Raw genomic sequence first — 126,828 nt, forward strand, 5'->3', positions numbered from 1 at the left:
AGGTCTTTGAGAAACAAATGAGACCACGGGCTTGGAAATGCCTTAAAAATATGTCAGGCATGATTGAGAGTGATGAAGTGTTGCTTTGGAATAGTCACTGTAGCTGTCTTCCTGGTTGGCCAGCTGCTCCTCTGCCTGCTGTATCCTGACTTCACCTTTCTGTATTTGCAGGACAACAACCAGTTAAGCAGAGACAGAGATGCCCTCAGGCTGCAGTTAGACAAGAACACGTAGGATGGGGGAAGGTGGAATGGGAGGTCTGGGGCCCTTAGCATGGGTAGCGTGGGCGAGGTGGGAGGGGTGCAGGTGAGTATGGTGAGGTGGTTGTACAGGTTTGCATGTGTGCACCGCTAGCTCTAGTGCCATCTGTGCCCCAACTCATGCTATAGACTTGGGCAACTCATGTCTTCTCTCTGGCCTGTCACCTGTGACATTTGATTCCTGGGGTCCCTTCCAGTGCCACAGTTCTGTGGTTGTGGGGCAAGGGTAGAGGGTTGTTCACCAAAGCAATCCTTTCTATTTTTCGTTAATTCCTTTCTCTGCTGCCATTGGCTATAGCAACAGCAATAAGGAGCTGAAGCAGGAGAACTCAGCTTAGGCAGAGCAGCTTGTAGTCATACTGATCCACAAGGCAGCGATGCAGCATGACTTGGAGGAGCTGAAAAACAAACTGGAGACCGCCAACCTCACACTTCAGCAGGTAGACGTGGAAGGAAGATGATCCTAGGTGGCCAGGAGTAGGTGAGGACCAGTGACAGCCCTTCCTAACTTCTGTGTCCTTTCTCACAGGTGATGGAGTGGGTGCAGTATCTGCAAATGGAGACAGACCAGTATGCCGAGTATCTCCATGGAGAGCACGCCATATGGTGGCAGAGGATGCAGATGTCAGAGCAGGTGAGGACCACTGACAGCCCTTTCTAACTGCTGTGCTCATTCTTGCAGGTGATGGAGTCACTTAAACAACTCCAGCTAGAGAGAGATGAATATGCTCAACATATAAAAGGAGAGAGGGCCCGGTGGCAGGAAAGGATGTGGAAAATGTCAGAGGAGGTGAGACCTGACCCTTCAGCCCCCCACCTTAAATAGGTCACTGGATCTTTCTGGGCATCTGTAAAATGGGAATAGTACAACCAGAGGTACTCATGGGTCTGGGCTTTGTGGAGGTAGGAGCAGAGAGGGAGATGGTAGCCTGTCCAGCCACCAGTCCATCTCTCCAGGGCCCTTTCCCCTGTGCTTCGGACAGGTTTGCACATTGAAGGAGGAGAAGTAGTGTGAGTGCATCAAGTACAGAAGCTGGAGACACGCTTGGCTGAACTGAAGAACCAGATGGGTGAGCTGGGGTTGGGGTGACCTGGAAGCAGGACCGGCATCAGAGGGCTGTAGGGGTGGCTTAGAATGCCCCAGGGAGGTGGGTGCATGGAAGGGCTTTGAGGCAGAGGGAAAGAGGTCAGTGCCAGGAGACAGCAAGTCTTGTCATCTCCATGAGCCTCAGTGTCCCCATCAGCAAAGAAGGAGGAGTGCCAGTTGTCAGCCACCCACAGTGCTTTCTGTCTGAAAGTGGCTTGGAAGATTGACTACCATCCGGGTGCGAGGAATCATTAGCAGGGAGGCCAAGTGTGGGAAGCCTGAGAGGAGTTGTGGACCAAGAGGAGGGTGTTTTGTTTTGTTCTTTTTTGAGAATCCAGAGGCACTTATTGTCTGCTTCCTTGTTCAGCCGAATCCCCATGCCTGGAGTCCCCAGCAGGGCCCTGAGAGCTGGAGCAGCAGCTACAAGCCGAGGCTGAGCACCTGCAGAAGGAGCTGGAGAGTCCGGCAGGACAACTCCAAGCTCAGGTGGAAGACAATCAGGGCTTGCGTCAGCTGAATTGGGAGCAGGAGAGGCTGCAGGAGCAGGAGGAGAAGCTGCTGGAGTGGAAGGCCAAGCTCTGGGAGGAGCAGGCGGAGGTGCACAGGCAAACCTTCCAGAATAACCGCACCACCATCAGGTGCAGGCAATCCTTCCAGAATGACCGCACCACCATCAGCTGCACGCTCTCCCAGAACCACAAGCTGAAGGAGCAGCTGACTGAGAATGAAGGAGATGGTAACCCCTTCCCCATCAAAGAAGGGCTGGGAGGCAGGCACCAGCCTCTGGGGAACGGAGGTGCGAGGCCAGAGATAGCTCCAGCCTAGGGGACAGGTGACCGCAGCACCCTCCAGGGCAGTGCTGTAACTGTTTCTTGCTTCCTGCCCTCTGAATTTTAGAGGTGGGTAGCCCTGGGCTCCTCCCAGGTCTGAACATCATTATCCCAGCTAGAGGCATGGAGTTCCCCAATCACAGGGAAAGAGACAATGGTATAAGAGGCTCCTTAGATTGAAACTGAATTCCAGCCTCAGCTCCACTGCTCACCATTGAACTACCTTGCATCTCCAAATCTCGGTTTCTTTAACTTCAAAACGAAGTTAGCATTTTCCTTGCAGAGGTGCTGAGGATTAAATGAGATAATACGTGGAAACATTAGGCATGTAGTGCACTTAGCAGATGGTGTTTGGCTCCCTCTGCTTTTCCACCAGTCTGTGGCCTACAGTTTAAATGGTAGGAAAAAGGGTGTGAGATTTGAGGCTGGGGAAGGAGGCAAGACAATGGATGCAGTCACTTAGGCCTGGAGCAAGGGGCCAGGAGCCTGGGCAGGCAACAGCCCCACAGTGCCCTCGCTACCCTACTTATGGGCCCAGAATCTAGAAGCCAGCCACCAGCTTCAGGTGGAGTTGAAGAGCCAAGAGGCTCAGACTCTGCAGTGGCAGCCAGACCAGTACCTGGGTCACCTGCAGCAGTATGTGGCCGCCTATCAGCAGCTGACCTCTGAGAAGAAGGTGCTGCACAGATAGTTACTGCTGCAGACCCAGCTCATGGATCGGCTGCAGCAACAGGAAGCTCAGGGCAAAACAGTGGCCAAGATGGTCTGCCAAGAGTTTCAGGAGACCCAGATGAGGGAGTTACTGAGGGCTGGGCCCTGAGGGGGACAACCTGGCAATCTCCGTGCCTTCTCACCCTCTTTCCTGGCCCCTTAGGAGCACCTGGAAGCTGCCAGCCAGCAGAACCAGCAGCTACAGGCCCAGTTGAGCCTCGTGGCTCTCCCTGGGGAAGATACAGAAGACCACTCAGAGGAAGAGGAGAGAGCCCCAGGAGGAAGCGGGGACTGCTGGCAGTGTAGGAGTGAGGAGTTGGAAGAGACCTTTAGAACAGCTGGTCATTATGCTTACCAGGTGTCTGCACTAAGTTCGACATTGATATGGTGACCTCCCAGGAGCAGGGGGGCCACCAGGTTGCCTGAGGATGGGTAGACTGGTCCAGATCAGAAAGGGAGCAGGTCAGAACTCCCGCACTGATGGCTAGTGGGACTGTGCCTGGGCAACACACTGAGACCTTGGCTCTTAAAAAAAAAAAAAAAGAATGAAAATAAAGAACACCTGCTCATTCCCCTCTGGGAAGGGGCTGGCCCACAGTTACACAGTGAGGGTGGGGACAAGGGTGGGCCACAGTACCTCCCTTTTTGGGTTGTCTGAGGACCCCTCTGAACACCCCCACCCCTTACAGGAGATGGACTGGGCAGGGAGGAGGAGGAGAGGGATGAAGAGGAGGAGGGGGGAAGGAAAAGGGGAGGAGGAAGGGGGGAGAAGGAGGGGAGGAAGAGGAGGGGGAAGGAAGAGGAGGAGCAGCCGCCTTGGCCCATGCTGAGCATTCTGGAGGACCTGGAGAGCTGGGCAGCCATGATGAGCCTGACTCCAGCTGCCCCACCTTTGCCGCCTTCCACTGTGGTCCCTCCCAGACCCCCTTATGCTCTTAGTTTCCTGCCTTCTGGTTTCTCTGGAACCTCATGCCTTCCCTGGGAGCCAGTAGTCAGACATCATTTTACCTGTGACCCACAGGTGCGCCCTCTGAGGCCCCAAAGGGAGGGCTCCTCTCCTGCTCCCTGCCCCGTTTGTCCTGTGTATCCACCTACAAGAATGCGCACATCTTGCCTGCGGGTGGCCTTTTTAAACTCGGCTTTAGCCAGTGCCAAGGAAGAGCAGCAGACACAGTCACATGGGCAGCTGAAGGGGTAAAGGGTACACTGCCAGTGCGTGGCTCACCCGGTGACCTTGGCTCAGAAGGAACCAGAGGTGGCAGCCCCAACTCCAAGAACTGGGGGGCGATTCTGCGTGTGGGGAGAACACTGGGCTTTCACCATGTTGGCCAGACTGGTCTTGAACTCCTGACCTCAAGTGATTCACTCTCCTCAGCCTCCCAAAGTGCTGGGGTTACAGGCCTGAGCCACCACGCACATTCCAATGAAGACCTTTTTAAAATTTGCAGTTCAGATTCTGGAAAATTTGAGCTACAAATTAACAAGAGTTGATGCTTCACATGAATGTTGTCAGATTCATCTTTTAATAAACAATGTTTACATTTTTATTTAATGTCATTCATCTTCCTATAGGGTATGGTCAGTGGATTTGCAGGTGGAGAAGATGAAATTTATAATGTTTATGACCAAGCCTGGAGAGGTGGTAAAGATATGGCCCAGAGTATTTATAGGTCCAGTAAAAATCTAGACAAGGACATGTTTGGTGATGACCTAGAAGCCAGAATAAAGACCAACAGGTATCAAGCCGTACAACTCTGTTTCAGTGTTTACACCAGAGAAAACAAAGTAGTTCATAGTCTTTTCTCTTGTTTCCTAGATTTGTTCCCGACAAGTTTTCTGGTTCAGACCACAGGCAGAGAGGCCGAGAGGATGAGAAGGACCAGTTCAGTTTGAGGAAGATCCTTTTGGTTTGGACAAGTTTTTGGAAGAAGCCAGACAGCTTGGTGGCTCTCAAAGACCCTCAGCAGCAGCCCCACAGAACATGAGCATGAAGGGAAGAAGAGGAGGAAGGAGTAGACACACATCTCTTCAAAGCAAATGAACTGTGATTATCCATAACCCTAATGATGCAAGTGCTATGGGGCAACACTTTGTGAGTGGTCGGGATACAAACCAGATCTGGATGCTACTTTCTATTATTGGAGAAGGTGGGAGTAGGGAGAGGGTGGGGATAGAAAATTCTACTTTGAATTATTTGGATTTTTAAAGAGTGGCTTTTATTTGTGCTCTCCCACCTTTCAGCATTCATAGAACATGCTGGCCCACATCCACAATCAAGACCACTGCCTTTTGCGTGACACGTAGTTCGCGTTAATATTTTGTGTAAGAACAGCTGCTTATGAGTCAAGTCGCCCCAACCGCAGTGAGGTGGAGAATGTTCACATGTTGGAACTGTCCTGCCAAATAAATGTGGCCCCTGTTGCGCTGTGTTTTAATTTGGAGTGGGGAAAAGAAGCTCTTGCTTTGTTTCAAATAAAAACCTTTAGACAAAATTCTCGGTTATGTTTCCTTTATGTAATAGGCTGGCACAGTCTCAGAAATCTTCCTCTTCATCAGATGTTTGCAAAACTTTAAGCCTTTGAGCTTGAACCTGGAGGCGAAAAAAATAAGCACTGTAAGGAAAGAAAGGCAATGTCTGCAAAAATATTCGATCTGAAAATCACCTTTTTATGAGGGAGTCAGTAAAAAGAACTCAGGCAGTTTTTATGTTCACCTTGTTATTTTATTTGTTTTCTCCTCAAATTCCCTTTACCATCTTTGTTGTTCTTATGACTCCCTCACCCTCCATTAAAAATTGCAAATTGGGTGAGTCACAGTGGCTGAGTCCTATAACCCCAGCACTTTGGGAGGATGAGGCAAGAGGACAACTTGAGGCTAGGGGTTCAAGACTAACCTGCAGCGTAGAAAGGCCCAGTCATGATGAAAACAAATAAACAAAAAAATAAAGTAGTAAATCAATCTGGCCCAAGATCACATAATCAGTGGGAAAGACGAGATTTCAGCCCCAGCTCACCTGACTGGAAAAGTACGCTGCTAGGTCCCCTGTGTTCTATATATCTTGCTAACCGTTACGGGTCTTCTTTTTATTTTATTTATTTATTTATTTATTTATTTATTTATTTATTTATTTATTTTTTGAGACAGAGTCTCACTCTGTCGCCCAGGCTCGAGTGCAGTGGCGCAATCTTGGCTCACTGCAAGCTCCACCTCCCGGGTTCACTCCATTCTCCTGCCTCAGCCTCCTGAGTAGCTGGAACTATAGGCGCCCGCCACCACGCCCAGCTAATTTTTTATTCTTTAGTAGAGACAAGGTTTCAATGTGTCAGCCAGGATGGTCTCGATCTCCTGACCTCATGATCCGCCTGCCTCGGCCTCCCAAAGTGCTGGGATTACAGGCGTGAGCCACCGCGCCCGGCCTAAGGGTCTTCTTGTAATTCTCCTTTAAAAGTGGGAACTCTTCCACCCCACCATTCTAACAAGCATGAAGGCAGCTTCAGTTACAAATCTCTCAAAGTCCCATCATTCCACATTTATGATCTATTTAATTGATACATAATCAGAAAGTAGCTACATATATATCATAGATGTATCTGGTATACAGATTGACCTTTATTCCATCTAGAATATGATTTTCCTGTTGTAGTGCATTCTGAAATTCTTCTGAAGAAAACTGAACCAACCCAAACCTCTGTGAAAGCCAGTCTCCTCGTCCTAGAAATTCAAAATATGGGAAAATATTAATCATGAACTTGAGAAAGTTTCCATGAGCTCCAAATCAAATTGCCAACTTTTTCATCTGCCACAATCGGGTTGATTATCTACTGTTTGAGACAGGGTCTCACTCTGTGACCTAGGCTGGACTGCAGTGGTGTGAACATGACTCACTGCAGCCTCACCTTCCTGGGTTTAAGGGATCCTCCCACCTCAGTCCCTTCAGTAGCTGGGATCATAGGTGCGCACCACCATGCCTAGCTAAGGTTTTACATTTTTTGCGGAGATGGGGTCTTGCCATGTTGCCCAGGCTGGTTTCAAACTGCTGGGCTTGAGCAATCCTCCCACCTGGGCCTCCCAAAGTGCTGGAATTATAGGTGTGAGCCACCGTGCCCAGCCTCAAATCGGATTCCAGACATTTAGAAATGTCAGTAACCTTGCTTCATACCCTTCCTCATTACCCAAGGCTAAATCCCTACTCTGTTTTCCTCGCTGCTATTAGACAAGATGTGGGTAATGAGCTTTCGGTGTCATTCTAGATGCAAACCATATTAACAGTAATAGCCAAGGGAGATTTTGATCAGAACTCTTGTTTCTAACCTCATTTCTAGAAACTAGAAAATTAGGCCTCAAAACCTAGGTGCACTATGATCATTTCTGAGTCCAGTCACCCTCATCACCAGCACTACCATCATCACGTGTTTCTGATGACGAACAGACAACATTTAGCCCTTGCTTAACCTAATTACAGACTTCTGGTTAATTTAAACAATTATGTTACTTTCCCTTTGTGCAAACGGAAGACTTCTTTACTTTTCTGAGATGGTCTCACTCTGTCGCCAGGCTGGAGTGCAGTGGTGCAATCTCGGCTCACTGCAAACTCCAACTCTGATTCAAGCTATTCTCCTGCCTCAGCCTCCTGAGTAGCTGAGATTACAGGCATGCGCCACCATGGCCAGTTAATTTTTGTATTTTTAGTAGAGATGCGGGTTTCACAATGTTGGCCAGGCTGGTCTCGAACTCTTGGCCTCAAGTGATCTGCCTGCCTCAAGCTCCCAGACTGCTAGGATTACACGTGTGAGCCACCGCACCCAGGCTACATTACCACAGCCCTTACAGTGCTGCAAGGAAAAAAAGGGTTTCAGTGAGGTGCGTGTAAACTCTGTGTACTCACATCACACCCTAGAAAGCCCACAGAAAAATACAGGCCAGGATAAATGTATAGACTGACTTCTATACCCTCACAAGAAAGCTAAGGAAATGTAATTAATATAAAATAGTATTTTATTAGTTATAAATCTAAAAAGGTACTCAATGAAGATAAAACTGAAAATATTCTCTGCCGATTATTAGACATCTATTAGAGATTATTAGCATACTATAGTAGGCAGAATTCTAAAATGGGTCCCGTGATCTCCACACATCCCCCATGTTACACCCTATACAATCCCCTCATTTTGGGTGTAGGCAAGACCTGACTTGTTTCTTGTTGTTGTTGTTGTTGTTATTGTTGTTGAGATGGAATCTCACTTTGTCACCCAGGCTGGAGTGCAGTGGCGTGATCGCAGTTCGCTGCAGCCTCCACCTCCCAGCTTCAAGTGATTATCCTGCCTCAGCCTCCCTAGTAGCTGGGATTACAAGTGGTGGGATTAGCCATCACTCCTGGCTAATTTTTTGTATTTTTAATAGAGATGGGGTTTCACCATTTTGGCCGGGCTAGTCTCAAACTCCGGACCTCAAGTGATCCACCCACCTCGGCCTCCCAAAGTGCTGGGATGGGAGACCTGACTTGTTTCTAACCAAAAGAATATAGCAAAAGTGATGGGATGTCACTCTTGTGATTATGTTCTATATAAGATACCATCTTAGCAGACTGTAGAAGCCCTTGCTGGCTTTAAAGAAGCAAGCTGCCATGTCATAAGACAGTCTACAGATGAGCCAGGTAACAAGGAGCTGCAGGCAGTCCCTAGGTGAGAGCAGCTACCAACTCAGAGCCAAAGGTAATCAAGGAAACACACCTCAGTCCTACAGTTAAAGATTAATTCTGCCAGCCACATTGAGGGAGCTTAGAAGTTAGTCTTTTTCCCCAGTTTGCCCTTTGACACACTGCAGCCCCAGCTGACACCTGGATTATAGTGATAAGAAACCCTGAGAAGACCCAGCTAAACTGTGCCCAGCTGTGAGATACGTGTTATTTTCTTCAGCCATTATGCTTGTGGTATTTTGTTATACAAAAATAAAAAAGCTAACACAAATACCTAAGATAAAACTTTTTTATTTCTTAATCAGTATCACTCAAAATGTTATCAATAAAGACCTTAGACCAGACGCAGTAGCTCATGCCTTTAATCCCAGCACTTTGGGAGGCCAAAGCGGGAAGACTGCTTGAAGACCAGCTTGGGCAACATGGCACGACCCCCACCTCTATAAAAATATGTCGGGCGCAGGCCAGGCACGGTGACTCATGCCAGTAATCCCAGCACTTTGGGAGGCTGAGGCGGGTGAATCACCTGAGGCCAAGAGTTCAAGACCAGCCTGGCCAACATAATGAAACCCCATCTCTACTAAAAGTACAAAACTTAGCTGTACATGGCGGCGCATGCCTGTAGTCCCAGTTACTCAGGAGGTTGAGGCAGGAGAATTGCTTGAACCCAGGAGGCAGAGGTTGCAGTGAGCCGATATGGCACCATTGCACTCCAGCCTGGGCAATAAGAGCGAGACTCCATCTCAAAAAAAAAAAAAAAATAGGCCAGGCACAGTGGCTCACAGCTGTAATGCCAGCAGGCTGGGAGGCCAAGGTGGGTGGATTATTTGAGTCCAAGAGTTTGAGACCAGCCTGGACAACATGGCGAGACCCCATCTCTACAAAAATAGGCCAGGCACGGTGGCTCACACCTATAATCCCAGCACTTTGGGAGGCCAAAGTTGGTGGATCACTTGAGCCCAGGAGTTCAAGACCAGCATGGGCAAATGGTGAAACCCTGTTTCTACAAAAAAATACAAAAATTAGCTGGGTGGCACACCTGTAGTCCCAGCTACTTGGGAGGCTTCGGTGGGGGGATCACTTGAGCCTGGGAGGCAGAGGCTGCAGTGAGCCAAGATTGGGCCACAGCACTCTAGCCTGAGGGACAGAGCTAGACCCCGTCTCTAAATAAATAATTTTTTTTTAATGTAGGTTGAGCGCAGTGGCTCACGCCTGTAATCCCAGCACTTCAGGAGGCTGAGGCAGGCAGATTACGAGGTCAAGAGATGGAGACCACCCTGGCTAACACGGTGAAACCCCGTCTCTACTAAAATTACAAAAATTAGCTGGGCGTGATGGTGCACGCCTGTAATCCCAGTTACTTGGGAGGCTGTGGCAGAAGAATCGCTTGAACTCAGGGACAGAGGTTGCAGCGAGCTGAGGTCACGCCACTGCACTCCAGCCTGGGCTACAGAGCGAGACTCAGTCTCAAAAAAAAAAAAAAAAAGCAAAACATAAAAACAAACAAAAAAAATCTTTACTTTTCTTCTCTTTTTAAAAAATTTTGTGGGAACGTAGTAAGTGTATATTTTTATGGGGTACATAAGATGTTTTGATACAGGGATGCAATGTGAAATAAGCAAATCATGGAGAATGGGGTATCCATCCCCTCAAGCATTTATCCTTTGAACTACAAACAATTCATTTTCATTCTTTGAGTTATTTTAAAATGTACAATGTACTCCATGGAGCACTTAGTACGTGCAAGTCACCCTATTTACCATGTTATATGCACTTTTATTTTAACTTGCATGAGTTAATTTTTTTTTTTTTTTTTTTTGTGACGGAGTCTCGCTCTGTCACGCAGGCTGGAGTACAGTAGCACGATCTCGACTCACGTAAGCTCTGCCTCCCAGGTTCACACCATTCTCCTGCCTCAGCCTCCTGAGTAGCTGGGATTACAGGCGTGCCCACCACCACACCTGGCTAATTTTTTGTGTGTGTTTTTAGTAGAGACAGGGTTTCACCGTGTTAGCCAGGATGGTCTCCATCTCCTGACCTTGTGATCCTCCCACCTTGGCCTCCCAAAGTGCTGGGATTACAGGCATGAGCCACCATGCCTGGCCAAGTTAACTATTATTAATATGCCCAATTTTTATATGAGAAAAGTGAAGCTTAAAAAGGTAGGTGATTTGTCTAAGGTCACTTAACTCAAAATTAGTAATGCAGAACCAACTCTGAGATTTTGTAGACAATTTTGTACTGGGAGAAATGGTGTAGTGACTTCAGAAAGAATAGAATTTAATTGATAATTGCAAGGAGGCATAACATGTGTACATGGAGACGTTTTACTATTTGATCTGAACATTGCATTTCAGACATAAATATCTGATCTTCGCTGTTGGTTACCCAGCAAATGACATCGATGGGACATGAGATTCTGGATACCACCCCACTTATTTAATTCTGTGGAAGTAATTAGGAAACAAAGTACAGCAAGTTCTTCTCAAAAAACCATTGTCATGAGAGGTCAACACAGACCCAAGAGCTAGGTAGCAGTGTCATGGCGACCTGTGTTAGACTGCAAATTTTTGTAGGTCAAGAGAGGTTGGATATTGGCAATTCCATAGTTTCCCACTTAATACAACTAGATCTTCTTATTGAAAGGTAACTGATGTGGTTTGGATCTGTGTCCTCACCAAATCTCATGTCAGTTATAATCCCCAGTGTTGGAGGTGGGGGCTGGTGGGAGGTGATTGGATCATGGGGACAGTTTCTCATGGTTCAGCACCATCCCCTTTTGGTACTGCATAGTGAGTGAGTTCTCACAAGATCTGTTTATTTAAAAGTGTGTAGCATGCCCCCAACTTCCTCTGGCTCTGGCCATATAAAGGTATTTCTTTATAGCAGCGCAAGACATACTAATACAGTAGCCTCTGCAAAACGTGCAGAATGAAGTAGGGAAAATGAAAAAAGAAACCCAGTTAGAACTTTTGTGGTGCTACAGGCAAGGAAGAATGACTGTTTTCATAAAAGTGGCGTTTACAAGGAGAGGTTGAGTAGGTTCCTGAATCATTTCTAAACTAAAACGACAGATTACCAAGTGGACATGAGAGACGAGAACGTGAGAATCACCAGGAAGACACTGGGGTTTGCAGGAAAAGACACTGAGAGCATTCCATGAGGTTTGACTTCTTCCAATGTCAAGAATATCAAGAAGAGTTTCTCCACACTTTTGTAGACTTTATTCTGTATGTCATAACTGGGTCCATGCTAATTTTTTAAAAATGCATTACCATTTTAAAAACAAATGCTCGGCCAAGCGCAGTGACTCACACCTGTAATCCCAGCACTTTGGGAGGCAGAGGTAGGTGGATCACCTAAAGTCAGGAGTTCAAGACCAGCCTGACTAAAATGTTGAAACCCCATCTCTACTAAAAATACAAAAATTAGCTGGGTGTGGTGGCAGGCACCTGTAACCCCAGCTACTCAGGAGACTGAGGTAGGAGAATTGCTTGAACCCAGGAGATGGTGGTTGCAGTGAGCTGAGACCACATGATTCCACTCTAGCCTGGGCAGCAAAAGCAAGACTCCATCTCAAAAAAAAAAAAAAAAAAGGCAGAGGAGAGAAGTTATACCATCAATAATTAATGAAATGAGAATGATTAAACTGGTAACAATTGAAATGGTGATATAACTGGAGAAGGAGGAGGGGGACTGGGAAGGTAGATCATAGTATGTATTGGTTAGCTACTGCTGCATAACAAACTACCCCAAAACTCAGTGGCTTGATACAACAATCATTTATGATTGTTCACCCATCTGCAGATGTACAAGAATTCAGCTGATCTAGGCTGGGCTGGCCAGATTGCTTTGCTTCTGTCTGCAAGTCTGCAAGTCACTGGAGTGGTGTTGCCCTACATCTTCTATTCTTCTCCCAAGACCAGCAGGCTAGCCAGATGATGACAGAGGTACAACAGAACAGACCCTACTGCACAGGCACTTTTCTCTTTTTTTTTTGAGACAAAGTCTCACTCTTTCACCCAGGCTGGAGTGCAGTGGTGCTATCTCGGCTCACTGCAACCTCTGCCTCTAAGGTTCAAGCAATTCTCCCATCTCAGTCTCCCAAGTAGCTGGGATTACAGGTGCACACCACCATGCCCTGCTAATTTTTTGTATTTTTTAGTAGACACAGGGTCTCACCATTTTGGCCAGGCTGGTTTCAAACTCCTGGCCTCAAGTGATCCACCCACCTCAGCCTCCCAAAGTACTGAGATTACAAGCATGAGTCACCACGTCCGGCCTCATTTGTTTTTAAAAGAACTCAGTAAGGATGCAATGGACAGGAAAAAAGATCAAATTTATAGCTGGCTAACAGAGGCCCAGAGAGAGCAGATTATATTGCTATTGTTAATACCATTGTGACTGGCCAGGCATGGTGGCTCACGCCTATAATCACAGTACTTTGGGAGGCTGAGGTGGGCAGATCTGGGCAAATCACCTGAGTCCAGGAGTTCGAGACCAGCCTGACCCACATGGAGAAACCCCATCTCTACTAAAAATACAAAATTAGCTGGGTGTGGTGGCACATGCCTGTAATCCCAGCTACTCAGGAGGCTGAGACAGGAGAATCGCTTGAAGCCAGGAGGTGGAGGCTGCAGTGAGCCAAGATCACACCATTGCACTCCAGCCTGGGCAACAACAACGAAACTCCAATCTCAAAAACAAACAAACAAACAAACAAACAAACAACCATTATGACTACCACTGTTTGAACATTTATTGAGTGCTTTACCAGGCACCACACTAACAATCCCACTTAATCCTCGCAAGAACCATAGGAGACAGTTACTATTATCACCTCTATTGTGTAGATGAAAAACATGGGGTATTAGAGGTTAAGTGCTTGCCTAAGATCACTCAGAGCTGAGATTTGAACACCAAGGTATAGTTGATTCTCTAAGCCCATTTTTTTCGCTGGGGATGGGGGCACAGAGAGAAAGGGGGAAATTAAACTTTTATTCACTTTTTGAAAGGATGACTTATTCACATAGTCCAAAACTCAGAAGGTACAGAAGGGAAGTATCTCCCAGCCACGCTGTACCTCTCTCCTGAGTTTTTTATGAATGCTTGCAGACTTGTTTTATGTACATTATCATAGTACATACACATACACACACACACATACACACACACACATGTTCCCTCTCTATTCTGTGTGGGAAGAAACATATGAAAGGGTCATTCAATTTCTGGTAAGAATCTCCCAGGACGGGATGAGCCAAGTGCTGAAGCTCATTCCAACAATCTTCCATCTCCCCAGACCTCAAGGAAAAGCCCAGTCTGAGCCTTCTCCCAGCACAGCCCCTAGGAAGGGCACTTGGCCCTAGGGAACAAGCCACCTGTGAAAGGAGAAGAGAATCCATAGTAGGTACAAGAGGGCAGCAGGCAGAGTCAGGGAGGCAAGAACCTGAGGACGATGATGAGGAAGTAGCAGTCTGGGCAGTGTACAATGTGGCTATCTGCGTCTCTCCTCCTTTCCTCCCTTCCCTTCTCCCCTGCAGTGGCACAATCATAGCTCACTGCAGCTTTGACCTCCTGGGATCAAGCAGTCCTCCCACCTCAGCCTCCCAAGGAGCTGAGATTACAGGCACACGCCACCATGCTCAGCTAAATTTTTATACAGCCAAGGTCTCGCCATCTTGCCCAGGCTGGTCTCAAACTCCTGGGCTCAAGTGATCCTCCCACCTTGGTCTCCCAAAGTGTTGGGATCATAGGTGTGAGCCGCTGCACCTGGCCCTGTTGGCTGTGTTTCTGACTCAGGCCTTTTCAAGGAAGATGAAGTCACCCAACTAGAAGCCTCTCTGCACCCTCTGGAGGCAAAAAGAGAATAAACTGTGGCCTCCACCCCCACCCCAACTTCTTACCTCCAGAAACATCTACCCAACCAAGAAACCACCTAAGAAAACAGAGGTAAGACATCTGCCCTATGGCTCTTGGCAACTTGGAAGTTGTGGGACTTCTTTCCTGGGGAATAGCAGCTGGGAACAATCCTAGGATTCAGGACTTGGGGTCACATGGAGCCTCTCTCTTGACCCCAATTGGACCTACCTGCTTGACCAGAGCCCCACCCAGCCTCTCTCCAGTCTCTGGCCTTACTTTTGGCCCAAGTGTCTGGCTCAAGAGATCTTCTAATATCCAACAGGCCAGATGGGCAGACAGTAGAAAAAGTTGGCTGACCAGCTAAGCTGGACAAGAGAAAAACACCAGACGGCCAAGGCCTGGCCAGGGCAGCTGGGTCTGGGGGAAGTGGCTACACCTCTCTTCAGGGAAAGGACTGCCTGCTCACTGGACCCTTCAGCCCTGGCCTCTGAAAACCCAAATCCCTTCCCTGCTTAGAGCAAGTGCTGCAGAGTCTGGTGGAAATGAAGACGAGCCAAGTTCTCTTTGTATCTTTACAAGTCTACTGTGACCATGGAACCTGGTGTTGCCTTAACAATGTCTACAACTGAATCTAATAGGTTAGGCCAGGGGTTCAGCTGCTGGCCAGGCATGAGTCTTGAGGGAAGGCTGGAACTCCTAGCCATAGACCCTGCTAGGCTTTAGGGCCCTCCTGGCATCCTGGGTTCCCACTGAACTCTACAATTAGACACAGGAATCCTCAGAGGAGGGAAAAAAGTATTATCTTTTTTAAATTTTCAGAGCAAGTCTTGCTCTGTCACCCAGGCTAGAGTACAGTGGCTTGATCTTCGTTCATTGTAACCTCCGCCTCCTGGGTTCAAGCGATTCTCCTGTCTCAACCTCCTGAGTAGCTGGGATTACAGGCACAAGCCACCATGCCCGACTAATTTTTGTATTATTAGTAGAGACAAGGTTTCACTGTTGGCCAGGCTGGTCTCAAACCCTGATCTCAGGTGATCCTCCTTCTTCGACTTCCCAAAGTGCTGGGATTACAGATATGAGCCACCGCACGGAGCTGAAAAACTATTTTTCTGAGGGCTATTCAACACACATAGCAAGATTATTTTGTGAGCAACCAAGTTATTTCATAATGTGAAGTCTTGTAGCTAAGAATGGAGTTTTTAGAAAATGCCTACTCTCCTCAAAATGTCCCATCCCATCAAGATATTTTTTCTCTGTCCATTATTCCCTACATCTGGAAATGTTATCAGCTCTACTTAGGATACTTCAATCACAGGCCTGCACTCTTGGAGTAGAAAACTTACATGGTAATAAAAACAAGAAATTAAAACAAAACAGCTCATGTGTGAAATCCTGGCACTTTGGGAGGCCAAGAGGGGCAGAACACTTGAGGCCAGGAGTTTGAGACCAACCTGGGCAACATGGTGAAACCCCGTCTCTACTAAAAATACAAAAAAAATTAGCCAGGCATGATGGTGCACGTCTGTAATCCTAGCTACTGAGGAGGCTGAGGCATGAGAATCACTTGAACCCTGGAGATGGAGGCTACACTGAGCCCAGATTGTGCCACTTTACTCCAGAAGAGAGAGAGACTGTCTCAAAAACAAAAACAAAAGAGCAAGAAGGAAATATGGGGATCTGGTCCTTTGTTTCCAGAACAGAGGGACCTGGGCTGGGCACAGAATCTCGGAGCATTAGGAAACAGGCTGCAGACCCCTAATCAATTGCATCATTGGCAGAGCAAAAGCCGAATGCTCGGCTGCAGGACTCCTCTAGGCCTGTGCTCCCCACAGTCCCATTCAGTGTCTCCTCTGAGCCAGCAAGGTGAGTCACAGCACCTGGACAGACCTGACTGGCCAACTGGGGGTTAGTAGGTGTGATGACTGAACAGCTCTCTAACAGCAGCCAGGGTGCTCTGTCTCAGTGCCCCCCACTACCCTCCATGCCTACCCCCAACAGGATCTGGCTCCATCTGCCCTGCTCCTCTGGCTTGGCAGGAGTCCCCCAGGCAAGTTAGCTATGGAAGAAATACCGAATCACAGCCAGAGATGAATAGGTCATCTCCTAGCCCCGTGTACCCCCAGGACCTGCCCCCCACCAGGATCCTTGTGCTCCTGAAAAGTACTTTATGTGAGTTCATAAAACTGGCCATGACCTCACTGATCCCCCTGCCTCCCCCACATGGATGGATGTTACCACTTTTAATCTTCAAGCCAGCCTCAAATGCCACCTCCACCAGCCTTGAGTCCATTTGGAACCAATCTCCCCCCGAGGTGAGCATTTGGAATGTTCCAAAATTCTCTCTTGCCTCCTTCAGAGGAGCCTGCCTTCCTCAGTGTGCAGCCTACCTTGTTCATCTAGTCTTTCCACTGTTTATTGAGCAAAGTGCCTTTGTTATCAAGAGCGCAATGAATATGGCCAAGTGTCCATTTGATTTTCTTTTTTTTTTTTTTTTTTTTTTTTTTGAGACGGAGTCTCGCTCTGTCGCCCGGGCTGGAGTGCAGTGGCCGGATCTCAGCTCACTGCAAGCTCCGCCTCCCGGGTTTACGCCATTCTCCTGCCTCAGCCTCCCAAGTAACTGGGACTACAGGCGCCCGCCATCTCGCCCGGCTAGTTTTTTGTATTTTTTAGTAGAGACGGGGTTTCACCGTGTTCGCCAGGATGGTCTCGATCTTCTGACCTCGTGATCCACCCGTCTCGGCCTCCCAAAGTGCTGGGATTACAGGCTTGAGCCACCGCGCCCGGCCCATTTGATTTTCAAGAGATGAGGGACAGAACATCTTGGTCATTCATCTGTTTGGTTATCCTCACATCTTTTACAGTTAGCTCCTCTGAAAAAATAGCTTCAATACTTCCAACTATAATGTGAACTCATTTTCTCTTAACTCCATGTTCCCTACTCTTAAACCAAAGTGAATTAATTCAAAAAATCACAAACTTCTTTTTTTTTTTTTTTTTTTTGAGATGGAGTCTAGCTCTGTTGCCCAGGCTAGAGTGCAGTAGCACGATCTCGGCTCACCACGAGCTCTACCTTCCAGGTTCACACGATTCTCCTGCCTCAGCCTCCCAATCAGCTGGGACTATAGGCGCCCACCACCACGCCCAGCTAATTTTTTGCAATTTTTAATAGAGATGGGGTTTCACCGTGTTAACCAGGATGGTCTTGATCTCCTGACCTCGTGACCCACCTGCCTCGGCCTCCTAAAGTGCTGGGATTACACCACACCTGACCAAATCACAAACTTCTATGTGGTCTACTGATCTTTGCCATTAGGGAAAAACCTAAAGGTTGGTTGGGTTTTGTTTTGTTTTGTTTTGTTTTCATCTCTTCGACTCTGAGAGCACCACACTGAGCATTCAAAAGCCCAAATCCCAGGCCAGGTGCAGTGGTTCGCGCCTAGCACTTTGGGAGGCTGAGGCGGGCAGGTCACTTGAGGTCAGGAGTTCCAGAACAGTTTGACCAACATGGTGAAACTCCGTCTCCACTAAAAATACAAAAATTAGCCGGGTGTGCTGATGGGTGCCTGTATTCCCAACTACTCGGGAGGCTAAGGCAAGAGAATTGCTTGAACCCGGAGGCAGAGGTTGCAGTGAACCAAGATCATGCCCCTCCACTCCAGCCTGGGTGACAGAGTAAAACTGTCTTAAAAAGAAAAACAAATGGCCGGGCACGGTGGCTCAAGCCTGTAATCCCAGCACTTTGGGAGGCCGAGACGGGCGGATCACGAGGTCAGGAGATCGAGACCATCCTGGCTAACACGGTGAAACCCCGTCTCTACTAAAAATACAAAGAAAAAAATAAGCCGGGCGAGGTGGCGGGCGCCTGTAGACCCAGCTGCTCGGGAGGCTGAGGCAGGAGAATTGCGCGAACCCGGGAGGCGGAGCTTGCAGTGAGCAGAGATCTGGCCACTGCACTCCAGCCTGGGCGACAGAGCCAGACTCCGTCTCAAAAAAAAAAAAAAAAGAAAAAAAGAAAAACAGATGTCTGTTCATAAGAAGACATTCATGCAGCCAACAGATACATGAAAAAAATGCTCATCATCACTGGTCATCAGAGAAATGCAAATCAAAACCACAGTGAGATACCAGTGGCCTCATGCCAGTTAGAATGGCGATCATTAAAAAGTCAGGAAACAACAGCTGCTGGAGAGGATGTGGAGAAATAGGAATGCTTTTACACTATTGGTGGGTGTGTAAATTAACCATCATGGAAGACAGTGTGGCAATTCCTCAAGGACCTAGAACTAGAAATACCATTTGACCCAGCAATCCCATTACCAGGTATATAACCAAAGGATTATAAATCACGCTACTATAAAGAGATATGCACACATATGTTTATTGCGGCACTGTTTACAATAGCAAAGACTTGGAACCAACCCAAATGTCCATTAATGATAGACTGGATTCAGAAAATGTGGCACATATATATATCATGGAATACTATGCAGCCATAAAAAAGGATGAGTTCATGTCTTTTGCAGGGACGTGGATGAAGCTGGAAACCATTATTCTCAGCAAACTATCACGAAGACAGAAAACCAAACACTGCATGTCCTCACTCATAGGTGGGAGTTGAACAATAAGAACACATGGACACAGGGCAGGGAACATCACACAGCAGGGCCTGTCAGGGGGTAGGGAGCTGGGGGAGGGATACCGAATGTAAATGATGAGTTGATGGGTGCAGCACACCAACATGGCACATGTATACATATGTAACAAACCTGTACATTGTACATTGTGCACATGTACCCTAGAACTTAAAGTATAATAAAAAAAAGAAAAGTAAAGTAAAAAGCCCCAAATCCCACATGCCTGCTCTGAAAGTTATTACCAGATTATTAAAAAACTTTAAGGTATGTCTCACCTTCTCCAAGATAATAAAATATGTGGGGGAAGAAAAGAAAACCAATTAATCAAGCAGATGAAGAAGTGGACATAAACAAACTGAAGGTTAATGGCAGCAACATAAATAAGCCGGGGCAAAGTATCCCCCAAACTAGAGAAGGCTCAGGGGCATGCACAGCTAGAGAGAGCAAGCTAGAGAGGGGTCTTGGCACTGCCTCACTTTACACTTGTCTGATATGGGGAGCGTTTCCCCATTGGAATGGTTCCAGGTTAGACACCATCACATTCAGATTAAATATAAATGACTAGAAATGACCTTTAGATAGCGTTTAGCGTCTGTAACCAATCTGACAATAATGTGCTCATCAGGTACCTATGGATTAAATCACATACTGGCATATTCAAACTGAATGTCAATCTGGAAATAAATTTACTATATTAACTGAAATACCACTCTTTGTGTAAGTATTTTGTCATATATTTAAGAAAAAGCTAAAAAGAATGGAAATCCTATGATAATAACTTAAGTCTTTCTTCAAAGTGCATGCACTCTTTTGCAATACCTCATTCAGCCAAGTATTCTCTTCCTCATTCAGTATAAGGCAGCTTTCAATTTGCTTAGAAGGCAACATTAGAAGGTCAGAGTTCAGCAGAAATATAGAATTTTAAAATGTGAGTTCAATTGAATAAATTTGAATTTTTGTAGGAGGTAAAGAATCAAAATACCTGTTTATTTAAAGATTGCAGTATGTGATAATCATTTTTAAAGTATTTGATTAAACCTGATAGGTTTTCCAGAAATGAAAAAAAAAATCAATTTTAAAACCAAAGCTGATTTTCAGAAAATTTCAAAATGTAAATCAGCTCTATCCAGAATATAGTTTCTCTAAAACTTTATCTTAAGGAGTCATTTTACAATAGTATAACTATTTAAAAATGTACTGTTATTTTAATGTTTTGAAATAAATTAAAAGTTTTTTTTTTTTTGAGACAGAGTCTCGCTTTGTCGCCCAGACTGGAGCGCAGTGGCGCAATCTACACTCACTGCAAGCTCCACCTCCCGGGTTCATGCCATTCTCCTGCCTCAGCCTCCTGTGTAGCTGGGACTACAGGCGCCCGCCATTGCGCCCAGCTAATTTTTGTATTTTTAGTAGAGACAGGGTTTCACCGTGTTAGCCAGGATGGTCTCGATCTCCTGACCTCTTGATCCACCCGTCTTGGCCTCCCAAAGTGCTGGGATTACAGGCGTGAGCCACTGCACCTGGCCAAATTAAAACATTTTAAAATATGAATACTGTAGCTTAAAAGAAAGAAACTGGAGAAGGAAAAGTAGAGAAAGAAATGCCAATTCCAGTCCAAAGCTTTATTTGCCAAGTTTTCTTAGAATAACTTTTACCAATTTACAAATTCTTGTAAACAGAATCTATATGGAAATACTGAAAGACTTTTGCCTAAAGTGGCATTATTGAATACTGCTGTGATGCTACTGTAATGTAATAAATTATCATTGCAAAGTGCTGTTTTTGACTTAAAATTTTATTTTGTGTGTCTTGAAAACCATAGTATTAAAGGTATTGAGATTGTGCAAATACTGGGCACAATTGGCATGAGATAATGTTTTTAGTTTTACAAAATTGTAATATAACTATGCAAGTGTTTATTAAAAGAACACAAACGGAAAAAGTTATGGGATTTAAAAAATAATGGGATTAAACAAGTTATGAGATGTTCAGCATGGTGGCTCACGCCTGTAATCCTAGCACTTTGGGAGGCCGAGGTGGGCAGATCACGAGGTCAGGAGATCAACACCATCCTGGCTAACACGGTGAAACTCCGTCTCTGCTAAAAACACAAAAAATTAGCCAGGAGCGGTGGCACACCCCTGTAGTGCCAGCTACTTGGGAGACTGAGGCAGGAGAATCACCTGAACCTGGAAGGCGGAAGTTGCAGTGAGCCGAGATCGTGCCATGGCACTCCAGTCTGGGCAACAGAGTGACACTCCATCTCAAAAAAAAAAAAAAGTTATGAGATTAAAAAGTTATGGGATAAAAAAAAAGTTACGCGATGGGATTAAAAAATGTTGTGAAAAAAGGTGTGGAAAAAAATTGTGGGAAAAAAATTGTGGAAAAAGTTATGAAAAAAAGTTATTCCAAAAAAAGTTTTATGAAAAGCTATGGGATTTAAAAAAAAAAATCATGTGATAAAAATTAAATGAATAAAAACAGGCCACTGTCAGCAAAGACTGGAGAAGTGTCTAATGGGGGAGACAGGTGCAGATCAGATGAAGATCACTGTCATCCAAAAGCAGGGAACTAGGCCCAGTGTGGTGGCTCACTCCTGTAAGCCCAGTATTTTGGGAGGCCAAGGTGAGCAGATCACCTGAGGTCAGGAGTTTGAGACCACCCTGGCCAAATGGCGAAACCCTGTCTCTACTAAAAATACAAAAAATTAGCTGGCGTGGTGGCGCATGCCTGTAGTCCCAGCTACTCAGGAGGCTGAGATGGGAGAACTACTTGAACCTGGGAGGTGGAGGTTGTAGTGAGCCGAGATCATACCATTGCACTCCAGCCTGGATGACAGAGAAAGACTCCATCTCAAAAAAAAAAAAAGAAAAAAAATTATGGAAAAAACTTATGAAAAAAAGTTATAGGATTAAAAAAAGTCATGGGATAAAAATTTTAAAAAGTCTGGGTGCGGTGGCTCACACCTGTAAGTCCAGCACTTTGGGAGGCTGAGGCAGGCGGATCACCTGAGGTCAGGATTTGAGACCAGCTTGGCCAACATGGAGACACCTCATCTCTACCAAAAATACAAAAATTAGCCAGGAGTGGTGGCACATGCCTGTAACCCCAGCTGCTCCAGAGGCTGGGGCAAGAGAATCGCATGAACCTAGGAGGCAGAGGTTGTAGTTAGCCAAGATCGCACCATTGCCCTTCAGCCTGGGCAACAGAGTGAGACTCCAGGGGGAAAAAAAGGAGTGTAAGGTAATGCTTCACTCATCTTCTTTAAACGGCAGTGGGAGTAAATCCCACCACTTTAGGGCAACCTCCATCTCCTACGGCAGCCAAGATTCAATCTAAGGGGGTTAGTGAGAAGAAAGGCTCAGCATAAAATACTGAGCTCTCAAAGTCCAGTTGTGAGCACAGCATATTTTTTGTTTTTTGCTTAACCTTGTATTATATAGCTTTTCAAACATAGAAAAGTAGGGAGAAGCTCAGAAAGGTGGCATATGACTGTATTCCAGCTATCTGGGGGGCTGAGGCGGGAGGATCACTTGAGCCCAGGAGCTCCAGGCTGCTGTAAGCTATGACTATGCCACTGCAATCCAACCTGAGCAACAGAGCAACACTCCATCTCTAAATAAAGAAGTAGAATACTAAAATGCAATAAACCCCCATGTACCCATCAGCTTTAACAATTAACAAATGGCCAATCATTTTAAAATTTTTTTATAGACATGGGGGTCTTGCTATGTTGCCTAGGCTGGTCTTGAACTCCTGGGCTCAAGCAATCCACCTGCCTCGGTCTCCCAAAGTGCTGGGATTACAGGCGTGAGCCACCGTGCCTGGCCCAGTCTTTTTCCTGAGTGTTCCTACATCTCCCCCTGGGTTATTTTAAAGCAAATCCCAAACACATTTTAGCATTTTTTAAGAGACAGATCGGGCCAGGCACGGTGGCTGGCGCCTATAATCCCAGCACTTTGGTAGGCCAAGGCAGGCAGATCACCTGAGGTCAGGAGTTCGAGACCAGCCTGACCAACATGGAGAAACCCCGTCTCTACTAAAAATACAAAATTAGCCAGGCGCATGGCGCATGCCTGTAATCCCAGCTACTCAGGAGGCTGCAGCAGGAGAATCACTTGAACCTGGAGGTGGAGGTTGCAGTGAGCTGAGATTGTGCCATTGCACTCCAGCCTGGGCAACAAGAGCAAAACTCCATCTCAAAGAAAAAGAAAAAAAGAAATGGTGTCTCACTTTGTTGCCCAGGCTGGGGTGCTGTAGCATGATCATAGCTCACTGCAGCCTCAAACTCCTAGGCTCAAGTGATCCTCCTGCCTCAGCCTCCCAAGTATCGAGATTAAAGGTGCCTACCACCACACCTGGCTATTTTTTAACGTGTTGTAGTTGACCAATCTCATCTCAAACTCCCAGCTCAAGCAACTCCCGCCCCCCACCCCGCCCCGCTACCTGGACTTCCCAACCTGGTGGGAATTACAGACACGAACTCCTGGCCAAATTATTTCATCTGTAAAAACTTCAGTATGTATCTCTAAGAGATAAGGACTTCTTTTTAACAGAAATACAAGCCTGAATAACATAGAAATACAAAAAAAAAAAAAAAAAGATAACATAGAAATGCAATACCTGACCGGACGCTGTGGCTCACGCCTGTAACTCCAGCACTTTGGGAGGCCGAGGCAGGTGGATCACTTGAGGTCAGGAGTTTGAGATCAGCCTGGCCAACATAGTGAAACCCAGTCTCTACCAAAATTACAAAAATTAGCCAGGCATGGTGGCACGCGCCTGTAATTCCAGCCTACTCGGGAGACTGAGGCAGGAGAATCGCTTGAACCTAGGGCCGGGGGTGGGGGTGGGGGTGTGGCATGGAGCTTGCAGTGAGCCAAGATCCTCCACTAGGCAAAAGGGCGAAACTCTGTCTGGAAAAAAATGAAAAGAGAAGAAATACAATACCTGAAAAGTTTTAGTAATTCCTTAAATCAGTTATCTTTCAATTATTATCCGAAGAAGATCCACACATTGAAACATTTAGTTGATATATCCCTTAAATCTCTTTTATTCTGAAGTGTTTCCCCCTCCCACATTTCTCCCTTTGCCATTTTTTTTTTAATAAGACAGATCATTTGTCCCATATAATTTCCTACATTTTGGGTATGGTTGATTTCACACCTACGATGTCTTAACATATTCCTGCTAATCTCTATACAGCCTATAAACTCGTAGTCAGATCTTGAGGCTTGATTAGGTAGGTGATGCTCTGTATTTCCTATGCATCTCACCAGGAAATGACATGATGGTATGACTGATCAGAGTTCAGGTATTGTTAGCCTGTTGCATCCATTATGTCTTTTTTCTTTTCTTTTTTTTTTTTTTTTTTTTTTTTGAGGCAAGGTCTAGCTTTGTTGCCCAGGTTGGGGTGCAGTAGCGCGATCGCAGTTCACTGCAATCTCCGCCTCCCTGACTCGAGCGATTCTCCCACCTCAGCCTCTTGAGTGCTGGGACCCCAGGCACAGCCACCTAATTAATAGACTCATTGCCTCCGATTTTAAAATGTCCCTTTCAAGACACCGTCCCCTTCCTGGTACGCGAAGCGCTGGGAACGAAAGGGACTTCCGGGAGATCTAGGAAGTCGCTTCTCTTTCTGGCAGGAGGCTGGGTTCTCCCAGTACGCTGCGGAGTCTCTGCGGGGTGTAGACCGGAATCCTGCTGACGGGTTGAGTGGATCAGGGAGGGAGGGTCAGGACACGGTGGCTGCAGGTCTGAGACAAGGCTGCTCCGCGGTAGTAGCTCTCTTTGCCTGGAGGTGGCCATTCATTCCTGGAGTGCTGCTGAGGAGCGAGGGCACCTCTGGGGTCTTTGGAAGTCGGTGCCCAGGCCTGAAGGATAGCCCCCTTGCGCTTCCCCTGGGCTGCGGCCGGGCTTCTCAGAGCGAAGGGCGTCCTTCCACTCCGCGGCGCAGGTCACCGCTGCCATGGCTTTTCCCCATCGGCCAGATGCCCCTGAGCTGCCTGATTTCTCCATGCTCAAGAGGCTGGCTCGAGACCAGCTCATCTATCTGCTGGAGCAGGTCAGTGCTCGCCTGGCGACTTTATCGCATCTACAGTTTAGCACTCATTGGATGCACATTTCTTCCTTGCCGTGCCCCTTTTATCTTGTTCTTGGCCCCTGGTATTTCCTTGGAGCTTCCCCAGCAGGTCCAGAATGAATCCAGGGAGTAGTAAGAGCTGTTTGGAACCTGGCCAGAGAGTTAATGGAAATCAGCCCCCAACCCCCATACAGGCAAGGGAGACACCATTAGTGCCAGGCATCCCTAGGGACGGAAAGATGGTTAAGACATATTTGCCATTAGGGATCCTACCACTCCAGCAGGAGCTGTGTGAAGCACAAATTATCACACACAGGTGGTAAATGAGTGATAGAGTAGTGTACCCGAAGAGTTCAGAATAAGTGATCATTTCTAGCTGGGGTGATGATCTAGGAGCTTCAAGGAGGTGAGTGTGAATAATAAGCTTATTTTCTTTGGCGACTAAGCATGCTCCAGGCAGATAGATTGGTAGGAGCAAAGTTGACAAACCAGGGAAAGACAAGGCATGTACAGGGAAGACAGCCATCAGCAGTTAAACAGTAGCCACTGACGATTTTTTTTTTTTCCATTTGTGGCATGAGACAATACTTGATGATGATTCTAAATAGTGATGTGTGTGGTGGGGTAAATGGGCAACAAGAAGGCCAGTTAGGAGACCGTAGATTAGACAAGTAATAAAGGCCCACACAAAACTGGTAGCAATGTGAATGAAGGGAAATGATGAATTTTTAAGTTATGGTGAAAGAAAACTCAAAGACTTACTGATTGGTCATAAAGGTTGAGGAGAAGCAAAAATGAGTGAGATTTTTAACCTGGTTATTAGGAAAATAATACTGCTACTGTGATTTTAATGGATTACTTGTGTAATCATTTAGTTATTCATTTTATGTCTGTATTCTTCATTAGATTGGAAGGTGGGCAGGGATCACGTTTGTTTTGGTCAACACTACCCAGTGAGTACCTAGCTTAGAGGCAAGCGTGCACCATATGCTTAATAAATATTTGTTGTATGAACATTGAATAGAAATGAGAAAAATAATTAGAAAAAGGAACAGGTTTGGTGGGGGAAGTTGATTTGTTTGGGTTTGGATGGGGGAAGTTAAGATGCCAGTGAGAAATACAGCTTGTAACATCCAGCAGATAGAAATGTGGAACTGCAGCTCCATTGTGAGGACTGGAAGGAAGATGGATCAAGACGAGAACAGCAGGGCATCTTGGACCAGATTTTATTTCTATTTAATTTTACTTATTTATTTTTTTTGAGACAGAGTCTCACTCCGTTGCCCAGGCTGGAGTGCAGTGGCGCAATCTTGGCTCACTGCAACCTCCACCTCCCAGGTTCTGCTTCAGCCTCCCGAGTAGCTGGGATTACAGGTGCGCACTAGCTCACCTGGCTAGTTTTTGTATTTTTAGTAGAGACAGAGTTTCACCATGTGGCCAGGCTGGTCTCGAACTCCTGACTTCAGGTGATCTGCCCGTCTCGGCCTCCCAAAGTGCTGGGATTATAGGCATGAGCCACCACACCCAGCTTATTTCTCTTTTATACTTAGTGCTTGCACAGTGACATGCATATAAAAGACTTGCAACAAATGTCTGAAGAATTGAAAAGAGGTGCTAGTTAAAGCCGCTAGTTCAGGTGAGATCAAGTAGAGGAGACCAAGGAGAGAAACTTGAACCCACTGGGTTATTCAGCATGGCCAAAGTGGATTTCCAGGCAATAACGTCCTCTCCTAACTAACTTCTGACTTAATTTTTGTTAATGTGCATTGCTATTCAGGCTTGAAATATCAGAATCATCTTTGCCTGTCCTTCACCCTGATACTTAACTGAACCAGTTGCTGAGTTCCATGTATACTTCTTTACACATAACTTTTTTATGGTGATTATAAAATAACACTTGCACATTATAGAAAATGTAAGAAGATCAAGGAAAGTAAAAAGAAAAAAAAAATTACTTATGGCCCTACCATAAGTTATAAGCACTGTTAACACTGTTAATTTCTTTGAAGTATTTTAAAAAATTATATTAGGCTGGGCGCGCTGGCTCACGCCTGTAATCCCAGTACTTTGGGAGGCCGAGGTGGGCAGATCACCTGAGGTCGGGAGTTCGAGACCAGCCTGACCAACATGGAGAAACCCTGTCTCTACTAAAAATACAAAATTAGCTGGGCATGGTGGCGCATGCTTGTAATCCCGGCTACTTGGGAGGCTGAGGCAGGAGAATTGCTTGAACCTAGGAGGTGGAGGTTGGGGTGAGCCGAGATCACGCCATTGCACTCCAGCCTGGGCAACAAGAGTGAAACTCCATCTCAAAAAAAAAAAAAACCAACATTATATTACACATTCCATGTATCTCTTAATCTATTTTTGCTCATACCACCACCAGCCTAAATCAGGCCCTCTTTCATTGCCACATGCTTGGGCTTCCTGGATGGTTTCATTAACTCCCTAAGTGGACTCCCTGCCTCCAGTTTCTCCAGTCTTCAGATTCATTAACATTTCCAGCTGATTGGAATGCTTCAGTGCACAAAAGCTTTATTTTTCCCTGTTAATTAGAGGATCAAGGCCACACTCCCCAAAGCTGGCATTTGGAGCCCTTCCTGCTCAATCCTAGCCAACTATTTCGGTCTATTTTTCACCATTCACCTACCTCAAGATTTCCTACCCTCTGTTGACCATTTTGGGTTTGGGAAACTAAAAAATAAAGAAACATTTAAAAAGCCCAAACGTGGTGGCTCACACCTGTAATCCCAACACTTGGGGAGGCTGAGGCAGGTGGATCACCTGAGGAGTCAAGGGTTTGAGAACATCCTGGCCAACATGGCGAAATTCCATGTCTACTAAAAATACAAAAATTAGCCAGGTGTGGTGGCATGCACCTGTAATCTCCGCTACTTGGGAGGCTGAGGCAGGAGAATTGCTTGACCCTGGGAGGCAGAGGTTGCAGTGAGCTGAGGTCCTGCCACTGCACTCCAGCCTGGACAACAGAGCAAGACTGTCTTTAAAAAAACAAAAAACAAAAAACAGACCGGTAGCAGTAGCTCATGCCTGTAATCCCAGCACTTTGGGAGGCTGAGGCAGGTGGATCACGAGGTCAGGAGTTCAAGACCAGCCTGGCCAAGATGGTGAACTGTCTCTACTAAAAATACAAAAATTAGCCAGGTGTGGTGGCGGGCACCTGTAATCTCAGCTACTTGGGAGGCTGAGGCAGAGAATTAGTGGAATCTGGGAACCGGAGGTTGCAGTGAGCCGAGATCACGCCACTGCACTCCAGCCTGGGTGTCAGAGGGAGACTTCGTCTCAAAAAACAAACAAAACAAAACAACAAATAAGATTAAAAATAAATAAATAAAAAATTTCCTGCCCTCTATACCGTTGACCTTTTGGACTGGATCATTCTTTGTGGTGGGGGCTGGCCTGTGCATTGTTGGATGTCTCGCAGCATCCCTGGCCTCTACCCACGAGATGCCAGTAAAACCCCTACCCTGAGTCAGATAACCAAAAATGTGTCTGGATATTGCCAAATGTCCCTCAGAGGGCAAAATCGTCCCCTTACCACACAGCCTATGTTCTCTTTCTGATTTTTGCTGGACTGCCCTCTTCAAACATCCGTGTCAACACCCTACCCATTCATGAAGGCCTGGTTGAGAGGACTCTCCCAATGACTTTCCGCTCCCTGTCACTAACTGTGACCTCTCCTTCCTCTGAACAGACATTGAGATCTGTGTCAGGAGTGGTGGTGTAGAAATCGTATGACAGGGATTGTGGGGTGGGGGAGTAGAAGGGTGATGGGGTGAGGATTGTCCCGGGTTTGCTAAGTTTTCTGCAGTGAGCGTGCGCTATTTTATTTTGTACTTAGGAGAAAAATGCAAGGTGGGGTTCTGTTGTGTTTGGCTTTGTTCAGCAGGAGACCAGGGGTGGTTGGGAGCCAGAGTGGAGGAGACAGCAGAGAAGGGGAGTGAGGTGCAGACCAAGGTCACAGGTGAGCAGAAGGGTTGAGTGACAAGGAGTTAACCTGAGAAAGAAGGTGGGATGTCTTCTTCCCGCTGGTACAGAAAACAAGAAGGCAAAACAGGTAAATATACAGAGAAGTGTCAACTGTGGATACAGATAATAAATAAGGTGCCGGGCTAGATGATGCTTAGTGCCCTCCCACCTCAGAGACTATGCTTCTGTTAGATGGGTGGCTAGGCTAGTTCTCAGGTGAGGAAGCTCGTGTGACCTGTGAGTGACCCAACATATTGTGTCTCCTTCAGCTTCCTGGAAAAAAGGATTTATTCATTGAGGCAGATCTCATGAGCCCTTTGGATCGAATTGCCAATGTCTCCATTCTGAAGGTACTATCCCTTTCCCCTGGGGGTCATGCCCCTCTTTCCTCTTTGAGCAGTTTTTCTTTTGATGAACAATACAAATTACTGAAGAGTGACTACCATTGTAAGGCAAACATAGGGTAGCTTAATTGGGTGGAAAAGGGAGATCGATGCTGTTGTTCATATTTTTTTGTTTTGTATTTTTTTGAGGAGGGAGACGAAGTCTCTCCCCGTCACCCAGGCTGGAATATAGTACAATGGCACAATCACAGCTCACTGCAGTCTTGACCTCCTGGACTCAGGCGATCCTCCTGCCTCAGCTTCCCAAGTAGCTGGGAACACAGGCATGTGCCACTACACCTGGTTAATTTTTAAATTTAAATTTGTTATTTATTTTTCTGAGTCTATTTGCTACGGAATATATGATTTTTTTTTTTTTAATTTTGTAGAGATGGAGTCTTGTTATGTTACCCAGGCTGATCTCAAACTCCTGGGTTCAAGTGATCCTCCTGCCTTGGCCTCCCAACATGCTGGGATTACAAGCATGAGCCACCGCACCTGGCCCATACTGTTTTTATTTTATTTTTGGTTTTCCTATTGACAGCTTGAGGAAAGTTCAGTGGGTTGGTTGTCAGGGGAGCAGTTTGATTCCTAGAATAGCATAATTAGGAAGCCCTCAAGAAGTTCCCTATCTTCGTATCACCCTTTGTGCTTTTCAGGCACTCTTATGTCCATTGTCTTATTGGATTCTCTCTGTAGCAACACGAAGTAGACAAGCTATACAAGGTGGAGAACAAGCCAGCCCTCAGCTCCAGTGAACAGTGAGTGTCTGGGAGAATCTGTCCCTACTCCAAGCTGGAGGAGGTCCCTAGGGGCACATTTGCCTTTCATCTGTCCTTGGCTGAGATATATGGTTCACCTCCCTGAACTTTACAATTTCATGGCTAAGTTACTCTTCTGTAGTTTTGTTTTGTTTTGTTTTGTTTTGTCTTGTTTTGTTTTGTTGTCTGTAGTTTCCTTTCTATAGTTTCTTGTCCTCTTCCCTCTCTAATTTATATTACAGTCTATAACCAGATTGGCTAATCTTTCAAAATTATTTTCATCGTGCTCTTCTCAAGAACCTGCAAGGCAGCCGGGTGCAGCAACTCACGCCTGTAATCCCAGCACTTTGGGAGGCTGAGGTGGGCAGATCTTCTGGGTCAGGAGATAGAGACCAGCCTGGCCAACATGGTGTAACCCCATCTCTACTACAAATACAAAAATTAGCCTGGTGTGGTGGCGTGTGCCTGTAATCCCAGCCACTCAGGAGGCTGAGCCAGGCGAATCACTTGAACCCGGGAGGTGGATGAGTTGCAGTGAGCCAAGATCATGCCACTGCACTCCAGACTGGGTGACAAAGCAATACTCCATCTCAAAAAAAAAAAAGAAAAAAAAACCAGAATCTTCTAGGGCTCTCATTACTTGCTGAAGATTGTCTACATTATTTGTCATAGACTCCAAGGCTGTCTGCAGCGTAGCCTCCCACATTACCTTTCCAGCCTTGTCTCTGGTGTGTCCCCTTCAAGCCTCTGTTGAGTTGTGCTTCCACCCGCCTCTCAGCTCTGTGCCTGTACCTTCACCTTTTTCATCACTCCATTCGCTCTGCCTGAAATTCTCTCCTGTCCTCACTGCTCCTATAAAGAATGTCCGCCGGACGCGGTGGCTCACGCCAGTAATCCCAGCACTTTGGGGGGCCAAGACGGGCGGATCACGAGGTCAGGAGATCAAGACCATCCTGGCTAACACGGTGAAACCCCGTCTCTACTAAAAAATACAAAAAATTAGCCGGGTATTGTGGCGGGTGCCTGTAGTCCCAGCTACTCCAGAGGCTGAGACAGGAGAATGGCGTGAACCCGGGAGGCGGAGCTTGCAGTGAGCCGAGATCGCGCCACTGCACTCCAGCCTGGGCAAGAGAGCGAGACTCTGTCTCAAAAAAAAAAAAAAAAAAAAGAATGTCCATCATTCAGAGCCCAGCCACCTCCTCCATGAAGCTCTCTGTTGCCCTTCCAGTGCAGGGTGATTTTCTCCTCTGGATTTCCGTGGCATTTTGTATTTATCCTGTTCACTTGGCATGTAGTCATGTACAGCTGTTGTCTTGATTTTAAAGTATTTCTGAAACTTAATGTACACGCTTTCTTAGAAGAAAAAATTCTCTGGGATACATGGAGAATATATCCATGGACCCCAGTTTGAAAAACATTATTTTCTATTACTTTCTTACATTTTTAAATTTTTTAAATTAAATTTATTTATTTTCAGAGACTCACTCTGAAATTTATTTTCAGAGTCTCACTCTGTTGCACAGGCAGGAGTGCAGTGGTGCAATCATAGCTCACTGCAGCCTTGAGCTCCTGGGCTCAAGGCATCCTCCTACCTCAGACTCCTGAGTAACTGGGATTACAAGTGTGCACCACTGCATCCGCCTGTAGTTTTATTTTAATTTTTGGGGTAGGAGTCTAACTCTGTCACCCAGGTTGGAGTGCAGTGGCGGGATCTCAGCTCACTGCAACCTCTGCCTCCCAGGTTCAAGCAATTTTCCTGCCTCAGCCTCCCAAGTAGCTGTGATTACAGGCGCCTGCCACCATGCCCAGCTAATTTTTGTATTTTTAGTAGAGATGGGGTTTCTCTATGTTGGCCAGGCTGGTCTTGAACTCTTGACCTCAGGTGATCCACCCATCTCGGCCTCCCAAAATGCTGGGATTATAGGCATGCACCACCTCTCCAGGCCTTATAATTCTTGTATTTTATTTTACGATTATTATTATTAATTTTTATTTTATTTTATTTTATTTTTTTGAGACAAAGTTTAGCTCTTGTCATCCAGGCTGGAGAACAATGGTGCAATCTGGGCTCACTGCAACCTCCGCCTCCCGGGTTCAAGCGATTCTCCTGCCTCAGCCTCCTGAGTAGCTGGGATTACAGGCATGCACCACCACGCCCAGCCAATTTTTGTATTTTTTAGTAGAGATGGGGTTTCTCTATGTTGGCCAGGCTGGTCTCAAACTCCTGATGTCAGGTAATCCACCTGCCTCTGCCTCCCAGAGTGCTGGGATTATATGTGTGAGCCACTGCTCCCAGCCTACTATTATTATTTTTAATAGAGATAAGGTCTCACTGTGTTGCCGAGGCTAGTTTCGAACTCCTGAGCTCAAGCAATCTGCCCACCTTGGCCTCCCAGAGTGTTAGGATTACAGGTGTGAGCCACAATGCCCAGCCTTTATTTTTAACTGACAAATAATAATTATATATTTTTATGGGGTATTCTTGTATTGTTTTTTCGGCACTGACTGTTAACATACTGCATATATGCACTTTTTTTGCCCACTGGATTGTAAGTTATTTGAGAACAGCAATTTTTGGGTCCACTATAGGGCCAGTAATGTACCCAGCTCATCACATTCTACCCATTGTGTTGAGAGTATCTTCTGTGGTTGGTGTATGGTGGACCAAGAGAATGGCATAACTTTGGCTAGGATGAGACCTGTAGGGCAAATGGCAAAAAAGTTGGTATTATTTCAGTTTCTTCTAAGTTGCTATCCAACTTGATAATTTTTCTTCACTGTTTTTTTTTTCTTTCTCTCTCATAGATTGTGCTTCTTGGTCAGACCCCGCATCAAGAATATGCGATACATTGCCAGTGAGTGTGCCATGGTACTATGTATAACTGTGGGAAAGGGCGGGCAAGATCTAAGGGCCTTGGCCATAAGGACCCTCTAATAAGAAAATAATTGTTTGAGTTGGCTGTAGCACTTGTGAAGGATATCTGCTTCCCTGCTTCTTTTTTGTTGTTGTCTTTTTTTTTTTTTTTTTTGAGACGGAGTTTCACTCTTGTTGCCCAGTCTGGAGCACAATGGCATGATCTGGGCTCACCACAACCTCCACCTCCCAGGTTCAAGCGATTCTCCTGCCTCAGCCTCCTGAGTAGCTGTGACTACAGGTGCCCACCACCAGACTGGGCTAATTTTTTATATTTTTAGTGGAGACGGGGTTTCACCATGTTGGCCAGGCTGGTCGCAAACTCCCGACCTCAGGTGATCCACCCGCCTCAGCCTCTCAAAGTGCTGGGATTACAGACGTGAGCCACCGTGCCCAGAAGCTTCCCTGCTTCTAGTGTAACTGCTTCGTGCAGATGGCTCATGGCTTGCTGGGCTGCATTCCTTCTCTCTGTAGGTCTTGTCAATGCTGACAAATTGGCTGGCAGAACTCGCAAATACAAAGTGATCTTCAGCCCTCAAAAGGTGAGTCTGGATCCTGGAGGAAGTGGGATAAGGTAGAACAGGACTGAGGACCAGGCAGGGGTAAGGGGCCAACAGCACTACCTCCCTGTCTCAGTTCGTTTTCTGTTGCTGTAACAGAATGCCTGAGACTAGGTAATTTATAATGAACAGAAATTTATTCAGCTCATGGTCTGAGGAGGTAGTGAAATCCAAGAGTGTGAGGCTGGCATCTGGCGAGGGTCATCCCATGGCAGAAGGGTGGAAGGTAGAAGCCAGCACATGAGACCAAGAGGCACCCAGGGGCTGGACTTGCCTTATAGCAACCCCCTCCTGCCATAAGGACATTAATCCATTCATGAGGACTCCTCCCTTACGACCCAATCACCTGTTATTAGGCTGCACCTCCCCACACTGTTGTCCTGGGGATTCAGTTTCCGTTGCACTCCCTCAAAGCAAATTATGTATGATTGAACAAAATACCTGTCACTGTCTTTTCATTTACATATCTTCAATTGTTTAGCAGAGGGTCTGCCAGCATACTATCCCAAATAAAGTGTTGTGGAATTGTGTGAGGAGGCCTCTACGTAGATTTTTTTAAATGAAAAGCTTCACACTTGCGAGGTAGAACCTGCTTTGTATCCCTAACACAAACTCTAGTATAGTAATGGTGCACAATGTTACGGCTTTCAATGACTTTCTCCCTGTATCCCTCTTTAATAATAAATTAGATAAATCATCACCCCCCTCCTCCCATCCCCTATGCTTATGGGGATGTGACTGGGCTGCCCCTAGGTTACTAGAACCATGCCACCATGTATTGGAAAAGCCTTTTCTTGCACAGGAAAGGAGCCTTAGAGACTGTTTTACTCCACCCCAACTTTGAGCAGCTGAGGGAACTGAAGCCCATGCTCACACAGTGAGTTAGCATAGCCAGGCTAGAGCTCTTCCATCTTTAACTCAATAATTGCAGTACATATTTGGAGGTCCATCATAGTCTATCCATTTCTTGATTCCATTGAGCTCCCCTCTCACCTGTGCATCAGCTACATTCATCCTCAATCCCAGTGATTGGGAGGAATGACGTTCCAGGCCTTTACCTTGCCAACCATAGGCCTATAAAGCTACAGCAAGTAGTGCATGCATACTTAGAGAAGGTAGAAACTAGACTAGGAAGAACAGAATTTATTACTTTTCAATCTTTCTAAGAAAATTCTAGAGAAAATAGAAGCAGTAACTAAGGACTGAAGCCTCTGAAACCAGGCTGTCTGGATAAAATCCACCCTTGAGGCCTTATTACCTGTGTGGTCTTGGGTTAGGTACTAAGCTGTTCCGTGACTCAGTTTTCTCATCTGGAAGATAGAGTTGATAATAGTACCTATCTCTTAATTTAAGTGAGATGACTTTGAGTCTCTGTCGAAATAAGAAATCAAGGCCGGGCGCGGTGGCTCAAGCCTGTAATCCCAGCACTTTGGGAGGCCGAGACGGGTGGATCACGAGGTCAGGAGATCGAGACCATCCTGGCTAACATGGTGAAACCCCGTCTCTACTAAAAAAATACAAAAAACTAGCCGGGCGAGGTGGCGGGTGCCTGTAGTCCCAGCTACTCGGGAGGCTGAGGCAGGAGAATGGCGTGAACCCGGGAGGCGGAGCTTGCAGTGAGCTGAGATCCGGCCACTGCACTCCAGCCCGGGCGACAGAGCCAGACTCCCTCTCAAAAAAAAAAAAAAAAAAAAGAAATCAAGTGGGACCCTAGGCTTATATTGTTTTCTCCTTCTATAAAAGGAATAAGAGGAAAGAACCAGTGACCTTCCTTTGAATGTCACCTGAAGATTGATAGCACAATCTTACAAATATTTATCTTAAGATAATATGCTTAGGAATACAAACATGTGAAGTATTATTACCAGGGCAAGAAATTATTGAGTAGGACAACCACTCAGAATTATAGGTACTTTTGAATGCTATTAAAAGAGTCATAGCAATAATTTCTAGTTCTTGGACCCTTACAAAACCATTTCTTTTTTTTTCAAATTATGCTTCCAAGGACAGATTTGGTGTTTTGTTTTGTTTTGTTTTTGGAGACAGTGTCTTGCTTTGTCACCCAGGCTGGAGTGCAGTGCCGCAGTCTTGGCTTACTGCAACCTCCGCCTCCCAGGTTCAAGCAATTCTCCTGCCTCAGCCTCCCGAGTAGCTGGGACTACAAGTGTGCACCACCATGCCTGGCTAATTTTTTGTATTTTTAATGGAGGTGCGGTTTTGCCATATTGCCCAGGCTGGTCTCGAACTCCTGAGCTCAGGCAATCCACCCACCTCTGCCTCCCAAAGTGCTAGGATTACAGGCATGAGCCACTGTGCCTGGCCAAGGACACATTTGTATTAACAGGGAATAATCCTACAAGTTAAAATAATCCTACAAGTCTCTATATTACACAGAAAAACAAAATTGGTATTTTAATGAGTGTTCTCCACTTAACACCTTATCTAATCAAATTATTTGACCTAATTTTATATTAGGAGGCATCTCTCTCTCTTCTTTGAGACTTCTTTGTTAATTATGAAGATTGGCAGTTTTCAGACCTGGCTCTGGAATTCCATTACTTAGCACTAAAAGTTAAAAGCAGGCCTGTAGATTTCAGTTTTCCTGGCAGAAATGAGTGAGGGAGGAATAGAATTCTTCTGCATAACAGTAAAACAAGGAGCACGTAGCATTGATCTACATCTCACAGAGCTAGTATGAAGATGAAGACAAGTGATTCTTGTAAAACACGAAGAATAATGCCTAATCCATTTTAAGGGCTTACAACATTAGCTGTTAATAATGTCATCTCATTATCAGATGTGAGTGCCCTCAGCATTCTTTCTTATTACTTCCAAATATTCACCCTTTCCCCACTTACCTCAAAGGAGGAAGAGATCGTGGCCTTTTCCCTTCGAAGATGAGCTGTTCCATGCCAGTTCTTGACCCCGTTTCTGCTTTCCTTCTCCGTTATCTTGCTTTACCAGGTAGACTTTCTCTTCTGGTCTTCACCCATGTCTATCCCTTCTAAACAATGTCCCCCATTTCATCTCTTCTCCGGACTCCCCCTTCTTTCATGGCCAGGCTTCTGTGAAGACTCTTCTACTGTCACTGCTTCTGCTTCCTCATCTCCACCTTCATCGTTTCATCGAGTCTCCCTCAGGTCTCTGTTGTCAGATCCACTGGTGTCTATTTAATGTTAATCCTAGTTAACTTCCCTGGCGTTTGACACTATTGCCCACCCTTCCTTGCAACTCTGACCTTTTCTGCCTTGACTATTGCTGTTTTCTCCTGCCCCTACCTCTCTGAGTATTCTTGCTCAGTCTTCTCTGCCAGGTCCTGTACTCTGGCCCCCTTTCATCTTGGTGTTCCCTAGGGTCCTGTCCTTAGCTCTCCTCTGTGTGTTCTTTTCTCTTGGACAGACCATCTACTTTTTTATTTATTTATTTGAGATAGGGTCTCACTCTGTTGCCCAGGCTGGAGTGCAGTGGCGCAATCTTGGCTCACTGCAGCCTTGACCTCTTGGGCTCAAATGATCCTCCCACCTCAGCCTCCTGAGTAGCTGGGACTACAGGCATGCACCACCATGCCCGGCTAATTTTTCATTGTTTGGTAGAGACGGGGTCTCTACCTTGTTGTCCAAGCTGGTCTAGAACTTTTGGACTCAAGCGATTCACCTGCCTCGGCCTTCCGAAGTTATGGGATTATAGGAGTGAGCCACTGCACCCAGCCACATCATCCACTTTAAATACAGGGTATACGCTACTTAATCCCAAGTCCTTGTCTGTGTCTCCAGAGGTCCCGTGGGCATGTCCTAAACAGAACTTACTCTCCCTTGTACAGATCGTTTTCTCCCATCTGCTCCTCCACAATTTCCAGAGCACTTCATGCCGTTGCTCTCATCTCTGCCTGTACAACTTACCTTTCGAAGACAGCTGAATTCCTTCTCCTTTGTAAAGTTCTTCCATTCTCTCAGGGAGATAAGAAATAATTTACTCAAACATAAATTAAATGGATGAGAAAGAAATGAAGTGCTGGGCTGGATGATTCTAATGGTCCTTTCTAGATCTAAGAGTCTGGGTTCCCTTTTCTTTCACTGGGTTCAGTAATTATTGTCCTCATCAGTGACCACAGAGGAACTGCAGAGAAATAGAACAGAGAAGAAGGTGGTTACTAATCAATTTCCTTTTCTCTTTCAGTTTTATGCATGTGAGATGGTGCTTGAGGAAGAGGGAATCTATGGAGGTGAGAGGAGATGAATGTGAGTGGAAAGGGACAGAGAACATACAGAAGAAAAAACTGTTGTTGTTCTCCACCCCCCAGCTCTTTCTTTTCCTGGTCTTATTCCTGTTAGTGTAGCAGGAGGAGAGGTTCCTGAGAATGGGAATGGGAACAGGACCACAAATTAGAACACTACTCGGGGCTGGGTGCGGTGGCTCATGCCTGTAATCCCAGAACTTTGGGAGGCCTGAGGTCAGGAGTTCGAGATCAGCCCAGGTAACATGGTGAAACCCCATCTCTACTAAAAATACAATAATTAGCTGGTTTAGCTGGGCGTGCACGCCTGTAATTCCAGCTTACTCGGGAGGCCGAGGCAGGAGAATTGCTTGAACCCAGGAGGCAGAGGTTGCAGTGAGCCGAGATCACGCCATTGCACTCCAGCCTGGGCGACAAGAGTGAGACTTAGTCTCATAAATAGGTAGGTAGGTAGGTAGGTAGATAGATAGATAGATAGACAGACAGACAGATAGAACACTATTGGGGTAGTATGAAAGTAATACCAGGGCTTAGAGTTGGAAATGACCAACCACTCTTTTCTCACCTCCCAAGGCTCCCACAGGAAAAACTGGGCCTCCCCTCTGTGTATTTCTCAGGCTATTCTCCACACAGCCCAAACCTGATCACAGCACTCCTTGCTGGAAATCTGGCAGCAGCTGAAAATAAAGCCCAGAATCCCCAACATGCCTCCTATCCCTTGCACAGTCTGGCCCCGCCTGTCCCATTAGCCTCATTGTGTGCTACTTCCTTCTCCTGACTCACCACCCTCCAGCCAGAGGGATTTTACCTATGCTTTTCCAGGTGCCCAGGATGTTCTCCATCCTACAGCTTTTTGCCTTCCCAAGTCTTACGCAAATTCTAAGCTTAATTTTCTCTTCTTGAGGGAAGTCTTTCCTACACCACCAGTTGTGGTTACAGCCCTTTAATATATGGTGCTCACAGCTTGCTGTTTGACCTCTTTGGAGCACAACCGTGATTTAACAGTTTGTGTCATAATTTGTCTGGTGTGTCTCCCCCACTAGACTGTAAGCTCCAGAAGGTTGGGAGCATGTCTGTTTTGCTCACTGCTGTATCTCTGGTGTTCATATAGTCCTGCATGTAGGCAGCTTTCAGTAAATATTTGCTGAATAATGAATGAGCAAGCTGGGCATGGTGGCTCACGCGTGTAATCCCAGCAATTTGGGAGGCCAAGGCGGGCGGATCATCAGAGGTCAGAAGTTCGAGAGCAGCCTGGCCAACATGGCAAAACCCTGTCTCTGCCAAAAATACAAAAATTAGCTGGGCGTGGTGGCGCATGCCTGTAATCCCAGCTACTTGGGAGGCTGAGGCAGGAGAATCGCTTGAACCCAGGAGGTGGAGGTTGCAGTGAGCCGAGATCTCACCATTGCACTCCAGCCTGGATGATAAGAGCTAAACTCAGTCTCTAAATAAATAAATAATGAATGAATGAATGAATGAACGTTTTCTTGGCACTTTTGGTCAGCCCTCTAGTAAAAACCCATCACTTACCAAATTGTGTTACAGGCTGCTGTGGTCGCATCTCCTTTCCTTATCAGACTGTGAGCTCCTTAAGGGCAGGGACTATGTCTTATTCTTCTTTGAGCCTCTATTGCTTAATGCAGTACTGGCGTGTGGCAGGCACTCAAATATTTGTTGCATGATTGTGGTGGACCTTCCCTCTTAACGTGGAGCTAAGTACCTTCTACAGGGAGGCTGATGCTCTGTGTCCCCACAGATGTGAGCTGTGATGAATGGGCCTTCTCTTTGCTGCCTCTTGATGTGGATCTGCTGAGCATGGAACTACCAGAATTTTTCAGGGATTACTTTCTGGTAAATGCAGAGGCCCTTGGGTCTTGGCATCAGGGGATGGAGACACATGTGGGATGCAGAGGGCTAGAAATACCAATGTAACCTTTGTCCAACTCAAGTAATTTATCACGTGATGATAAAGTGATAGTGATACAGTGATTGAGTGCTACAGATTGGTCTTTGTGGGACTTCCTGTGGAGCCAATGAAAATGAGCCTTTCAAGCATCCCCCAGACCCTGCCACCCTGCTCCAGGGCTTCTAGGGCTAACCACTTTCCAAATGGTCCTATTGGGTTGATTCATATCTTTGTGACTTGTGTGGTCCCTGCAGGAAGGAGATCAGCGTTGGATCAACACTGTGGCTCAGGCCTTACACCTTCTCAGCACTCTCTATGGACCCTTTCCAAACTGCTATGGAATTGGCAGATGCGCCAAGGTAAGAGCACTAGCAGTACTGTTGTCCCAGCAGACCCTGTTTCCCCTGTTGTGTACCCACGTGAGGTTATCCAAGGGTATCTGTGATATAAGGTGTATTCTTTGCTTTCGTTGTTCTGGAATAGATCCTCAGAGAGGAGAACTTGTGTGACTAACAGAGAGGCAAAAGCCAGGGTCTCCTGGGTGGCATTCCTAAATCTCTTTTCATTTTGGGGACAGAGTAACACATCTTCTCACCAGTATGAAGAGTGTCAGGGAAGGACAGACACAGATGGGAGTAGATAGGGCCATATTGTGAATAATTAGCTCCTGTCTCGGGGACAAGAGGAAGTATCACATGGAAGGAGTTGTCTGCAGTAGGGACCTGGACACAAGACTGAGAATGTTTTGGGCCCTGGCAGATGGCATATGAATTGTGGAGGAACCTGGAGGAGGAGGAGGATGGCGAAACCAAGGGCCGAAGGCCAGAGATTGGACATATCTTTCTCTTGGACAGAGGTAAATTATGCCCAGCGCTCCTGTCATCTTTCGGCCCTAGAAGACATGGGAATATGGAAAGCGTGGTGGCAAAGTTAAAATCCTAAGGTTGGGGCTGTGAATCCCAGCTTTGAGGAGCGTGGGTCCTTGGCCCTATGGAAAGTGTCAAAGCTGCCCTTGAGCATGCTGTGTAGAAGGCTGGGTCAGGGAGAACCTTCACGGTCAGGGATCTCTGTTTCAGATGTGGACTTTGTGACAGCACTTTGCTCCCAAGTGGTTTACGAGGGCCTAGTAGATGACACCTTCCGCATCAAGTGTGGTAAGTGCCATGGTCCTCTGCATCTTGGCAAGATGGATGTGGTCATCAGCCTTGGCACCTCCCACATGGCAGGGCTTGTGGGAGAGACCCAGACCCTGAATGAACTGCTGGCTTCCAAATAGTTTGAGGACCTTTATGGCAGTTGAGGGAAGGGTAGGAGAAGTCCTCATTGGAGATCCTAATAACTGTCCCTCTGCTCTCAAAGGGAGTGTCGACTTTGGCCCAGAAGTCACATCCTCTGACAAGAGCCTGAAGGTGCTACTCAATGCCGAGGACAAGGTGAGGGTGTGGGTGCTAGCAATGGCCCCCACTAGGGCCACTGCTTATACCAGGCTGTGGGCCCCAGCGCTGCGAGGGGCGGCTGAGTCTGTGGGAGAGAGGGTTTCCCCACCAGTTAAGAGCATACCTCAGAGCACGGAGTAGGCATTTGATATGGACTTATGGATCCCAGCTCAGCTTTGTTTGTATTTCTGCCAGAACACCTGAGCACCCTTCCCGTACTGTCATTCTACTGCTAAGTGATGGTTCCGATAGAGTAAGTTGTTCCTGTCTTACTCCCCTCACAGGTGTTTAATGAGATTCGGAATGAGCACTTCTCCAATGTCTTTGGCTTCTTGAGCCAGAAGGCCCGGAACTTGCAGGCCCAGTATGATGTGAGGCTCCAAGCCCTGGTCCTCTGTTTTGTTCCCTCAGTGGCTTCCCAAGGCTGCTGCCCTTGGACTCTCCTTCTAATATTATGACAGGTTCCCTGTCCTTTCTCATGGATAGATGACAACTGAGGGAGGGTGGTGGTTTCTCATGTATGAGGTTGGGGGGTTAACCTTTGGGAATTTTCCCACAGCGCCGGAGAGGCATGGACATTAAGCAGATGAAGAATTTCGTGTCCCAGGAGCTCAAGGGCCTGAAACAGGAGCACCGCCTGCTGAGTCTCCGTAGGTTTCAGCTTGAGGGGCGTGAGGGGAAGTGACTGTATCCCTCCGGGGAAGGCTCCAGAGTACCATTACCCCGAGGAGGAGATCCCTGTTCATCTGACGCATATGGTCTTATTTGGTGTAAAGTGGGAAGAAGTGCTTTTGGATTTTGCCTTAAGAGGTTTTTATTCTTCTGGACAATAAAGGGACATCTTTCTAGAAACAGGAATATGTCAGCTCCCTTTATCCAACTTGCAGATATTGGGGCCTGTGAATCCATCATGAAGAAGAAAACCAAGCAGGATTTCCAGGAGCTAATCAAGACTGAGCATGGTAACTGCCACAGCCTTGCTGTGCTACTGCCCACACTTCTACTTCCCCAGCTCCCAGCCTCGTCCCACCCTTAAAAGATGTTCTCTGGCTCTTTCCAGCTGACACTGGCTATGTGGAATGCTGGTTCCTGCTAGAAGTCCTGGGGGTCCCTTAACCCACCCCAAGGATGGAGAAAGAGATGGGGAGACAGACACCTGTTAGCATAGATGGCAACAGCTAAGCTGGTCCCCTAGTAACAGGCTCTCCTCTGATTTCTCACAGCACTGCTAGAGGGGTTCAACATCCGGGAGAGCACCAGCTACATCGAGGAACACATAGACCGGCAGGTGCGCAGGTGGAGGGCTGTGGGGGCCAAGAATGGCGTTTAGAGGTGGGATCAGCCTTAAGCAGAAGGAAAAGAACACGTGTTGTGAAGCTTCAGTCCTCCTTGAGTCTTTCTTCCTATGCAGGTGTCGCCTATAGAAAGCCTGCGCCTCATGTGCCTTTTGTCCATCACTGAGAATGGTGAGCCCAAAAGACTAAAGATGAGAATGTCAGATTGAGAAACTATGTCTTAAGGACAGAAGAAGTGATTTTGAAAGGCTAAGGCAAATGTCTTAGCAAACAGAATGTTTCCCTGTAATTTCATGGGTTCTTTTTTGTTTGGGGTGAATTATCACCAGGACACAGGGTAATTTATTGTTTTAGCCCTAAGTGGGACCACATCCAGGCCACCCTAGAGCCCTGTCATATCTTAGGACTGCAGGGGTGTAGAGCTGAGTGGCGTTTCTCTCATCACTCCATCTGTCCTTATTTTCAATAAGATAAAGATACATTCCAGGAAAAAGGGACAGCAAGTTAATTTCATGAACATTTATTTTATTTATTTATTTTTTTTTGAGACAGAGTCTCGCTCTGTCACCCAGGCTGGAGTGCAGTGGTGCGATCTCGGCTCACCACAACCCCCACCTCGTGGGTTCAAGTGATTCTCCTGCCTCAGCCTCCTGAGTAGCTGGGACTACAGGTGTGCACCACCATGCCCAGCTAGTTTTCATGAACATTTCTAAAATCCCAGATTCTGTAACTTTCGTGGCAACTTGTTTTCACTGTTGAGGTCTTCCAGTTGGTGAATATTCTTGAAGGTTGCCTTCTTTTTCTTCCTTTTCTTTTTTTTTTAAAGACAGAGTCTTGCTCTGTTGCCCAGGCTGGAGTGCAATGGCACGATCTCGGCTCACTGCAACCTCCACCTCCCAGGTTCAAGCGATTTCTCACCTCAGCCTCTCGAGTAGCTGGGACTACAGGTGCACGCCATCACACCAGGCTAATTTTTGTATTTTTAATAGAGACGGGGTTTTGTTATGTTGGCCAGGCTGGTCTGGAACTCCTGACCTCAGGTGATCCACCTGCCTCAGCTTCCGTAAGTTCTGGGATTACAGGAGTGAGCTACTGTGCCCGGCCGAATGTTGCTTTTTACCCAGAGAAGTATTTTGCTTTTTCTAAATCTCATTTACTATAGTTAGAATCCCAGTTATTCTTACCTCGATGGAGAAAAACATATAAGACCATGCTTTTGGAACTCACACTTTTCCTATTTCTCAATAGTTGTGAAGCAGTTCCTAGTAGAACTGCCCCTTAGCCAGGAAGAAATGCATGAGTCTGCCAGTGCAGTGGCTTATTCCTGTAATCCCAGCACTTTGGGAGGCCAAGGCAGGTGGATCTCAAGATCAGGAGTTGGAGACCAGCCTGACCAACATGGTGAAACCCTGTCTCTACTAAAAATACAAAAATTAGCCAGGCGTGGTGGTGCATGCCTGTAATCCCAGCTACTCAGGAGGCTGAGGCAGGAGAATGGCTTGAACCTAGGAGGTGGAGGTTGCAGTGAGCCAAGATCGCGCTCCAGCCTGGGTGACAAAGCAAGACTCCATCTCAAATAAATAAATAAATAAATAAATGAGTCATCACTTCTCCTCCCTCCTGCTGCATCCTCCCCACATCCCACTATGATCACCATTAGTTCCAGTGTCCCCTCCTCAGCACCCTTATGTTTCACAGGCCTTCTTGGGAGCTCCCAGACCTAGGCTTTATCTTTCAGTAAGCAAGCTTAAAATTTGAACCAACTGTATACTCTGCAGGGTTAACATTTACTGAATCCTTCCTCCTGAAGAAGGCATTCGTTGCTGGTTGATCTGTACATTTTAGGGTGCCTCTGCCGGCCTCTTTCTCATGCACCTGTCTTACTTTCTTCACTCTTAGGTTTGATCCCCAAGGATTACCGATCTCTGAAAACACAGTATCTGCAGGTAAGGCCTGGAGAATGTATTCTTGAGGGAACTTGGTGGAGGGCAGTTACTGGGCATTTTTGAAAGAGGCAAAAGAAGTGGCCCCTTTCCTGCCTCCATTACCCTCCTGTTTCCATTCAGGCCTCCCTCTTAGAGCTACTAGGGAGAGTCACCTTTCACCACGCCTCTCTGCCCTCTACCCTTGTTTCACCCCATACACTGACGGCGCATGGCCAGTGCTGAGAATTTAATTTAAACATTTCAGCGCTGGCCCCAGAGGTGAGTTCTTACTCCTGGGAGTCTCTCTCATTTTAGCACTGTGTGAGACATTGATTCAGCTTTCCTTCCTGGTACTTCTCAAGTCTTACTTCATCCAGGAAGCCTTTCCCATACATCCATAGGTCTCTTCGTTTGGTGTTTAATTATTTCTTTTTTTTTTTTTTTTTTTTTGAGACGATGTCTCGCTCTGTCGCCCAAGCTGGAGTGCAGTGGCGCAATCTCGGCTCACTGCAACCTTTGCCTGCCAGATTCAAGCAGTTCTCTGCCTCAGCCTCCTGAGGAGCTGAGACTACAGGCACGAGCCACCATGCCCAGCTAATTTTTGTGTTTTTAGTAGAGACAGGATTTCACCATGTTGGCCAGGCTGGTCTCAAACTCCTGACCTCAAGTGATCTGCCTGCCCTGGCCTCCCAAAGTGCTGGGATTACAGGCATGAGCCACCGCTCCCAGCCCTGTTTGGTTATTTCTGATGTGAAAATTTATCTCAACAAAGTGTGAGCTCCTTCACACTGCAGCAGAGGCTACATAGTCCTTCTCTCTCTCACCTCTGTAGTGCCTGACAGTGCTAGATGCTCTTCAGACACTCAGTAAATAGTCTAATTGCATCTTCTTCAGAGCTATGGCCCTGAACACCTGCTAACCTTCTCCAATCTGAGACGAGCTGGGCTCCTAACAGAGCAGGCCCCTGGGGACACCCTCACAGCCGTGGAGAGTAAAGTGAGCAAGCTGGTGACCGACAAGGCTGCAGGTAAGCAGGGAGCACAGGTGACCCCTACTCCAGCTGTTGTCCTGACTTCTCTCAACAGGTAGCACGCTGGGAGGGACAGAATGAATTGGAGAAGGTGGACTGATTCCTTCCTATTAATGTCATTACTATTATTACTACTACGTCTGCCAGTAAGAGTGGTTTCCACATAGTGAACACTTACCATGTGCTGAGCCCTTTAGTTTCTCATTGAATCCTCACAAAGACTCTGTGAGGTAAATTTTCTCATCCTCATTTTATGGATGATGAAACTGAGGCTTAGAAAATTAAGTGATTTGTCCCAGGTCCCTTAGTTAGTAAGTTAGGTCAGTTTAACTCCAAAGCACATACCAATAAACTTGGGTTACCCTGTGGATTGCATTTAGTAGAGACCTGGTACCCTGTAGGAGGGGGAAGACTGTGGGTGGGGAGAAGGGTGGGAGTTCCAGGGAATTGTAGTTGAACAGCTTCCGAGAGTTTTTGGATGTGATTGGTGCTGTCGTGTCCTGAATGGTGTTGTCCGTGGCAGTGTCATGAATCCATAGACCTTAGGTGAAACCTGACACAGATTTCTTCCCCAGGAAAGATTACTGATGCTTTCAGTTCTCTGGCCAAGAGGAGCAATTTTCGTGCCATCAGCAAAAAGCTGAATTTGGTATGTGGAACAGGGATGGTTAGGGGAGACGGTGGGTTCATTCCATTGTGGGGTACTTTTTTTTTTTTTTTTGAGATGGAGTCTTGCTCTGTTGCCCAGGCTGGAGTGCAGTGGCACAATCTCAGCTCACTGCAACCTCTGCCTCCCAGGTTCAAGTGATTCTCCTGCCTCAGCCTCCCGAGGGATTACAGGCATGTGCCACCACACCTGGCTAATTTTTGTATTTTTAGTAGAGACAGGGTTTCACCATGTTGGCCAACTTCTGACCTCAGAAGTTCTGGTCTCGAACTTCTGACCTCAGGTGATCCACCCACCTCAGCCTCCCAAAGTGCTAGGATTACAGGCGTGAGCCACTGCGCCTGACCCATTGTGGAGTACTTTGAATCCACAAAAACCTTTTTGTCATTTCTTTTTTTTTTTTTTTTTTTGAGACGGAGTCTCGCTCTGTCGCCCAGGCTGGAGTACAGTGGCCGGATCTCAGCTCACTGCAAGCTCCGCCTCCCGGGTTTATGCCATTCTCCTGCCTCAGCCTCCCGAGTAGCTGGGACTACAGGCGCCCGCCACCTCGCCCGGCTAGTTTTTTGTATTTTTTAGTAGAGACGGGGTTTCACCGTGTTAGCCAGGATGGTCTCGATCTCCTGACCTCGTGATCCGCCCGTCTCGGCCTCCCAAAGTGCTGGGATTACAGGCTTGAGCCACCGCGCCCGGCCCCTTTTTGTCATTTCATGTGTATAAAGATTCTTTTGTTTGGTAGTCTTATAGCATGGTAGATTCATTCATTTAATCAACATGTAACAAGCACCTGCCAATGCCAGAGAATATTCTAAGTGCTGCTTCAGTGACAACCATATCCCATGTCTCTTAAGGACAGGGAAAGGAGAACCTGTCTCCCCAGCCCCTTCACATTATCCAATAATGGTGCATGGGAACTCATTCCAGAGAACTGGCAGTTACTGAACAGAAACTGCTATCTTCTGTTACGGATTCTCTTTTCAGGGCTATTGCTGGTTCTCCCTTTTGTTGAAATAAGAATTGTTCTTTGGGCTGTGCCACTTTATCTGACCCTTTAAAGGGTTAGGGAGCTGAGCTGTCACTTGCCTAATTAAGTCCCTTTGTCTTTTTTTTTTTTTTTTTTTGAAATGGAGTCTCCCTCAGTTGCCCAGGCTGGAGTGCAGTGGCGCCATCTCGGCTCACTGCAAGCTCCGCCTCCCGGGTTCACGCCATTCTCCTGCCTCAGCCTCACAAGTAGTTGGGACTACAGGCGCCCGCAGCCACACCCGGCTAATTTTTTGCATTTTTAGTAGAGACGGGGTTTCACCGTGGTAGCCAGGATGGTCTCGATCTCCTGACCTTGTGATCCACCCGCCTCGGCCTCCCAAAGTGCTGGGATTACAGGCGTGAGCCACCGCGCCCGGCCAAGTCCCTTTGTCTTATAGATCCCACGTGTGGACGGCGAGTATGATCTGAAAGTGCCGCGAGACATGGCTTATGTCTTCAGTGGTGCTTATGTGCCCTTGAGCTGCCGAATCATTGAGCAGGTAAGAGCATATTACTCTTGCTCCCATTCATATTTCATTCTCTCTGCTTTCTCTTGGTCCCTAACTTGTCTTGACTTTTTTTTTTTTTCTTTGAGAGATGGAGTCTCGCTCTGTCACCCAGGCTGGAGTGCAGTGGGGCGATCTCAGCTCACTGCAGCCTCGGCCTCCTGGATGTAAGTGATTCTCCTGCCTCAGCTTCCCAAGTAGCTGGGACTACAGGCATGTGCCACTGCACCCAGCTAATTTTTGTATTTTTAGTAGAGATGGGGTTTCATATAGACGAGGCCAACTATATGTTGGCCAGGCTGGTCTCGGACTCCTGACCTCAGGTGATCGCCCCGCCTCAAACTCCTAAAGTGTTGGGATTACAGGCGTGAGCCACCACACCTGGCCCTGTCTCAACTTTTTGCTACTTGAGTAATGAGCAAGAAATGTGACAGTCTGGCTGCTGTGCCCTTCCTTTCCTAAGCCTGATATTGTTTGTAACCTTAAAAACAGTGCTTATACCTTCCCAGGTGCTAGAGCGGCGAAGCTGGCAGGGCCTTGATGAGGTGGTACGGCTGCTCAACTGCAGTGACTTTGCATTTACAGGTATGTGGCATCAACAGTAGGGTAGGCTGGCAGTGAGAGGTGGGCTGGATGCACCACTCAGGACTAGCATGTCAGGGAAGAGCTGAATCTGGCCTGATCCTCACAGACATGACTAAGGAAGACAAGGCTTCCAGTGAGTCCCTGCGCCTCATCTTAGTGGTGTTCTTGGGTGGTTGCACATTCTCTGAGATCTCAGCCCTCCGGTTCCTGGGCAGAGAGAAAGGTAAGAGAGAGCAGAAAGGTGAGAATTGGCCTGCATTGTATATGGGCAACAAAGTGTTGGCTGGGCGCAGTGGCTCATGCCTGCAATCTCAACACTCTGGGAGGCCGAGGCAGGCAGATCACCTGAGGTTAGGAGTTCGAGATTAGCCTGACTAACATGGTGAAACCCCATCTCTATTAAAAATACAAAAATTAGCGAGGCATGGTGGTGGGTGCCTGTAATCCTAGCTACTCAGGAGGCTGAGGTAGGAGAATTGCTTGAACCTGGGAGGTGGAGGTTACAATGAGCCGAGATAGCGCCATAGCACTCCAGCCTGGACAACAAGAGCAAAACTCCGTCTCAAGAAAAAAGAAAAAAGAAAAAAAAAAAAAAACCCACGCAAAGTGTCCTACATAGGAATAGTTTTCTCCTGGCCTCGGAGTACAACTTGCCATAGCCTTACTGTGGGCTGCTATAGCAGGGAGCCCAGTTATACCAGGCGCAGAAAGCAGTGGTGCCCAAGGGTATGGCACTCAACGTCTCTGTCTATAAACTGGTGCTCTGATCCCATGGGGACTGTGGAAATGGAGGGGCTCTATGGTTATCGTTGGGGCCTAAGATCTGCGCTGTCTCTTCTGCTGCTGCATTTGACTCCTTAGGCTACAGGTTCATTTTCCTGACAACAGCAGTCACAAACAGTGCTCGTCTTATGGAGGCTATGAGTGAGGTGAAAGCCTGATGTTTTTCCCGGCCAGTGTTGACATCTTCCCTGAACACATTCCTCAGTGGGAGGCAGGCATCTGGCACCCAGCTGTTATAACCAAGTGTCTACCAACTACCTGCTACGAGCCGGGAGCATGGAACGGGTTGGGATTCAGAGAACATATCTGAGAAGAGAGTTCACTTCCTGCTCCCAGGATATTTCTCTTTTCTGTTTATGAAGTACAACCCATGCTGCTAAGATACAAGCAGGAAGAGGTATCCTTTGCTAAATCCTGTTTGAATATCATTGTAAATAAAGCCTCTGCTCTCAGATGTAATATGTTTGTTGTTCTGTACACGCACTTCCATCTTTATTAGTGAAAGCCTATTGGAGCCTTCTACAGGGGCTTCCTATGCTTCTTGGCCTGGACTTTATAGTGGCCTGATCTGGTTCTTCCCTGTAAAAGTCACTTGACCATTCTGTACCTGAGTTTCCTCAACCATAAAATGAGGGGGATGGATGAGGTGACCAGCAAGCACGTTTCCAATTCTAAAATGTTGTGATTCATTACATTTTTGAGAAAATGACTTTGTTGTTTTAACTTAAGGAGGCACTTCAATTTTAAGCGTTTTGTTTCTTACTGCAGAATGAAAGATTGTGTGCCATTAGAGCCATTTCAGGCATCAGCAAACAGTGCTCCTATAAATGTACCAGTACCCTCCTCATTGCTGATGCTAGTAGCCTTTCTCCTTCTCTCTTTACCTTTCAAAAATGATGAAATATAGGCCAGGTGCTGTGGCTCATGCCTGTAATCACTGTACTTTTGGAGGCCAAGGCAAGAGGAAAGCTTGAACCCCGGAGTTTGAGACCAGCTTGGATAACATGGCAAGACCCCATCTCTACAAAAAATAAAAAAATTAGCTGAGGGTGGTGGCACACGCCTGTATTCCTAGCTACTGGGGAGGCTGAGGTGGGAGGATCCCTTGAGCCCAGGAGGTTGAGGCTGCAGTAAACTGTGACCCTCTCTCAAAAAAGAAAAGAAAAAAGAAGGAATTACAACCACCTGTGTTAGTGGCCACTTTTCAGGCCTCTTCCAACTTGATCCCACTGATGACTACACTTTCCTTGAAATTGTCGTATTCAGCTTCCATAATACCCTTTCTTTGTCCTCCCACAATCTCTTAGGTTGTTCTTTGATCCCATTTGCTGACATCTCCCCTCTCTGTCCTTTGTTGTCATCCACTTCCAGATCTCAAGCTTTCATCTCACTCCACACAAGTATGTCCTACCTGGTCATTCCACAGGCACTTCAAACTCAGCATGTACAAAATAAACTCATGAGTGGAAGCTCTTGTCCCTACTTGAATCCTTTAATCTGCTCTTCTTCTTGTATTCCCAAACTTTGTTCAAATGAGCAAAAAGTTGTATTCTTGGCCTCAGATTTTTTCTTTCTATGCCCCACCTTCAGCTGGTTCCCTTGTCCTATTGGTTCTTATTTCTTAATTTTTTTTTTTTTTTTTTTTTTTTTTTGAGACGGAGTCTCGCGCTGTGTCGCCTAGGCTGGAGTGCAGTGGCGAGATCTCGGCTCACTGCAAGCTCCGCCTCCCAGGTTCACGCCATTCTCCTGCCTCAGCCTCCAAGTAGCTGGGACTACAGGTGCCCGGCACCACGCCTGGCTAGTTTTTTGTATTTTTAGTAGAGACGGGGTTTCACCATGTTAGCCAGGATGGTCTCGATCTCCTGACCTCGTGATCCACCCGCCTCGGCCTCCCAATGGTTCTTATTTCTAAATGCCTCTAGTTCATCTTCTCCTCACCATCCCTATGATAGAGGTCTTTATTGTCTCTTGCCTGGGTTTTTGTAAGAGTGTCCCTCCCAGCTGCTCATCCTCCCATCTGTTCCCCATTCCACAGTGCTGCCACTTACTAAGAGGAAGAAAGAAAATCAAAACCTGAGTTACTGGATCATCAAAAGTATTCTTCCTATAGAATAAGGATCATTCTGGGCCCAGCGCAGTGGCTCACACCTGTAATCCTAGCACTTTGGGAGGCCGAGGCAGGCAGATCACTTGAGGTCAGGAGTTCAAGACCAGCCTGGCCAACATGGTGAAACTCTGTCTCTACTAAAATATAAAAATTAGCCGGCTGTGGAGGTGCGCACCTGTAGTCCCAGCTACTCGGGAGGCTGAGGCGGGAGAATCACTTGAACCCAGGAGGCAGAGGTTGCAGTGAGCCGAGATCGTGCCACTGGACTCCAGCCTGGGCAAAAAAGCAAGACTCTGTCTCAATAAATAAATAAGTAAATAAAAATAATGATAATTCTGTATAAGAATACATTCCAAGGAAAAGGCATTCCTCAAGCATCTAGCTAGAATTTTGAGTGTTATTTCAAGCTAGTGTGCAAGACCAAAGACACTGCCAACAGGGCTGTTGTTCGCAGAAAGAATAGGTGGCATCAGAAAAAGATTAAACAGTGGCAAAACATTGCCCTTCCATCAAGTAGAAATATATGACCCTGTAATAGGGGGTTTTTTTGTTTGTTTGTTTTTTGAGAAAAGGTCTTGCTTTGTCATCCAGGCTGGAGTACAGTGGCATGATCATGCCTCACTGCAGCCTTGACCTCCTGGGCTCAAGTGATCCTTCCACCTCAGCCTCCCAAGTAGCTGGGACTAGAGGCTCATACTACCACACCTGGCTAATTTTTGTATTTTTTATAGAGACAGGGTTTTGCCACACTGCCCAGGCTAAGGTCATATATTATAAACACGTATTACACAGTGTTTTACATGCAGCGTTTATGCTCTGAATGGATATCTTTGCGTCAGTTCTGTGACTTTGTTAGCCTCAGCACCTCATTGTAAAGGACGAGAGAAAAATTGTCTTATCTCTGGATACTTAATAATGCTGGCCCTAAGAACATGTATGAAGATCACAAATTTGTGAAGCTTTCTGAAAAGCTCTCCTGTTAATTTAACCAACAAAGAATGCAAGTAAATTTTAAAAGTGGTGCTGCCATCCACTCTATTAGTGGTGTCAATGTTAATCAACAGAGTGCAAGGAAATTGAAAAAGTGGTGCCTGTCCTCCACTGAGTTTGTGCTGTGAATATCTGGCATGCTGCTGATAGGTTAAAAAGAACATTGAAGCCAGGCGCGGTGGCTCACGCCTGTAATCCCAGCACTCGGAGGCCGAGGCCGGCGGATCACCTGAGGTCAGGATTTCAAGACCAGCCTGGCCAACATGGCAAAACCCCATCTCTACTGAAAATACAAAAAAATTATCCAGGCATGGTGGTGCGTGCCTGTAGTCCCAGCTACTTGGGAAGCTGAGGCACAAGAACCGGGTGGCAGACGTGCAGTGAGCCGAGATTGGGCCACTGCACTTCAGCCTGGGTGACAGAGCAAGACTCCATCGCAATTTAAAAAAATAAAAAGAAGAACATTGAAAGCAGCAATGAAGTTTTTCTGAAAATAAGAAAAATATGGTTCTGAAGGTGAAGCAAACAAGCATCCTTTACCTTTAGGGAAAAGGCATATGAACGTAAGTTACAGTTGGCCAGTAAACACGAAAAATGTGCAATTTCAGTTATAATCAAGTGCCAAACAAGGAAATGCCAGTATTATTATTTTACCTACAAAATGAGCAAAGATGTTTAAAAGTATGATAGAATTCAGCCCTGCTGAGGGTAACAAAAGGAGGGTACTTTTCCGGTGAGCCTTTGTGCAGAAGGCAAATTAATAAAGGGAGCATTCAGTAATTACACCTCTAGGAATCAGCCATACGAAAATGCGGGATGCAAAGATTTATGTATGAAGATATTCAGTCCAGCCTTATATTTTAAATTATCTAAATATCAATAGCAGAATGGGCGAGATAGCTACACACCAGGATATTATGCCACCATGAATCACTGGGGAAAAAAATGTGATATATAAGCATTTAGGGATGTAACATGTTCATCGAGGAAAGGAGGCTACAAAAGTACTTTGATGTTTATTTTGAGTTTTAAATTTTTCATGTAACAATTTAGAAACTAATTTGAAAGAAAACCACACCTAGGTGATCTGCATTTATTCACCAATCAGGTGAGTTGGGCAAATCATTCAAATCTTTTTGAGTTTCCTCTGCAATGGTGACAATACTTGCCATACAGGATTGTGGAGGTTAAATGGGATAACTAGCGTTGAAAGGTTCCAGGCCCATGAGCAGGGCTCAATGTTCCTTCTCTTCCCCTTAGTGTACGGCTTCCTACATCTGGGGAGAAGTCCCACCAAAGATCGGTTCCAAGGTTCGCTTCTTGGATGAGCAAGGGAAACTAGGCTCTAACTTTCCTATTCCTCCCCGCTCCCGGTCCCGGCAGCCGGGACTCAGGGAAGCCGGGAAGCCGCGGTGCTCTCAACTCCTTCCCCGCCCGCGCACTTCGAATACAAACTGCGCCGGGTGGGGCGGGGCGGGGCGGTGCTCTGATGACGTAGCCGACTCGGGAGGGGAGTCCCTTGAGGCTGCCGCCAATCGAGGGAAGTGGGAGGTGCAGGCCACGCCCGCCCACTCACAGACAGTGACGTCATCCCCCGCCCCGCTCCAGCGCTTCCCGGGCCCGGCTCACGGGTCCCCGCCCCGACTGCGCACCCGCGAGCTGCAACCCGAGGGGCGGGGATTTTCGTGGAGCGACGGGACGCGAAGCCAATCGCAGCGAGGCTTCGCCCCGTGGCGCGGTTTGAAATTTTGCGGGGCTCAACGGCTCACGGAGCGGCTACCCGGAGTGAGATCGCCGGTGTTTGCGGGTGGTTGTTGCTCTCGTGGCCGTGTTGAGTAGGTCTAGACCTGGACTGACGGCTGCTTGGAGCGTCTGCCATGAGGAGAAGGTGCGGGTTGCGGGGAAATCGAGGGGACGCGGGAGAGAGCGACGCCCGTCTTGGGTTCAGGGGTTCAGGGGTGCGGGGCCCGTGCGGGGTCCCGGAACTAGGGCGTCACAGCAGTCGGCGCTGAGTGAGGCCGGGGGCGCGAAGGGGCAGGGTCTGGAGGCGGCGAGCCAGTGCGAGGGCCGCGACGGAGGTGAGACCTGACGCGCTGTCCACCGGCGGCCGCGGGTGTCCGCAGGCTCAGACGCCCGGGTGGGAGCCGAGCGCCGGTGCCCGGACGCGGCAGGGCGGGCGAGGCCGGGGGCCCGGGTCGGCCTCCACCCAGGCGGTCAGCGCTGGCGCTCGGACCCCACCCTCCCCGCCCTCGGCGTCTCAGGTGCCGCTTCTTGGCGCAGATGACTCGTAAACCTTCTGTGGTCCTGGCTTCTCTTTAAAGCTGTTAAGTTTATTTATCGTTGTTTTGTTTTATTCTTTGTTTTTGTGGAAACGCGGTCTCCCTATGTTGGCCAGGCTGGTCTCGAACTCCTGGCTTCAGGTGATCCTGCCACCTCGGCCTCCCAAAGTGTTGGCATTACAGGCGTGAGCCACCGCGCCCGGCCCGTTGTTTTTCTTTATATCTGGCCAGCGGTGTTAACGTTTTGTTTGAATTGGAAAGATAGCTTTGTTTCTTTGCAAGTTAAGAAACGGATTATGGAATTCTTTTCCGGTCGTTTTAATAACTTCCTAGGCAGTGTTGGGGAGGGACTGACCGACTTGAAATCCGGACCAGTGACACTGACACTTACCAGCCTTGTGCCTTCCAAATATTAACTTTAATTTCTGAAAGTTGTAGATGGATTATTGTGATGATACAGCGTTAATTTGTAGTTTTGGTGGAACTGATTGTTCTAAGGCTTTGTAAGATTCTTCATTTCATGATCACTGATTCTGATCTGTCTTTTTCAAATGCTTGCCCTCAGAATAATGAGAATTGAGTGCCAACATGGTGAAACCCCGTCTTAACTGAAAATACAAAAATTAGCCGGGCGTGGTGGTGCGCCTGTAGCCCCAGCTTCTCAGGAGGCTGAGGCAGGAGAATCGCTTGAGCCTGGGAGGCAGAGGTTGCATGAGCCGACATCTCGACACTGCATTCCAGCCTGGGTGGCAGAGTGAGACTGTCTCAAAAAAAAAAAGTCCATTAACAGTTTATGAATTATTTAGGCATCTCCTCTATCAAGGGATTGAATGAAGCAGGAGAAAAAATTACCCTTTAGTGTTGGTTCCAGGCTAATGGATATAATTAGACTTTTTTTTTTTTTTTTGAGAGAGGGTCTCACTCTGTCACCCAGGCTGGAGTGCAGTGGCGAGATTGCTCACTGCAGCTTTGACCTCTGAGGCTCAAACAAAACTCTGGCCAGAATTAATTATGGTTATCAGTCCCCGAAACAGGTTGCACAGGAGATCAACAAAGCTCCTTCTCTGGAGTGCTAAGAAAAAATAGGGCAGTGGATCAGTGAAGGCTGCCTGAAGGTAGGAAATAATTTAGAGGACCACTTTGAGATTTCTTCCAGTCCAGTGATTTATGTTCAAGACTGGAAAAACTGACTCATTCTACAACCTTTGTGTCCTTGAGTGGTAGTCTTTGTATGCACTCTGAGTTTTTCAGTGAGTCTAAAAAAAATCTCAGACTTGTTCCTTTTAGGGGATTACCTGAAACAATTTAGCCAGGTAGTATTTCAGTGTATCATGATAATTGTTCATAATGATTGCTCTGAAGCATCTTAAGAACATACAACTTTTTTGAAATGTCACATTATTCATTCAAAAAGACTTCTTGGGCCTGGCACAGTGGCTCACACCTGTAATCCCGGCACTTTGGGAGGCCAAGGTGGGAGGATGACTTGGGCCCAGGAGTTCAAGACCAGCCTGGGGCAACATAGCAAGACCCTGTCTCTAAAAAATAATAATAATCTATACTAAAAAAGAAAAGAAAAATACTTCTTGAATGTTATATACAAGGAACCATTCCAAGTGGTGGGGATATAGCAGTGAGCAAAAGTGACATCCCTGTCCTCACAGAGTTTGTATTCTAATAGCAAAAGAGGAGTGTAATAAATAAGTTAATCTTAAATGGTGATAAGTGCTATGTAGAGAAATCAAGCAGAGAAAGGGGATAAGAAGTACTGAAGGTGTAGGAAGTGGGGTTGTGGTTTTAAAGAGATGGGTCAGGAAAGGCCTCCCTGAGAAGGTGATCTCTGAGCAAAGACCTAAGGAGGAAAAGGGTGAAGCCATGCAGCATGGGGGAAAAGAGGTCTAGGTAATCAGCATATCCAAGTGCCCTAAGCGGGGATAGTGCCTGGTATGTTCCAGAAAGAGCAAGGAGGTCTGTGTGACAGGAATAGAATGAGCACTGAGGTCAAAAGAAATGGCTTTCAGATGGAATGGGCCTTCATAGGGCTTTGCAAAGGCAGAGGCTTTTCCTTGGAGTGAGATGGCAAGTCATTGGAGGGTTCTGAGTAGAAGATTAGGACTTGGGGCTCCTGTGTTGACAATAGATTTAAGGAGGCCAGCATTGAAGTAGGGAGACCAGTTAAGAAGCCATTGCCATACGGCAAAAAGTTAGTGGTGGTGACCTGGACAAGGGTGGGGGTGGTAGTGGTAGCAGCAGAGGTCAGGAGGAATGAGATTCTGCCTGTCTTGTGTAGATAATGCTAATGGCGGGAATATAAGAAAGAAGTGTCAAGGATGATACAAGATTTAAGTTTAAAAAAAAAAATTAAGTTCAGTACAATTTGAATGTTAGGAAGAGTGAGAAATGTTAGTTTTTAATTCTTTGAAAATGATCCTCTTACAGGAACTGTCTCTAACTAGAATAATAATAATGGGTGTTTGGTAATTCCAAACACCCATTTCCAACAGGCCAAATAAAATGTGTTATATATTAGTAAAGTTTTCTTTCTTTCTTTCTTTCTTTTTTTTTTAAGACAGTCTTGCTCTGTCGCCCAGGCTGGAATGCAATGGCACGATCTCAGCTTACTGCAACCTCTGCCTCCTGGGTTCACCGGGTTCAAGTAATTCTCCTGCCTCAGCCTCCTGAGTATCTGAGATTACAGGCACCCACCACAACGTCCGGCTAATTTTTATGTTTTTAGTAGAGATGGGGTTTCACATGTTGGCCAGGCTGATCTCTAGCTCCTGATCTCAGGTGATCAGCCTGCCTTGGCCTCCCAAAGTGCTGGGATTACACAACGTGAGCCACCACGCCCAGCCATAGTAAAAATCTGTAAGTTTTTCAATTAAGTCACAAATCAAAAAAATTTCAGATTATGTGCCGAGATGTTTTTAATAACAGCTTTGAGATATAATCCACATACCATACAATGTACTTAAAGTGTATAATTCAGTGATTTTCAGAATATTCAGAGTTGTGCAATCATCACTGCAATCAATTTTAGAACATTTTTATCACCCCTTTAAAATCCCATTAGCGGTCAATCCCCTTTCACTCCATGGTCCAAATTCTCCCCACCCCCAACTACAAATCTACTTTTTGGCTAGGCAAGGTGGTGCACACCTATAATTGCAGCACTTTGGGAGCCCAAGGTGGGAGGACTACTTGAGCCCAGGAGTTCAAGAACAGCTTGGGAGACTCTGCCTCTACAAAAAAAAATTCTTTTTTTTTTTTTTGAGATGGAGTCTCACTCTGTCACCCAGGCTGGAGTACAGTGACACGATCTCAGCTCACTGCAACCTCTGCCCCCTGGATTCAAGCGATTCTCCTGCCTCAGCCTCCCGAGTAGCTGGGATTACAGGTGCCCACCACCACACCCAGCTAATTTTTGTATTTTTAGTAGAGATGGGGTTTCACCATATTGGCCAGGCTGCTGTCAAACTCCTGACTTCGTGATCCACTGGTCTTGGCCTCCCAAAGTGCTGGAATTACAGGCGTAAGCCACCGTGCCTGGCCTAAAAGAATTTTTTTTTTGTTTAAGTTAGCTGGGTGTGGTGGCTCACATCTGCAGTCCCAGCTACTCTGGAAGCTGAGGTGGGAGAATCACCTGAGCCTAGAAGGTTGAGGCTGCAGTGAGCCATGATCATGTTACTGCACTCCAGCCTAGGTGAAAGATGTCTCAAAAAAAACATACAAACCCCAAATCTACTTTTTACCTATTCTGGATATATCATATAAACGGAACCATAGCTGTTGTGGTCTTTTGTGACTTGCTTCTTTGACTTGGCATAATATTTTCAAGGTTTATTGCCAAATAATATTCCATTGTATGGCTATATACTACATTTTATTTACCCATTCATAAATTGATGGCCATTTGTTTTGTTTTGTTTTGACTTTTTGGCTATTGTAAGTAATGCTGCTATAAACATTTGTGTAGTTTTCGTATAAATGTGTTTTCATTTATTTTTGATAAATACCCAGTAATAAAATTGCTGGGTTGTATGAACTCCATTAAACTGAGGGGCTGGGTGCAATGGCTCATGTCTGTAATCCCAACACTTTGGGAGGCTAACGTGGGAGGATTGCTTGGGCCCAGAAGTTCAAGACCAGCCTGAGCAACATGGCAAATCTTTAAAAAAAAAAAAAAAAAAAAAAAAAACGAAAATTAGCCAACCATGATAGCACGTCTGTGGTCCCATCTACTTGGGAGACTAAGGCTTGAGAATTGCTTGAGCCAGGGACCTTGAAGCTGCAGTGAGCTATGATCACACCCACTGCACTCCAGCGCAGGTGACAGTGAGGCCCTGTCTCAAAAAACAAAAAAACAACTGAGGAACTACCAGACTGTTTTCCAAAGAGGCTGCACTGTCTTGCATTCCCACGAGCAGTGTTTGAGGGTTCTAGTTTCTCTAGATTCTCACCAATACTTGTTGCTATATATATATATATTTTTTTTTTTTTTTTTTTTTTTGAGGCGGAGTCTCGCTCTGTGGCCCAGGCTGGAGTGCAGTGGCCAGATCTCAGCTCACTGCAAGCTCCGCCTCCCGGGTTCACGCCATTCTCCTGCCTCAGCCTCCCGAGTAGCTGGGACTACAGGCGCCCGCCACCTCGCCCGGCTAGATTTTTGTGTTTTTTAGTAGAGACGGGGTTTCACTGTGTTAGCCAGGATGGTCTCGATCTCCTGACCTCGTGATCCGCCCGTCTCGGCCTCCCAAAGTGCTGGGATTACAGGCTTGAGCCACCGCTTTTTATTATAGCCATCCTGTTGGCTGTGAAGTGGTTTTGATTTGCATTTCCCTAATGACTAACATTGAGCATCTTTTCATGTGCTTATTGGCCATTTGTATATCTTCTTTGGAGAAATGTCTATTCAGATTCTCTGCCTATTGTGCTAGATTTTTTTATTCAGGAAAATGATCACTTTACCTTGTAGATATGTTACAGAGATAGGCAGCCCTGCTTGTAAACCTTCATCAGGATCCTAGAATACATAATACCTCTATTAGGTTAGGTAGGTTAGGAGCATAGGACCCTTTGGCAGGAATTCAGGGCCATTCATTTTACATCTATTGAACAACTACTATGTGTTAGGGTGTGGTAAAATGAAGATGAATAAGACGTGGTGGTCCTTGCCCTTGAGTTTATGGTCTACTAGGGGCCTGGGGGGAAAATGGCAAGTGAGTGACAAGTCCACAGGTCTCCAGAGGAGGTGGTGGCAGATAGAAGGAACTGAACGTACAAAGCACGGTGGCATCAGAAAATGAGGGCTGCATGTGGTTTATTGAGGGGCATTGTTCAGGGAATGCCCAGTAAGTTCAGTTGGCTGGAAACTTGGGGAGTGACAAGTGGCAGAGATTAGCAAACTCGGAGAGAGGTTTAGAAGGCCTTTCCACGGAAGGTGGTTGAACTATTTACTGAGGGCAATGGGACCTTTCAAGGGGAGTAGTTAAGCAGGGAGCTGATGGGATTTGTTGTTATGAACAACTAGCTGTTCTGTGGAGACTGGCTGGGCAGGGGCAGGTCTGTCAGATTGAGGAGACTGGTATACTTAAGTAATGACCTTCAGAACAGTGCCCCCGGCTGGCCTGTCTGGAAGCCAGGGTTTTGCATCCAGATCGAATATTGGCCACAGATTGGATCTTAAAAGTTATTTTTAACAAAATGCTAATATTAGGATTTTTACTTGTGCATTCTTATGTCTTCAAAATGAAGTGCAAAAGGAGTGTTTGCCTGGGGAAGCTCTTTAGTTGGACTTTAGTTGAGATTATGTTAAATAAATGCCTTACTGTTAACATTTCTTTTTTTCTTTTTCTGTTGGACTTGAACCGTTAACATTTCTAAAGTGAAGGGAGGCCGGGCGCGGTGGCTCAAGCCTGTAATCCCAGCACTTTGGGAGGCCGAGACGGGTGGATCACGAGGTCAGGAGATCGAGACCATCCTGGCTAACACGGTGAAACCCCGTCTCTACTAAAAAATACAAAAAACTAGCCGGGCGAAGTGGCGGGCGCCTGTGGTCCCAGCTACTCGGGAGGCTGAGGCAGGAGAATGGCGTAAACCCGGGAGGCGGAGCTTGCAGTGAGCTGAGATCCGGCCACTGCACTCCAGCCTGGGCGACAGAGCCAGACTCAGTCTCAAAAAAAATAAAAATAAAAAAAAAATAAAGTGAAGGGAGTACAGTAAATTCTTTTAAACATTTGTCAGTATTTGGGTCTTGGTATGGCCATCTGGTATAGGCAACAGGTACTTGTGTAGAAATGTTTCTTCAACAAGAACAGGCAACCTCTAAACTGGGATTTCGTGGCTGGAGATATTTTGGATGTGAATGTATTAACAGTTTTGGAGAGACACATTGTTAGAGATCTAGGCTGGTGACTTGTAGAACCACCGAAAGCTCTGAGACAGAAAGGGGCTAATGAAAGTCTCTAGCTCCAATTGGGTGTGGACGGCACACAAACAGCTAAGTGTTTAAGTGATTTGCTGCAGGCTTCTCAGCTGACTGGAAGCAGAGAACATCTAGATTGCAGTTTCTCTGGTGCCAGGGCAGTCTTAGTTGTCCTGTTATATCTAAGAAAAGGGAGAAAAATTTCTATTCTTTAAATGTTCTGTAAATCAGACTAATGGTTCTAATTTTTAAAGTAAACTTTTCTTAAAAGATACAGAAGCCAGTTAAATTTGTATTTTAGATAAATAATTTTTTGTTAAAATAAGCTTTTGGTAATTGAAGAATAACATACATTCAGAAACATACAGAAATCAAGTGTAAACTCAGTGAATTTTTCACAGCTGATGCACCTGTGTAAGCAGCAACCCAGAAGCCCTCTACCAGTCACTGCCCCCTCTGAGCCAAAAGAGCCACTATCCTGACTTCTGAAAGCATAGATTAGTTTGGCCTGATTTTTTGTTTGTTTTCATTTTTGAGATAGGATGTTGCTTTGTTGCTCGGGCTGGAGTGCAGTGATCACAGCTCACTGCAGCCTCATCCTCCCATGCTCAAGCAATCCTCCCACCTCAGCCTCCTGAGTAGCTGGGACTATAGGCATACGCCACTGCGCCCAGCTAATTTTTTTTTTTTTTTTTTTTGATAGACACAGAGTCTCACTGTTGCCCAGGATGATCTCAAACTCCTGGGCTCAACCAATCCTCCTGCCTCGGCCTTGCAAGGTGCTAGGAATATAGGCGTGAACTACCACGCCTGACCAGTTTTGCCTGTTTTTGAACTTTATGTCAATGGAATCACATAGTGATACACACTTGCGTATCTGGTGGCTTTTGCTCAACCTAAAGTGTTTTTTTTTTCTTCCTCTTCCCCTTACAACTTTTTTTTAAGTTGTTTGACTTCATTAAAAAAATGAAAAGATTTGAGGTATAATTCATACACAGTAAAACGGACTCACTTTACAGGTAGTTTCAATTGTATACTGTTATATAATCACCATCAAGATCTAGAACTATTTCATCACCCCAAAAAGGTAAAATTTAAAAATAAATAAATAAAATAGAAAAATAATAATGGCTTTCCATGTCATGTGTAGTGTGTTCATTTCCTTTTTTGAGACAGTTTCGCTCTGTTGCCCAAGCTGGAGTTCAGCGGTATGGTCTTTGCTCACTGCAACCTCGGCTCACTGCAAACCCCACTTCCCGGGTTCAAGTGATTCTCCTGCTTCAGCCTCCCCAGTAGCTGGGATTACAGGCGCACCACCACACCCAGCTAATTTTTTGTGTTTTTAGTAGAGATGGGGTTTCCCCATGTTGACCAGGCTGGTCTCAAACTCCTAACCTCAAGTGATCCGTTCCCCTTGGCCTCCCAGAGTGCTGGAATTATAGGTGTGAGCCACTGCACCCAGCCAGTTTGTTCATTTTCATTGCTGTATTATTGCACGGTAGGAATGTACTATTCGTTCTGTTGATAGACATCTAGGCTGTTTCTGTTTCCATAATATTATGAGTAGTGCTTCTCTAACCATTCTCATATGTGTCTTTGGTGAAGGTATGTGTTCATTTCTGCTAGGTATGTATGTAGAGGTAGAACTGCTGAGTTCAGCTTTAGTAGATAGACTGCCAACAGTTTTTAAAATAGTTGTACCAATTTACACTATGCCATCAGCATATGAAAGTTCTCACTTTTCTATATACTCACCAACACTTAATGTTGTCTTTTTAACTTTAGCCATTCTTTGAGCTGCTGGTTGTAATTTAAGAAGAATAGGCTGGGCGAGGTGGCTCATGCCTGTAATCCCAGCACTTTGGGAGGCCGAGGCAGGTGGATCACTTGGGGTCAGGAGTTTGAGACCAGCATGGCCAACATGGTAAAACCCCATCTCAACGGCTTTTTAACTTTAGCCATTCTTTGAGCTGCTAGTTGTAATTTAAGAATACTAGGCTGGGCGCAGTGGCTCTTGCCTGTAATCCCAGCACTTTGGGAGGCCAAGGCGAGTGGGTTTTTGTGTTTTTGTAAAAATACAAAAATTAGCTGGGCGTGGTGGCGCATGCCTGTGATCTGAGCTACTTGGTAGGCTGAAGCAGGAGAATCACTTGAACCTGCCAGGTGGAGGTTGCAGTGAGCTGAGATCATGCCACTGCACTCCAGCCAGGGCAACAGAGTGACACTCTGTCTCAAAAAAAAAAAAAAGAAGAAGAAGAAGAACGAAAAAATAAATAAAATAAAAAGGCCAGGCACGGTGGCTCACATATGTAATCCTAGCACTTTGGGAGGCTGAGGAGGGAGGATCACTTGAGGCTGGGAATTCGAGACCCGCCTGGCCAACATGGCAAAACCCCATCTCTACTAAAAATACAAAAATTAGTTGGGCGTGGTAGCGCGTGCCTGTAGTCCCACCTATTCGGGGGCTAAGTCAGGAGAATCATTTGAACGCAAAAGGTGGAAGTTGCAGTGAGCCAAAATCGCACCACTGCACTCCAGGCTAGGCGACAGAGCAAGACGCTGTGTCAAAAAAAAAAATACAAAAAAAACCCAAAAAATAGTAATAAATTGCCAGATATTTTTGTAGGAGTTTCTTACCAGCAAGTTCTTGTGTTAGTTTATTTTACCAACATTTTTGTCTGGTTTTTCTTTAGTAAAAGTATTTATAATTCTGTATTATACTTCCATAGGTAGATCATTGTTGAAAGTCCAGAAGGTTGAGCTTCCATGATGTAATATGATATGAAATCTTGCATTGCTAGTGGTATTTGGTAGGAAAAGGGATGGGGAGTGGTTAAAGGTGAATTAAGCTGAATGCCTGTTTTCAATTTGTTTTTTTCTCGAGGCCACGGAGAAGCCAGTCTTTTTAGTTCTTGAAAATAGTGCTTTTAGTCCGGAGGCTGTGACTGATGTAACTAACAGGTCTTAGGTTTTGGTTTTCAGTGAGGTGCTGGCGGAGGAGTCCATAGTATGTCTGCAGAAAGCCCTAAATCACCTTCGAGAAATATGGGAGCTAATTGGGATTCCAGAGGACCAGCGGTTACAAAGAACTGAGGTGGTAAAGAAGCATATCAAGGTGGGTTGAATAGTACTGGTCTCTGCATTGGACCTGGGTAAGGATGTTGGTGTCTCACCCGAGATAGCATGCAGAAGGGACATGTGATCATCAGCATTGGGATAGCACAGGCTCTTCCTGTTTGGTTTGGTTTGGTTTTGAAGTCCCTTCTTGAAATTTGAGGAGGCTGGGCGCGGTGCCTCACGCCTGTAATCCCAGCACTTTGGGAGGCCGAGGCATGTGGATTGCTTGAGGTCAGGAGTTCAAGACCAGCCTGATCAACATGGTGAAACACGGCCGGGCGCAGTGGCTCAAGCCTGTAATCCCAGCACTTTGGGAGGCCGAGACGGGCGGATCACGAGGTCAGGAGATCGAGACCATCCTGGCGAACACGGTGAAACCCCGTCTCTACTAAAAAATACAAAAAACTAGCCGGGCGAGGTGGCGGGTGCCTGTGGTCCCAGCTACTCGGGAGGCTGAGGCAGGAGAATGGCGTAAGCCCGGGAGGCGGAGCTTGCAGTGAGCCGAGATCACGCCACTGCACTCCAGCCTGGGCGACAGAGCGAGACTCCGTCTCAAAAAAAAAAAAAAAAAAAAACATGGTGAAACTCCATGTCTACTAAAAATACAAAAATTAGCCAGGCATGGTGGTGAGCACCTGTAATCCCAGCTACTCGGCAGGCTGAGACAGGAGAATCTATTGAACCTAGGAGGTGGAGGTTGCAGTGAGCCGAGAACGTGCCATTGCACTTCAGCCTGGGCAACAGAGTGAGACTCCGTCTCAAAAAAAAAAAGAAAAAAGAAATTTGAGGAGTTTGGTATTGGTGTTGGGAGGCTTTTTTCTCCATTGCCCCAAACTTACGGACTGTTTTCCCTTTTGTAGGAACTCCTGGATATGATGATTGCTGAAGAGGAAAGCCTGAAGGAAAGACTCATCAAAAGCATATCCGTCTGTCAAAAAGAGCTGAGCACGCTGTGCAGCGAGTTACGTGTTGAGCCATTTCAGGTCCGTGGCAGCCCTCAGGGTCTCTGGGGATCTGTCTGAGGCCTGAGATTTAGGAAGTAGTGTTGACTTGGGCCTGCAGATGGAAGGCTTCCTCATAGGGATGGAGCTAGACATGAGAAGTGGGGAAAACATGCTGGGCGTAATTAGGCCCAGCAGAGTAATTCTCACCTCTGTAGAGAGTTGCCCTGGTAAGAGGTGAAACAACTAATAGATGATCAAAAAGAAGCTGCTGTTTACCATAGTTTTGCTTTGTAGGGAATATTAATTTTTTTTAATAAACTCTGAGAAAAAGGTAGGCATAGATGGTGTTGCACTGTTCTTTCTCTGAAAGAAAATGAAAACAGGAACAAAGTAATGATAAAAAGGAATACTACGAAAAAAACAAATCTTTGTGGGTTTTATCATACCCAGAAGCTGCATACCACTGAACCAGCCAAAATAGCTACTTCAGAAGAAATGTCTCAAAAGCTGGAATATTGGGAGTGCATAGTCCAGTTCAGAGCATGCCATGACATCCATCTGGGTATGGAGCTGAGAAGTGGCTATATTGTGGTCCACTGCAAGTCAGGGACTTGAGTGAGGACACCAGAAAGGATGAAATGAATAACAGATGGGGTCCTGAAAAATCTCTGCTTAGAACCAGTAAAAACAGTGCCAGGATCATAAAAATTCAGACAGATGTGGAGCTTGGAAAGATAATGAGTACATCCATAAGGTTCTCAGGTCCCTCTTCCTGTTACAGGAAGACCTGCCTGGGTATCTATTTGGAGTTAGCTTAGGAGGGAGACCGCCTTTAAAGGGCAAAGGATAATTCATACCTGGTAGCCAAGAGCAATCAGGCAGAAGAGAACATGAAGTGGAGCTTCCTGGAGTCAACATAAATTTCATAAATATAATTGATTTTGGACATAGTTTCTCTTTCTTTTTTCACATTCAATGTGAAATTGGGCGAGAAGTGAGGTGTACAATGATATATCTCCCTTAAGTTGCCTGATATTCCTAGTTCACAATGTTAAATGAAATTGTGTAAATTTATAGGACATATAGGAAAAATTTTTATGTCCTATAAAAAAATGCCACTTTTTTTTTCTTGTTAACCAATTAGGAGCAGAGCAGGGACTACCAGAAGGGTTTTTGTTGGTAAGGTGAGACGATGTTCATAGGATTAGCAGGGTGAGTATTTAGATATGAGCTAGGCATGCCACCCTACAGCTAACCCAAAGGAAGTTTTCCAGCCAATTTACGCATTTATTTATTTATTTATTTAGAGACAGAGTCTCGCTGTGTTGCCCAGGCTGGAGTGCAACGGTGCAGTCTCGGCTCACTGCAACCTCCACCTCCCGGGTTCAAGCGATTCTCCTGTCTCAGCCTCCCAAGTAGCTGGGATTACAGGTGCCCATCACCATGCCTGGCTAATTTTTCTATTTTTAGTAAAGAGGGGGTTTCACCATGTTGGCCAGGCTGGTCTCCAACTGCTGACCTCATAATCCCAAAGTGCTGGGATTATAGGTGTAAGCCACCGTGCCTCCCAAAGTGCTGGGATTATAGGTGTCAGCCACCGTGCCTGGCTGCCAACTTACACTTTTTATAAAAGTGCCTAGTGCGGCCGGGCGCGGTGGCTCAAGCCTGTAATCCTAGCACTTTGGGAGGCCGAGACGGGCGGATCACGAGGTCAGGAGATCGAGACCATCCTGGCCTGACACGGTGAAACCCCGTCTCTACTAAAAAATACAAAAACTAGCCGGGCGAGATGGCGGGCGCCTGTAGTCCCAGCTACTCGGGAGGCTGAGGCAGGAGAATAGCGGGAACCCGGGAGGCGGAGCTTGCAGTGAGCTGAGATCCGGCCACTGCACTCCAGCCTGGGCAACAGAGCGACACTCCGTCTCAAAAAAAAAAAAAAAGTGCCTAGTGCCTGGAGTAGTCTAATCATAGAGAGAAAAGGTAGAATGGTGGTTGCCAGGCTTGGAGAAAGGAAAAAAATGGGGACTTATTGTTTGAGTATGAAGTTTCACTTTTGCAAGAGGAAATGAGTTTTGGAGGTGATGGTCATGATTGCACAGCAGTATGACTGTACTTAATACCACTGAACTGTACACTTAATGGTTAAGATGATAAATTTTATGTTATATGTATTCTTTTTTTTTTTTCGAGACGGAGTCTCGCTCTGTCGCCCAGGCTGGAGTGCAGTGGCGCGATCTGGGCTCACTGCAAGCTCTGCCTCCCTGGTTCACGCCATTCTCCTGCCTCAGCCTCCCAAGTAGCTGGGACTACAGGCGCCTGCCACCTCGCCCGGCTAGTTTTTTGTATTTTTTTTATTAGAGATGGGGTTTCACCGTGTTAGCCAGGATGGTCTCAATCTCCTGACCTGGTGATCCGCCCGTCTCGGCCTCCCAAAGTGCTGGGATTACAGGCTTGAGCCACCGTGCCTGGCCTATGTTACATGTATTCTACCACAAGTTTTAAAATTGGAGGAAAAAGTACCCTATTCACCTTTCCTCACTGGGACCTTCCTTTGGAAACCCTCTTTATGCCATATTCTGTTGACCATGAGTTGACTTACTTGTAAGTTTAACTGAAAGTCTGTCATCCAAGCCTTCTTATGTTATCCTTCTCTTCCTTTGAAGGAATTCTCTTGGAATCTTGTAACAGTGGTACATTGTCTTATTCAGGAAGAAGGAGAGACAACCATCTTGCAACTAGAAAAAGATTTGCGCACCCAGGTGGAATTGATGCGAAAACAGAAAAAGGAGAGAAAACAGGAACTGAAGCTACTTCAAGAGCAAGATCAAGAACTGTGTGAAATTCTTTGTATGCCCCGCTACGATATTGACAGTGCCTCAGTGCCCAGCTTAGAGGAGCTGAACCAGTTCAGGCAACATGTGACAACTTTGAGGGAAACAAAGGTACACTGCCTACATTTGTACTTCCTAAAAACCACTTTGGTTTTCCTCTAGGTATCTTGTAATTGCTTTGTTTTAAAGGCTTCTAGGCGTGAGGAGTTTGTCAGTATAAAGAGACAGATCATACTGTGTATGGAAGAATTAGACCACACCCCAGACACAAGCTTTGAAAGAGATGTGGCGTGTGAAGACGAAGATGCCTTTTGTTTGTCTTTGGAGAATATTGCAACACTACAAAAGTTGCTACGGCAGGTACTGTCTTCTCAAATTATGCCCTAGGATCTCCGTAGTATATAGTTTGAAAAAAACTGACAGCTGTTTCTTCAGTCTTAAATAAGGAGACAATGTAAGATGAGAGAATGAGGGAAGATAAGGATAGTAATATATGATATACAACCTTGATTTTTGTTTACTAGTTAAAAAAGCTTTATATGTAGCTCCAAGAAAATGAAATTATAGATGAAATAACATTAGTCATTTGAATTAGATTAGTGTTTAATTAAAATTGTTTTCAGTTCTAAATTTGAATGCTATTTCTTGGAGTTCGAGATCCTGACAGCCTTACAGCTTGTGTTTAGGAGGCATGAAAACATGCTACTTTGAGTTCTCATGAAAGTGCCTCCTCTACCCGTGGGTCCAGATGTTTCTTTGCGGGAGGCCAGAGGGTTAGCCTCTGTGCTGCTGCTTTGCTGTGAGTGACACTGGCTTTCTGTGCTGTAGCTGGAAATGCGGAAATCACAAAATGAAGCAGTGTGTGAGGGGCTGCGTGCTCAAATCCGAGAGCTCTGGGACAGGTTGCAAATACCTGAAGAAGAAAGAGAAGCTGTGGCCACCATTATGTCTGGGTCAAAGGCCAAGGTCCGGAAAGCGGTAAGAAACCCAATGGGTACTGGGTCAGAGTCTTCTCTTAGCACTTCTGTGTTAGTCATAAAGACTGTTGATTTGGCCTGGCGCAGTGGTTCATGCCTCTAATCCCAGCACTTTGGGAGGCTGAGGTGGGTGAATCATTTGAGATCAGGAGTTCGAGACCAGCCTGGACAACATGGCGAAACCCTGTATCTACTAAAAATACAAAAATTAGCCAGGCGGTAGTGGCACATGCCTGTAATCCCAGCTACTTGGGAGGCTGAGACAGGAGAATCGCTTGAGCCTGGGAGGCGGAGGGGTGTAGTGAGCCAAGGTCGTGCCACTGCACTCCAGTCTGGGCGAGAGAGTGAGGCTGTGTCTCAAAAAAAAAAAAAAAAAATTGATTTATAACACCTTTGTGGCTTTGCATTATAATTTTACTTAAAAGGGAGGGAACTTTTGCAAACTTTAGTGAATATAAAAGTATGACAGTCACCTTTAACAAGTTTCTTTCTTTCAGCTGCAATTAGAAGTGGATCGGTTGGAAGAACTGAAAATGCAAAACATGAAGAAAGTGATTGAGGCAATTCGAGTGGAGCTGGTTCAGTACTGGGACCAGTGCTTTTATAGCCAGGAGCAGAGACAAGCTTTTGCCCCTTTCTATGCTGGTTAGTACAGGAGTGAGGTCTTTGGTTTGTTTGTTTGTTTGTTTGGAGACAGGTCTTACTCTGTTGCCCAACCTGGTCTCAAATTCCTAGGCTCAAACAGTCCTCCTACCTCGGCCTCCCAAAGTGTTGGGCCACCACACCCAGTCAAAAGTGTGGTCTTCCTGTGGCCTGCTCACTAGTTTTTAAGACATCCAGACATTCAACAGGAAGTATTTCCTCTTCTGAACAGATAAAGCCACCTTTTCAAGACATTTAGCATAATTGCCATTCCTGTATGAAAAAGTATTTGCAAATATTATTGGGAAATACTCGTCTCTTGCTTTCTGAAGCAATATGTCACTGTAGCTTCTAGCTGTGAAGCTTAAGTTTTTATCAGGTGCTTACTTTTTGCAGGTGCAGTGTCAAACCCTTAATATTATTTCACAGAATCCTCATGTCAAGAGCTAAGGATACTAAAGCACATAAATACTGAGTAACTTAACCCAGAGACATACAGTGGTAAATGCCAGAGCCTATGTTTGGGCCAAAAGGAGCTTGACTCCTGGAGCCCAGTGGATTTCTAGTCTGAACTGAACTGAATATAAAGATGAAGCTATCCCAACTAAATTCAACAGATGTTTTTGCACATTTTCTGTGATCCACCCCTCTACTGGCTGGGCAAGACAGAAAAGAAGAATATGAAAGAAACCGAAGACAAGGCAAGAGATGATGCAGATTTTTGACAACATTATTTTAGTCTCTATCCTAGTCTCTTAGGCCCTAGTCCCTCAGGCCGATTGTGACAAAGCTGGTTTTTATTAACCACTATATATCTATTACACGCACACACACATGCCTCTTCCTGTATCAGTTTACTATAAGGAAAGAATCTATTTCCATTTTAGTGAATGGATGATTTGTAAAATTCGATACTAAACACTAGAGGAATTGTTTTAAACTACTGGGCCTATATTTTGCAGAGGACTACACAGAAAATCTGCTCCAGCTCCACGATGCTGAGATTGTGCAGTTAAAAAACTACTATGAAGTTCACAAGGAACTCTTCGAAGGTGTCCAGAAGTGGGAAGAAACCTGGAGGCTTTTCTTAGAGTTTGAGGTATTGCCCTAGTTTTTGTGTTTTTGTTAAGAAACCATGCCATGTACGGAATCAGTCCAGTTAGCTTTGTTCTTTGCCAGGCTTTTGATACACCATCTTTAAGTCTCTCTAAATTTCTGCTGACCCCTCTATTTGGTAAGCTTATCTGCAGGGTCTTATAAGAGAAAAGCCCAAAATTAATGGCTTAAATAAGGTTGACATTTCCTGCATGAATGAGGTTCAGAGGTGGGCAGTATGGGGCAGGCATAGCAGATCTGCACAGTGAGCAGGGCCCCAGGCTTCTCCGGCCCAGGGCGCTCCCCCACCACTAAGGGTGGACCTTATTCTCAGGGCCAGGATGGCTGCTACTAGAGCTCCCACCCTGATGGCACATTTTTTTTTTTTGGAGGTGGAGATTTGCTCGTCACCCAGGCTGGAGTGCAATGGCGCGATCTTGGCTCACCACGACCTCCACTTCATGGGTTGAAGCAATTCTTCTACCTCAGCCTCCCCAGTAGCTGGGACTACAGGCATGTGCCACCATGCCCGGCTAATTTTGTATTTTTAGTAGAGACAGGGTTTCACCATGTTGGCCAGGCTGGTCTCAAATTCCTGACTTCAGGTGATCCGTCCATCTCGGCCTCTCAGAGTGCTGGGATCACAGGCGTGAGCCACTGCGCCTGGCCCCTGATGGCACATTTCAGACAGTGTGGTGGAGGAGGAACAAAGAAGGCATTGCCCCTCTCTCCTTCAAGAGCTCTTCCTGGCTCTCTTCACAGCACCGTGGCTCACATGCTATCAGCTGCTGGTGAGGCTGGGTGAATTGCTGCCCCAGGTAAATTCTGGTTCTGTTACTAAGGAAGGAGAGAAGAATGGATGTTGGGGCAGGCAACTAACATATTCTACCATTCCAGCTTTTGCTATTTACTTAGAAAATTGCATGGGTATTGATTCCTTTTCTTCTGATAGGCAGCACGGATGGGTTCCTTCAGAGCATTTTAGAGCTCAGGGACTATGGTGAGGCAAGTGAGGCGTGTAGGGCACAGATTGAGGGACACCTTGTTCTTGGGTTCATGCTGGCCCTGTTAGAGCTCACAGGGCCTTCAGAGAATCTGAATTCAACTCCTTCAAGTTTACAGGCAGCAAACTAGGACTCAGAAGTGGAGAGAACTATGGGATATCTTACAGCTGTTTAAGAACAGATGTCGGCTGGGCGCGGTGGCTCACGCCTGTAATCCCAGCACTTTGGGAGGCCGAGGCGGGCGGATCACAAGGTCAGGAGATCGAGACCAGGGTGAAACCCCGTCTCTACAAAAAATACAAAAAAAATTAGCTGGGCGTGGTGGCGGGCGCCTGTAGTCCCAGCCAGTCAGGAGGCTGAGGCAGGAGAATGGCTTGAACCCGGGAAGCGGAGCTTGCAGTGAGCAGAGATAGTGCCACTGCACTCCAGCCAGACTCCGTCTCAAAAAAAAAAAAAAAAAAAAAAAAAGAACAGATGTCTTTGTCCTCAGTTATTCTTTACTTCTGGTTACAACAAAAAGAAGACTAAACATAAATAAGGAGGCCGGGCACGGTGGCTCATGCCTGTAATCCCAGCACTTTGGGAGGCCGAGGCGGGCGGATCACAGGTCAGGATATCGAGTCCATGCTGGCTAACATGGTGAAACCCTGTATGTAATAAAAAAATACAAAAAAATTAGCCAGGCATGGTGGTGGGCGCTTGTAGTCCCAGCTACTTGGGAGGCTGTGGGAGAAGAATGTCATGAACCCAGGAGCCGGAGCTTGCAGTAAGCCCAGATCAAGGCACTGCACTCCAGCCTGGGTAACAAAGCAGGACTCCGTCTCAAAAAAAAAAAAAAAACTATAAATAAGGAGCTAAGGCAGCAACCTTTGTTGACATGCCAGTATTTAAGAAGAAAACAAGAAATGAATTACCATCCTGTCTAGTAACGATTGGCTATCACCAATCAAGCAGTATGGAAGGGAAACAATTTAATTTTCAAGAATGTCTTCTAAATTTTTCTGCTTATGTGCCCCTATTTTTGAGTATACATACCTAATTTATAATTACAAGCTATATACTTGCATTACTGTTCTGATATACTATATATGTTCTAAAAGAAAACACATGCTGGTCCAAGAGTAGTGGCGTTTATAACTCAGTGATCACAGCCAGTTACAGATTTGTTCCTGTCCCACTGCATTACTTGACTAGAAAGAAGACGACAGTAAAAAACAGAAAAGTTAATAAAAAGTTAAAAAGGATGAGAAGCTTTAACTATTTATTTTTATTTATTTATTTATTTTTTGAGTCTCACTCGTTGCTCAGGCTGGAGGGTAGTGGCGTGATCTCGGCTCACTGCACGCCACCCGGGTTCAAGTGATTCTCCTGCCTCAGTCTCCCAAGTAGCTGGGACTACAGGTGACTGCTACCAGGCCCACTAATTTTTTTACTCTTAGTAGAGATGGGGTTTCATCATGTTGGCCAGGCTGGTCTCGAACTGTCGACCTCAGGTGATCCGCCCGCCTTGGCCTCCCAAAGTGCTGGGATTATAGGCGTGAGCCACTGTGCCCAGCAAGAACAAAGACTCTTAACAGAAGTTATTGGTCTCATGGTGCCAGGCTTTCTACTAATTAAAATGTACTTTTCACAGAGGAAAGCTTCAGATCCGAATCGATTTACAAACCGAGGAGGAAATCTTCTAAAAGAAGAAAAACAACGAGCCAAGCTCCAGAAAATGCTTCCTAAGGTAATATTATTGCTAAGGGTTTTTGGTGCTTGGTTACAAAGATACCTCACTATTTGTATGTCTTTTTCTTTCTATTGTTTAGCCCCAAAATGATTTTCTTCAAAGCTTAGGCAGAGATAATAAGTTATATATTCAGTATACGCAACTGTGTATTAAGGCGTATTCGTTTGCTAGGACTGCCATAATAAAGCACTACAGGCCGGGTGTGGTGGCTCACGCCCGTAATCCCAGCACTTTGGGAGGCTGGCGGATCACGACGTCAGGAGTTCAAGACCAGCCTGGTCTCTACTAAAAATACAAAAATTAGCCAGGCATGGTGGCGGGCACCTGTAATCCCAGCTACTCAGCAGGCTGAAGCAGAGAATCGCTTGAACCTGGGAGGCAGAGATTGCAGTGAGCCAAGACTGCGCCACTGCACTCCAGCCTGGGCAACAGAATGAGAGACTCCGTCTCAAAAAAAAAAAAACCACCAGAAAACACTACATACTGGGCAGCTTTGACAACAGCAACTTATTTTCTCACAACTCTAGAAACTGCAAATCTGATGACAACATGTCATTGGCAGAGTTGGTTTCTTCTGAGGCCTCTCTCCTTGGCTTTGTAAATGGTCGTCGTCTTCTCCGTGTCTTCACATGGTTTTCCCGTGATATGTGTGGCCTAATTACTCCCAGTCATATGAGATTAGGGCCCACCTAATGACCTCATTTTAACTGAATTCTTTTTTTGTTTCTTCAAGAGATGGGGTCTTGCTATGTTGACCAGGCTGGTCTTGGACTCCTGGCCTCAAGCAATCCTCCCATCTCGGCCTCAGGAATGCTAGGATTATAGGAATGAGCCAGCACACTTGGCCTTAATTCTCTTTTTAATGATGCTGTCTCCAAATACAGTCACAATCTGAGGTACTGGGGGTTAAGGCTTCAAAATTTGAATTTGGGGAGAAACACAATTCAGCCAGTTACATAAGGAAAGCCTTTGAGAGAGAGAGTCCTGTGGGCTTCATTACCATTTTCCACTTTGATAATACCACCATTTTTTTGAGTTAAGTCAGGGATATCATTTCAAAACACTCTCATTTAATAATTCATCTATTCCTCACAACATCCCTATGAGGTTGGTATTATTTCTATTTTTACAGATGAGGAAACTGAGGTACTAAGAAGTTAGGTAAATCTGGCCAGGCATGGTGGCTCACTCCTGTAATCCCAGGGCTTTGGGAGGCCAGCAGTTCGAGACCAGCCTGGCCAACATGACGAAACCCCATCTCTACTAAAAATACAAAAATTAACCAGGCGTGGTGTATGCCTATTAATCCCAGCTACTCAGGAGGCTGAGGCACAAGAATCGCTTGAACCCGAGAGGTGGAGGTTGCAGTCAGCCGAGATCGTGCCACTGCACTCCAGCCTAGGCAGCAGACTGTCCCAAAAAAAAAAAAAAAAAAAAAAAAAAAAAGTTACATAAATTTGCTCACTGCTTCACAGCCAGTAAAGACGGTGATTCCAGATTGAACCCCATTATGTCTGATTTCAGAGTCCTGCTCCTAATGTTCACTGCCTATTTCATATTGCTGATCTTTACTGTGCTGCCTCCAACTTCAGGCGCCAAAACCTTAGTGGTCAAACTTTGGGTTCTTGCCATTTTCCACTCTTGTATGTTGTGTGAATGAAATGTCCCCGGGCTTTGATTTCTGGTCACTCTGACCTGTACCTATGTGGGCCCAGCTACCTGAGATGAGGCTAGTGATGCTCTGGGGAGGAGGAGTCACTCTCTAGAGAAATCATTTCATTTGGGCTTTACACTAAAGAGTTGAAGTAATTAACATGTCCTTATTTCTGGTCTCAGCTGGAAGAAGAGTTGAAGGCACGAATTGAACTGTGGGAACAGGAACATTCAAAGGCATTTATGGTGAATGGGCAGAAATTCATGGAGTATGTGGCAGAACAATGGGAGATGCATCGATTGGAGAAAGAGAGAGCCAAGCAGGAAAGAGTAAGTGTGAACGTGAACACAAATTGGGATAAGAGGAAGATGGTAATCTGAGCAGCCCAGAGTCTCTGCCAGGGACCAGGGTTTGTTGAATAGGGCGCCTGTGGCAGCTCTTTTTAGCTCTAGCTGCGGAGACATGGGCGGAGACATGGTCCTGCTTCTGTTGCCATCCCAGACCTGCTGTCTTCCTAAGATGTATCACTGTTGCTTCTGACTTTCACGCAGCAACTCAAGAACAAAAAACAGACAGAGACAGAGATGCTCTATGGCAGCGCTCCTCGAACACCGAGCAAGCGGCGAGGACTGGCTCCCAACACACCGGGCAAAGCACGTAAGGTAAACACAAGGCTTACGGAAGCACTGATTTCAAGGGAGTAGGTGAGGGTAGTCCCAGCCACCTCTTTGAACGGAGCCAGCCCCTCCATACCCGTAGGTATTTCTAGTCAGGTGGGACGAGAGACAGAAAAGAAATAAGACACACACAAAGTACAGAGAAAGAACAGTGGGCCCAGGGGACGAGCGCTCAGCATACAGAGGACCCACACCCGCACCGATCTGAGTTCCCTCAGTATTTTTTATTATTTTCACTGTCTCGGCAAGGGGAATGCAGCAGGAGGACAGGGTGATAGTGGGGAGAAGGTCAGCAGGAAAACATGTGAGCAAAGGAATCTGTGTCACAAATAAGTTCAAGGGAAAGTACTGTGCCTTGGATGTGCATGTAGGCCAGATTTATGCTTCTCTCCACCCAAACATCTCAGTGTAGTAAAGGGTAACAGGACAGTATTGCCGCCAGCATATCTCGCCACAGGGCGGTTTTCTCCTGTCTCAGAATAGAACAAATATATGATCGGGTTTTACACCGAGACATTCCTTTCCCAGGGGCATGCAGGAGACGGAGGCCTTCCTCTTTTACTAATCCTCCTCAGCACAGACCCTTTACAGGTGTCGGGTTAGGGGACGGTCAGGTCTTTCCATTCCCACAAGGCCCTATCTCTGGCTGTCTCAGTGGGGGAAAATACCTGGACAATACCCAGGCTTTCTTGGGCAGGGGTCCCTGCAGCTTTCCGCTGTGCATTGTGCCCCTGGTTAATCGAGAATGGAGAACGGCGATGACTTTTACCAAGCATACTGCCTGTAAACATACTGTTAACAAGGCACATCCTGCACAGCCCTAAATCCCTTAAACCTTGATTCCATACAGCATGTTTTTGTGAGTACAGGGTTGGGGCTAAAGTTGCAGATTAACAGCATCTCAAGGCAAAACAATTTTTCTTAGTGCAGATCAAAATGGAGTTTTTTATGTCTTCCTTTTCTATATAGACACAGTAACAGTCTGATCTTTCTTTTCCCTACATCTCTTGCCCTCTGTCCTGCAGAGAGGGGAAAGGGTTCTTCTGTCCCTTCATGTCAAGTCCACTTGAGAGTGAATGGAAGGCTAAATAGCGGCTTATAGTGACAGTCACAGAGTGGCCAGCTTTGGTGTCTGCGCTTGAGTCCTTGCATTAAATTTGAGGGGTGGGGGGGAATGATTGCTAACATTCTGGTAATGATGAAAAGAAAGCTTCATTGGTTTTCCCGAAAACCTGTAATGCTGTTTTCCCTGTAAGGCCAAGAGGTGGCCATGTTGTACCATGTGAAAAACAACGTTCGTGCTTACTTACTAAATGAAACATGTAATGATTCTTCATCTGTACAGCACAAAGTCAGAGAGGACTTTATTATTTATTTTTATTTTTTTGAGACAGTTTCTCTCTTGTTGCCTAGGCTGGAGTGCAATGGCGTGTTCTCAGCTCACTACAGCCTCTGCCTCCTAGGTTCAAGTGATTCTCCTGCCTCAGCCTCCCAAGTAACTGGGATTACAGGCATGTGCCACCACGCCCAGCTAATTTTTTATTTTTAGTAGAGACAGGGTTTCTCCATGTTGGCTAGGCTGGTCTTGAATTCCTGACCTCAGGTGATCCACCCACCTCTACTTTCAAAGTGCTGGGATTACAAGCGTGAGCCTCTGCGCCTGGCCTACTTTTTTCTTTTTGATAAATAAAAGCATTATTTCTTCTCCCTACTCATATTTTATAACATAAATTATTTTTAGAGAGCGTCTTGCTCTGTCGCCCACACTGGAATGCAGTGGTGCCATAATGGCTCACTGCAGCTCAACCTCCTGGGCTCAAGTGATTCGCTAACCTCAGCCTCCTACGTAGCTGAGACTTACAGGCACATGCCACCATACCCAGCTAATTTTTTTTGGGGGGGGGGGGCGGTTGAGTTTTAGTAGAAACGAGGTCTCACTAAGTTGTCCAGGCTGGTCTCAAACTCCTGAGCACAAGCAATCCTCCTGCCTCAGCCTCCCAAAGTGCTGGGATTACAGGGGATGAGCCACTGTGCCTGGCCTAAAATGTGTGTGTTTTTTTTGTTTTTGTTTTTGAGATGGAGTCTTGCTCTGTTGCCAAGCTGGAGTGCAGTGGCGTGATCTCGGCTCACTGCAACCTCCGCCTCCTGGGTTCAGGTGATTCTTGTGCCTCAGCCTCCTGAGTAGCTGGGACTACAGGCCTGTGCCACCATGCCCACCTAATTTTTGTATTTTTAGTAGAGATGGGGTTTCACTTTGTTGGCCAGGATGGTCTCAATCTCTTGACCTCAGAAGATTCTCCTGCCTCAGCCTCCCAAAGTGCTGGGATTACAGGCGTGAACCTCCACCTCCCGGGTTCAAGCGATTCTCCTGCCTCAGCCTCCCGAGTAGCTGGGATTACAGGTATGCGCTACCACACCCGGCTAATTTTTTATTTTTAGTAGAAATGGGGTTTCTCCATGTTGGTCAGGCTGGTCTCATACTCCCGACCTCAGATGATCCACCCACCTCGGCCTCCCAAAGTGCTGGATTGCAGGCATGAGCCACTGTGCCCAGCTCCCTAGAGTTTTTTTAATTAAAAAAAAAAAAAGTGCCGGGCGCGGTGGCTCAAGCCTGTAATCCCAGCACTTTGGGAGGCCGAGACGGGCGGATCACGAGGTCAGGAGATCGAGACCATCCTGGCTAACACGGTGAAACCCCGTCTCTACTAAAAATACAAAAAACTAGCCGGGCGAGGTGACGGGCGCCTGTAGTCCCAGCTACTCGGGAGGCTGAGGCAGGAGAATGGCGGGAACCCGGGAGGCGGAGCTTGCAGTGAGCTGAGATCCGGCCACTGCACTCCAGCCTGGGTGACAGAGCCAGACTCTGTCTCAAAAAAAAAAAAAAAAAAAAAAAAAAAGTTTTGGCTGGGCGCAGTGGCTCAAGCCTGTAATCCTAATACTTTAGGAAGCCAAGGTAGGGGGATTGCTTGAACTCAGAAGTTCGGAGACTAGCCTGGGTAACATGTTGAAGCCCCATCTCTACTAAAAACACAAAAATTAGCTGGTTGTGGTGGCACACACCTGTGGTCCCAGCTACTGAGGAGGCTGGGGTTGGAGGACTGCTTGAGCCCAGAAGGTTGAGGCTGCAGTGAACCAAGATTGTACCACTGTACTCCAGCCTGGGTGACAGTGAGACCCCCATCTCAAAAACGTTTAGAGCTCTTATTAGCATATAAGTTTTGACATATGTACATTTACATAATGAAACTGTCACCATAAGTTAGATAATGAACATTTCCATGGTCCCCAAAGTTTCCTAGTGCCTCTTTGTATTACCTCCCTCCTTCTCTGGCTCCTGATTTGCCCCCAGCCTCTAGCTGTGGCAAGTAAGGATTTACTCTTTAACTACAGATGTTTGCATTTTGAAACATTTTACATAGAATCCCGCAGTATATATTCTTTTTTGTCTAGCTTCTTTCATTTAGTATAGATTCATCTCTGTTGTTGAATGTATCAAAAGGTCACTCCTTTTTACTGCATATCAATATTCATTCCACTGTATGAATTTGCCACAGTTTGTCCACTTACCTGCTGATGGGTATTTGGTTGTTTCCAGCTTTTGGCTGTTGCAGGTAGCTGCTATGAACATTTACATCTAAGTCTTTGTATGGATCTCTGCTTTCGTTTCTTTTGGGTAGAGACACCTGAGAGTAGAATGGCTGGGTCGTATGCTAGATGTCTTGTGCCACAGTGGTTGTACCATTTTACATTTCCATTTGCTGGATATCAATAGGCTTTGAAAATTTTCCACAGGTTTCTTCAAACCTATGCAGTATTAGACACAGCAGGCCCTTTACCATGTAAACCCATCTTCCCTGGACTGCCTCCAATAGTCATTTCTCTGTAGGGTAGAGATGGGTTGTTGGAAATGCTGAGGATGTTACTGCACATAAGTAACCCGTGTGTTCTTCTCTCTAGCTGAACACTACCACCATGTCCAATGCTACGGCCAATAGTAGCATTCGGCCTATCTTTGGAGGGACAATCTACCACTCCCCTGTGTCTCGACTTCCTCCTTCTGGCAGCAAGGTTAGTATGCCCTGTGTCTAAGCACATCCTCACATGCATCCCTAGCCTGTTCACCCAGAGGCCCCACCTACTTGTTCTGGATTCTAAGATCCCTGGATTTGGTTCTTACTTACATGCTGAGAGTTGACAGATATAAGCTAGCTCACCATTAAATAATGGTCCAAAATTAATGTGCAAAAAAAGAGAACAGTCACTCTGAGCCCCACTAGTATCATGAGAAGCACTGGGATGTCTGGGAAACTGAAGATCAAGCAGGGTCACTGTGGACTCAATTCCAAGCCGACTCAATTCCAAGCCCAGTCTTCAGCTGGTATGGAGCTAGGTCCCCTACATGTGGGTTCCAGCCCAGTGAAACCAGATCACTAGACATGCCAAGTACTCAGTAGAGATGTTGAAAAGTATGTGGTAAAGCACAGTCTTTCAAATATTTTATTAGACTATGCACAAGATAGGTGTTCTGTAAATCAAGAATTCATATTTTAAAAAATTTTTTTCTAGAGATGGGGTTCTGTTATGTTTCCCAGGCTGGTCTTGAACATGTGGCCTCAAGCAATCCTCCTGCCTTGGCCTCCCAAAGTGTTGGAATTATAGGCGTGAGCCACACCCAGCCCCATATATATATATTTTTTTAACTAAAAAGTATAGGATTATAGACATGAATATAAAGATAGTCTCAGCCGTTGACCAGTGCAGGTATTGTGTGTGCACGTTCATTAGGAGGAGGATACATGGATCTCTTTCCTTTCTCTGCAGCCAGTTGCTGCTTCCACCTGTTCAGGGAAGAAAACACCCCGTACTGGCAGGCATGGAGCCAACAAGGAGAACCTGGAGCTCAACGGCAGCATCCTGAGTGGTGGGTACCCTGGCTCGGCCCCCCTCCAGCGCAACTTCAGCATTAATTCTGTTGCCAGCACCTATTCTGAGTTTGCGGTAATTCACCTTTTCTAATATCTACCAGTCTCTGGGGAGCACACAGTTGGGGCAGAGTGGGTATCTTCCCAGGGGCACCCAGGCTGTTAGCTAGGGCAGCTACCTTGGAGGCTGAGAATCCCTTTCCTGCTTTGACCATGGCGGGGTGGGTGTGATTTAAGGGGGGGTTGTATAGGAAGGAAGTTGGCAGCAGCAACTAGACATTGAACCTGGATCCTTCTGCGTAATATATACCATTCCCTGGCTGCGGGAGGCAACCCCTCTATCACTGCCCTGGTGCTCTCTTGGTGGAGTTCTTGGTAATTGTCTCAATTCTTTGTTCTTAGAAGGATCCGTCCCTCTCTGACAGTTCCACTGTTGGGCTTCAGGTCTGTATGGCAACCCCTGCACGTCCCATGTCCCTTTTCCAAACTGATCTGTCATCTGCTGGCTTCATTCATCTGGGCACAGGGCTACACTAACCAATAATCTCGGCAGTGTTACAAAGGAAGCAGGAATTCCTATCATGGACTCAAAAAAAACACATCTGATTTACATTCACAACAGATTAATAAGAAAATTTGTTCAGACTTGAATTGGATTCTCAGCCCCTAAAGTCAGGCAGTTTTAAATCGTGTTTTAACAGAAAACCTTGACCCTCCCCAATTGTGACATCAAAGGCCTGCAGTAGCTGGAAAGAATAGAGGCCCCATCACATGGGGAAGGGAGCCCCAGCTGTGTGCTGCCTACAATGAGGCTCTTGGCCTGTGTGCTGATTATTTCCTGGAGTATATGCCTTCCTAACCTCAGGGCTCAACTGCCAGCTCTGTCTATTCTCAGCTAGCTAATGCCGATTTCCTCACCTTTGCCTCTTTCCATACATTGAGCTACTGAAGCATAGATGAAGCATTGGAAGCAAGTTTTTCCAGAATGCTCTTCACTTCCTAGTATCCTACTCTATATCTACTAACACCTAATTACACTGCCTTTTACTTAATCTATCTTCTCTTCTCTCAATATTTTACTAGCAAGAGGTGAGGATGTCCCTCACCCTTGAGGGGATGTTGAGTTAAACCCCTAGCCTGCCTCCCCTCTTAATTGCTGCAGGGATGGAGAATGGAACAGTTGGCCAAGGCTGCAGCTAATTTTAATCACTGAAACTGGCTTCCTACTCCAGCAAGTTTTTCAAATTACATGGCTGGTGGTGCTTCTACCTATAAAAGTGGGTGTGTGTCACTCTGGCTGACTGCTGGACAGAGGTCCAGCTTTCTCTTTTTTGCTTGTTCAACCAAGGCCCATTTTATCTAGTTGAGGCTTAAATGTACCTGCCTATCTCTGTGGCTAGTCCTAGGTAGGTTCATCTGGTTTGGGTTGCTATGGCTGATAGACTCCACCAGGCAGCACCAAAGCCGGCAAACTAACCTCTGCTAATATCTGTCTTTCTCAATGGCCATTCATGCTTTATCTTTTGCTGCTATACCATGTGCTCCAGCATGAGATCAAATCACCAGCAGGTTACAAGGCCTCAGCCCCAGGGATTGGTAGATATATGTTCTGGCCCATTGTTTTATAGAGGGCTTCAGGAGACCAAAGCTTGTTGCCTACTTGACGACTCTAAAGTAGCTTTGTGAAGTAGAGTCATGCCTCACTTATGTTCTGAGAATGTGTGGGGCAATTTCATTGTGCACATATCAGTGTGTACTTAACAGTCCTAGACAGTACAGCCTACACACCTAAGCTATATGGTATGGCGTTTTCCTCCTAGGCTACAAACCTGGGCAGCATGTTACAGAAAGAATACTATAGGCAATTGTGGGGTTTTTTGATTCAGGCTGGGATACTGTAGGCAGTGGTAACGCAATGGTAAGTATTTGTGTATCTAAACATAAGAAAAGGTACAGTAAAAATACGGTATAATCTTATGGGACCACCATAGTGTATGTGGCCTGTTGCTAACTGAAACGTCATTATGTGGTGCATGACTGTATGAAGGATTTCTCTTCTCTGAGGTGTAACAGAAGGGACTGGCTGAGGAAAGGGATCACAGGCATGCGTGTACATGCACTCTGTCTATGACTGATAGAATGGTGCTCAGAGTTCTTCGCCTTTTACTCCTAACGCAGCCTATGCCAGGCTGGGGATCTCAGAGAAACTGCCTTCAAGGGACCTTTTGCTGACACTTAACCATACTTAGAAGGGTGGGGCATGTGTAATAGAGGCAGTATTGCCACTGATGTTATTTATTTTTCAACAGCGAGAACTTTCAAAGGCTTCCAAATCTGATGCTACTTCTGGAATCCTCAATTCAACCAACATCCAGTCCTGAGAAGCCCTGATCAGTCAACCAGCTGGGGCTTCCTGTGCCTAGACTGGACCTAGTTATATGGGGGTGACCGTAGTTTTTCTTCAGCGTAGGCGTGCTTGAAACCCTGGACAGGTTCCATGACCATGGGCCTAACTTAAAGATGTGAATGAGTGTTACAGATGAAAGTCCATCATAGGTTTGGTGGTCCTAGGAGACTTGGTTTTGACTTAAATACATTAAAAGTTTATGGCAGGAAGTGCAAATTTTAGCATATGGGGCCTGACCTCTACCACATAATTCTACTTGCTGAAGCATGATCAAAGCTTGTTTTATTTCACCACTGTGTAGGAAAATGACTGACTATGCCCATCCCTGGGGTAATTCTGGCATGTATACCTGTAACTAGTAATTAACATCTTTTTTGTTTAGGCATGTTCAATTAATGCTGTAGCTATCATAGCTTTGCTCTCACCTGAAGCTTTGTCCCCACCACACAGGACAGCCTTCCTCCTGATGAGAATGTCTGTGTGTCTGAAGTTGAGATGGCCTGCCCTACTGCCAAAGAGGTGACAGGAAGGCTGGGAACTGCTTTGTTAAATTGTGTTCAGTTCTGTTACACGGTGCAATGCCCTTTGTTGGGGGTATGCATGTATGAACACACATGCTTGTTGGAATGCTTTCCTCAGCGTTTGTCCCTGGCTCCCATCTCCCCATTCCTGTGCCTACTTTGCCTGAGTTCTTCTACCCCTGCAGTTGCCAGCTGCATTGGGAGTCTGTTTGTTCCAATGGGTTGGGCTGTCTTTGTCGTGGAGATCTGGAACTTTGCACATGTCACTACTGGGGAGTTGTTCCTGCTCTAGCATCCACGATGAGATGCCCTCTTTACCTACCCTCTCAATCACTACTCTTCTTGAAGCACTATTATTTATTCTTCCTCTGTCTGCCTGCAGCAGTACTACTGTCAACATAGTGTAAATGGTTCTCAAAAGCTTACCAGTGTGGACTTGGTCTGTGTCAGCCACACTTGTTTACTCATACAGTACGTGTCCTGTTTTTAAAATATAAAATTATTCTTAAAAATAAATTAAAATCTGTATACTTACATTTCAAAAAGATACAGTGTGGTGTTTCCTTTTTATCCCCAGTCACTTTTTGAGTTGGTTGGTCTGTGTGTAAAAAACAGAAACAGAAAAAACTAAAAGAACCTCCTGGAAATTTTTTTTTTGAGACGGAGTCTTGCTCTGCCCAGGCTGGAGTGCTGTGGCACGATCTCGGCTCACAGCAAGCTCCGCCTCCTGGGTTCATGCCATTCTCCTGCCTCAACCTCCCAAGTAGCTGGTACTACAGGCGCCCGCTACCACGTCCGGCTAATTTTTTGCATTTTTAGTAGAGACGGGGTTTCACCTTTTTAGCCAGGATGGTCTCGATCTGACCTCATGATCCACCCGCCTCGGCCTCCCAAAGTGCTGGGATTACAGGCGTGAGCCACCGCCACCGCGCCCGGCCTCCTGGAAATTTTTAGTCAGGAATCTGATTTTTTTTTTTTTTTTTTGAGTCTCACTCCATCGCCCAGGCTGAAGTACAGTGGCACTATTCTGGTTCCCTGCAACTTCTACCTCCCAGGTTCAAGCAATTCTCCTGCCTCAGCCTCCTGATTCGCTGGAATTACAGGCACGCATCACCACACCTGACTAATTTTTATATTTTTAGTAGAGACAGGGTTCCACCATGTTGGCCAGGCTGGTCTTGAACTCCTGACCTCAGATGATCTGCCTGCCTCCCAAAGTGCTGGGATGACAGGCATGAGCCACCACACCTGGCAGAGTGTGATTTTTAAAATACTCTCTGGTACATTTCTAAATTAAGAATACCTCCCCGGGCGCAGTGGCTCAAGCCTGTAATCCCAGCACTTTGGGAGGCCGAGACAGGCGGATCATGAGGTCAGGAGATCGAGACCATCCTGGCTAACACAGTGAAACCCCGTCTCTACTAAAAAATACAAAAAACTAGCCGGGCGAGGTGGCGGGCGCCTGTAGTCCCAGCTACTTGGGAGGCTGAGGCAGGAGAATGGCGTGAACCCGGGAGGCGGAGCTTGCAGTGAGCTGAGATCGCGCCACTGCACTCTAGCCTGGGCGACAGAGCGAGACTCCGTCTCCAAAAAAAAAAAAAAAAAGAATATCTCTTATTCTAATTTTTTGTGAGAAATATAAAACCTAACCCCTGATGTGTAAAGAGCAAAGGGAGTCCTAGGAAGCTTCTGGCTTCAATGTCATTTGTCTCAATATGGGGAGGCTGCCCAACTTCAACAGCATTACTGAGGGAGGATGGATATAAACTGTACACATGTGAAGGGTAAGACAGAAAAACCATCACTACAGTCAAGTTAACCACGCATATATACCCCAGAAGTTTCCTCCCACCCCTTTCTCATTCCTCCTTCCCAGCCTCACCCTGCACAGCAACCACTGATTTTTTTTTTTTGACATGGAGTCTCGTTCTTGCCAGGCTGGAGTGCAGTGGCGCGATCTCAACTCTGCCTCCCAGGTTCAAGGGATTCTCCTGCCTCAGCCTCCCGAGTAGCTCGGACTGCAGGCGTGTGCCACCACACCCAGTAAATTTTTGTATTTTTAGTAGAGACAGGGTTTCACTGTGTTAGCCAGGATGGTCTCGATCTCCTGACCTCATGATCCGCCCACCTCAGCCTCCCAAAGTGCTGGGATTACAGGCATGAGCCACTGTACCCGGCCCACCAATTTCTTTGTTACTACAGATTAGTTTGCATTTTCTACAGGTTTATTTATTAGGTTTATTTTTCACATTTGGCTTTTCTCCAGTTTTTGGCTATTAAAAATAAGGCTGCTATCAACATTCATATACAAGTTTTTGTATGGATATATATTTTTTTCTGGATAAATACCTAGGAGTGAAATGGCTGGATCACATCTGTGGTAGGTATACACTTAACTTTTTAAGAAATGCCAAACTGGGCTGGCATGGTGGCTCATGCCTGTAATCCCAGCACTTTGGGAGGCTAAGGTGGGCAGATCACAAGGTCAGGAGTTCAAGACCAGCCTGGCCAACATGGTGAAACCCCCGTCTCTACTAAAAATACAAAAATTAGCTGTAAGCTCAGCTATTCAGGAGGCTGAGGCAGGAGAATTGCTTGAACTCAGGAGGTGGAGGTTGCAGTGAGCCAAGACTGTGCCACTGCACTTCAGCCTGGGCAACAGAGCAAGACTCCATCTCAAAGAAAAAAGAAATGCCAAACTGTTAGCCAAAGCAGTTGTACCATTTTACATTCCTACCAGTAATGTATGAAGGTTCCAGTTTCTCCACATCTTCACCAACAGTTGGTATGTTCAGCCTTTATATAATTCTAGTTATTCTGTGTATGAAGTGGTGTCTCACTATTGTTTCCATTTACAATTCCCTAATGACTAATGATGTAGAGCATCTTTTCATATACTTATTTGCCATCCTTTTGTCATCTTTGTTGACTTCTGTCCATTTTAAAAAATGGCTTGGCTGGGCGTGATGGCTCATGCCTATAATCCTAGTACTTTGGGAGGCTAAGGCAAGTGGATTGCATGAGCCCAGCAGTTCGAGACCAGCCTGGGCAACATGGCACAACCCCATCTCTACTAAAAATACAAAAAACTAGCCAGATGTGGTGGCAAGTGCCTGTAGCCCCAGCTACCTGGGAGGATGGCTTAAACCCAGGAGGTGGAGGCTGTACTCCAGCCTGGGCAACAAAGAGACCCTGTCCAAAAAAAAAAAAACAAAACCTACAATGAAACCCACTTCATACCCATTAGGATGGCTATTAACCAACAAATAGAAAACAAGTATAGATGTGGAGAAATTAGGATTCGTGTACACTTCTAGTGGGAATGTAAAATGATGCAGCCTCTGTGGGAAACAGTAGGGCAGTTCCTCAAAAAAAATTAGAATTACCACACAAGCAATTCCATTCTGGGTATATATCCAAAAGAACCGAAAGCAGAGACTCAGAGTTGTACACCCAGGTTCACAGCAGCATTATTCACTGTAGTGAACAACTCAACTATCCACCAATGCACGGATGAATAAAATGCAGCACACACGTACAACAGAATCTTAGCCTTTAAAAGGCAGGAAGTCCGGATACATAAGCTACATCATGGATGAACTTGGAGGACATGCTGCTAAGTGAAATAAGCCAGTCATGAAAAGACAAATACTATGGGATTACACTTACATGAGGCACTTACAGTAGTCATAGAAACAGAAGGTTAGGACTGTGGTTGCCAGGGGCTGGGGAAGGGGAGAGTGGGGAGTTAAGTGTTTAATGTGCAAGAGTCTCAGCATGGAATGATGAAGAAGTTCTGGAAATGCATAGTGACGGTTGCCGCACAGTAAATGCATATGTCACTGAACTATGAACTTAAAAATGGTTAAAAAAATTTTTCTCTTTTATTGAACATATATTTTATGTTCAGTATATTTTACCACAATAAAAAAGAGAAAAAAAAAAAAACTTAAAGACCCCATGGGTGGGAAACATTTGCTAAACCACAGACACACACATGCAGAAATACAATTTAACCATAAAGAAAACTACTGATGTTAAACTTACTTTATCAAAATAACTTAATACTTGTAAAGCACTTTGAGCCTTACCTGGCATGGAGTAAGTATCACCTAAGTATCAAACAAAAATTGGTAATACCAGGAGAGACTGAAACAACAAACTACATGGTAGCAGAAGATACTCTGAATACTAACTCTCAAAAGACTTGGATCTGAAATATCCAAAAGAAAAATCACTAAGGAAAATACAGAACATTTTGAAAGGCCAGAAAACTTGAACAGGCACTTCACAACAGAAAAACTCCAAATGGCCAAGAAACATATGAACTCTTCACCTCAAGCAATCACCCCACTTAGCCTCCCAAAGTGCTGGGACTACAGGTGTGAGCCACCATGCCAGCCATCCAATACACAAAAGCTACTCAACCTCATCAGTATTCAGGGAAATGCAAATTAAAACCAGTGTGCATCTACCTGACATTTCAGCCACAGTAGACACCACCCTGCTGGTGGAAAACAGTTATCTAGTAAAATTAAAGGTATCTCTTGACTTAGCAATTCAACTCAATGTTCTGCAAAGGAACCTGTGCACGTGTGCAGAAGACTGCTCAAAAGTATTATGTGGAATGACCAAAATCAGAAACAAAATGACCATCAACAAAACCGTATCACTTGAGGTATTATTCATACAACGGAACACCATATAGCATTAAAAATGAAAGAACTCCAGGACCCAACAAGGATGGATCACACAATGCTGAGTGACAAAAACGACACAAAAGCGCATATACAGGATTCCATTTATCTAATACTCAAAAGCAAACACAACTATGTTGTATAGGGATGCATGCAAGGCTGGGAAAATTCAAACGAAAGCAGGAAAGTGACTGACAAAGGAAGATGACCTGGAATGTGCCCCAATCTCAGCTACACATCAAATTACCTGGGGTGAGGTGGGCGGAGCTTTGAATCTACCAGTATCTAGGCCACACACTCAGAGGCTCTGATTTCATTGTTTCATTGATTTCATTGTTTCATTGATGCTGATCTTAGGCAGCAGAGTTTTCAACTTTCTCCAGGTGTTTCTAAAGTGCAGACAATTTTAGGATGGTGCTTGAGGGTGAAAGGCAGGACTGTGATGGGAAGGGGCAAATACGGGGCTCTTGGGGTGCAGGCAATGGTTTTCCTTGACCTGAATGGGGGGTTTCACAGGTGTTGTATATACGTATACATACACACGTCAGCTCTTCCCTTTCTCCACAGCATACACGTAGGTGTTCCAGGGCCCACAGGTGACAGCCTTTACTTGGAGTTGCTTATCTACAAAGTATTCCACACGGCGGGGCCAATCCAAGCTGGTGGTGTCCTCGTGGCCCAGCTGTCCATATTTACCTAAAGTGAAACCAGCCCCTTTGCCATAGTTTCCACTGGGTCTTGCTGCTTCTTTCCCTCCAGGAAGGGGCCCAGACTATCAAATGAGGTGCTGGGATTATGCCCCACTGCTCTGTGACTCCAGGAGACCCAGAGCAAGGCAAACTTGGGTATCCCCAAGAGGCTAGTGGCGACCAGCCACTCCAGGCAAGATGCTCCTCCAGACTTCCCTGCTACCCAAGCTAAGATGTTCAGAGCACACATTTCCATCATACCTTTTTATCCACCCAGTGTCACATCCACAAAAAGCTGCTTTGTAAATGCTGGTTGGATACTCCCTTAAGACAGTCTTTCAGAGAGGTAGGCAGGTGGTACCGATATCCTCTCCATGTCTCCCGTGTCTGTTCCAACCCCAGGGAGGGAGCAGTCCTGGTCCTCCCAGTGACCTGGCCGAGGCCCCTGCTTCCTCTAGTCTTGGTGGCTCTGTCACCTGCCCTATACTCCCAGGTCTTTCTTCCCCTTGGTTTCATGGTCACAAAAACAATCCTTTTACTTACCCCAGCCCCAGGTGTAGAGCTCCCCTGTTCCTGAAAGCAAAAGAACAATCAATAGTTGTCACTACTGTTCTTTGGCAAGGCATTTATCCAGCCTGGCTTGGCACAGCCCACCGCTAGCACATTACAATCGTCATGAGATGTGCCTGGCGTAGAACAACATATTCTCAACAACTGGCTGATCACGTGGCATGGCAAAGGATCCCAACGGAAAAAGTGGCGGATCTTCCTGTGTGCCCCAACTACCGAGCGCCAGTCTTCCTCCATGCTGGACTGGACAGACCCTGCTGTCAGAGGTGGCGGCGGGCAGGGAATGTGTCTGTGGCCATGTACGGAGCACAGAGAGCATCACCCTCCCACCAGAACGAAGAATCTTCTGAGCTTGACAGGCTGGGGAACTACTGTGAAACAACACGGGGGTTGGGGCTTATCCACTGAGCAAGGTAGCTGCTCTGTATGAGCCACAGAAGCCTTATAACAGTTTTTCCGTCAACCACACCCCTTTCCACAGCAGCTCGAGTGGCGTGGAGTGCCTTCCTGCTCCATCCTAAACCAGCCTCCCAGCCCCACTCACGTGTCACCACAGCTGTGTGCCGGGATCCACAGCTGACCTTGACTGCATCTGAGCCCAAGGGGAGATCCAGTAATGCTGGGAAGGGCTGGACAGCTATGAAGGGGGCGGGGGCTCCATCCTCAACCCGGCCCGTTCTCTTCACCTGAGAACCATCTTCATTCAGTCCTGTGGCTTTAGAATTATAGTAATAATGATGTGAACGCCAACTGAGACCTGAGCTAAACCTTATTCACGCTGTCACTTATTACCACAACAGCTCTGAGGCACATGACTGTCTAGCTCCAAATCTGGTGCTCCCAACCCCTACATTCTACAGGCAGGGTTGGCACTACCGCACAAGTGTGTTGTGCCAAGACCGGCATCAGCCTTGCCAATGCTCCCTCCCGTAAGGGGCTCACATGCTCCATCTGAGCAGTGTAGCTCTGAGGCCAGTATACAGCCAGGAGTTAGGAATGACAGCCACATCCTGGGGAGACAGCTGTGGGAGCCGAGTTGACCCTCACCTTCCCTTGCGACAGTCTCTCCATCCTCTGCCAGGTTCCTGGTGGGCAGGGCCAGCTGCCCCGATTCATTCCAGCCCCAGATATAAATATCCCCAGTCTCTGAAAGACACCAAGGGGACATGTGAAACAGACTGTGAACCCCCTGCATACATCCAAACTCCCTTCCCCATCCCATCTGCTCATGGGGACAACTAAAGCCTGCCCTGCCCAAGGCAGCACTCCAGGCCAAGGTGCTTCCTCTCAGGCCCCAGGGTCTTGTCTTAGGTTCCCATCTCCCTCAATGCCTTCAGATCACCCTTAAAGGCCCTTAGTGGACCTTCCACTTCCATTCTTATGCTGCCAAATTGCCCCGCATTTTAGAAACGTATCCCTGTAAGTGCCACAGTGGTCTCCCTTTCAAAACCACAGGGCCAGGGCCAGGTGTGGTGGCGCATGCCTGTAACCCAGCACTTTGGGAGGTTCAGATGGGTGGATCACTTGAGCTCAAAAGTTCCAGACTAGCCTCAGCAATATGGCAAAATCCCTCTAAATAAATAAATAAAACCACCACTGGGCCGGCCTGTGCCCCTTTTTCAACTGCACCCACAGCGGTCCTGTTGAAAGCCATGTACAGCTCTCCCCTTCCTGGCCTCCCACAACACTAGAGCTTTTTGGTTGGAACAGCTGCCTAATTCTAAAAATTTCTAACAGCTGATTTTATGAAGTGCTTAATCCATGCTGATGTTTCATGTGCTTTTCAAATATAATCACTTAATTCTCACAATAGCCCTACAGGTAGTTTTATGACAGTATCGCCATTTACGCAGGATCCCTATTTTATTTATGACACAGAGGGGTTAAGTACCAGGCCCAAGGTCCCAGGGCCCCAGCAATGATCTGAAACTAGGAAGTCTGGCGGGATGCGTCCATGCTTCAATCTCTACACTAAAGGCCTCAAACTCCTTCTGGGCCTTGAGTGCAAGGCGTCTCAGTGGGTTGTTTCCAGCCCTCTGGTCTCTCTTCTCTCCAGCCCAGGGTTTGTTTGTTTTTTTCTTTGAGACAGTCTCACTCTGTCACCCAGACTGGAGTGCAGTGGCATGATCTTCGCTCACTGCAACCTCCGCTCACGGCTCAAGTGATCCTCCAGCCTCAGCCTCCCGAGTAGCTGGGACCACAGGCACGAGCCACCACGTCCAGCTCATTTTCATATTTTGGTACAAAGATGAGGTTTTGCCATGGTGGCCAGGCTCAGCCCACGGTTTCCTGAGCTTGGCAACCAGCCCAGGCTGGTTCCATGAGAATATGGTGCCAGGGAAGGCATTCGTATTTTTTTTTTTTTTTTGAGACTGAGTCTCACTCTGTTGCCCAAGCTGGAGTGCAATGGCATGATCTCGGCTCACTGCAACCTCCACCTCCCGCGTTCAAGCAATTCTCTTGCCTCAGCCTCCTGAGTAGCTGGGACTACAGGCACATGCCACCACGCCCAGCTAATTTTTGTATGTTTAGTAGAGATGGGGTTTCACCATGTTGGCCAGGATGGTCTCCATCTCCTGACCTTGTGATCTATCCGCCTTGGCCTCCCAAAGTGCTGGGATTACAGGCATGAACCACCGCACCCAGCAGGCATTGGTAGTTTTTTGTTTTTGTTTGAGACAGTCTCACTCTGTTGCCCAGGCTGGAGTGCAGTGGCACGATCTCGGCTCACTGCAACCTCCACTTCCCAGGTTCAAACGATTCTCCTGCCTCAGCCTCCCAAGTAGCTGGGACTACAGGTGCGCACGCACCACTGTGCCCAGCTAATTTTGTATTTTTTTTTTTTTGAGACGGGGTTTCACCATGTTGGTCAGGCTGGTCTCGAACTCCTGACCTCGCGATCCGCTCGCCTTGGCCTCCCAAAGTGCTGGGATTACAGGCGTGAGCCCCTACGCCCGGCCCCCCTGGCATTGGTAGCTTTTTAATATTCCAGGTAATCTAAGTAGCAGCCAGAATTGAGCGCCCCGGACACAGGCAAAGATCATCTGTTCCCAGCCTCATCCTCTCTGCATGGACTCTTAACAGCCTAGGAAGGAGCTGCACCTGGATCACCAAGTGAAACTCCCCACTCCGGCCAGCTGTGGCACCACCACAGGGACACACTCATCACCACCCTGGTACCTGCTGGGCACCCCAGTGTCCACTCTGTGCCACATGTCATGGTCCCCTAGGCAACTGCAGCTTTCTCCCTTCTCCTTGGCTCAGCTGCCCCTTCACACTCCATACTCCCTCAGGAGCACTGTTAAAAGACAGTCCTCACTGGTAGCAGGTGGGGAGAGGAGAGGAGGGGCAGTGAGACCAGCAACAGAGAAGCTAGGAACAAACTTCAGAGTCCAGGTATGAGTGGGCGATGGTGCAAGCAAAGGAGGTCGAGGGTGAGAGGTATTTAGGAGTCATAACTGACTGGCGATGGATGGATGAATTTGGAAGGAGGCCTGGGTAGGCCACCCACCCAAACTGGAAAACGAGGAGGAAGGTTTGCACAAGATCATGAGCTCGTCTGGAGAAGCACTAAGTCACTCACCACTCACACACACAGAATGCCAGCCCCCCGCGGCCACCTCAGCCATGGTTAGGCCCTGCAACGCCTCCAATAGCCGTGGCTCCAGCTCTGCCTCCAGGGTCCCGTGGCCCAGCTGTCCATGCCTAAGCAAGGGAGACCCTCGTCAGCTACAGTCACATTAAGGGGACCCCCTCCGCTTGCTTCTCCAATCACCAGCCCTCACCTGCCCCCGGCCCCGCTCACCTGCCCCCGCCCCAGGAGAACACCTGACCAGCCGCGTCTAGCAGCAACGCGTGCTCGGCGCCCAGCTCCAGCTGGCGCGCCCGCAGCTCCGGAGCCAGAGGCCGGTAGAAGGGAGGCCGCGGGCTCACGTAGGCACGGGCGCAGGGCAACAGGGGTAGCCTCCCAGTCTGGGCCTCACCGTCCGGATCGTCTTCCTCTACGGCCTCGGGCACCACATTGTGGGCCCACAAGGGCTCCCCACGCAGCGCCGAGTCGGGCGCCCAGGCCTGCAGTAACGCCTCCGGCCCCGGCCCAGCGCGCAGCACCAGGAGGAGCCCCTCCGAGGCCCACGCGTCCCTGCAGCCGCCCGCCGCGCCGCTGGCTGAGCCCGACAGCTCCACGCGGCCTCCACCTGCCGGGCGGAGAGAGGGCTAGGGAGGGGAAGGGACAGGCACCGAGGGCCTAGAATTGGGGGCGGCGCTGGGGGCTGGTCTAGATTGGGGCAGGGTGGCCAGAATGGAGGCGGGGTCGGGGGGTGTTCCTGGGAAGGGGCCGAACTGGGGACCAACCTAGAATGTGGGGCTGGCGGCCTGAATGGGGAAGACACCCTGGACTGACCACAGCGGTGAGGGGAGGCGACTGGAGAGTGCTGCTGGAATAAGTGGGGACGGGGCGGGGAGCGCTCACGAGTCACGAAGGCGGTGTAGCTCCAGCTCGCGCTCACGCGGCAGACGTCGACGCCCGCCCGCAGAGGACTAGGGCTGTGCACCTGGTGCCCGCGTCCGGAGCCCAGCTCCTGCCCGAAGCCGCAAAAACCGAAGCCGAACCAGGCTCCTGGCCGCTCCTCCGCCATGCCCCAGCAGCGCGCTCTTCAGTCCGCCACCTGGCTGCGGCGGGCCCAGGGAGATTCTTGTAAAGAGCCCGCTAGTGGGACACTGGCAAGTCTCTGGCCTTCCAGGGGCTGGAGTTGCCTTATCTATAAAATAGCGAAACTATCATTCTCCTAACCACAAAGGCAGAGTCCGTGCCACAACGTTTCGCTGAGCAGGCGCCCTAGCTAATGCCCTACCGGATTTACAAAGATTCTCAAATACTTAGTGAGGCACTTTCCCTGTCCTCCCTTTTGGCTCAAGCTCAGCGTGCCACAAAGTGGGTACGAAGTGGCCTGTCCTTTAGGCACTGGACTAGGATCCGAGCGCCCCCGACACCCCCACCCCGTCCCGCAGCTTCCCAGCATCTGGCACTTTATCCCATGTAATCTTGGGAACCAAAATGGTCGTTTTACAGAGGCGATTCCCAGAGAAAATAACCCTTACACACTCATAGCTAGACAGAGACGGGCAGAGGACTGAAATCAGGTCCCACGAACTCCACATACAGTGCTCTGCCCCTCACCCCACAGTGGAACGCAGAAGAGCGTTTGGGAGGCAGTGCCTCTGCAACTTAGCGGGGCCTTGTGACCTTGGCCAATTAACCTGAGTCCAGTTGCCTTTCTTCAGTTTACAAAGGGAAGTGGGGGCGGTGCTGTTTGAACCTACCTCACAGAGTTGTAATAAATGCAAATAAAGGGTTTGGTGCGAGTACATGCCATGATAAACACACAGTATGAGCTTACTGAATCCAGTATTTAGCGTTGACAAAAAAATTATCCCTGGACATCTTGTTGGTTTTGAGAAAGTTATACAGACACGATTTCAACTGTACCTTATCTAGTCGTTTATTCGTCCAGCAAGAATTTACTGAGCGCTCCTCCTCTGTGCCAGTGAGGACAGTTGTCTGCTCCCAAGGAGCTAATCCTTAAATGGGGAGACAAACACAGTCTGACGGTTACAACAGCAACGCCACTTCAAGCAGATTCGGCTGGAGCAGGTTTTTTTGTTTTTGTTTTTGTTTTAATTATTTATATAATAAAGACAGAGGTCTCGCTATGCTGCCCAGGCTGGTCTCGAACTCCTGGGCTCGAGCGATCCGACCACATCGGCCTCCCAAAGTGCTAGGATTACAGGCGTGAGCCGCCGCACCCGGGCTGAAGCAGAATTGCACTGGCATTTTCAGGCCTCTGAAGTCAGATCTTGGGTCTCTCCTGCGACCCCAGTTCCTGGGCTCCTAACCCCTTCCGTGTCCTCTCCCAACCTAATGGGGCCTCTGACCTTGATCTTGACCCTATGCCCTCCACCCTCTTGGACAGGTCCTTCTGGTGGGCAGCCTTGGAGGAAACGCCAAGCCGCAGAGCTGCCGCCTCCGAATAGGCCTCCCGCCCAGCGGGCGCCGACAGCCACGGGGAGAAAAGGTATGAAGGGCGTGCGACGCGAGGCGGCCAATCCCCGGCAAGGGCGGTGACGTCGCTGTCCGGGGCGCTACGGCCGCAGCCCTGTTCACCTCCCTGCGAGGGCCGCTCTGGTCCCAAGGCCTACGCCGGGTCTGTGAAATGGACTGAAACCTCCGGGAGGCGTTGGACCAAGGCAGAGGTTGGACCAGGTGGTCCCGCCCCTGCAAGAACCCGGGGGGAGAGAGCTCGGATTAGAACCGCCGAGAGGACATTCATTAAGACCCGAGCTAAAGGGTTGACGAGGAGTGACCCCCAAGACGGGCGGACCCCGCCACCCACCTCAGTCCGGGACCGCAGCAGCTCAAAACCAGACCCGCGGCGGACAGATGCCCAAACAGGAAGCAGCTTTTACCTTCCACGGATTGGCTCAGGACCCATCACGTGCCCCTGTCGAGCCAATGAGCCTCACGCTGGGCTTACCCCTCCTTGAAACAGGCTAGGGTGGTGGGCGCGGCCCAAACCGTCCTTCAACCAGGCTCAGCTGGCCACCAATCCCAACCCCCAAGCGCCCTCTCCGCAGAGGCCACAGACGACTTCCAATATAAAGACAAAAGTGTTGAAGGCCCAGCATATGGGAGTCTGTACCCTAAACGATTTATTAGGATAGTTTAATATTTTTTTGAGATAGGGTCTGGCTCTGTCGCCCAGGCGACACTTTGGGAGGCTGCGCTCTTGGATCACTGCAGCCTCTGCCTCCCAAGTAGCTGGGATTACAAATGCACACCACCACACTCTGCTCTTTTTTTTTTTTTTTTTTTTTTTTTTTTTTTTGGTGTTTTTAATAAAGAAAGGGTTTTGGCCGGGCACGGTGGCTCAAGCCTGTAATCCCAGCACTTTGGGAGGCCGAGATGGGCGGATCACGAGGTCAGGAGATCGAGACCATCCTGGCTAACACAGTGAAACCCCGTCTCTACTAAAAAATACAAAAAACTAGCCGGGCAAGGTGGCGGGCGCCTGTAGTCCCAGCTACTCGGGAGGCTGAGGAAGGAGAATGGCGTGAACCCGGAAGGCGGAGTTTGCAGTGAGCTGAGATCCGGCCACTGCACTCCAGCCTGGGCAAGAGAACCAGACTCCGCCTCAAAAAAAAAAAAAAAAAGAAAGGGTTTTGCCATGTTGCCCAGGCTGGTCTCAAACCCCTGACTTCAAGTGATCCACCTGCCTGTCTCCCAAAGTGCTGGGATTACAAGCTTGAGGCACCACGTCTGGCGAGTTTCTTATTGATTAGCTTCCTAGGCTTACTCTTTGTCCCTCCAATAGGATTAAGAAGCAACTCCTTGGGCCCTGGTTGGGGAATCCACTGGATTCCTTCCATGGAGGTGGCTTTGCCACTGTGAAGCTCCATTGCACACTCACCCACGCCCAGCTCACACCCATACTCATCCACACTCAGAGACTCCCACCCACAGCAGCCCTCCCTGCCCAAGGACAGGGCACACAGTGGAGTTCTACACACTTTTATTGGAGGGGCAGGCCTGATAGCAGGCTCAGGCCACGCTCATAGCTGGTGAGGCTGCTGATGTGTGTGCCCTTCCGGATGCGTCAGGATCCACAGGCTGTGTTGGGATGCACCTTCCCCATTCCCAGCTGACTACAGTAGTACAGAGAAAGGGCCCCTCGCAGTGAGGCTGCAGGCAGTGCTGGCCAAGCAGGGCTGTGTGACTGAACGTGGCCGCTGACTCAGAACAGAGGACATCCTAGGGCAGCAAGCGAGGAGGGGCGAGAGTATTGGGCATGCCAGCCACCACCAGCCAAAGCTGCTTCTGTCCTTGCTCTCTGTGCCACAATAGGTAGCATGTGCATGAGCCTTGGGCCCAGGGACAGCCCCCTCACTCTCCATCTTGGTTGGGTTGGATAAGCCCATATTCCACTGCTTTGTCCAGGCAGGCTGCAGCAGCCCTTGTGACAGGGCTCTGGTCACCCTTAGCTAGCACTGACAAGATCTCCATCATCTCACTCTCCATCAGGGTGCTGGCAATCTGCCTTGAGGCCTCCACCATGTTCAGCACCACCACGGCACCCCGGTGCTGCAGCTCCTGGTTAGAACTCAGAAGCAGGGCCTGCAGGATCTCCAGCCAGTGTGTGGTCTGTGAGAAACAGGGTAGATATGACCCCCAAGCAACAGGCTCAAACTTGGCAAGGGACACACCCACACACCCTAGGACTGTCCCCTTCAGCTGCCACCATGCTGGGAGTTCCTGGTCCGTCCCCACTCCCCCACTGAGAAGAGGCACTGACCACTTGGGGAATGCGGCTGCAGAGCGTGGGCCGCATGGAGGTGAGCATGGCCAAGCCCCCGGCAGCCGCCCGCTGTAGCAGTTCATCATCCTCTCCACTGTACAGCACCAGCAGCTTCAACCGGTCATTGCCCTGGGCTTCAAAGAGGTCCTGCACCTGTGGCCAGATGTGGGGAGTGGACCAAGTCAGCTGGGTGCAAAGCCCAGCCAGGGCACAGGTACCTCTGCATCCCCACCTGTCATGAGCACCTGGATCAACCCTTACCTCCTTGCTCATGGCCAAGTTACACATGCACTCTGTGGCTGCCCGGCGGATCATCTCATGCTCCTCAAACATGTAGCCTTCTATCATGGGCACAGCCTTCTCCTTCAGGATCTTCTGCCTGCAGGGCCAGAGGAGGAACCAGCAGGGATACAGTTTGGATGTTGTCCCTTCTAACCCTAATGTTGAACTGTAATCCCCAGTGTTAGAGGTAGGGCCTGATGGGAAGTGACTGGGTCATGGGATGGGTCCCTCATGGCTTGGTGCTGTCCTCGTGATAATGAGTTCTCATGAGATCTGGTTGTTTAAAAGTGTGTGGCATCTCGGCCGAGTGTGGTGGCTCACACCTGTAATCCCAGCACTCTAGGAGGCCGAGGCAGGCAGATGACTTGACGTCAAGAGTTCGAGACCAGCCTGGCCAACGTGGTGAAACCTTGTCTCTGCTAATAATACAAAAAAAAAAATTAGCTGGGCGTGGTGGTGCGCACCTGTAGTCCCAGCTACTTGGGGAGGCTGAAGCAGGAGAATCGCTTGAACCCAGGAGGTGGAAGTTGCAGTGAGCCAAGATCATGCCACTGCACTCCAGCCTGGATGACAGAGGGAGACTCCATCTCAAAAAAAAAAAAAAAAAAAAGTGTGTGGCATCTCCCCCCACTGTCTCTTCCTCCTCCTTTCACCAGGTGACGTGCCTGCTCCTGCTTTGCCTTCTACTATGAGAAAAAGCTCTCTGAGGCCTCCTCAGAAGCTAAGCAAATGCTGATGCCATACTTACACAGCCTGTAGAACCATGAACCAATTAAACCTCTTTTCTTTATAAATTACCTAGTCTCAGGTATTCCTTTACAGCAATGCAAGAACAGACTAACACAGGCAGCATCATCAGAGTTTCTACATCCGCTCCACCCTTGCATCCACACCCTCATGCAATCAAGTCCTGGGCTGAGGATTTCTCTTGGCAATGTCCAAGGACCCTCTTGCACCAGACAGGAACTACAGTGCTTCTTAGCCTTCTAACCAGGCCTGGGAAATAGCATAGGATTGTGGAAAATACTCAAAATTAGGAGGCAGAAGACCAGGGTGGTTGTGATGGTGAGGCTAATGCCTAACATTTGAGGGTTTTTGCTTTTGTGTTTTTTTGAGGCAGGATCTCACTCTGTCACCCTGGAGTACAGTGGCTGGAGTACAGTGGCATGATCACAGCTCACTGCTGTAGCATTGATCCCCCAGGCTCAAATGATCCTCCTGCCTCAGCCTCTCTAGTAGCTGGGACTACAGGTGCATGCCACCACACCTTGCTAATTTTTTTTCCAACTGTTAAGTTCAGCAGTACATGTGTAGGATGTGCAGGTTTGTTACATAAGTAACCGTGTGCCATGGTGGTTTACTGCACAGATCATCCCATCACCCAGGTATTAAAAGCCCAGCATCCATTAGCTATTGTTCCTGATGTTCTCCTTAATTTCTTTTTTAAATAGGGACGAGGTATTACTACATTGCTCAGACTGGCTTGAACGTCTGGGCTCCAGTGATCCTCCTGCCTCATCCTCCCAAAGTGTCGGGATTACAGGCGTGAGCCACCGTGCCCGGCCTCATCTGAGTATTTACCCTGACCAGGCACCTGGATCATCTTACTTAATCCTCACCATGGCCCTACGGTAAAGGTACTAGTGTGATCATCATCACTACTGTTCTGCAGAATAGGAAACGGGCTAAGTAATGAGTAATATGTTCAAAGTCACAGTTAGTAATAAAACTAAAACATGCTGGCCGGGCGCAGTGGCTCATGCCTGTAATCCCAGCATTTTGGGAGGCTGAGGTGGGCAGATCACAAGGTCAGGAAATCTAGAACAGCCTGACCAACGTGGTGAAACCATGTCTCTAGAAAAATACAAAAATTAGCTGGGCGTGGTGGCGTGCACCTATAATCCCAGCTACTCAGGAGGCTGAAGCAGGAGAATCACTTAAACCTGGGAGGTGGAGGTTGCAGCGCGCTGGGATTGTACCACTGTACTCTAGCCTGGGCAACAGAGCAACACTCCGTCTCAAAAAAAAAAAAAAAACTAAAACATGCTGGTATGGCACAATGCTAGGGGCCAGGTACCCATGTAGTAAGTACTTTTAAGTGTATTTTCTCATTTTATTCTCATCACTATGCCATGAGGTAGGTACTATAATCATCCCATTTCACAGAGGGAAAAACTGAGGCAGAGCAGTTAAATAACTTGCCTGAGGTTACCCATTTGCAATCAGGGAAGCTAGGCAGTCTGACTCTAGAGTCTGCCATGCCATGCTGCCTCTCGGCCTGTCTCCTCCTCTCTAATGATGCAGAGGAGTCACTGTGAGGCTCACAGAAGCCAATGACCGAGGAGCATTTCCCACTGTGTAAACTGCTGTGGGGGATATTCCAAATCCTGATGCCTGGTCCAGGCCCCGCAATCCCAAGGGACCTTACCGGAGCCTCTCGCTGATCCCTGCCAGGTTTGTTAGGGCCATGAGCGCCTCGAAGTTCTGCAGGCCTGAGCAGTTGAGGTGCAGCAGGGAGACAAGGGGCCGGACCACCTCATAGATCTGCAACATGCACCCACCTGTCGGGTACTTGCTGCAGGCCCCACAAGCCCCACCAACCCTGCAGGGAGGAGCCCACCCCTAAGAGAGTACTGCTGTCTCAGGCTGTCCTCCCTGCCCCAGGGTTTGGCAAAGCTGAAACTTCCTGCTGGTCCCAAAGGGGAGCTACAGCCCAGCCCACAAGCCATCAGGGACGGAGGGAGTAGAAAGGATGGGGCAGGAAGATACGCACCCGCTCACCAGGGAAGGTCATCTCGGGGTTGGAGGTGATGGTGAGCTTGGCAAGGGCCTGGGCTGCCTTTGTCTGCCCCACGTCCGTGCCTTCCAGGGCCAGCGGGATCAGTGCCTGTAGGAACAAGCCCGTCACTGCTTAGGACATGCCTGGGAGTGTAAGACCCCAACTATCAGGTCCCCAGTCCCTGACCGTCCCACCTTTACCCTCCTCCCTCTCCCCAGGCTTGACTCCCTGTGCACACCCTCTGCACCCAAACACTTCCTGAAACACCTCATAAGGGCTGGACATGGATTGTGCTGGGCACCAGGGCCATGGAGGTAAATGAGACAAAGGAATAGCAGAGCCTAGGACCTTCACAGCCACCAGTGTGGAGGGGCCAAGGAGCCTGCCCACTTCCGTGTCACTCTCTCAGCGGGACAATGTTCCTCTGGCCATGAATAATGTTTTTCTGTCCCACATCTAACACCCAGCTCTAGCATGGCAGCTGCTGAGTCATGTTTTATAGGCTGACGGCTCAGCCATCAGGAAGGGGGGTATAAACCAGCTTACCCTGCCGCCTCCCTGGGCAACCACAGTGCCTCGGTCCTCTACCTCTTCCACCAAAGCCAGGAAGACCCTGTGGGGAGAAGGCAGTGGTGCGCAGGCGGCTCTGGGACTCTGGCAGGCAGACGCTCTGCTTCTGGGCTCAGCAAGGATGGCAGCCAGGCAGGCAGCCCCTGTCGCTCTAAGAGGCCCACAGCACTGGAACCTACATCCTCTGGAGCCACATCCGCAGCCCTGAGGCTCAGGAGTTGGGAAAGGTTGGCTCCCACCAAGGCTGGCTTACCTGGAGAGCAGCTCTCTGCAGGAACTGGTCAGCACAGGGCTCTCCGTCTTCACCATGCACGCCATGGCCGACACCACACCCGCCGCCAGCAGCTTCTTCACCCGAGCCCGCACGAAGCTCGGCTTGTCCTGGGGGAGGAGACAGCTTAGGAGAGGGGCCTGGACTGACTCACAGAGAAAGGGGGACCCTTCTCACAGCAGCAGTTGAGGAACTGGGAAATAAAACAGCCAGACAGGCCAGGCGCGGTGGCTCATGCCTGTAATCCCAGCACTTTCGGAGGCCGAGGCGGGCGGACCACAAGGTCAGGAGATTGAGACCATCCTGGCTAACACGGTGAAACCCTGTCTCTACTAAAAATACAAAGAATAAGCCGGGCTTGGTGGTGGCCACCTGTAGTCCCAGCTGCTCAGGAGGCTGAGGCAGGAGAATGGCGTGAACCCGGGAGGCAGACTTGCAGTAAGCCAAGATCACACCACTGCACTCTAGCCTGGGCGACAGAGCAAGACTCCGTTTCAAAAAATAAAAATAAAAAATAAAATAAATAAATAAAACAGCCAGACAAAGGGAAACAAACTGGCTTAAAAGGGAGGCTGTTGGCTGGGCGCAGTGGCTCACGCCTGTAATCCCAACACTTTGGGAGGCTGAGGTAGGCGGATCACGAGGTCAGGAGATCAAGACCATCCTGGCTAACACAATGAAACCCTATCTCTACTAAAAATACAAAAAAATTAGCTGGGTGTGGTGGCGGGCGCCTGTAGTCCCAGCTACTCAGGAGGATGAGGCAGGAGAATGGCGTGAACCCAGGAGGCAGAGCTTGCAATGAGCCGAGATTGCGCCACTGCTCTCCAGCCTGGGCGACAGAGCGAGACTCCGTCTCAAAAAAAAAAAAAAAAAAAAAGAGAGGTTTTCTGCTGTGGATACCCTGGGTTAGCTGGTCCCCATGGTGGGGAACCCTCCAGCCCCTCTGGCGGCCCCTCACCTTGGGGTGCTGCTCAGGCACGTGCTGCTTGGCATACTTGGCCAGCTCCACCATCTTGGGGTCAGGCTCCTCATAGTCATAGCTGTTGGTGCAGTTCACCAGCGCCGAGGCCACCGCAAAGAGCACTGACCTCTCCTCAGACTGCCAGGACAGAGAGGCATTCACATGGGCATCCCGGGGCAGAGCAGCACTCAGATAAATGCTGTCCAGGCCCAGGCCCCCAGTTCCACCCTCAGCTGGGACCCTTGGGTACAGGATGAATTCAGGAAGCTCCCCAGGCCCCAGATTTTGGGAGCTTACAAACTTGACCTCCCCAGCTCCTCCAAGAAGAACGTCCTTGCTAACACCACTGGTGCTGGCCAATGTGCCCACACTACACGGAGAAGCCACTCAGTCACCAGCCCTCCTCCCTGGAGTCAAAAGACCCCATTGGCCAAGCCCTGCCAAGAAAGCCTGATAAGCTCTAATCCTAGACAGTGTCTCCAGGCAGATAGCAGGAACCACAGAGCTACCCTGCTGAGCTGGAACAGAGCCTTCAGAGCAGCCGCATCCTCCACAAACTCTTCCTTCACGTCGGCATCAAAGGTCAGGTAAGCCAGGCCCTCCACTGCCCAGCGCCGAGTGCCTGCATCGATCTGGTCATTGCACAGCCACCTGGGGACATGCAGGATAGTGGACAACCCTCAGGATTCGGGGTAGGGAGGAGCACACCAAGGCCAAGGGGGAAAAACCAAGGGTTTGGGCATCCCTTCAATGTATAGAAGCAGTTCACGTACCAGGATCCAGACTGCAGCCCCTGCCTGAGCCTGAGAGCAGGACAGGGAGGAGGCCCCAACTCCCACCCAGACCCTCGTGTCTTAAGATCTATCCCACAGGTGGGGGACCACAGCAAGGCCAGACGACTCACTTTCGACACTGCTTAGCCAGTTTGAGAGTGGAGCCTTCAGCAAACTGCTTCATGCTGAAGTCAGTCCCTCCAGCCGAACCAAGCTTACAGAGTCCCTGGAGGAAGAGGGCAAGACCAGTTGGCCTCTGGGGAAGGAGGCAGGAGCTAAGCTCCTCCATACCTGGCTTGGACTCCCTCCCTGGCACTCTGCCATGGCCCGCTGGAGGCTACACAGACAAATCAGCACCCTCTCCCTCCAGACCACCACCTAGAGCATGTGGCAGCAAAATCAGCTAGTGGGTGGCCACATGACACAGCATCTGCAGACACTGACGTGCTGGCCACTGGACCGTCATGGGCCCAACCCCTTCCCAGGCCACACTGAGAATGGCTCTGTTTCCTTCCACGTCGCACAAAGAAGCCCTCTGCAGGTGTAGTGGAGAGGTGTGTGGGGAGAGGACACGTGCTTCAGCCACAGCCAAAATCCTTATGGGATGGAGAAATCCAGGACTGAGTGCCCCATGGAGGAAGACCAGCTTCCACAGGGTGCACAGCCACAACAGGTTCATGGAGGGCCAGGTAGTCCCCAAACCCCCAAACCACCAGTTCCCGGGAACGCTGCATGACCCCTGTAGGCCCAGCCTTAAGCCCTGTGGTGGGAGGAGCCATGCCCACGTCTCTGGCCACAACAAGGCCCAGAATCTTATTCATTCATTCATTCATTCATTCATTTTAGAGAGGGTCTTGCTCTGTTGCCCAGGCAGAAGTGCAGTGACATGGGTGGCTCACTACAGCCTCAACCTCCTGAGCTCAAGTCCTCCTGTCTCAGCCTCCCATGTAGCTGGACCTACAGGCATGCACTACCAAGTCTGGCTAATTTTTTTAGAATTACAATATTCCTTATTTTCATCTAGAGTGTGCTGGGACCGCACCCTGCAATACCAGCTGGACCAGGACCCCTGCCTGGCTGCCTGCCCACCCACCCCAGGCCCACCATCTCACCACCAGGGCTCGGATGCGAATGCTGTCCTTCTCACTGCGCTTATATAGGTCCTTCAGCAGTGAGACACCATTGGCAGTGATGAATGAGGCCCGCTTAGCCTTGCCGGCTGCGTGGATCAGAGCTTCCACGGCCACCAGCTGCTCCTCCTCCTGCTCAGAGGCACACAGAGCAATCACACTCTCCATGACACCGCTCAGCTCCAAGGCCCGGTTGCCAGCGTCACACGGGCCCTGCAGGAGGCAGGACACCGTCTGGATGGCCCGTAGCTTCCCGGCCAGCCCTTGGCCCTCAAACCAGCTCCTGAGGGGCACAGGGTGACAGCTGTCACACCAAGGCCAACATAAAGGGACTCTTCTTTCCTCCCTTCCCCTCCACTGGCCAGGCACCTGCACTACTTGGGCAGAAACAGCAGGAAAGTTGCCAATGGGAGGACTAGGACGTTTCCACCTGGACAATAGTGGCTGATTTTCTTTATCGACACTTTCACTCGAGCCTTCCCTGACATAGTATCTAACACAGGTTACTCCCACATCACCATTGATGTCCCTTCCTGGACTTAAGCTCTGAAATGATTCTGCTTATTTCATAATTTATCATCAGTTTTCTCCCCAACAGCTGTAAGTTCCTTTGATTTTTTTTTTTTTTTTCTTTTTTTTTTTTGAGACAGAGTCTCACTCGGTCCCCAAGGCTGGCGTGCAATGGCGTGATCTCGGCTCACTGCAACCTCCACCTCCTAGGTTCAAGCGATTCTCCTGCTTCAGCCTCCCAAGTAGCTAGGATTACAGGCATCCACCACCATGCCTGGCTAATTTTTTTTATTTTTAGTAGAGATGGGGTTTCACCATGTTGGCCAGGTTGGTCTCGAACTCCTGACCTCAGGTGATCCACCTGCCTCTACCTCCCAAAGTGCTGGGATTACAGGCGTGAGCCACCGCGCCCAGCCTATAATCTCATTTAAGAATAAGGACTGTTGCCCAGGCGCAGTGGCTCACGCTTGTAATCCCGGCACTTTAGGAGACCAAGGCAGGCAGATCACCTCAGGTGTGAGGTCAGAGTTCGAGACCTCACAGGCGCATGCCTGTAATCCCAGCTACTCAGGAGGCTGAGGCAGGAGAATTGCTTGAACTCTGGGAGGCGGAGGTTGCGGTGACCCGAGATCGTGCCATTGCACTCCAGCCTGGGCAACAAGAGTGAAACTCCGTCTCAAAAAAAATAATTAGGACTGTCATGTTTCACCTGTGTGAGAACAGATGCGTAGGAAGTGCTTGGTAAACCCAGTACGTGCTTGATGGCATTTGTTGCATTACTGGAACATTGATTTGAGAAAGAACCTCCCGGGGGAGGCCACTTTGGAACAGGAAGTGGGCCTTGGGGCCACTTTCCCTTCGTCCAGCCCCCAACTAGTCCTCCCTAAGCCTACTCTTTCTGCTGGAAACCTTTCATTTCTGCCCCTCCTCAAGGAGTCAGAACTTTTTTGCTGGAATCCCTGGCAACAGGAGGTGAAACAGACTTCCTTACTTGATGTAGTTTTCACAGAGTCGGTGGAAATTCTCCCTCTCTGCATCACACTTGAGGTCATCAAAGAGCTTGCTGAGGAGAATGGAGGCGCTCATGCGGCTGTTCGCGGTCACTGCAAGCTCCCCAGGAGGGTCCTGTAGAGAGCCCCCAACTTCCAAAATCTTTTTCAGACCTGAAAAGACACCCCATTTAGAAATCAGAATACTAGTTACAACCCCTACAAGTAAAAGGAAGAGGCTTCCTAGGAGATGCGGAGAAAAGCAAGACAAGAAGGCTACAGAGTTCTGACAACTGCGTCCAGGGCAGCCCAGAGAATCTGCTTAGCTGATCTGCTACCTAAGGGAGGCAGCTATAGGATCGGGAAGGACCTCAGAAGTGAGGCCTGCATGCCAACCCTGCCCCTGGGGCCAAATGCTCTGGAGCTTTGAGGTTCCTCATCTGTAAAACTAAGGGGAAAGGAATATCCACACCTCATAGGATCATTGTGAACACAATATCCACACCTCACAGGATCATTGTGAAAGGCCCTGCTCATGCAGGGCCTTTGCAGAGCTTTTCTTATTTATCTTTTTTTTTTTTTTTTTTTTTGAGACAGTCTCGCCCTGTTGCCCAGGCTGGAGTGCAATGGCGCGATCTCAGTTCACTGCAACCTCCGCCTCCTGGGTTCAAGCGATTCTCCTGCCTCAGCCTCCAGAGTAGCTGGGATTACAGGTGCGTGCCACCACGCCCGGCTAATTTTTTGTATCTTTTAGTAGAGATGGGGTTTCACTATGTTGGCCAGGCTGGTCTCAAACTCCTGATCTCATGGTCTGCCCACCTCGGCCTTCCAAAGTGCTGGGATTATAGGCACGAAGCACCGCACCCAGCTCTTATTTATGTTTTAGGGGAAAAGAGAGATGAATTGATATATCTACCTTTATTTTTTCCTCTAAGTATGGAAGTAATACATGCTCACTAAAAAAAAACAGGGGCCAGGCGCAATGGCTCATGACTGTAATCGCAACACTTTGGGACACCAAGGTGGGTGGATTGTTTGAGGTCAGGAGTTCGAGACCAGCCTGGCCAATATGGTGAGATTCCATCTCTACTAAAAATACAAGAATTAGCAGGGCATACTGATGTGTGCCTGTAATGCCAGCTACTCAGGAGGCTCAGGCAGGAGAATTGCTTGAACCTGGGAAACGGAGGCTGCAGTGAACTGAGATCGTGCCACTGTACTCCAGCCTGGGCGACAGAGTGAGACTCCATCTCAAAACAAAAAAAGATACAGAAAGCTAATCCAGCCTCTCTGCTAACCTGCTTGCAGGCCCATTCAATGTGCATGTATCTGCACACACATATGATAGAAGAGTCTAACTTTGAGCCCCCTAAGGGTAGCTCCTATGTCTAGTAGGTGTTGCAAGAGCTGAATCCCATTGCTCTGGAAGATCTTCTCAGTTCCAGCATCCTCCTGGGCCAAAGGACGCACTTCAGTGCAGACACATGGCTGGAGATAATCACAACTTTTCTTCCTTTTTTTTTTTTTTTTTTGAGACAGGGTCTCCCTCTGTTGCCCAGGCTGTACTGCAGTGATGCAATCATAGCTCACTGAAGCCTTGACCTCCCAGGGTTAAGTAATTCTCGCACCTCAGTCTCTGGAGTAGCTAGGACTGCAGACGCACACCACCACGCCCAGCTAATTTTTTAAATTTTTCATAGAGACAGGGTCTTGCTATGTTGCCCAGGCTAATCTCAAACTCCTGGCTTCAAGTGACCCCCTGCCTCCCAAAGTGCATCATCCACCATGCCTGGCCCCACTCACAACTTTTCTTACTACTCCTAAAGATAAACAAACTTCAGCTGCCCAAGCAAGTTTTTGTGAACTATTTCACCTACCTTGGTCAATAACCCAGAGGGTGAGGCTGTTGTTGGGGTCCTTGAGAGACTTCCGGGGCACTGCTTTAATCAGGAGGGTCAGGGCATTGTCTCGGCCTTGGCCAGAGACCCCCACCTCTGTCAGCAGATCTAAGAGGTTACTGATGAGGACCTTCAGCTCCCGGGCAGGATCTGGCAACAAGAAGACATCAGTGGGCTCCACAGCAGCCCAGCCCTGTTTGACCCTTGAACTTCAACAAACCAGGGAGACACAGGGAAGGGGGGATCCACATCCCAGGCTCCAGACTGAGCTCCAGCTTTGTCCTGAGACACCTTGGCTGCTGAGAATCTAGAGTAAAATAACGTCACCAAACCGTATTCCAAACAACCTGCAGCTCCAATTCTAGTCCCCAAAAAACTGGCCTGGCTGGCTCAGCCCCATCCCTTCCATGACAGTAACATCCAAAAGACCCCAGACCTGCTTCCACTCACCCACGATGATGGCGCCTTCTTTGCCTTGGAATCCTTTTTTGACACCTTCCTTGAGGGCATCAAACATAACCTGCAGTAGGTGGCAGGCGGCCAGGGACACAGCCTGGTTTTCCACACCCAGGATGGAGACTACTCGCCGAGTTCCCAGTATGCTCAGGGTTGCCACTGTCTGCGGTGGGAGAGGTGGACAGAAGCTTCCAGTTGGTCAAGGGCAGCCACAGATATCCCTAACTGTAAGTTAGAGAATATGGCCAGAAGGAGAGAATTGGGTGGAAGGCCCAGCTCCAGGTGAAACCAAGACAGAACAGATGGCATGACCCAGGGTAATGGCAGGATAATTTTGTTAGAAAGACTTCCTAAAGGAAACATTCCAGAGCAATGCCCTACTACCTCTCCTTGGCGCCAGAGAAGACACAGTATACTGTGGCCCTGGGAGCAGTTGCTTTAGCTCATGTCTCCCCAAGAAAAAGACCTAAACCTAGACAAAGCTACCTGACCACAAGGCTTAATGGTCTAGTTCTTCCCCAATCTAAACCCTGAGGTTCTTTCCACACCCTGGGGATGTGGATTTCCACACCCTGGGGATGTGAATGTGCACGGAATGGGCCCATGAGACCTCTCCACCCTGTTTCTAAGCTGGAGAACCCTAGAAGGCCTGCTTGGTCCACTGAGCCCTGATCCTGACTGCTTCCACTTAGCAGTTGAGTGTCCTTGGCCAAGACTGTGAACTGGGATGGACCAGAAGGCAGGAGGGAACAGAATGCATATGCTTTTACCAATCTTAGCCTTGTGAGACCCAGAATGCAGCCCAAGCTCAGCCTAAAGAGATTTCATTGACTATTTCACAGTTCCACTCCTATCTAGGAATTGTGGGCTCCCCTAAAAGCAACCAAGGGTCTAGTCTTTGGTCCCCTCTCCCCTGGAGCAAGCCAGCTCAGGTAAGAGGGGGACGTGGACTTCACCACACTGGCCCAGGAGCAGGACTGTTCTTGCTGAACTGTCCATGCTGGGCCACCACCATCCGTGCTGAGAATCATGTTGGGGCAAAGCCCTACGTGTCTGGTCACTGTCTCAATGGTAAAGAGATGCTGTGGTGGCCAGGTGCAGTGACTCATGCCTGCAATCCCAACACTTTGGGAAGCCGAGACAGGCGGATCACAAGGTCAGGAGATCAAAACCATCCTGGCTAACACGGTGAAACCCCGTCTCTACTAAAAATACACAAAAATTAGCCGGGCGTGGTGGCGGATGCCTGTAGTCCCAGCTACTCGGCAGGCTGAGGCAGGAGAATGGCGTGAACCCAGAAGGCGGAGCTTGCAATGAGCCGAGATTGTACCACTGCACTCCAGCCTGGGCGACAGAGTGAGCCTCCGTCTCAAAAAAAAAAAAAAAAGATGCTGTGGTGACATCGCTGACCACATCACTCACTATGAGGACTTTCTGCTCCAGAGGAAATGACAATTTGATCTTTAGAGCAAGGACAAGTGCCCTTTTCTGGGCAATGAGCTTGCTTGTGCCATATGGACATTGAAGGAGTCAATGACCAATGTGTTTTTGGGAGTTGGCTGCAGGAAAGCTGGGGCTCACACTTGTAAGCCCCCCACAAAGCAAGTGCTTGGGGTACCCCAGGACTGTTTTTGCTCTTGCTAGCCCCACTTCATCCTAATTTATGTTGGTCTTTTTCACCCCATTTTTATTTTTTCTCTCTTGTTACACGTATTTCCTTGTACTCTGCCTTAAGTTATTTTCGTTTGTTTGTTTGTTTTTTTGAGATAGTCTTGCTCTGTCACCCAGGCTGGAGTGCAGTGGCATCATCTCAGCTCACTGCAACCTCCACCTCCTGAGTTCAAGCAATTCTCGTGCCTCAGCCTCCTGACTAGCTGGGATTGCAGGCGCACACCACCACGCCTGGCTAATTTTTTTATTTTTAGTAGAGATGGGGTTTCTCCATGTCCCCCAGGCTAGTCTTGAAACCTCAAGTGATCCACCTGCCTCAGCCTCCCAAAGTGCTGGGATTACAGGTGTGAGGCACCATGACTGGCCTAAGGTCTTTTTAGAATAAGATAAGGGGTAGAGGGTGGGTGGAAGAGTGGATGGATGGATGGATGGGTAGATGAGTGGATGGGCAGATGAGCAGATAGGTGGACGGAGGGACGGATGGACAGACAAAGGGACTGAAGCAGTAAGCAGCCTCTCCACTCCACCTACCCGTGACTGATGCTCAGAGCAAATGCCAACCAGTGTACGCAGAGCTGCCAGCATGAGGTCAGTCTCTCCCGTGTCCAGCAGACGTTGCAAGAGCTGAACCCCATTGCTCCGGAAGATCTTCTCTGCTCCAGCATCCTCCCTGGCCAGCACCACCAGGTTCTGAGAAGCCTACGTCAAAGGAAGTACATTATAATGTTGACACTGCACGTGGCATAGGACGCAGCACTGGTGAGCAGGGGCCCTGAGCCCCAGACCTCACTGCTTCCACTTCACAGTTGAATGATCATGGCCAAAAAATAACCTCTTTGAAGTTTATCCTCTGTAAGTAGAGGGAAGAGCCTTCTCTCAGAATTGATGGTTAGAGCAAATGAGTCCCCAGCACAGCCTGAGGGGCTGGGACAGTGCCTCAGTTACCTCCGTACACCCAGCTCCTGGCACAGGGCTTGGCCAGCAAGGCACTCTGTGAACTCCTTGGTTCACGCTAAAGCCCCAGACCCTCAGACCTCCCATCCAGGCCCCATGAGCCCAGCTGCACGATTGGAGGAGCTGCAGAGCAGGGTAGCAGGGGCTTTTGGGGCCTACATGGGTGAAGGGTACTATGGATGGGTGGCTCTTGTGGGAGCTCACTTACTGACTCAGCCCGGGGCCTATACCTTTTGCTTTTTCTCAGTGCCCTTCTCTTCTGGGTCCAACAGTATTTGAAACATCTGTTCCACTTTGGCATCCGTCGAGGACATGTATCGCACCTAGACAAACCAACAAAGCATGGAAGAAATCATGGCTCTTGGCCAGAGACATCATATTCCCTATTCATTTGTCTCTGGCTCCTCACTCTGGGAGGCACAGTGAAGATGTCTAGGCTCAGGGCTAGCACCTAGCTACCCTGGGCAGGAAGAGACATGCCTGGCAGTGCCTCCTAAATTTCCCGCAGTTGTTTTTCTTTCTGAGCGATTTCCTGCTTGGGCAGCAGGGGAAGCGCCCATGCTGTAGTGCCTTTCGGGAGGGGAGGCATCCTGTCAGCTACAAAGCAACCCACTCACAGTGGTGCCATCTACGTTGTGGCAGTGTGAATGGGCTGCCCATGGCACTGAACTAAGCATTTATAACTCCTGCCAGGGAGCTGGCAGATTGTGAGGTAGTTGCTAACACTTCCTTTAGCTCCAGAAATCTCTTTGGACTGTTTTAAAAATAATCTGAGCTGGGCACAGTGGCTCACGCCTGTAATCCCAAAACTTTGGGAGGCCGAGGCAGGCGGATCACCTGAGGTCAGGAGTTCGAGACTAGCCTGGCCAACATGGTGAAACCCCGTCTCTACTAAAAATACAAAAATTAGCTGGGTGTGGTGGCAGACGCCTGTAATCCCAGCTACTCAGGAGGCTGAAGCAGGAGAATCGCTTGAACCTGGGAGGCAGAGGTTGCAGAGAGCAGAGATCCTGCCACTGCTCTCCAGCCTGGGTGACAGGGTGAGACTCTGTCTCAATAATAATAATAATCTGAATGGGCAAGATCATTCTAGGCCTACCCCCACCCCCCAGAGTCCTGGGCATAGATGGTGGCACAAGCCTAGCATGTGGGCCACCTGCCTTTCTCTCTCGCACCCATGGCAGCCATGACTAACCAGTCATGGCATGTTCCCCGGCTCAGTTCAGGCAATCTGCTTCCTAATTCTTCTCAACATAGGATTCTGGGCAGCCACTGCCAATCAGAGTTGGCACTGAGAGAGAAAACCTATTTGCTTTCCCAGGTTTCAACATTTCAGTGAGGTGTCTGCCATCATGTTATCTGCTTCCACTGTGTCAGCATTTTAACATCAAATTATCTGGTGAATTTGAGCTTGGTTATAGTTCATAATGGTCTTTAGATTCTTTTCTCCTAATTTAAAAACATATATATTTTATACAACTTCTCTTTATTAAAAAAATATGAACAGGTGATGCAGTCTCCTTTGGAAAGTCCTCTCAATCCCATTCCTTTCCCCAGGGGTTGCAATGTTATCATTTTGATGTATATCTTTTAAAATATTTTCCTAGGCCTGACACGGTGGCTCATGCCTGTAATCCCAGCACTTTGGGAAGCCAAGGCAGGTGGATCATGAGGTCAGGAGATCGAGACCATCCTGGCTGGCATGGTGAAACCTCGTCTCTACTAAAAATACGAAAGAATTAGCCGGGTATGGTGGCAGGCACCTGTAGTCCCAGTTACTCTGGAGGCTGAGGCAGGAGAATGGCGTAAACCCAGGAGGTGGAGCTTACAGTGAGCTGAGATCACGCCACTGCACTCCAACCTGGGCGACAGAGTGAGATTCAGTCTCAAAAAAATAAATAAATAAAATATTTTCCTGAAAAAATAAAGAAACAAAAATGCATATTTGGCCCAGTGCCATGGCTCACACCTATAATCCCAGCAAGTTGGGAGGCTGAGGTGGGTAGATCCCTTGAGCCCAGGAGCTCAAGACCAGCTACCTGGGCAACACAGTAAAACCCTGTCTCTACCAAAAATATAAAAATTAGGCGAGCGTGGTGACACGCATTGTCCCAGCTACTTGGGAGGCTGAGGTGGGAGGATTGCTTGAGCCTGGGAGGCAGAGGTTGTACTCCAGCATGGGTGACAGAGTGAGACCCTGTCTCAAAATACATAAACAAAAAAATAAAAATAAAAATAAATTTTAAAAATAAAATATTTTCAGCTGGGTGCAGTGGCTCACACCTGTAATCCCAGCACTTTGGGAGGCCGAGGTGGGCAGATCACGAGGTCAGGGGCTCCAGACCATCCTGGCCAACACAGTGAAACCCTGTCTCTATTAAAAGTACAAAAACTTAGCTGGGCATGGTGGCACGCCCCTGTAGTCCCAGTCCCAGCTACTTGGGGGGCAGAGGCAGGAGAACTGCTTGAAGCTGGGAGGCAGACGTTGCAGTGAGCTGAGATCACGCCACTGCACTCCAGCCTGGGCAACACAGCAAGACTCTGTTTCAAAAAATAAATAAATAAATACATAAATAAATTAAATTAAATATTTTCCTTTGTATTTACATACCCAAGTGTACCCACAGAAAAAATATAGTATTATTTTGCTATGCAGGGGATCATTAACATAAATGATATAATACTATATGTGTTATCATATATTTTTCTTCTTTTCTTTTTCAAAAGAGACAGGGCCTCACTCTGTCATCCAGGCTGGAGTGCAGTGACACGATCATAGCTCACTGTAACTGCAAAATCCAGGGCTCAAAGGATTCTCCTGCCTCAGCCTCACAAGTAGCTGGGACTACAAGGGTGTGCCAACACACCCAGCTAACTTTTTAAGTTTTGGTAGCAACAGGGTCTCACTATGCTGCCCAGGCTGGTGTCAAACTCCTAGCCTCAAGTGATCGTCCCGTCTTGGCCTCCCAAAGCACTGGGATTACAGGCATGAGACAGCATGCCCTGCCTATTTTGCTTTGTTTATTCAACAAGTGTCCCAGAGCTTTCCATTTCAATATGTGTGTATCTACCCATTCTCAGTAACTATATAAGAGTCTCTAGTAAGGACATTACCCAATTTATTCAGCCATTCCTCTATGGCTGGGCATTTAGGCAAGTTCCAAGCTTTTACTACAAAAAAGGCTGAAATAAACATACACATGTCTACTTGTGCATGTGGGCAAGGTTTCTGTGAGAGAAACAGCAAGAAGTAAACATATGGGATCAAAAGATACGCTCATTTCAAATTTGATATGCTAAAGTACTCTCCAAAAGAGCTGTACCAGCCTCACCACTGATGTGTCTGCCTCTCTCCTTCTTGAAAAGTATACAAACTTTTAAATGTCTGCCAAACAGACCTCCAAATCAACAGTAACACGCTGTCATCTTTTTTTTTTTTTTTTTTTTTTTTTTTTTTTTTTTTTGAGACGGAGTCTCGCTCTGTCGCCCAGGCTGGAGTGCGGTGGCGCGATCTCGGCTCACTGCAAGCTCCACCTCCCGGGTTCACGCCATTCTCCCGCCTCAGCCTCCGAGTAGCTGGGACTACAGGCGCCCGCCACCACGCCCGGCTAGTTTTTTGTATTTTTAGTAGAGACGGGGTTTCACCATGTTAGCCAGGATGGTCTCGATCTCCTGACCTCGTGATCCACCCGCCTCGGCCTCCCAAAGTGCTGGGATTACAGGCTTGAGCCACCGCGCCCGGCACACGCTGTCATCTTAATTTGCTTTTCCCTGGCCACAGGAAAGGTTAACCAGAATTCTATATGTTCACTTGCCATCAGTATCTCTTGTCTGGAGAACTGTGTCTGCACCCTGGCCCAGATCCCTTCACCACCACCGGTCAAGCTTCCACCTCTCTGGGTCACTCACATACCTTCTCCTGAATCTGGCCCCCTATGTTCCGCAAGGCCTCCTGGAAAACTTTGTTCTTGGGCTCCAAGCTCACACATCTCTGCAGGTCAAGGACAGCCTGGTCCAGGCGGCCCAGCTTCTCTAGGGCTTGGCTCCGCCGGTAGAGTGCTTTGACATCCCCACCATCCTTTTCAATGGCTGAGCACAAACAGGAGCGCTGTCAGCACCCATGAGGCCACCATCTCCAGGCAAGAGCAGTAGGGAAAGATCTCGAGGAAAGGCCAGAAGAAGGTAGGGGGACGAATGTGGGGCTCGGTGCTTCAGCCTCAGAAAAGGTGAGGGTAGCTGCAGAAAAGGAAAGGCCCGAGGCAGTGGGAAAGAAAGCAGGCAGATGTGTCTCTGGGGCCAAAGGAGGAGAATGTGATGGTGCAGCGGTCCCAGAGTCCTTGCCCACCACAGAAGCCCTACAGCTCCACACGAGGGTCCACCATTCCCCTACCTTTGGATGCCTCTGTTTCTGCTTTGTCGTAATCTTCCTATAAGAGAAAGACAGGAGCCTGAAAGAATGGTCATCTCCCTTTCGGGGCACTAACCAGGCAGCAGGGGTACTCTCGCTGTCCAAGGTCACCCGATCCCCCTTCACGCTGAGGTGCAAAAGACATCTGGCAAGCGGGGATGGCCTGGGAGCTTGAATTCCCAGCTGGGGCCCAAGCATCAGCTGAGATGGGCGAACCGGGGCCCGGCAGGCAAGGGAAGAGCGCCAGGCTCCCTCACCAGCTTGAGGTGGCAGGCGGCCCGGTTCCGGTGCAGAATGGCCTGGTCCTGGGGCGTCGCGTCCAGACCCAGGGCCTGAGTGTAGGCCCCCAGGGCGCCCTCGTAGTCTCCACATTTGAACAGCTCGTTGCCCTCTTTCCGCAGCTGCTCCACTGAGCTGGCCTGTAGAGAGAAAGGGGGCGGAAACGTCGGAGGGGGTTCGGGGCAGAGCCCTGGAGAAGAGGAGGGATAGGCACGAGCCTCATGGATGGGGAGAATGAGGCCTGGGATGGTCAGGGCGGGTGCGAAGGGGTGATGGCGCGGGGATTGGGTACGCACCCCGGAGGTGGCCGGCCGGGGCTCGGGGGTCCCTGGACCACTCACAGTCATCGCGGAGAGGTTGTCCCGTGCCCGCGCAGGCGCAGTCTCTGGGGAGGGACGAGTCTGGCTCCGGACGCTGCCGGGAGCTGCCCCGCCCCACTCTTGCGTCGGAGGTGGAGTCAGAGAGGGGCAGGGGCGGGGCACTCGACTCTGGATCGCAGGTGCAGGCAAGCTCCGGGCGCGCCTAAGCTGTCCCCGCGGAGACCTGCAAGGAGTTCACGGCGGAGGACCCAGAGGGAGGCCTGCGGTGGCTCCAACCCCGACCCCGGCCCCGATCGCAGCAGAAGTGCACAAGGTCTGCGGTCATCAGGGTCACAACCAGTAGGCTGTAGAGGCCCAGCACTAGGAGTTGTCCTGGGCCCCTGCGGGAGAGAAAAAAGTATCTGGATCCCGGCCCTGGCCGCGCTCTGGCTGCTGCGCTCTGTGGGCGTACAGAACCCCTGGGAGTCCGGAGAAAGCTCGGGACTCCATCCCCAAATAAGTGTAGTCTTACATACACACATTTGCATACGAATTTAGGAGCTCATCCTAGAGCCACCCATGGGCAGATTCAGGATGGCTCCCCATTACCCGCTTGCACAGCCCCCTGAACTTCTCCCTTGTAATTGTAATCATGATCTACATGATTTTCTGTTGCGGTCTGTCCCTTCACTAGTCTGTAAGTTACAAGCCTCCCACCCCATAATTTAGGAACAGAGCCCCAGATATTGGAACACCCTGACGATGTTCCAGTGGCTCCGGGGTTGGAGATCTCACCTGAGGATGGGCGGGGGCGGAAGAGCGGACAGGTTGACTTGGTACAGGGCCTCAAATTCAGCCCGGGTGCAGCAGGAGCCCCCTGCAGCCTGCAGGTGGCAGCAGTAGGCTTCCTCTGGAGAATCAGAGAGACGAGGGCAAAAGAAACCAGGGTAGTGGTGGCCATTGACATCCCGGGTGGTCTGGCACAAGTGAGGGTGGTGGACCACAGCTGAAGAGAGAGGTTGGGGGGCTAGAAATAAGCAGGAGGGATCTTTCCACAGCCCACTCCACCCCTACTGGAGAGTAAAAGAGATCAGCCCCTACCGGAAGAGCAGGCGCCCTTCCATTCATCCCCATCAGTTCCAGTTCCCAGGAATAGCCCATAGCACGATAGGCAGGTGGGCCACAGGGGTAAGTGCTGTACCTGAGAGAGAGGTTGACTGGACAAGGGTCACCCAGCTGAAGAGCAGCAGTAGCCCCACGGATAGGCCTGTCAGCAAGGGGCCTGACCTTCTTCTCCAGACGCCCATGAGATTTCACCACCACCTCTGTCCTGGTCCTGGGAACTCTAACATCTCTCTTTCTAGGCCATGACTGCATAAATAAGGAAATAAAAATCAAAGCCCCAAGGCCCTCGGGCACCATTAATACAAGTCTGAAGCTTCTCTATCACAGGCTTTTAGAGAGAGATGACAGGGACTGGGTTTCTATCTCCTGTTGGAAAACGTGGGGCCTGCATTGCCAAACTGCTGAAGGAGAGAAGGCTCAAAGGACTAGAGGACAGAATGAGGGATGACAGAGCAGCTGAGCCATTAGTATGAAGAACAAACAAGCATTTAGAGCCAAATATGTTTTTACCCATTCTCCAACTTCCAGGCTGCCACGGAAGCTCTGGGAATTCCGACCCTTCTATTTCAGGTCCCAAAGACCTCACTTCCAGCATGTGGGGCTTCCCTCCCTAACCTCTGCTACATGGCAACCACCAAGACCAGCTGAAAACCAAGGGTGAGTCCTTTATTAGCTTTTCCCCTGGGCCTCATCTGCCCCAGCTACCAGCCAGAACACAAAAGCTACCTGTCTAATTAGAGTATACTTAGCTAATAGGGAACCCCCTCTCACAGAGGAGTTCCATAGGGACCATCAGGTCTCTCTTACCCCTCAGCTGCCCTAAGACAGGGAATTTCTCCGGAAGGCTCAAGGCCACCAGCCAGCAGAATTAAGTGTTATTCCAGTGCCTACCCAAGCCTGACAACATCATGCTCCCAGAACACCAATAACAACACTCATCACCCCAGGGGCCCACAGAAGGTGCCTAGAGACTGAAGAGCGGACAGGTTGACTTGGTACAGGGCCTCAAATTCAGCCCGGGTGCAGCAGGAGCCCCCTGCAGCCTGCAGGTGGCAGCAGTAGGCTTCCTCTGGAGAATCAGAGAGACGAGGGCAAAAGAAACCAGGGTAGTGGTGGCCATTGACATCCCGGGTGGTCTGGCACAAGTGAGGGTGGTGGACCACAGCTGAAGAGAGAGGTTGGGGGGCTAGAAATAAGCAGGAGGGATCTTTCCACAGCCATGGCATAAGAAGGCAATGCGAATTTCATCTGCAACACTGAGAACAAAGGCAGTTCCTGCAGAAACGTCACAGCTACCTGGGAGCCTAAGTCTGAAGCAATTAGGCAGGGCTCCCAGTGAAGGCTCTGATTTTTCAGGTCAGGCCCTAGGGTCTCCTGGGTCCAAAGGTGAGGCTCCCCCGCCCACAGAACCTGGCCCATCCCTGCAGGGAGAACTGTTTTTAGAACACTTGGAGAGTTTTCAGAGCTTTGACAGGTTGAAGATTGTTCATTGGGGGAGCTTCTGGGAGAAGCTGTCTCTGACTCTGAGGGTAGGTGGATTGTCCTTTCTTCCCGCTCCCATAGTCCCCTGAGCCTTCCCACCCTGGATTCAGCGCACTGTGAGACCACTGCCTTATTTCTTGTCTGTCTTCCTCTTTTCCACAGACGGTGGGCTCCCAGAGAGCCAGGCTTATGTTCTTTTTGCACCTCCAACAGAGTACATTGAGCTGGCGGCTGTGATGCTGAAGGCAGCTTTTCCACATCGCTTGCTCTCTGCGCCGGGGCATGTCAGCTCTAGAGGAATTCATCTGGGGTAGGCCCAACACAGCCCGCTGAATTAGCCTCCACGATCCCCGGGCCTCCCCGGCGCCAGGGGGCGCTGTAAACATTCCGTCCTGGCCCCCGCTGCCGCCGTCGCCCGCCCCATCCGCGCGATGGGCTCCGAGGCCGCCCAGCTGCTGGAGGCTGCCGACTTCGCTGCTCGCAAGCACCGGCAGCAGCGGCGGAAGGACCCCGAAGGGACCCCCTACATCAACCACCCCATCGGTGGGCTCGTCGGCCGCGGAGCACCGGCTGCGGCACCGGGGGTGGGGACTGGGAAGGATACGTGGGGTGCGTGCACCTCATTGAGCACCTATTTTGTCCCAAGCTTAGTGCGATATACCGTTTAAGCCTCGTAACAACTGGAGCGGTAGGCATGATCATTCCCTTTGTCGGTTGACACCCAGAGGGTGAGGGACTTGACCAAGGTCACCCAGCTAGTGAGAGGCCAGGAGGGGCCACATCTGACTCTCCAAAACCCACAACACACCGCCTTGGAGCTATCTCCGACCTGACTTCCTGCTTTGCCCCTCCCCATCAGGTGTGGCTCGGATCCTGACCCACGAGGCGGGAATCACTGACATTGTGGTGTTACAGGTAACTTTCCCCTTTCTCTGCCAGGAGACTGGGATGGGGATCAGGGGCCCCATTCAGCAATGGGCATCCCTTCGCTGACATCTCAGGGCTAAGTGGGAACTTGTCCCCAGGCGGCCCTGCTCCATGACACGGTGGAGGACACAGACACCACCCTGGATGAGGTGGAGCTACACTTTGGGACACAGGTGCGGCGCCTGGTGGAGGAGGTAACAGATGACAAGACTCTGCCCAAGCTGGAGAGAAAGCGGCTGCAGGTGGAGCAAGCGCCCCACAGTAGCCCCGGGGCCAAACTGGTGAAACTGGCAGACAAGCTGTACAATCTGAGGGACCTGAATCGCTGCACCCCAGAGGGTACGCTTTCCTATGGGCTCTAAGGGAAAGGGTAGGGGGGTGCCGCCTTCTGAAGACACAGGTTGATCAGTTCCCCTGAAAAACCCTGGGCATTCTTAATTCCCAAATTAATCCTACTGGACCACTATTTACTCTTCTTTCATACGGTAAAAATACAATAGCTGGGCCAAGGGGAAGTTTTCAGGACAGCTCATCCCATCAGGAACTCATGGCCTTGAACCAGGCTTGCCAGGAAGTGGGGAAAAGGCAGTGCTTTCCTTGACATCACGCTAGCAAGTTTCTGTCGACTCTTACGCAGGATGGTCAGAACATCGAGTCCAGGAATACTTCGAGTGGGCAGCGCAAGTGGTGAAGGGGCTTCAGGGAACAAACCGGCAACTGGAAGAGGCGCTAAAGCATCTGTTCAAGGAGCGGGGGCTGACACTCTGATCAGTGCTTGAAGCTGTCCAGAGGCACAACTCCAGCCTCATTCAGGCCGGACAGGATTCATACACCATCTTTTCTGTGCCTCCCGAACTCCCTCCATCCTTCCCAGATACTACAGGCCAAAAAAAGACTTGCATTTTTTCTTAATCTGAAGATCTCCTACTAACTAAGCTGAGCCCCGCGTGTGGGAATCAGATGTACCCATCCATTTGTGATGCACTCACTGCCTGTCCCCAAGTCTTGGGTCTGTTTGCTATTTTGCATGGTGGGATCTCTGGCCCCTCAGGGACTTGAGATTATATAAGTACTAGTTCCTAAGACGTTATGGAAAATAAAAACTCTGGGTTAAGGTTTAAGCTGCTGCTGCTGCTTCTCCAGCCTCTGAATGGGGGACTGTTAGGCTGCATATCTGTCCTCCAGCAAAGCAGGACTAATTGTGTGTCCCTGAGTCACCTCCCTCAGGTTGGGGGCCTCAACCCCTCCAAACCTGGCTTCCTTATCAGTGAGATGGGTTGTGTAATTATCAGGTTAGACTGTGACGTGCCTCATGGAGCCTGATACATACGTGCTCAAGAAATGGTAGCACCCTTCCCCGCTAAAAAAGTTGGAAGGGGGCCGGGCGCAGCGTCTTTCGCCTGTAATCCCAGCACAAGGCGGATGGATCACTTGAGGTCAGGAGTTCAAGACCAGCCTGGCCAACATGGCAAGGCCCCATCTCTACTAAAAATACAAAAAAAAATTAGCCGGGCGCAGTGGCTCGCGCCTGTAATACCAGCTACTCAGGAGGCTGAGGCAGGAGAATCGCTTCAACCCGGGAGGTAGAGGTTGTAGTGAGCCGAGATCGTGCCACTGCACTCCAGCTTGGGCGACAGAGCGAGACTCCATCTCAAAAAAAAAAAAAAAAGACCTATTGGAAGGGAGTGCCGCCCGCTTACTGACAACATTGCTGGGCACGGGAGAGACCCCAGCAGCAACATCATTGGGCCGGTGGGGGACTGCGGTTCCCCAGTACCTCAAGCCGCGCCGGAAACTTGGTGACTCACAATCCCCTCGCCCTTCCGCATTGCGGGTTACTTTGGTTGCTAAGCGAGAGGGACTTCCGGGAAGGCCCGGAAGTGGCCCGGGGCTGTCCGAACCCGGGAGCTCGGCAGTAGGCGGAGTATAGGGGAGGTGGTGGAATTTTGCTCAGTGGCCATGGGGAGGGATTGCCCGCTGGTGGTTTTTTTAGTCGTTGCTGAGCAGCTGAGGTTTATTTTTATTTATTTTTTTCTGCATCCAGTCATCCATTAAAGCAAAGTTTATTAAGTTGTCTGGAAAAGCGATCATCTTCGGTACGAAGAAATTGTTAGGTCAAAGCTGTTCCACTACGTTAGTTGTTTGCCCAAGTGAAGGCCCCAACGGAGGGCTCTGGGAAAAAGTAGGTGAAGGGCAACCAAAAAAGCCGAATTAAAAGAAAACAAATGAACAAAGTTCAGTGTAATCCCCAGGGTATGGTACATTTTGGAGAACTTTGTACTTAATTTTTTTTAATTAGTTTTGCGGGAGTAGGATTACAATTTTTTTTGTTACAAAAGATGGCTTTGTTGTAGTCCACTTTATATATTTTGTTGCCCGTGTTTTTAGTGTCATAGCTAAAAAATTCTTGCCAAATCTAATGCCATGAAGTTTTTCCCGTTTTCTTCTAGGAGCTTTATCGTTTTAGTTTTTTGGTTTGGTTTTTTTGTTTTGTTTTGTTTTGTTTTTTTGCTTTGTTTTTTGAAACAGAGTTTCGCTCTTGTTGCCCAGGCTGGAGTGCAATGGCGCGATCTCGGCTCACCACAACCTCCGCCTCCGGGATTCAAGCGATTCTCCTGCCTCGGCCTCCTGAGTAGCTGGGATTACAGGTGTGCGCCACCACGCTTGGCTAATTTTTGTATTTTTAGTAGAGATGGGGTTTCGCCATGCTGGCCAGGCTGGTCTTTAAGTCCTGACCTCAGGTGACCCACCTGCCTTGGCCTCCCAAAGTTACCGTTTTAGCTTTTAAAGGTAAAGTCTTTGATCCATTTTGGGTTACATTTCTTTTTAAATCGATTTAATTTGGCATAAGGTATACAACATGATATTATGAGGCTACATACAGGTAGTAAAAAGATTACTATAGTGAAGCAAATTAACACATCCATCATTTCACGTAGTAACCCAATTTTTTGTTTTTGTGGCAAGAACATTTTGGGTTAATTTTTGTATATGGTGTAATTTTTTGTATATACACCGTATACAAAATATATGATGTATGGTTTTGCTTGTGGATGTCCAGTTTTTCTAGCACCATATGTTGCAAGGTCTGTCATCTTAGTACCTGTTTTTGGATTTTTTTATTTTTTATTTTTTAGTAGAGATGGCGTTCCACTATGTTGGCCACGCTGGTTTTGAACTCCTGACCTCAGGTGATCCGCCCACCTCAGCCTCCCAAAGTGCTGGGATTACAGGCCTGAGCCACTGTGCCCGCCTGAATTTTCTGTTTGTTTTTGAGACAGAGTCTTGCTCTGTCGCCCAGGCTGGAGTGCAGTGGCACAATCTCGGCTCACTACAACCTCCCCTCACTACAACCTCCCCTTCCCAGGTTCAAGTGATTCTCCTGCCTCAGCGTCCCTAGTATCTGGGATTACAGGTGCACACCATCATGCCCGGCTAATTTTTGTATTTTTAGTAGAGATGGGGTTTCGCCATGTTGGCCAGGCTGGTCTCAAACTCCTGACCTCAGATGATCCGCCCGCCTCACCTTCCCAAAGTGCTGGGATTATAGGCGTGAGCCACTGTGCCCCGGTGGCTTTTTTAGTATGTTGAAAGTACATCTCACTCTGCAGCTTCCTTTACCCTCACCAATATTTTTGAGATTTATGTTGATACATGTATATATTTACATAATTCCTTTAGTTTACTTAATAGTATTTTATTAACAGATAGTATTTTATGTGTGCATTCTCTTTTGACAATTAGTTGTTCATTTTTCACCACACCAAATAGCGCTGCAGTCAACATTCCCATATGTTTCTTTGTGCATGTGAATCACAAGATATGCTTATATTCTGAACAAGAAGAACAAGAAGAACCCCTTGGATAAGTTTTTTCTTTTTTTCTTTTTTTTTTTTTTTTTTGAGACAGTCTCGCACTATTGCCCAGGCTGGAGTGCAGTGGCACAATCTGGGCTTACTGCAACCTCCGCCTCCCGGGTTCAAGCTATTCTCCTGCCTCAGCCTCCCTAGTAGATGGGACTACAGGCGTGCGCCACCACGCCCAGCTAATTTTTTGTATTTTTGGTAGAGATGGGGTTTCACCATGTTGGCCAGGCTGGTCTCGAATTCCTGACCTCGTGATTCTCCTGCCTTGGCCTTCCAAGGTGCTGGGATTACAGGCGTGAGCCACCGCACCCAGCCTTGAATAACTCTTAACAGTATTGCTATCTAGAATTTTAGTTCCTGCCTCTTTTTAAACTATAAAATAGTATTACATGTATAGCCAATATTTAGGTATACTCTCCCGCTCATCAGTTCATGCCCCTAGACAAATTCTCTTTTTGCTTAAGTACACCTATTTTCTTCCACTAAAGTTTTGTACATTGCAAACTCTTGAGTCTTTGTGTGTCTGAAAATGTCATTTCCCCCTTGCTCTTGAATGGTGTAGCTGAGAGCAAATTCAAGGTGGAGTTTTCTCTAGGTTTGAATGGACTCTAGGTGTCTATTGTAGCTAACTAGATGTCTGCTATCACTGTGACTGTCTTTCCTTTGTAAGACTTTTCTATTTTCTTTTCTTTTTTTTTTTTTTTTGAACAGCATCTCCAATTTGCATTCATAAAATTACTAATCCAAATTGCAAAAGTAGACTTTGTCTTTTTTTTTTTTTTTTTTTTTTTTTTTTTTGAGACAGAGTCTCACCCTGTCACCCAGGCTGGAGTGCAGTGGCACGATCTTGGCTCACTGCAAGCTCCGCCTCCCGGGTTCACGCCATTCTCCTGCCTCAGCCTCCCGTGTAGCTGGGACTACAGGCGCCCGCCATCGCACCCGGCTAATTTTTTGTATTTTTAGTAGAGACGGGGTTTCACCGTGTTAGCCAGGATGGTCTTGATCTGCTGACCTCGTGATCCACCTGTCTCGGCCTCCCAAAGTGCTGGGATTACAGGCGTGAGCCACCGCGACTGACCCAAAAGTAGACTTTTACAGAATCACAGGTCAGTAACAAAACACTACATGAAATGTTTCAGAGATTTTTTTTTTCCTTTTTTTTTTTTTTTTTTTTTTGAGATGTAGTCTCGCTCTATCGCCCAGGCTGGAGTACAGTGGTACAATCTCGGCTCACTGCAACCTCTGCCTCCTGGGTTCAAGCGATTCTCATGCCACAGCCTCCCAAGTAGCTGGGATTAAGGTGCACACCACCATGCCCAGCTAATTTTTGTATTTTTAGTAGAGTCTAAAATACAACTAAAGACAACTTTGGGATCTGGCCTCCCAAAGTGCTGGGATTACAAGCATGAAGCCATCGCGCCCAGCCTCCAGAGACATTTTAATAAGTTCCAAAGAAACACACTAGGCTATGCCGGGCGCGGCAGCTCACATCTGTATTCCCAGCACTTTGGGAGGCCGAGGCGGGCGGATCACGAGGTCAGGAGATTGAGACCATCCTGGCTAACACTGTGAAACCCCATCTCTACTAAAAATACAAAATAATTAGCCTGACGTGGTGGCGGGCACCTGTAGTCCCAGCTACTCAGGAGGCTGAGGCAGGAGAATCACTTGAACCTGGGAGGCGGAGGTTGCAGTGAGCCAAGGTCATGCCACTGTACTCCAGCCCGGGTGATAGAGTGAGACTCTGTCTCGGGAAAAAAAAAAAAAAAAAAAAAATACTAGGCATAAAATCTACAGTTAAACCATGGTTGTACAACAGGTTATATTCATTCCTGCAGTTTCTCAATAAGTTCTTATATTTGCCTTTCTCTTTTGAGAGGGAATTTCACTCACTGTATTGCCAAGGCTGGAGTGCAATGGTGCGTTCTCAGTTCACTGCAACCTCCATCACCCTGGTTCAAGCTATTCTTCTGCCTCAGCCTCCTGAGTAGCTTCGACTACAGGCATGTGCCACCAGCCCAGCTAATTTTTGTATTTTTAGTACAGACAGGGTTTTGCTATGGGGGCAGGCTGATCTCAAACTCCAGACCTCAAGTGATCCGCCCACCTTGGCCTCCCAAAGTGCTGGAATTACAGGCGTGAGCCACTGCGCCTGGTCTTGTTTAGGTTTTATCTTACATAATTTGCAATATATCTACATGAGGTTATTATTATTATTATTATTTTTGACACGCAGTTGTGCTCTTGTCACTCAGGATGAAGTGCAGTGGCATGATCTCAGCTCACTGCAACCTCCATCTCCCGGGTTCAAGCGATTCTCCTGCCTCAGCCTTCCAAGTAGCTGGGATTACAGGCTATAGGTGTGTGCCAGCATGCCCAGCTACATTTTTTGTTTTGTTTTGTTTTTTGTTTTGTATTTTTAGTAGAGACAGGGTTTCACCATGTTGGCCAGGCTAGTCTCAATCTCCTGACCTCAAGTGATCTACCCGCCTTGGCCTCCCAAAGTGCTGGGATTATAGACTTGAGCCACTGCACCTGGCCCGTTTTTTTAAATGTACCTTTCTTGGAACTTAATGAGCTCTTTGATTCTGAGATCTCACATCATTCTTCAGTTCTGAAAAATTCACCGTCTTTGTTTTCTCTTCCCTGTATTCTCACCAGTCTTTTTTTCCAAAACTGCTATGAAACATTATGCCAGAGCTTCTCAGCCTATCCTCTGTCTTAGCTTCTTTTTTATGTTTCTTTTATCTCTGTGGTGCATTCTGGATGATTCCTCAGTTGTTTTCCAGACCTGCTAAATTTTTATGTCATCTGCTTCCAGTCTAGGATTTATCCCATAAAGCATAATTCAATAATTGTATTTTTACATTTCCAGCATGTATAATTTGTAAAATCTTATTTGCTTTTCAGTCATTTTCTCATTGCAAGACTATCTTCCTTTAGCTCTTTGGTGATTGCACATATAGATATTTTAAAGTATTATTTTAGGTTGCTTGCATGTCATCCTGTTTTTGTTTACAGCTTACATTTTCCTGCCTGTGTTCCTCTCAGAGTATGGTTCTGGTCCCCTGATGTTACACTTGGTTACCTGTCCCATGTGGACTTTGAAGTCCCAGCACCTACCATCCTGAACTAGTCTCTACTTCTCTCAAGCTGCATAGCCTCAGCCTCTCCTAATGGCTGTATTATTCTCTCCATTGTTTGTCAAAGATTTCCTTTGAGTTTGACTGTTTTTGCTTTTTTTTTTTTTTTTTTTTTTTTTTGAGACGGAGTCTTGCTCTGTTGCCCAGGCTGGAGTGCAATGGCTAGATCTCAGCTCACTGCAACCTCTGCCTCCTGGGTTCAAGCAATTCTCCTGCCTCAGCCTCCCGAGTAGCTGGGATTACAGGTGCCCACCACCACGCCTGGCTAATTTTTT

The 126,828-nt window shown here is 47.9% G+C and overlaps 6 protein-coding genes, 1 long non-coding RNA gene and 1 pseudogene across 17 annotated transcripts; 4 read left to right on the forward strand and 4 right to left on the reverse strand.

The window, feature by feature from the left end:
- Positions 1-4,873, forward strand: part of LOC112629148 — a 185,610-nt pseudogene extending 180,737 nt beyond the window's left edge.
- Positions 4,874-24,453: 19,580 nt separating this feature from the next.
- On the forward strand, positions 24,454-49,859 carry VPS33B (VPS33B, late endosome and lysosome associated). Of its 3 annotated transcripts, XM_025392671.1 has the most exons (23): positions 24,454-25,140; positions 29,415-29,495; positions 30,228-30,289; positions 33,095-33,144; positions 33,678-33,745; positions 37,940-37,985; positions 39,754-39,848; positions 40,158-40,262; positions 40,663-40,759; positions 40,980-41,057; positions 41,263-41,336; positions 41,624-41,710; positions 41,899-41,989; positions 42,227-42,301; positions 42,563-42,627; positions 42,751-42,805; positions 44,534-44,580; positions 45,454-45,586; positions 46,165-46,238; positions 47,675-47,776; positions 48,292-48,367; positions 48,474-48,590; positions 49,229-49,859. In XM_025392671.1, exons 1-23 carry the CDS (start codon positions 25,045-25,047, stop codon positions 49,306-49,308), a joined length of 1,854 nt encoding a protein of 617 aa, XP_025248456.1. In that variant the 5' UTR covers positions 24,454-25,044; the 3' UTR covers positions 49,309-49,859. The 3 variants fall into 3 exon arrangements, with proteins under 3 accessions (XP_025248456.1, XP_025248458.1, XP_025248457.1); XM_025392673.1 differs by lacking the exon at positions 30,228-30,289; XM_025392672.1 differs by lacking the exon at positions 29,415-29,495.
- A 4,030-nt stretch (positions 49,860-53,889) lies between these two features.
- On the forward strand, positions 53,890-84,017 carry PRC1 (protein regulator of cytokinesis 1). 4 transcript variants are annotated; one of them, XM_025392591.1, is made up of 15 exons: positions 53,890-54,135; positions 63,930-64,062; positions 64,925-65,047; positions 67,717-67,950; positions 68,029-68,199; positions 68,668-68,817; positions 69,314-69,461; positions 70,421-70,557; positions 73,191-73,286; positions 75,126-75,272; positions 75,495-75,605; positions 79,578-79,688; positions 80,442-80,618; positions 80,945-80,986; positions 82,852-84,017. In XM_025392591.1, the coding sequence occupies exons 1-15, from the start codon at positions 54,125-54,127 to the stop codon at positions 82,921-82,923; spliced, it is 1,863 nt and encodes a 620-aa protein (XP_025248376.1). In that variant the 5' UTR covers positions 53,890-54,124; the 3' UTR covers positions 82,924-84,017. The 4 variants fall into 4 exon arrangements, with proteins under 4 accessions (XP_025248376.1, XP_025248377.1, XP_025248378.1 ...); XM_025392592.1 differs by lacking the exon at positions 80,945-80,986; XM_025392593.1 differs by lacking the exon at positions 80,945-80,986 and having other exon boundaries at positions 80,442-80,541.
- On the reverse strand, positions 60,773-83,686 carry LOC112629094. The gene is made up of 4 exons (XR_003120529.1): positions 83,375-83,686; positions 67,608-67,743; positions 65,285-65,371; positions 60,773-61,129 (listed from the first exon to the last, which is right to left on the reverse strand). It is a non-coding gene; the product is annotated as an uncharacterized LOC112629094 (long non-coding RNA).
- A 3,311-nt stretch (positions 84,018-87,328) lies between the features above and the next one.
- On the reverse strand, positions 87,329-95,896 carry RCCD1 (RCC1 domain containing 1). Of its 3 annotated transcripts, XM_025392598.1 has the most exons (10): positions 95,819-95,868; positions 94,915-95,006; positions 93,898-94,186; positions 93,232-93,622; positions 93,010-93,131; positions 90,474-90,572; positions 89,971-90,141; positions 89,400-89,429; positions 88,707-88,863; positions 87,329-88,556 (listed from the first exon to the last, which is right to left on the reverse strand). In XM_025392598.1, exons 3-9 carry the CDS (start codon positions 94,061-94,063, stop codon positions 88,712-88,714), a joined length of 1,131 nt encoding a protein of 376 aa, XP_025248383.1. In that variant the 5' UTR covers positions 94,064-94,186; positions 94,915-95,006; positions 95,819-95,868; the 3' UTR covers positions 87,329-88,556; positions 88,707-88,711. The 3 variants fall into 3 exon arrangements, with proteins under 3 accessions (XP_025248383.1, XP_025248382.1, XP_025248381.1); XM_025392597.1 differs by having other exon boundaries at positions 87,329-88,863; positions 94,915-95,000; positions 95,819-95,890; XM_025392596.1 differs by lacking the exon at positions 94,915-95,006 and having other exon boundaries at positions 87,329-88,863; positions 95,819-95,896.
- Positions 95,897-96,977: 1,081 nt separating this feature from the next.
- On the reverse strand, positions 96,978-116,125 carry UNC45A (unc-45 myosin chaperone A). 3 transcript variants are annotated; one of them, XM_025392589.1, is made up of 20 exons: positions 116,053-116,125; positions 115,690-115,851; positions 115,415-115,451; positions 114,938-115,113; positions 111,255-111,347; positions 110,602-110,769; positions 108,394-108,562; positions 107,923-108,093; positions 106,048-106,219; positions 104,529-104,829; positions 103,548-103,642; positions 103,153-103,294; positions 102,641-102,781; positions 101,662-101,789; positions 101,385-101,451; positions 100,833-100,946; positions 100,488-100,603; positions 98,039-98,156; positions 97,775-97,930; positions 96,978-97,623 (listed from the first exon to the last, which is right to left on the reverse strand). In XM_025392589.1, exons 1-20 carry the CDS (start codon positions 116,056-116,058, stop codon positions 97,366-97,368), a joined length of 2,790 nt encoding a protein of 929 aa, XP_025248374.1. In that variant the 5' UTR covers positions 116,059-116,125; the 3' UTR covers positions 96,978-97,365. The 3 variants fall into 3 exon arrangements, with proteins under 3 accessions (XP_025248374.1, XP_025248373.1, XP_025248375.1); XM_025392588.1 differs by having other exon boundaries at positions 116,008-116,109; XM_025392590.1 differs by lacking the exon at positions 102,641-102,781 and having other exon boundaries at positions 116,008-116,109.
- A 56-nt stretch (positions 116,126-116,181) lies between these two features.
- On the reverse strand, positions 116,182-121,396 carry LOC112629096 (protein shisa-like-1). The gene is made up of 4 exons (XM_025392601.1): positions 121,322-121,396; positions 117,212-117,381; positions 116,806-117,016; positions 116,182-116,411 (listed from the first exon to the last, which is right to left on the reverse strand). Exons 2-4 carry the CDS (start codon positions 117,315-117,317, stop codon positions 116,234-116,236), a joined length of 495 nt encoding a protein of 164 aa, XP_025248386.1. The 5' UTR covers positions 117,318-117,381; positions 121,322-121,396; the 3' UTR covers positions 116,182-116,233.
- On the forward strand, positions 119,019-120,665 carry HDDC3 (HD domain containing 3). 2 transcript variants are annotated; one of them, XM_025392599.1, is made up of 4 exons: positions 119,019-119,226; positions 119,477-119,532; positions 119,643-119,883; positions 120,182-120,665. In XM_025392599.1, the coding sequence occupies exons 1-4, from the start codon at positions 119,049-119,051 to the stop codon at positions 120,310-120,312; spliced, it is 606 nt and encodes a 201-aa protein (XP_025248384.1). In that variant the 5' UTR covers positions 119,019-119,048; the 3' UTR covers positions 120,313-120,665. The 2 variants fall into 2 exon arrangements, with proteins under 2 accessions (XP_025248384.1, XP_025248385.1); XM_025392600.1 differs by having other exon boundaries at positions 119,019-119,160.
- Positions 121,397-126,828: the final 5,432 nt, after the last annotated feature.

This window comes from Theropithecus gelada, chromosome 7b (genome assembly GCF_003255815.1).
Source record: "Theropithecus gelada isolate Dixy chromosome 7b, Tgel_1.0, whole genome shotgun sequence".
Taxonomy (NCBI): Eukaryota; Metazoa; Chordata; class Mammalia; order Primates; family Cercopithecidae; genus Theropithecus; species Theropithecus gelada.

Bases quoted from the DNA above. Each gene is read 5' to 3' on its own strand.
- VPS33B (XM_025392671.1), top strand. From the start codon at position 25,045: ATGGCTTTTCCCCATCGGCCAGATGCCCCTGAGCTGCCTGATTTCTCC. The intron at 37,986-39,753 runs GTGAGAGGAGAT...GTGTCCCCACAG, and splicing joins GGAAGAGGGAATCTATGGAG to ATGTGAGCTGTGATGAATGG. The intron at 44,581-45,453 runs GTAAGGCCTGGA...CATCTTCTTCAG, and splicing joins TGAAAACACAGTATCTGCAG to AGCTATGGCCCTGAACACCT.
- PRC1 (XM_025392591.1), top strand. The intron at 64,063-64,924 runs GTGGGTTGAATA...TCCCTTTTGTAG, and splicing joins TGGTAAAGAAGCATATCAAG to GAACTCCTGGATATGATGAT. The intron at 75,606-79,577 runs GTAAACACAAGG...TCTTCTCTCTAG, and splicing joins CACCGGGCAAAGCACGTAAG to CTGAACACTACCACCATGTC.
- RCCD1 (XM_025392596.1), bottom strand. From the start codon at position 94,063: ATGGCGGAGGAGCGGCCAGGAGCCTGGTTCGGCTTCGGTTTTTGCGGC. The intron at 90,142-90,473 runs GTGAGGGTCAAC...ATAATTCTAAAG, and splicing joins AGAGACTGTCGCAAGGGAAG to CCACAGGACTGAATGAAGAT. The intron at 88,864-89,399 runs GTAAGTAAAAGG...GTTTCACTTTAG, and splicing joins GCTCTACACCTGGGGCTGGG to GTAAATATGGACAGCTGGGC.
- HDDC3 (XM_025392599.1), top strand. From the start codon at position 119,049: ATGGGCTCCGAGGCCGCCCAGCTGCTGGAGGCTGCCGACTTCGCTGCT. The intron at 119,227-119,476 runs GTGCGTGCACCT...CCTCCCCATCAG, and splicing joins GACTGGGAAGGATACGTGGG to GTGTGGCTCGGATCCTGACC. The intron at 119,884-120,181 runs GTACGCTTTCCT...ACTCTTACGCAG, and splicing joins GAATCGCTGCACCCCAGAGG to GATGGTCAGAACATCGAGTC.
- UNC45A (XM_025392588.1), bottom strand. From the start codon at position 116,058: ATGACTGTGAGTGGTCCAGGGACCCCCGAGCCCCGGCCGGCCACCTCC. The intron at 110,770-111,254 runs GTATAGGCCCCG...CCTTTGACGTAG, and splicing joins GCACTGAGAAAAAGCAAAAG to GCTTCTCAGAACCTGGTGGT. The intron at 101,452-101,661 runs GTAAGCCAGCCT...TTCTCCCCACAG, and splicing joins TGCAGAGAGCTGCTCTCCAG to GGTCTTCCTGGCTTTGGTGG.
- LOC112629096 (XM_025392601.1), bottom strand. From the start codon at position 117,317: ATGGGCGTCTGGAGAAGAAGGTCAGGCCCCTTGCTGACAGGCCTATCC. The intron at 117,017-117,211 runs GTACAGCACTTA...CTCTCTCTTCAG, and splicing joins CCAGTCAACCTCTCTCTCAG to CTGTGGTCCACCACCCTCAC. The intron at 116,412-116,805 runs GTGAGATCTCCA...TCTCTCCCGCAG, and splicing joins CCGCCCCCGCCCATCCTCAG to GGGCCCAGGACAACTCCTAG.